The 144,179-nt window shown below is 35.5% G+C and overlaps 1 protein-coding gene and 1 pseudogene across 1 annotated transcript; one reads left to right on the forward strand and one right to left on the reverse strand.

The window, feature by feature from the left end:
* The first annotated feature begins 212 nt into the window (after window positions 1–212).
* Window positions 213–969, forward strand: LOC118893966 (annotated as a pseudogene).
* Window positions 970–22,278: 21,309 nt separating this feature from the next.
* On the reverse strand, window positions 22,279–102,254 carry BCHE (butyrylcholinesterase). Its single transcript, XM_036849530.1, has 4 exons — window positions 102,120–102,254; window positions 94,492–96,016; window positions 25,108–25,274; window positions 22,279–22,885 (listed from the first exon to the last, which is right to left on the reverse strand). Exons 1-4 carry the CDS (start codon window positions 102,232–102,234, stop codon window positions 22,761–22,763), a joined length of 1,932 nt encoding a protein of 643 aa, XP_036705425.1. The 5' UTR covers window positions 102,235–102,254; the 3' UTR covers window positions 22,279–22,760.
* Window positions 102,255–144,179: the final 41,925 nt, after the last annotated feature.

A 144,179-nucleotide genomic window follows, 5' to 3' on the forward strand; every position in this document is an offset into this window, starting at 1 on the left:
AAAATGAGACTGGAAATAATTCTTGCCTTATATGAAGTGGTATGATATTAATTCAAGGTAGGTGAAAAGTTAAGGAAGCATATTGTAATCCCTAAAATAACCACTATAAAACTAATTGAAACCGTGAATAATAAAATTCTATGTAGGAGATCAAATAGAATACTAAAAACAGTCAATTATTTTCATTATTTTAACAAAAAGTAGGGGAAGGGATGGAAACTAGGGACTTGAGGTCTCATGGCCCAGTGTTCTGCCTCCTTGGTGTGGACTGGACCCTGCTGGCCCCTCAGCAGAAAATTACTAAAGAAATAAATGGCATTCTACAAAAATTGAGGCAGAAGATCAAAATCTGAGTCGTAGGCGGGTTAAATTTCGATAAAGTGCAGGTGAACTGGGAAATGACGTGATTAAAAAAATATGATTATGTGTTTCCAGGAAATGGCTTGGTAGCATACAAAGATGGGCAACTCTTAATTAAACAGAATATTCAAGGTCACCTTGAATAAGGCCCTAATCCAAGATTTAATCAATGACTGTCTGAGCTACATTGTAGAAACCAAACTCCTGAAGAAGAAGGGGTGCTTTCATTGAAATTCTAAATGGGATGTGAATTCATCCTCTATTGAAAGAAGCTGCAGCCCCAAAGAACACATGGAGTTCTATACACATTATAAAGAAAGAAAATGTAAGACAAAAATGTGTAGCAGATCTGTGGAAAGCATTTGCAATTAAAGGCCTCACGTTTTCTGTAGGAGGCCAGATCAGCTTTGAGGTCTTTCGGGATGAATAGAGCAAGAGGTATTGCCTGGGACATGTGGAAAATCATGGTTATAAGACCATTTCTCTCTTTAGAGACAACACTGTGGCAGGTGGCAACGACCATGAGATCTTCACAGACCTGGGAACTGCAGGCCACACGAGTCTGTGCCTGAGGACACAGGCAAGATCTGTGAAGAGCTCTTGTACTAATGGTCATTTTCCCTGTGGGAAGAAGAGGGAGCTAATGAGCCTGACAGGGTCATTCGGTGGCCAAACCCAAGGTCTCCCCTTCATATGCCCACATGACCCAGCCCAGGCCAGGCTCTCCGCAGGGTTCAGTCATCTCATAGGGTCCTGACAGTGATATCCTCAAACAACAGAGAAACCTCCCTCTATCCCCAAACACGTGAGGCCTTCCACCTCCAATGCCAGAAGAGAGAAGAAAAGACTTGTCAAGAATGGAGCAAAGGAATAACCCCACCAATAGACTTTATCCCCCAACTCCATATTTGCAATCACAGTATGCCTGGGCTTTGGGGAAACTTCCTATCATTCTAGAAAGATAGAGAAAGAACAAATGTGCCGGGACCCTCCCTCTTCATGGGTCCTGTGATAAATGTAACAGATATTTATATTTGGACCCCCTGCATCAATAACAGAAAGGGGGATTTGTGATGAGAAAGAAAGGACAGGACAATTACAATGATTCAACCCTGGGACAAAAGTCTAGAAACACTTTCTGAAATGAAGCTCCCTCCTGAGCGTCAGCTTGATGGGGCTTTGAAACTGAGAAGAATGTGATCACTGTGGTGGTATTCAGTTAAATGACTCTGTACAATCTTTCTTTTCCAATCCTGCTTCCTGACGCAGACCTCAGTACGGGCTGCCAACAGATGACCGGCCAAGTGACCACTGACCCCAAATAGTTTGCACTCAGCTCTCCCAGAAGGCAGATCAGCTCTGTATTCACTACACCTTGAATACCCTGGCTGGTTCTCGGTAACCATGGAGATGGGAGGAAATAGAAACCAACAACCCCTGGTTAGAGAACTGGCACCAGCAGAACAGTCCTTCCCTTGGATGTAGGTTCTGATCCCAGGTCTGGAGAAACTAACTTGGGATGTTAAATTTTACTAAAAGTATCTTCTTATTGGACCTGACTGGCTTCCCAAAGGCATTATTTGCCTCTAGTTTCTCAGGTAAGAGCTTAGATTATTCATAGGAATAGGAGCTGCACTTTACCTCTCTGCAGACTTTTTAATAGAAGTTGTCCACCCAGGCCCTCACTTAGACTTTGACTTAAGGGGTGAGAGCAGCTGTGGTTGGGACCCTCTCTCCTCCCTTCCACATTCTGCAAGTTCTTTGTGAAACTGGAGGCAGCTCAAGGCCCTAGTTCAGAACACAGCTGAAGAGAGCTCCCAAGGTAATTGTTCACACGTCACTTTTCAGTATTTGGCAACGTTGAGACCCCCAAACCCTGCACAGATAGGTGCTGGGGCCAGCTTCAGTCTACAGCGTGGCCTCTGCTGGGGGTCACCTACCTGAATCCTGGGCCAGGGGGAGTCCTGTGCTCTGCATCCCCTGCCTCCCAGCCCCCAAACAGTTGCTTGCATCAGATAAACCTGGTTCCCTCCAAACCTTCTGGCTGCTCAGTCTTCTCTTAGCTCAGGATTGGGTTGGGAGAACAAAAGAAGAAATGCTGGCCTATGAAGTCTGCCTGGCTCAACCACTCCGTTTACTACACACAGGACTGTCGTTTCTCAGTGATTCCCAGGCATGACCATCCAGTGGTATCTTTCCTTGTAGAATTTTGCAAATGATACTGCAATGACCTTTCAAAGTGAAAAGCAGCAAATTAAAGTGATTTTATTGTTTCCTAAAAAACAAGGCAAAACAAAATAAAAAGGCAGTGAAGGCTAAACAAAGGACAAAGAACAGATGATAAAAAATAGGACAAATAGCAAGAAGGTACAATTAAACCCCCAAATATCAATAATTATACTAAATATAAGTGGATATAATGCTCTTATTAAGAGTCAGAGATTGTTAAACTAGATAAATAAGCAAAACTCTGTCTATATGCAGTATACAAGAGATGAATTTTAAACACAGGAAAGTTGAAAGTAAAAACATTGGAAAAGTTATACTATGTAAACACAGCAAACTAAAACTGACATGACTATACTTATATCAGATAAAGTAGACTTCAGGACATGGGGTATTTCCAGGTAATGAATATTCATAATGGTAAGAGAGTCAATTTAACAAGAGTATCTAAAAATATTAAATTGTATGTACCTAATAACAGAGCTCAACAAAACATAAATAATAACTGTCAGAACTAAAGAGAAAACTAGAGAAATCCATCATTATTGTTAAGCATACTGTAGGATTTTATTTACATGCATTTCTAGAACACAAAATACTAATCTAATCTGAGGCAAATCTCATTAATGGTTGATCTTGGTGAGAGTTTGATTGTAAAAGGACAAATTATATTTTCTCAGGGTGATGAAGATTCTTTCTTGATCGGGATGGTGGTTTCACAGCAGTACACATTTGTCAAACTCTTCAGGCCATACACCTGTGCTGTTTATTGTACGTAAATTCTTTCTCAACAAAGCCTCAAATCAATGCCCAGTATTTCCCATAATGCCCTTTTGTCACTTACCACATTTAATATTGGATTTTCTACACATTTAAATGTGTTATTTCCCCTATTGGAATTACAGAGTCCTGCCTGAGTTGTTTATTTACCTTTGCAATTTTGCAGCACTTTTCCCAATTTGGATAATCAGTAAATACCAATTGAGCAAATAAAAATGAACTATAAATATTGAATCCTGCATTTTAAATTGGATTAAGTTTATTTTATATTGTAGAGCAGGGATTAGCGAATGCTGCCCCATGGGCTAAATTTGGTGCACTGCTTGTTTATGCATGGCCCTCAACCTAGGAATGCTGTTTACATTGTAAATGAAAAAAAAAAAAATCAGAAGGAGAAAATATTATGTCATAAATGAAAAATGATATGAAATTCAAACTTCACAAAATATAAATGGAGTTTTATTGTAACATAGGAAAGTAAAAAAATGAGAAAAGACATACCAGGCAAACACTGAGCATGATGAAAAGCTGATATGGTTCTTCTAGTGTCAGATAAAGGAGGCTTTGGGGGCACAGGGTATTACCAAATATAACTGAGGAGAATTCACAAAGGTAAAAGGTGAAATAGAGATTTTTTACTGGGCTGACATAAAGCCCAGGAATCTGAATTGTACCAAGCCCTCTGTAACAAAACCTGCTCTAGAGTAACTGGAATAACAAAATAATCCTTAGTCATGAGCCATATAAATAATCAGCTATTTCACAAGATACAAAGTAACAGATGGGGGTCACACAGATTTAGTGAGAGGAGTGCAAGTGATTATGTAGGCTCTAGGAGAGGATACAATTTGGAAGGCTGTGAGATAAGGAGATAACTGGTTTCTGCCTACACAGTTTCAGCAGCTTTGCAAAGATGAGATTTATAAATACTTTATAAATTAAAGAAATTAACTACAGCATCACTAAACTGAAAGTACCACCTACGCCACTTGCACAGTTTTCTATTAATAGTGAGTGAAGCATTAGCTGCCAAGGCCTTGGAATAAATTATTATGGAATTAGAGCTTGCAGAGATGAGTTATTGCCTCTCATATACACATTACTTGTAGCAAGAAAATACCATATTTGGAGTCAATCTCTTGGAGAGTCCAAAAGCTACACACAGTTACATTGACATAAGAGCTTAGACTTACAGCCTTATTAATGTTTTATAGAAACAGGGTGGAGAAGATAAAATGGATAGTAATTTAAATGAAGATGAGATGGTTCTTCAGTACTTCTTAATCCTTTTGGTCTCTCAGCTACTTCTAAGAGTACAAGAAGGCATCCCTTGTTTTAAAAAGAAGCACATCATTCTATAGCGTTATTTATTAAGGAGGGAATAAATTCAGTATTAATTACATGAAAGAGTATAGTTAGAAAATAGTTGAGGTCTACATTTAATAAATTGTCGTGTAACTCTGTAATGTGGGTATAAAGAGGTTTCTGTTCAGGATCATCTACCTATAGTTAATAGAATAATTATAACTCTTACTGGCAAATAACAAGCCCATTGGGACTTGCTTCATCAAAAAGGAAAATTTATTAGCAGAATAGAATATAAGGGTAATTCACAGGTCACAGGGGCCTCATGTGGCCAGACCTCAGGAAAAGAACTGGAACCACCAGTATGACTGCCATTAGAGCTTTCTCATTAATGGTCACTTTGGGCTGTTTCCTTGTTCAGTCTTACTGCTGAACAACCTCTTCTCATACCTGAAAATAGCTGCTGTCAGCTTTCAAGTTTAGAATCCCTATTGTGGAGGGATGCCATGATAAAGGTTAAATGTCTGGATGCCTTGCTAAGGAACTATTTGGTCTGGTTTGTGTCAGTACCTCTCCTAGTCTAACCACAATGGGTCCTGCTACTGTGTCCAGAGAAAGAGGTCTCACTATTCCAATCTGACAAGTTATCACTAGTCAAGCCAGAAAATATAGTAATAGGGCCAGACTGACAAGATATCATGTGTCTAAAAAATTCCCTCATCCATAAAAACAATGTTTGATTTTCATTTGTTGCCCTCAACCCACCAACCTGGGAAGCTATTGAGAAAATATCGATAAGAAGATGAGCTTAATATGAGTCCATGCTCTTTTAAAATTAGTATCTAGATGCATTTGTCAGAATTCATTGAAAGGATACTAAGGGTTTATGCATTTAAGGTATATAAATTTTACCTCAACAGCAATAACCAAAAAGCACTAGAAACAAATATTGAACTCTGGTTAATAATATGCCTGTTGAGGTATTTGTGGGACCATACTGATGTCTGTAACTTTGTTTGAAATGCATCAAAAAATAATATACATGAATCAATGGTTAGAGGGATGTGTAGATGAATATAGACAAATAGGTCTGTGATAAAGCAAATATAATGAAATGTTAATTGCAGCACTGACATAGTATATATATGAATTTTTACAAAAAAATTCTTTCAACTTTTTTGTATGTTTGAAAATTATCCCAATGAAATATTGGAAAAAAATTAAAACTAAATGAATCAGCACTTCCTCACATAATGCATTCTCAATTAGTATTTCTATACACTTGAGAATCTAGAACAATCTCTATGCCTACTACTTTAGATAGTATTTTACATTGCTTTAAACTCATTTGCCTTTGGAGTTTCTAAGTTCAACGTGTACCTTTCTCACTGATTACAGTGGGTCATCTTAAACATTCCTTTCAAGTTTTTAATTCCACAATGAAGAGATATGCATTTTTAAATACAAAAGAGCAAAATCTGAAAATATAAATAATCTGTATACTCACTACTCAGAGATATTTGGTGTATGTTCTTCTAGAATTTGTTCTAATAAATGCCCTTTTAAAAGTTGGAGAGACTAAAGCAAATATACGGGAAGCATGTATTATCTTTGCCATTTAATAGATCTGGCTAGAAACCCTGCTTTTTAATATCTGAATTTATCATTTCCCACCTGAAACTTGTCATGACAAATATTTGTTTTTATCCTTCAATCCTTTCTCATTGACCTAGTCCATGGGTATTTTATGGTCTATTGATTTTCTCAGCTAGTACAGTATTTCATGTAATTCTACATGTAATTCATAATACAATATTATTGGATTGTACTGTCTCAATAACTTAAGTACTGAGATGTTTATCAAGTACTGCCTAATAGGCACCACTATGAATTATGCCACAAAAATAATATAAAGGGAGTAAAACTTATTTTAAAAAATAGAATTATGCCACAAAAGTAATATAAAAGGAGTAAAACTTATTTTAAAAAACATTAAACAGGTCATTTTGTTGAATGGTTAAGACAGGTAACTACCTTGAGCCCCAGTTCTAGAAACTTAACAGCTTCAAAGGAAGTAAAATAAGATACTTGTAGCACTTCCTCCACTGCACATCACATGCTCAGTAAATCTAAGTGGGAATTGCTATTAGTATGTTACTTTAAATTTGCATATTATTAGCATATTCACAGACTAAAATATGCTAAAAATGTCTGTACTTAAAAGAGGTTTCAATATTTTCCCATAAGTATTTTTTAAATTATTGATGTTTTTATTAAGCCCATTTTCATTGATAATGCAGCCCAACTTTAGCTTAGACAAGTTATGACACCACAAAGTCTGAATTTTTTGATTCTCGGTAATTGAGATTTTGTTATTTAAGAATCTAAGATAATGAACCTCACTTAATGTTTTAGAGTCTTTGGGATGACATCATTCTTTTATGTCTATACTGGACTAGTGACTCTGGTACTTCATTCGTGTGTAATGCATCACTAAAAACAGTAAAATCTTTGTTCCTCCAATGATACAATATTATTTATGTTTTCTCTTTGAATTAAAGTTTTTCCATTTGTCACGAAACAGCCTTTACTAATCTGTTCAAATCGTTTGTATAATTCTCGCTTTCCATCCATGCTTGCTATATTTTTTCAATCAAAAAGAAGAAAAAATGATCGATTAATTTTGCTGTCCTCCTTATCTGATGGAATTTCCCTTCCAATTCCCCTTATGTGAGTCAACTGACATGTGGCAAATACCCTCCTCACAGATGGATGGGTAATAGCAATTGCACAGTTGCTGAATTTTGCAACACAGGTGCTTGGATTGGCTCTGCTTGCCTGCCAGCAATATACAGATCTTGGCAGTCCCCGCACAGTTGTAAAAAGAAGCAGAGGAAGAGCACATACTCATTCAGCTGGCACTCATCCTTTTCCGCGCTGAGGCCCACAGTTGAGCCAGACTCACTGCTTTCATTGCCTCTTAGCCCCTGAATCACTGTCAGATTCTTGACCTAAATCTGCGACTTGCAAGGAAACCATTTTGGTTTAATTACAAATGTGCAAGTTTAATATAGAAATAATGTGTTCCTTCATGAAATACTTACTACCAACAAACGAGTGGGAACTGAGAAACCTGAAGATAGTATTTTTTCTTCCTAATACAAAATGGAATGTTTCTACAACAGAAATAAAAATACATTTAAAGTGAGGTTTTCTTTAACAAAAAAATCATATATTTGCTATTAGTTTTTAAATTAAACCTTTGATTTTCCAAACATTCCTTGGTCCTATGTACTCAAAGATGTACCTTGAGAGAATGATTGCTATTTATATATGTGGGTGGGTCTAAAATACTACTTGTGACTGTTTTTCAGCATGAGAATGTAAGAAAATTTGTCCGTAGTGAGAATTTATGCACTGGGCAAGTTTCTAGGAATCTTAGTACAAATTAGAGGCAGACTCACCCTTGAGGAACGCATGGTAGAGTTGATGAAAATGTTAGTGTGATACCTTCTCCTAAAAAGAAGGACTAAAATGAAGTGATACTTGTGGGGGAGTGGCAGTTGTGCCTGATAAGGGTCAAGAAAAGCAATAGAAAGAAACTGATATATACTCGGGACTTATAGGATGTGTAATACTTCTTTAGGAAAGTGTGCAGATGTAGATAGTTTGGACAAAGGGAAATGGAAGAGTAGGTTTGTTTTGAAAAATGGGATTTACTTATGTTTGTTAGGATTAACTAGAGATGTGGTTCCAGAGATCCTCTTGGATCAGAAATGAAGAACTAATAATTTTTCCTAAGGATTATGAGGTTTATTTAAACATAGGCAGTGTGGATTGTATGTCAGAAAGAACACTTGATTTACACCCTCAACTAATGAACTGGTTCCACTTCTTGAATTTCCTGATCTCAGCTGCCCCATCTCACCTCACCATAATACACTGAGTTAATCAAAACAGAAATCTTAGAGTCATTCTCAAGTCTTCCTTTTTCTTCATGCCCCATATTCCATCCATTAAAAAGCTCTGATGTTCTCACCTTCAAAGCGTATTCCACCTTCTCATCCAAACTTTCAAGCCATAATCTTTTCTTGTCTGCAGTATTTTAATAGCCTCCTTATTGTTCTCCCTGCTTCTGTTTGGGGCACCTTTCCCAAGAATCTTTGCCACACAGAAGTCAGAATGATCTTTCAAAATCTAAATCAGATCATGTCATTCCTCCACTTATTACTGTTCTAATAGCTCTCCATTGAATTTATAATAAAATGCAAAGTCCTAATGCTCTTATATGACCCTGCACGATTCAACTTCATCTCCTGTGGCTCATGCTATTCTTTCTAAATTCTAATCTTTTCCTCAAACACAATAAGCTTATTATGGCCTTGGGGTCTTTGCACTAACCTAGAATGCTCTTCCTCAGACATCTGTGTGATGATCTCATTCTTGTTATTTTCATCTCAGATTTAGATCACTGACTTGGGGGGCCATTTGTGACCATTCAGCCTAAGTCATCCTCCAGGCATACGGTATAACAGTGCTCCTCTAAATAAGACCTTCTGAGTAGCTGGAAACATAAATAAGGAACTTGCAACAGAATGGAAATCAATGCACTGTTTCCTGATGGAGAAAGTTTTGCTGTGTAGCAAAAAATAGTATCTTATGTATAAAGAGTCATACTTGCTATATTCAGAAACTGCAGAAGCAAGTATGGTGAACATTCTAAGAAAAAGTGGCTTTATCTTGATCAGAAAACAGACCTGATTATCTGACAAAGAATCTGCCTGGGCATGGTATTATGACTTTTTTGCTTTTTGTTAACCTCCTATCTTATCAACAGAAAAAGGGAGGAAGGGAGTGTATAGGGGTAACAGAAGGTCAAAGAAATTCTCTCTGGGTGTGGTTGTTATTCAAATTTTGATGCTTCTTTTCCTTTATCTTTTGAGGGGGCGAAATGGCCTGGGTTTTGGGCAAGTCTTCACATGCATTTCATCTGTTCCAAAAACCTAGGATATAGGTGCATTCTGATACTGATTGAAGCAAACTGTAAGTGCTCATTTTGGAAATTAAAGACTATAAGTTGTATTTTCATTTAAGGAGTCCTATTGGCTATAAATTTTTTTTTCCTGTAAAAGAATCAATGCCTTGGTTGAGATCCCAGAGTTCTGCACTGTGGAGTGTGGAAGAGCCATTTTGGCCTGGAAATGTTAAGGGCAGGTGTTACCAGTTATCCATAGACATTGAAGGACTTTAGTAAATTTCTTTGCCAAATGTATAATTTTGAATAACACTGCCTTCATGGGTCCTTCAGAATGAGTTAGCAGCAAAATACTGCTCTAAGTAGTTGAAGGTGAAACCGAGTGAAGCCCTGTGGGGCTTCCAGGCACGGAGGGCCTTTTGTCCCCCATTTCTTATAGGCAAGACTGCAGCCTTCATGACCTTCCCTGAGTTCCAGAAGGTGGATTCAAGTGGTTACTAATCAAGGGAGGGAGTAGCCAAGAAACCACCTGAGGCAAGAATGAAGGGACCAGAGAAGCTCAAGATTAGGAGACCAAAGGCCACCTGAGATGAGATTTAAGGAGTGCAGGCCCTACACACACCCTAATCTTGTCAGAGACTTCACCTTCGAATTACTGTTATAAAAACCCCTCATCAGGGCTTCCCTGGTGGCGCAGTGGTTGAGAATCTGCCTGCCAATGCAGGGGACACGGATTCGAGCCCTAGTCTGGGAAGATCCCACATGCCACGGAGCAACTGGGCCCGTGAGCCACAACTACTGAGCCTGCGCGTCTGGAGCCTGTGCTCCGCAACAAGAGAGGCCGCGATAGTGAGAGGCCCGCGCACGGGGATGAAGAGTGGCCCCCGCTCGCCGCAATTAAAGGAAGCCCTCGCACAGAAACGAAGACCCAACACAGCCAAAAATAAATAAATAAATAAATGTATTAAAAAAAAAAAAAACCTTCATCAAATCCTTTGGGGTTGGGACACATAGTTTTTCGAGTCAGAAGCCCCTGGTGTGTCTCCCTTTGCCTGACAAAGTAATAAAGCTATCCTTTCCTACTTCACCTAAAACTCTGTCTCCGAGATTTGATTTGGCACCAGTGTACAGAGAGGTCGAGCTTTTGGTAACAAAGGTATTAACATGTTTGATGGAATTATTTAGCATCATCCGTTATATTGCAGAAAAATGCCTGTCAAAAGCAACAGTATGGGTATTCAGTTGTTGTTATATATATTTTTTCCCTGCAAATAATTTAACAGGTTTGGCTGCCTTTTTACAATTACGTGTTATTATTTGTTTTGAATAGGTAATATATGCCCATGCTACAAAGTATAAAAGGCGCTCAAAGACAGAACATGACAAATAATTCTCAGTCTGACATTTCTATCACAGTCATCTAGTTCCTTCCCCAGAGGCATTCACTGCTATAGTACTTTTCAAATGTGTTTCCAGAGAGAATCTATGTATATCTAAGCATAGATACCAAACATATGCTTTTAAATAGAAATAATAATGTGATCGAAAGTGGGGTCCGGCTGCTTGCCGCTCAAAAGCTAATAAAGAGGCCAGGTTGGTGGAAAGGAAAGTTTTCTTTATTTTGGATGCCAGCAACCAGGGGGAGGGTGGACGCCTGTCCAGAGGCCAACTCCCCCCCTCCCCTGACAATCAGGGGGCAAGAGCTTTTATAGACATAGGGAGGGGCTACAGGCAGAAACAATACAGTCAGCTCTGACAGTCACCTTGAAATTGATCATCGGTGGTCTGACCAGCGTCAATTTAATTGTTTCAAGTACAGTTAATCTTCAGTTCCCGGGTCGGTTTGTTTCCATTTCTTTGAGGCCAGTTCTCGGAATTGTGGCAGCTTATGTCACGGCTACAGCCTGGTCATCACGTAGTTACCTTCTTCCACCTGCTGGGGGTTTCAGTATCTATAAGACAGCTCACAGGATATGGCTCCGAATATTATCTGTAGCCCTTGAGGAGGAACTAAATGTCCTTGACTATGCTTAATGACTAAACTATTATTATTTGGTCTCTGACTCTTTTCCTTTGTTTCTGCATTTCCTCACTTGTCTGATTAAACTTATTCTTTGGATAAAGTTTTTCCACAGACAAAAGGCAGGCTGAGGACATGGTGGGGCAAGGGCCATAGGGTCCTGCTCTGTTTCAATAACACATCTTTAATATTATTCACATTGATATCTTTCAATTAAAAGAATCTTTGAGATTTTTCCATATCAACACGTAAGGAGTCAATTACCTCATCCAACTGCTGCATGGTATTCCATTTTCTGAATAAACCAAATTAGCTTTAACACCTTCCTATTAGTGGACATTTATGTTGTTTTCTAATCTTTCTCACAAAGAAGAATTTATTTAAAGTCTTGGAGAAGTCCTAGGATACTGTACTACTCTAACATTTTTTCACCCTGAGAAATAGTGCCCTTATTCAATTTACAGGCAAAAAGTTTGTATTTAACATACTTTTTTCCCTGAATTACATCATCAATTCTTTTTTGTCCTCCTATTTCAGTTTTCACAGTTAGCAAGCTGATTGTGTTGTATCTCCTTCTTCAATCGTTCCTATTCATCTTTGGCTTTTTTTACTCCTGCTTTCCTTTTATCTTATTTTGTTTATTTTTCAATCCTGTCATATTGTCAGTGTGTTTTCAGCCAGGATCGTTCTCTTTTATGATGTTCTTAATGTGGGCTTCATACCTGAGATTTTATTTTTTCCTCCTTCTGTCTTGCTCTTTGCTGACTCATGTGTTGTATCTCTTGTTACCTATGATATCTTTCCTGAATTCTTTTATCTCTGCTTTGAACTATTTGTTATATAATTACTTATTAAGATTATTTAGTTTAATGGCAATATATTTGGTCACAATTTTTATCTGCTCCAAGAATATTTTTTTCGTAGTGAGTGTTTTTTGTCCATCTTTTATTTTCCTGATTTCTTTTTCTTTTGATTCTAGCATTTTCCTATAAATCCTGTGCTGGTTTTGATCTTGGGTGGCCTTGGCCTGCATTGGCTTGAAGCAGGATGTCGGTTCCCAGCCAGAGATTGAAGTCAGGCCACGGCACTGGACTACTGGTTAGTGACAAGGCCCTGGCCCTGCGTCTTTGTAGAAATGAATTCCCACAAAGACGGAAAGTAGTGAAACAAGTAAAGTGTTTATTAGGAAGAAAAAGAGTATGTGTCAATAAGCACACAGGGGTGAGCTCAGAGAGAGGTCTCGCCCTCATGGTAGTTTGAATCACTTATATGGGGCATTTCTTCTGGGTTTCCTTTGGCCAATCATCTTGCTTTGCCTGGTTCTGGGTCCGTATTTGGTATATCTCAGGGTCCTTCCCTGTGTGCGTGTGCATCTCTTAGCCAAGACGGATTATAGTGAAGAGGCCTATGGGTAGGTTGACATAACTCCCTTTTGACCTCCAATGAGCCTTTCTGTGCATGTACAGTCGGGAAGGTCTCCCTGACTTCAAGAATGAGATATATGTGATCTCTGATCTGGGCAGGGCTCAGCTTCTCCTCTCTCCTGCTATTTTGGAGTATCTGTCCACAGGGGACAAACTCCGGCTGCTCAGCCTGGGGCCCATCTATCTCCTGCCTCAGTTTCGTAATTTCAATGAGTTCAGTTTGGGACCAAGAATTTGCAGAAATTTTGCATGAGGCAAGAATTTTTCTTAGAACTTACTGAATTAGGTCATTATTTCCTTAGTTTATTACTGAAAAATATTATATTTAAAATACATTTTGATATTTAATTATGGCATCTACAATCTCTTAGCTTAGTGGTCCCCACTTGTTCATCTTGAGTGCTATTTTTTTTAATTAATTTATTTATTTTTAGCTGTGTTGGGTCTTCGTTGCTGCGTGCGGGCTTTCTCTAGTTGTGGCGAGCAGGGGCTACTCTTCATTGTGGTGTGCAGGCCTCTCATTGCTGTGGCTTCTCTTGTTGTGGAGCATGGGCTCTAGGCATGCAGTCTTCAGTATTTGTGGCACGTGGGCTCAGTAGTTGTGGCTCACAGGCTCTAGAGTGCAGGCTCAGTAGTTGTGGTGCATGGGCTTAGTTGCTCCATGGTATGTGGGATCTTCCCGGACCAGGACTTGAACCCATGTCCCCTGCATTGGCAGGTGGATTCTTAACCACTGTGCCACCAGGGAAGCCCTTGAGTGCTATTTTAAAACAATAAAAACAAGAAGCATTTGGTGAATTTACTATGCCCGAGCCGCGAGTTGATTTATTGCATCTCATGATTAGCGGCACCATGCCTCTTGACTTAATCGAAAAAGTATCTCAGTGAAAAATGAAGGAGTCTTTAAATGCTGCTGAACATATAGGCATATTATATAAGGTATATCTGACAGTTATTGAGCTTCTATTACAACAAAAATAAAATTACTGGTGGAAGTGCTACTCAAAATGAAAACTAGTGCTGTGATCCAGTAAAAATAATTTTACCGTTCTTGTGACTATTATTTGAAACATTTTCAGTAGTCTTTTCTACAGGACAATTAATACCAATAGTGTGATCATCAGTTGGTATCACTATAGCTGAGTTATTTGTTCTTGAGTGATATATCTCTTTGAGATTCTGATGTAAGATATCTGACACACTGATTTACAGGTTTTGAGGATGTAGTTTTTTTTGTTTGTTTTTTGTTTTTTCTTCTTTTTCCAGCATAAGAATTTCTGCACAGATGTCACACATAATTCCAACCTATACCCCTTTACTTTTTTTGAAATTAAAAAAAGTCTTTAAAAATGCAGGTCAGCAGCATTTAGACTCTAACATTTTAAGTAATCATATTTCTAGTACTGAAGACTGAGCCAGACAAAGACCAAACGGACCTCTGAAGGTGAATCCTGGTGTATCCCATTACCAAGCAAGGCTGAAAAAATGTGAAATAAAGCCAACAGGAAAAACGAAGAATAAACTGAAATAGGGTATTGCTAAGGCAGTTTTCTGTCTATCACACCTATCTTGGAGTGGAATTCAGATAAATATCCTTTCTGTGGAAGGGCCCTCCACTAGAATTACCTCTTAGAACCTACCAGATATTGGATTTCCCCACTGATAAATTAAAATTATATTAAATATAATAATCTTTCTCCTCTTCCTTTGCCTGTATCTGGAGAACTAGACCAGCAATCCCCACCTATTTCTGCCAAAATTTATTTCAACATTTATATCACATAACACTGTGTTAGACCTATGGAAAGATAATTCATCTGAAAGGATGAATTATCTTTCCATAGGTAAAGCTAGCCTGCTTTTGAAATTCTGCTAGTGCAGAAATAAAAGAAAATTTTAGAGTATTTATAAACATATAAAAATTTATTTTTGAAAGATCAAAGGAATTTTTATACTTATGAAATTGTAACAATGAGTTATAAAGAGTAAGTTGAAATTAGAAAAACTATATGAGATGCAAAAAAATATAAAATTTAATAAAAATAATTGTGGTAATAAAAATAATGGATTAGTTACAGAAGACAAATCTGGGAGGAAGAGCAAACACCAGAAGGAAATTTTCCCAAATCAGAATATTTCTAAGGAAAGGAATAAAGAAAAATTAAAGTGAGGGTAAAAGGGGACAGATTCAGGTAATTTGACTCATGTATAATAGGACTATGGGAGGCGAGAATGGAGCAGACAGAGCAGAAATAACAAAAAGATATACACATGAAAACTTTCACCAAATTAAGATGTATATTAACTGGCAGATTGAAAGTAGCTTTGAAATCCTAGGGAAAATTATGTTAGATAAATAATACTTAGATATAATTTGGTGAAATTTTATTTTATGTATTAGTTTCTTATGGCTGCTGTAATACAGTAACACAAACTTAATGGTTTAAACAATGGAAATTTATTCTTTCACAGTTCTGGAGATTAGAAATTTGAAATCAGTTTCATTGTGTCAAAACCAAGGTGTCAGCAGGGTCACCTTCCCTCCATAGGCTCCAGGGAAGAATTTGTTATTTGTCTCTTCTACTTTTGGTGGCCCTTGGCATTCCTTGGCTTGTGGCTGCATCACTTTAAACTCTGCCTCTGTGGTTACATTGCCTTCTCTTCTGTGTGTCAAATCTCCCTCTGCCTCTCTCTTATAAGGAAACATGTTATTGCATTTACTGCTCACCTAGATAATCCAATATTATCTACTTCTCTTAAGATCTTCAACTTAATCACTTCTACAAAATTATTTTATGCAATATAAGGCAACGGTTACAAGTTCCAAGGATTAGAAAATGGCTGTCTTTTGGGCTTCCATTATTTAGTCTGTGAGTTATAAGTATGCTTGCATGTACGTGTAAATCTAGCAAGCACCCAAACAAGAGATATAGATTATATGCATAAAAACAAAACTCTAGTTGCTCTTAGACTTTCATTCTGTAGAGAATTCTATGGAGTTGAGAAAAATATATTTAAATGGTGATATTATAAATTCAATGAAATAATCATTTATTTGTGAGGACACCAAAAGATTTTCTCAGCTATAAAAAGGCTTGGTTTACTTCTCCTGAGGAAAAAATCGTGTTGAATTACAGACGAATGGGAGATGAATCAAGGTTAGAAACTTAAGGATAGGGAAGTCATTTTATAAAGGTCTGGCAATAAGCACAGACCTTTATAAAACTGACAGACTTAAACGTCAAATTAAGTCTCAGGGCTGGAGTGCTGGCTTGGCTCAGTCCAGATTTACACCCAATCTCTAGGTAATCTTCAGTCCTATGGCTTTATATACCATCTTTATGCTGGAAACAACTTAATCCATATCTCTAATTTAGACATCTCCCCACTACTCTACTCTCATTTAACAAAGTGTTTTCTTGGTTTCTTTCTTAGAGACCACATAGGCATCTGAAACCTAGCATGCCCTGAACCAAACTCTTGTTTCTCTGTTAGATCTATTTCTTTATTTAGACCTACAGCTTTCCCTGTCTCAGAATATGATAAATCCATCCAACCAGTTATTTAAGCAGAAAATCTTGTAAAAATCATTGTTTACTCCTCTCTATCTTTTGGCAAATCTTGTTGGCTATGGTTTAGAAATATAATAAATATAATACCTCTTACTTCTCGACAGGTACTAACTAGGCTCAAGCCATTCTTTTCTCTTGCCTGGAATAATTAAACAGCTTTCTTTATGCCCATTCTTGCCTTTGTGTAATCTAGCCTCCAAGGAACTAGAGTGCTCCTGCTAAAATAAAGGATGATCATGATTATGTTACTCATCTGCTCAAAGCCCTGTGATGGCTTCCTATCTGCCCTTCTCCTCACTTCCCGCCCCATTTCCTACCACCTTTCTCTATTTCCTCCAGCAGTTTAGATCTCTTGCCTGTTCCCTAAACACAGTAAGTGAGACGATCTCCCCAGGGCCTTCTCATTTGTTCCCTCTGCCTGAACTTAAGTGGCACAGTGTCCCCAATCATTCCACTACTCAATTTCTTTAGGTAGGATCCAAGCCAGACTCAATTTACTAAAACTGATATGCCTTGGAGGGATAATGTAATGTGATAAATCAAATACTTTTCATTAAGACATTAGCATAGGATAGTTGGAATTTTTGTTCTTCCAAGGGATAGTGACAGTCAAAAAGAGGTTGAAAAGATGATTGAAAGACACCCTAGAAAAAGTTAGAATGTTTTTCAGGCATTAAAAAATATACATGAAAAAGTAGAATTCCATATAGCAGTGCCAGCGAATGATCAAGAACCTTAGGTGCTCTGGAATTCGAGGCATTCCTTTGTAGCCTTCAATCTACTCTAAGATAAGAAAATTGCTGCCTCTCTAACTGGCTGTAACACCAGGTGATCTGAGAGGAAGGACATGGTATTCACTCTCTGTCTTTGAAAACTTCAAAAATCTTAAAAGAAGGACTAGTGTTCTGTTAGAATTCTCACTTAATATTTTGCACATGACTTCAAAGAGACAACTCCAAGGGAGATTATTAAAATTTTATCTTTCATGGTTATGTGAAAATGTTAATTCACTTACCAAAGAGAATATTATGCACACATTTGGTTTAAAATTGAAATGCCACAGCAGATGTTAGCATTTGAGTTTTTCACTCACTTATTACTCTGCACAAAGATAGTAACTTCAAAATTAGCATATTACAATGTTGTAATACAATGATAGCACATTTCAACTAAAGAAAACCAGTAGAATGTCTTTAAAGGCAATGGACGGAGGAAGAGTCCTCTTAGACTAAAAATGTCATTTTGTGTCTGGGGCTATAGACTAAAGACTCATTTCCACTGATGTGGTGAAAAATAACAACTAAACCAAGTTTTGTTCCTCCTGTGGAAACTTTAAGAAAGTTTTTAAGAAAAATAATATAAAAGTCTTTAAGAAAAATAATATAAAATTACCTAGAGTGCCTTCAAAGGGGTCCTTGCAAGTAGGATTCCTGAAGTTTAAGCTATTCTTCATGATAAATTTTTTTCTGGGAAAATGCTATTTTTTGTTCCCAAAGGCCTAACAGCCTAATGAAATTTGCATTATAGATGTATATGCAATCCTTTATATCACCAGTGACTCCTAGACCACTGTACAAGAATCTATCTAATTTTTTTCTTTTCTTTTTCTTTTTGCATTCATGAAAAAGAAAAGGAAAGAGGAGAGGAAAGAAGAGAAAAAAAGAAAAAATGTCCTACACGCAAAATGGGGGAATCCATTTGTTTACAGCCATTCTATCAGGAAAAGAGTATGCCCATGAAAATTTAAATTTGATGCAGAAGGAAAGAAAAAAAAAATACTATGGAACATTAAGAAATGCTAAAAATGAAAAATTCCAAAAACTTGAGACTAACACGAGAATGAAAATTACCATCTGCTTAAACTGTAAAAGATATTAGAAAAAATTACTAAAAAATAGATAGTCAACACCTCATAAATTCAAGTTTTACTGCCCTCTTCACTAGGGAACCACTCTTTCTGAAGGATATCTGCTGCAAGAAAACATTTGTATTTTCCTGATATGATATTGATAGTAGAATATTAATATAAATGTGAATGTGCCCTAGGCACTTTAAGAAGTGTTGAATTTTGGTTTAGGCTGTGAAAGTAAATATTGCACTGAACAAAGTTCAACAGTCAAGAAAGACTTTATATAAGGCTACTGCAATAGGGGAGAGAGACTGAACTCAACTCCCCTGAAATAAAAGATGTGAAGGTTTCTAAGTGTTGAGGTGAGCTAGTGAAAAAGTACTGGAGGACTTTGGGGGAGGGTTGACCAGTGGGATATGTCGAGCTTGTAGAGTTATCCTAGAGTTTGAAATGTTTTCTTCTGGGATTAAGCCATCTGTGGCTGGTAACTGGCTCCCAAAGTAGTTAGGCTTCTACCTTCCCATCGAGACTGAGAGATGGAGGCACTATCTCTTATAATGTTTAATTTCAAAGTAATAGTTCCCAGATCCTTGAGAAAGACACTTCCTGGGTAGTAAAACTGGCAAGAGGTCAAGAGGCTGGGAGATTTTTATATACATTTCAAAGGGACAGAGAGAGAATTTACAATTGCAATATTTCTGAAGCAAATTCTCTAAGAAACTGGAGGTCAGAGGCCCACAGCCAGGAAGAAATCTGTCTAAAAGTTAGTCAAGCTGAGGGGAACAGTAAGGCTATCTTGGTCAAGGCAATGGCTTTGAATTTATATTCCAGGTTGTATTAGGTATACTAGTAACCCTCCCTTTGGTTAAAATTGGGAGTGGCTCTCCTAGATAGATGATAGATAGACAGACAGATGATAGATGATAGACAGATAGATAGATGATAGATCATTCTCTTCATATATTCACTTCAAGGATTATAGAATGCTTAACACTGTTACATACATTTTTATAGTTTATTATCCAGAGACTTCTTTGATAAGTTTTCCCCCCTTTTCTCCCTGAACCACTGAAGGAAATCAAAAAGAATTAAAACAGAATAGAACATCTCACTTCAGAAAAGCAAGGTAATACAGTAATTACCTCAAGCAAAAGACTTCTGCAAATTCTTCTGAGGAGAAAAAAAACTCTTAGTACTCACCTACCTAGTTTAATAATCATTAAGTAATTAATCCCTAAAAACATCTCTTTTTGAGCCTGGAGAGAATGATTATTTATCCATATTTTTGAGAGTTCACAGACAGTTGATACTCTTTACATGAAAAGTGCAATGGAAAATGGGAATTAAAGTTCTGATTCCTTATCTTGAATCTGAATTACTATTATTAATTATTGTCAAGTGAAAAAATTCTGGTTTAGCTCAAACCAAATGATCTTCTGTAATAACTGCAGTTACATAAAACACTGTAAAATATTGTATGTATTTTATGTACTCTTTCTAATTTTTCAAACATACCTCTCAAAGCATATATTTATGGTAAAAATGACATCCTGAAAAGATAACTTTCTGGTGTGGAGGTCATAGAAAAAAAGTGTGCATGCCAAATTCATTTTACACACTCAGTAATATCTGTTACAGTTCCTTGTTCAGAGAAAAACAATTAGGTCCTCAGATATCAATATCAAGTACATTTCTTTCTCATGCCAAACTGCAAGTTTTATAGTTATCTGCTTGTGTGTAAAAAATGGTATGAATATCCCCCCACTTGCTGAAATCAGAATCACCTGGGAAACTTAAAAATACTGACGTCTAGGTTCTACTCCCAGAGATTCTAATTGGTAGTCAAGGTTGAAAGTTAAGAATCGCTGAGTTAAATACCCAAATACCAATGTGAAATTATCTACTATATATATATCTACAATTCCCTTTCTCATCACCTCTTCTGCCCTGAAATTCTCAAGTATTTAGGATGGCCCATATGATGGCTCTCCTCCTCCTCCACCCCTGCCCCCAACCTTTTTCTTCTACTTTTTTAATGCTTCTTCCTGGCTCTCTGAGGATTCACAGTGCAATTTTCCTGCTACACAGAGGAACTGAACTTGGCTGTATCTCATCCTCCCATCCATTCACTCAATCAACAAGCACCTACACAGTGTGATGGCACTTTGCAAGCAGCTCCCAGCTGCGAATCTAGAGATGAATCTCACAATATCAAGGCACTGACAATTAATTGCCTTGGAAATTTTGTTTTTTTTTCACTTTTCAGAGTAACCATAAAGGATTAAACCAGGCCAAGAAAATGGGCAATGTCTGGAGAAGAAAACAGCCTTTTATTTTTTAGTGAGATAAATGAGTTTTTGTGTTGTGTGTGCATGGTTGTGTTAGCATTCACTTCTAAAATCACTGTCACTCCTACTGCTTTATTATCGTCTCATCAATTGGTAACTCTAATGATGAGATTTCAGACCAAGAATAAGACAGAGTAAAGCAAAATAAACTCATGGATAAAAGCTTCAGAGTAAGTCAAGAGGTGTTCTAGTTAAAATTCAAGAATGAAGCAATTTGTTGTCCAAGGTAGGACAAAGTGGTCCATGGGATCTTTTCATATGACTTCATTTGTCATATGAAGGAGGTTACAGGTATTCTACAAACATTAGTTATGTTTTCCTCATTATTGCTCTCATTAAGAGAACTTTTAAAGGGTCTTTAATGCTGTTGAACAGGTATCATCCAGTTATTTCATATGTAAGAGGGTTCTACATAAAAAGGAGGCTCAAGTGACTCAGAAAACATAATAGATCCTAGGGGAATGGTCCCTGAAATGAAGATGGTGGTGTAGAATGGAAAGCCAGATAATTTGTCTATCCTTTGTATGGTTTTTTTCTTCATCTCAGGATGAGGGAAGAAATATAAAGCAAAATGTCCATTTACAGCAGCACTGAAATGAACTAACTTGGCTTGTATAACAACTCTCTTTAATCAGCTGAATTTGATAAAATACCATGATCTTTGAGTGACAATTTGATGAGGATGGCAGACCTATATTGGATCTAACTATAGACATACTTATGACCAATGAATAATGAGACTGCGTTAACCAACAGTCTACAGACAGATAGACTCACTTTATCCTATCCTGAGTGCTAGTTTTCAATGCTTAATTAGCATAATCAACAGTATTGCCCTTTCCTGGGATTTAAAATCCCCTGACTTCTCCCCTTTAGTGAAAGACAGTGAATTTATTCATGGGATGTGTTTTCTTGACATTCAAGTTAGTAAATGCAACTTTGTAATTTTTTAAATTATTAAAACAATATAGTTTGTCTGCAGAAAGTATAATCATTTCTTTTTTGGAATTGAACAATTTCTCTACTAAAATCCTGACATTTCTGGGTCCAGCCAAGGATTCCCTTATTCCAGATGGTATGTGACTTCTGAAATTGTTCATTTAGACCTCTGCTCACCCACATTTTTTTAATTTTTGAGTTACCGGAAGAGTAATTTACATGTGGGCATGTTTGAGGAGAGTTGGGGAGTGGGGAGGTGAGGAAGAAAAGAGTTGAAAGAATGAGGAATATAATTTGAGGACTCCAAGCATACATATTTTTAAAAATACAAAATATAAATAATTATATTCTTTTACATTTTGTCTCTTGGTAGTAACATTTTGTTTCTATCATAAGGTGTTTCCAAGTGACCAAGTCTGTTATTTTAAGATTCTCTTAAATAAATAAATTCTCTTGCCTTTATATAAAAAAACAAAGCAGCCAATTATTTTCTGTTTGTTTTAATATATCATATTAACATTAAATGCATAAATTAATTAAAGGAAGTAATATTGTAAATTATAGTATCTAATGTTTCAAGACCTTATTCATTTTTAAAAGATACCTTTTATGAGTGGTAATGAAAATAAAGTTGAGACTGGAAAAAGAACACAGATACTTTTTAGGGAAAAAAAAACCATCTTAAAGTTATTCAGGAAAGAGAAAGTTTGAAGCTGCAAATTATTTTAATATGCATATAATTAATTGTGAAACTTTATAATGTGAAATGTAATTAAACTTGTTCTAGCCATTTGGGTTTTGAAATGCTAGGTACAATACTAAGTGAAAGATGTGAGAAATCAATATTATCCTTCTGGCATTTTTGCTTCAGCTATATAATAGCTTTCTTACCAGGTGTGTAAGAGATATTTTTGCCTTGATTTACAGGAAGAAGAATGTTCTATAAAGGGTAAATCTATTAATTAGAGACCTGCACAGCTTTCTTTCTTGCTAGTGTAATCATTAAATTGATTTTTCCAGTCCATCATGTAATTGTTCCACCGATGGAATCCTGCTTTCCATTCTCGTTCTGCTTCATCAATATTTCCTGTAAAACATGGAATGAGTTGTATTAATCTAAATTTTAATCTCTGTTTACTTTCATTGAAAAATAATTTTGATTGCAGATGCCGATTTCTCCAAATACACTGTACAGCGATGTTTTATTCATTATTTATTATCAACTTCTCTCACTACCTGAAAAGATTTTAATTGAAATTTTGTATATTATAAAACCTAAAAGCATGGCATTTCAAACTGGTTCTGTTTGTTTAAATGTAAACATTTTTATTATTAATGAATACATTGTTGATGTTATAACAATTATATCATGCATTTACTTTACATTTTATTAAATATATTTCATATAACTCCTTTGGGGGAATTATCTGAGAAAATAGTGCTAAAATATAAAATAATGTTTTCAAGACACACTGGAAGTATCCCAGAGCAAGGTATGGTATGTCCATACAGCTCAGTGTTGCTTACACTAGAAGGTTGTTCAGGCTTGTGTAGGATGGAGCAGCACCTAGCCAAAAATTTAGGAGTTTATTTATTCAACCTGCTTTACAGTAGTTGAGTATTTAGAGATAGAGATTTTGAAGTACATTTTCAAAAATTGCTGATATTGAAATTTTATTTTACCAACAAATACATCACAGTAGACCACATGTGCTTGAACCAGAATGACTCAGTTTGGTTTATAATAAATTAGTCATTTAAAATTTGCCCCTACCCCACCTTATTTCCCTTCAAATTATGACCCTCTCATTTACAAATATTTTAAGTAATGATTGAGAATATGTAGTCTGTGATTTGTTAAATGATACCTCTTCTGGTCTCTTGGCAGATTAAATGCATTACCTCATTGCTATTCACACCCAGAGGACACAAGGGCAGTACTGTAGCTCTGTCAAGGGATGCAGAAGCCCATCTCTGATATATATTGTGCCACAGAGCATTTAGTGATACACAGAGAACTGGTCTATCAGTAATGTTTCCCAGACAGATGAGTCCATAATTATAATTTTGGTGAGTAAAATCTGAGAATCAAAAGGCATATTAAACAATCGAATACAACTCTGAGATGTCCATATTTGCCTGAAACTAACCCCTAACCGCTATAAAGAAGAAACTAAAAACGTCTACTGTATTGTGATATCTAGTACGTAGCCTGAAAATTGCGGAATGTTCTGATGAACAGAATGGTAAAGTATAAAGGAACTAGTTAGCAATGTGTCTGGTGATTGAAAGTCCATTACTTTTATTTGAAAAATATAGAAAATAGACCTGAGGAGCCACATCAGTTATAAATAGCTGACATTAAAAAAAAACAAAAACAAAAACAAAAAAAACAGGCAGTGAATTGTATATGTATGCCATTTTTCTCACAGAAAATGTGATCATTCATGTTGGTCATTCAAGTTTAGCCAAATATCTTCTTACCAATGAATTCTGAAATAGTAGGATAATCTGAACAATTTTCTCAGTATTTCCTTATACAAATTTAAGTAATCACTTCCTGAAGAATAGTTAACTAAATTACTACTTTTTTACTGTATTATTTAATGTATGTAGGTGGTCTTAAATATCTCCAAGCTTAGAATATTTAGAAATATTTGGATTGTGTTTTTAAATATGTAAATTTTAGAGATTTTTCCCCCCTTAGAAATCAAGGGTTCTACTATTTATCACTAATTTTTTTTTCTTATGAGTTATCTATTCTATACATATTAGTGTATATATGTCAATCCCAGTCTCCCAGTTCATAACACCACCACCACACACCCCCACCACTTTCCCCTCTTGGTGTCCATATGTTTGTTCTCTACATCTGTATCACTAAATTTGTTTTGCCTCTATTTGAGTATAAATATATAAAATAAACAATTATACATTGTTTATTTTATATATTTATTTTTTCATTTATCCATTAGTTAATTCCACAAAAATTGGCTGAATAGCGAGAGTGCCCTATTTTAGTTCCACTGCTAGGTTTCATGTTCCTCTAGGGAAAAATTCCTAGTTTTGCTTTCTTTATTTAACTGCTAAGGTGCTGCTTATATAGTAAGCCCTCAAAACATATCTAAACTTGATGGAAGAAGGTTGTTAAGATAATGTACACATTGGAATCAATTAGTTGTAAAGTCACAGATGAACATTATCATTGTGCCATGAATAGTCTACCTTTTCCCCCATTTACATAATCCATAACCAATTATTTAACCAAATACTGAAACAAAACAAAACAAAACAAAAAACAACACACACCTGTCATTTCCAAGACTTTGGGAAAAAATAGTGTCCAGAATCTGCATTGTTGAGCACGTAGTTTAGTGTATACTCTTGGTGACTCTGTATTCAAGGTTAAATATTTTTGTTCATTGCTTTTGAAGACAGGCCATCTTGTACTATTGTTTTGGGTCCCATTTGGATTTCTAAAAAATTAAAGAGAGGCATTATAGTTCTACTGAAATTAATGATAGATAAAAATATATATATTTATATATATTGTTCTCAAAAACCAATAAGAGCTTTTAAAAAGTCAGGAAAATTGTGGAAAAAGAAAAATTGTGGATTTGTTTGATGATGTCAAGCATAAATGAACTGGGTTGAATGTTTTCAGCACCTTGAAGCACTATGTTAGTTAAAATTGTAGAAATTAAAATTTAAAGAAGAACTTATTACACACATTTCTGCTTAACATACAGGGAGAAAAATATATTCTATTCTAGAATGTTTATATTTTCTTCACACTTAAACATGTGTTTAAATTTGGAACTGATTACACATTTCCTTAGTATGTAATAACCTCGTTACCCTAGGGAACTGCCCTCAGTCTCATTTTTAAGTTGATCTTACATTCTTATAGATCTGTTCACTGATTAAAAATCTTTCAATAATTCCCCTGTGAGTTAGTTCAATAAAGGTTAGTGAACATGCTGCCACCCACATTTCCAAACTTATTTTCAGGTATTCTCTTCATGGGCCAACCAACAGGAATTAGGGACAGTTCCTTAGTGATTCCCTCCTCTATTTTACCTCCTGTCTTTGCCTAGCTATTACTTGTGCTTGGAATTCCTTCATTTTCTAACATCAGGAGTCTAGAACCTTCAGATTCTCTTTTTGTGCTGATGTTTCCCATATCTTTGTGATTTTTAAATCAGTAACACTTGGCTCTATTTTTCAGAAATTTATGATTTTTGGTTCTTTGGTACCTTGTAGGACTCAATAATATATTATTGCCTAGGTCACACAAACAGAAACTCAAAGAGTAAACATTCTGGAAGTGACTCTGTCTAGATAGTCACTGGTGATTCTAAAGATTTTTCTTTAATATATTTGTATGCTATTATTATGAGTCAGGCCCTGCCTGGACTCTAGAAACACAAATGAATATGGAAAATATGGTTTCCCTCAGGGAATTTACAATCAAGGACATCCATGAAAACAAAGAACCAACAATATATGGTAGACTAAATCAAGCATAAACAAAGGGACAAAAATTGTCAGAAGAGGGAATTACGTAAAGGAATGCGATTTTAGCTGAAGTAAGGAGAAAAAATAAGGAACTGAACCAGAAAGAGAAGTTTGGAGTGCTAGAGAAAGGGAGCAGAATTAACATAGTATAAATAATAAGTGTTATCTTAGTTCAAATAGCAATGAAAAAACTAGTTTTCTTGGATTCTAAGCTAGAGGAGATCCTATTAGAATTATAGCTTTAGGATATAAGTGTTATAGCAGTAAGATCTGACAGCTTAGGAAAATGGTTTAGACTTTAGCTTGTAGGCATTTACAATTCTTGAGGGATTCTTTGCTAGATGGTTTATTGTGTACATAACATTTTAGAAATATTGACCTGGAGGTGGTATCTAGAATAATCAAAAAACCTAGAAATTAGTCACATATACTTGTATCATAAAAGGGAGACTAAAGTGATAGGGATAAGTAACTCATTCCTTTCTCTTAGATTCGTCTAACTTAAGCAAAGTCATATAAGAAAAACTCCAGTTGAACTTTTCTAAAAGTTTAGCACACAGAATTCTCCATTATTCAAATACCTTCTGTATATTATTAATGAATAGGAAGTTGGGAGTAGTGATAGCAGATACACTTTTTTTTTTTTTTGGCCGAAAGCCTGTGAACCCCTAGAATTTGGAAAGCGAAGCAGGCATTCATCCAGCTTGGTTAACTAGAGGCAGATTTTGCCAACAAGAACTTGTGTTGAATAAGTACCATAAATTCCTAATTTATCACAGATGCATAAATATTCAACCATGATTCAGGGGCTGTAGAGATAAACAGCTTCTTGATGAACTAGTTGATTTTATGTGGGAGTTGGATGATTTAATAAGAATTATTAATAACCAGAGCTATTCAAGCTAAGCCAATATCATAACAGGATTGAAACCTCTTGCTTTAGGGTATTATTTGAAAGAGGTCAGGAAGAAAATTTCTTCAGATCACAGATGGCACACTTGTCTAAGTGAATTATGTAGTCTTTTTCTTTTCTTTTAAAGCTTTAGAAACAAACAAGTACAGCTGCTGGAGGCTGGATATTAAACCAGGAGAACCATTGGTCTGATTCGGTACAGCAATTCTTATGTTCCTAAATTGCCCACTTTCCTTCTAATTCCATTCTAATTAACTTATGGCACCATTTTAACTGTACATTTATTTCTGGCTTCTGCAAATGGCGACTTAAATAGAGCTGACTTGTACTTGAGTTCAAGAGCGAAACACTAATGGCACTGCCAGTGTTCATTTAACAAACTTTGTCCTATGAAATAACTCATGACATTCCAAATTGTAATTCAGAGATAATAAAATTCCTTTGCCTACGGATGCAGATATAGTTTTCAAAAAGTGATTGAAATAGCTCTTGAAGTGATGAAGCATTTTACTCTATAATTGAAGAAACCTCCAAAGACGCTAAAACTTAACCAGAGACATAATTCTCTTCCTATTTGTATCAATTAAACACTTTGTGAAGTACAGTATAATTCCCAGATACAGAATTCTGAAACACTATATAATTTTAATTCCAAAATTATAAGATAAATTTAAACATCTTGACTTTATTATTTTTCAAAAATATTTTCTATTCTGGTTACAAAATAAAGACCTCAAAGTGATAATACTTAACACTTTCCATGAGATAAAAAAATCTCTTCTCTTTTTGTTACCAGGTTCTTTTCCCAATTTGTGGTATACAGAAGTGGTTTAACAGGCATCCATTTCACTTTTCCTCTGATGTAGGATAGAAAAATTTTAAGACATGGCTTATTTAACTAAAAAAGCAGAGTACCTTTCAAACTGTATTACAGGAAATGACCTGCTTGTCATTGGTATTTGAGCACAGATTTGATAATTCATTTTATGAAGAAATTCTTTAAAAAGACATTAATTTACTCAGGATGCCTGCTATGAAGAAGTAGGATGCACTCAACTTCATGCATCAAGTTTTCTTTGAATTACAAATTCCGATATTGCCTACCTAATCCTAACACAGGAATTAAGATTCCCTTTAAGAATTCAGGGACAGTTATTTCTTTTTTTTTTTTTTTTTTTCTCATTTGAAGAACTTGTCTTTATTTTTATGGGATTTAAGCAAATATCAGAATTGTTAAAGGTGGGTTCCATTTGTTTCTTTAGCTTTTTAAAAATTTCCCAGGACCACAGGCATCAATTGTTCTTTCTTTCCGGCACAGGCAGCTCACTTTCCCTGTCATCTATTCAGTCCCTCTAATGTGGTCAAGTTTAGGCACTGACAATTTTTTTTTTTTTTTTTTTTTTTTTTTTTTGGCTGCATTGGGTCTTTGTTGCTGCGCATGGGCTTTCTCTAGTTACGGCGACTGGGGGCTACTCTTTGTTGCGGTGCATGGGCTTCCCATCGCGGCAGCTTCTCTTGTTGCGGAGCATGAGCTCTAGGCTGGCAAGCTTCAGTAGTTGTGGCACGTGGGCTCAGTAGTTGTGGCTCACGGGCTCTAGAGCACAGGCTCTAGTAGTTGTGGTGCATGGGCTTAGTTGCTCCGCGGCATGTGGGATCTTGCCGGACCAGGGCTTGAACCCGTGTCCCCTGCATTGACAGGCGGATTTTTTTGTTTGTTTGTTTAATTTATTTTTGGCTGTGTTGGGTCTTCGTTTCTGTGCGAGGGCTTTCTCTAGTTGCAGCGAGCGGGGGCCACTCTTCATCGCGGTGCATGGGCCTCTCACTATCGCTGCCTCTCTTGTTGCGGAGCACAGGCTCCAGATGCGCAGACTCAGTAGTTGTGGCTCACGGGCCCAGTTGCTCCGCGGCATGTGGGATCTTCCCAGACCAGGGCTCGAACCCGTGTCCCCTGCATTGGCAGGCAGATTCTCAACCACTGCACCACCAGGGAAGCCCCAAAAACTTTGCTTTTATAGTAAAGAAAAACAGTGGCATGACTGAGAACTGTTTATATTATTTTCTATTCCATGTTATATATGGGGTGCTTTAGTTTCAAAAACTCCAGGTTTTTTTTTTTTTTTTGGCTGCGTCACCTTGTGGGGTCTTAGTTCCCTGACTAGAGGTTGAATGTAGGGCCCTGGCAGTGGGAGCACAGAGTCCCAACCACTGGACCGACAGGGAATTCCCTCTCCTCCTTTTGACTAGAAGACGGTGTTGAATTTGAAGGTAAGAAGAGCTTATTTAATGAGCTACACTATTTCCTAAAATATATTTTTGGTTTTGGTTTCAGTTAGTCTCCAGTAAATATATTTCCTTCTCAGCTTTAAGTTCCATTGAAATCACATTCAAATTAGAAAAGCTCAACATTAATGATTTTAGTATTCTGTGAAAATTATTTGGGTAGAAATATAAATTCAAATGATCTGCTGGGAGAAGGAAAGATAATGTATCCTAACACGTTCATTTCAACCACTTCCTGTGAAATACTTAATGAAATATATTAGTAAGGGTTCTCCAGAGAAACAGAACCAATAGGAGACAAATAGATAGATATAGATATAGGTATAGATATAGATATAGATATAGATAAGAGGAGATTTATTGTAGGAATTGGCTCACATGGTTATAGAGGCTGATAAGTCCCATGATCTATAAACTGGAGAACCAGGAAAGCTGGTGATGTAATTCAGTCAGAGACTGAAAGCCTGAGAACCAGCAGCGCCAATGTCAAGGGTAGAAATGGTTGTCTTAGTTCAAGCAGAGAGATCAAATTCACCCTTCCTCCATTTTGTTCTACTCAAGTCTCTCAGTGGATTGGATGAAGCTCTCTTGCTTTGGTGAGGGCAACTGTCTCTACTCAGTTTACTTATTCAAATGCTAATCTTTCATAGACACCCACACAGACACACCCAGCGAAAATGTTTTACCAGCTATCTGGGCATCCCTTAGCCCAGCCAAGATGACACATAAAATTAACCATCACACCAAATAAAATTCTATAAAATTCTGAAAAAAAATTAAAACCCAGTTTTGATTAAATACAGTTACAAAGAAGCATGTTAGATTTGTATGAGAAATTGGGAAAGTTGATAGTCAAAACAAAACCTTGAGAATCCAAATAAAGCTAAATTCCTTGGTTGCTTTTTTGTCTCATAATTACACATGAAGATGGTTTCTCCATGACTTGCAACCTCTGAGAGTTTCAATGAGACATCAGGTATATGCATGTACTACTTTATTCAGTGCATCATAACCCAGTAACATAGTGCTTTCTTGTGTGTCATTTCACAGGCAAGTGTGGCTTTTTCCAATTCAAGTGTAGTTGATACTTTTTGCTTTGGGTTTGATTTTAACTTGCAAATTAACATTTTTCCTCTGTTTTATCCAAGCTCGGTTAGTAGCTTCTAGTACATAGCAAATGTCTTTTGACTTCCTCTTTTTCTATTTTTTCTGGACATGAGAAACAAAAGGAAAAATAGGGAAGAGGACAAACAACTGCTGGAATTCCACTGCTGTGCTCTTCTGGTTTCTTTACTTTGACCCTTGACCTGGCTTAGTGATGGAGAACTCCCACTATGTAGAGTGGGACAGTCCCTGTTTATGCCTCATTTACTCTCAAAGAATCTGAGATTGGATGATATATTCTATGACCACTTTACCTATGGATAGAACCTGTGCCCAGGAAATTTCTCGAATTCTTGCTAAATGGATGAAGAGTAAGTGTGCCTTTTCTGTGTTTTGTAGTCCATCTTTTTCCAACTCCAGATTGAAAACCATCAGGAGGTTATAAAATCAAGTTAATGGGTTATAATTAGATATTTATTTATTTATTTATTATTAATTTCAAAATATAGAGTTAGAGAAGCTAGAAGCAAAGGTTTGGATTATTGTATCCAACTACTGAACAGCCAGAATAAGTGTTTTATAGTATTATCTGACTCAATGACCCTATGTTTTTTCTATAGTTTAGACCCTAGTCTTGGATAAAGATTTAAATGTTGCTACTGTGGAAAAAGAGGTAATTATATTACCAAGTGTTCTGGATATTTACCAAGAAGTGGAGAATTTAGTAACTGAAAATTATCTCTCTAAGCACTTTCCTGACATTATCGTTTATCTGACATCTTAGTCCTTCTTCCACCAGGGAAGCCCCGACAGGCGGATTCTTAACCACTGGCCACCAGGGAAGCCCAGCACTGACATTTTTAGAAGGTGAAACTTCTAACTATATTTTGTGTTTCCAAACAGTTGCCTTTGGGTCTACCTTCTTCTACTTTGAGATGTGTCCTCCAGAGCTAGGGGTTTCCCTGGGGCCGATTGCCGCACTGCAGGTCTAAGGCCCAGGTGCCCAGTCAGCTTTATGAATGATGAAAGTGGTTTTGATCTCCTCTGTTAGACACCTGTGTCTGTCTCCCAGCTCCAAATCACGTGCCGCCTCTGGGAAGCCTGCCCGGCTCTCGTTTCCCATCCCATGAGGTGACATCTTCTGTCCTGCTGTAATTTCTAGGAAGTTCTGGGGAAGCAAACACTGTGTCCTTACGCTGGTGTATCCTGGTAACGTAGCCTGACACTTAGGCAGTGCAGGCAAGCTCTGCTGTGACGTCAGATAAGGAACTTCATTTCGTGTGCCTCGGTTTCCTTGTCTGGACCCTGAGACGGGGCCTGGCGCTTTGTGTGTTCCGTGGGAGCAGGTGAACCACCTCTTCTGGGTGGGCATTTTCAGCTATTTTAACTATGTATTCACTTGTCCTGTTATTTTGGAGGCTCCTTTAGTCCAGAGATGTCAGTAAATTCCACTTAATCCTCTTTTCTTCCCTGATTTCCTTTAAACAGGCATCCTGGACTGTCTGGTAAGGAGCAGGGTCGTGAGAACTGTAGCATTTGGTTGCTTGGGCTTCTGAAAACAAAAACCTCAACAAAGAGTAGCTTAAAAATCAAGATTTTTTTTTTCCTGACACTATAAAGACAAAAGGAGGACAATTCCTGGTTTGGTTGGGTCAGTGACTTAGAAGCATTTGTTACCCAGGATCCAGGCCTTCCCCTCTTCCCACTTGGTCGTTCTCAGTGCGTCCGGGGTCCTCGGGTGGCTTCAGGAATTCTGGGTGTCCTTACTGTATTCCTTTCTGTATTGTTTCAGTTATCAATCTCTGCAACTCGTTTTTAGGATGTGTGACTACATCTAACTTTAGTAAGATTCTTGATCCCCAGCTTCAGGGCAGGGTGGCCCAGTGATTCACTGAGTTTATGGATCATGGGTTTTTCCTTGCAGCTCAAGTCACATTTAACCAAAGCAAATCTCTTCTGTTTCAGTGTCACCATCTGTCGGAAACTTAGATCTTGAGTGGGAACCCACACACAGGACGACCCTGTGTCCTGGGGGGGCTCAGGGGTGACAGGGAGGTGCCTTGTGATTGCAGTAGCCATTAGGGGTCCCCTTCAGAGCCTCTGTTCTGTGATCCTGGCCACTGGAACAGGTTTCAGAGGGGAGCATCAGGCCCATGCCCCCTTCCACACATCCTGGGGACCTCTGCCGGACACCTCAGTGCCCACGTATCTGCCTTAATAGAGTCCTGCTAGTGTTGGAGGGTCTCCTGCAGAGGCGGGGGGTGGCTGTGTCCCACCGTGAGGACAAGGACACTGGCAGCAGAAGCTCTGGGAAGCACTCTCTGGTGTGAGCCCCCCCAGAGTCCGCCATCAGCCCCACCAAAGAGCCTGGGTAGGCTCCAGTGCCGGGTTGCGCCAGGCCAAACAACCAGCAGGGAGTCAGAGACAGTTATTTCTAAGATATACAGTGATTTTTTTTTTTTTTTTCTGAGTACTGTTTTTTTCTTTCTTTTTTTTTTTTTTAAACATCTTTATTGAAGTATACTTGCTTCACAATGGTGTGTTAGTTTCTGCTTTATAACAAAGTGAATCAGCTATACATATACTTATATCCCCATATCTCCTCCCTCCCGCATCTCCCTCCCTCCCACCCTCCCCATCCCACCCCTCTAGGTGGTCACAAAGCACCAAGCTGATCTCCCTGTGCTATGCGGCTGCTTCCCACTAGCTATCTATTTTACATTTGGTAGTGTGTATATGTCCATGCCACTCTCTCACCCTGTCACATCTCACCCCACCCCCTCCCCATATCCTCAAGTCCATTCTCTAGTAGGTCTGTGTCTTTATTCCCATCTTTCCACTAGGTTCTTCATGACCTTTTTTTTTCCCTTAGATTCCATATATATGTGTTAGCATATGGTATTTGTTTTTCTCTTTCTGACTTACTTCACTCTGTATGACAGACTCTAACTCCATCCACTTCACTACAAATACCTCCATTTCATTTCTTTTTATGGCTGAGTAATATTCCATTGTATATATGTGCCACATCTTCTTTATCCATTCATCCGATGATGGACACTTAGGTTGCTTCCATGTCCTGGCTATTGTAAATAGAGCTGCAATGAACATTTTGGTACGTGACTCTTTTTGAATTATGGTTTTCTCAGGGTATATGCCCAGTAGTGGGATTGCTGGGTCATATGGTAGTTCTATTTGTAGTTTTTTAAGGAACCTCCATACTGTTCTCCATAGTGGCTGTATCAATTTACATTCCCACCAACAGTGCAAGAGGGTTCCCTTTTCTCCACACCCTCTCCAGCATTTATTGTTTGTAGATTTTTTGATGATGGCCATTCTGACTGGTGTGAGATGATACCTCATTGTAGTTTTGATTTGCATTTCTCTAATGATTAATGATGTTGAGCATTCTTTCATGTGTCTGTTGGCCATCTGTATATCTTCTTTGGAGAAATGTCTGTTTAGGTCTTCTGCCCATTTTTGGATTGGGTTGTTTGTTTTTTTTGTTATTGAGCTGCATGAGCTGCTTGTAAATCTTGGAGATTAATCCTTGGTCAGTTGCTTCATTTGCAAATATTTTCTCCCATTCTGAGGGTTGTCTTTTTGTCTTGTTTATGGTTTCCTTTGCTGTGCAAAAGCTTTTAAGTTTCATTAGGTCCCATTTGTTTATTTGTGTTTTTATTTCCATTTCTCTAGGAGGTGGGTCAAAAAGGATCTTGCTGTGGTGTATGTCATAGAGTGTTCTGCCTATGTTTTCCTCTAAGAGTTTGATAGTGTCTGGCTTTACACTTAGGTCTTTAATCCATTTTGAGTTTATTTTTGTGTATGGTGTCAGGGAGTGTTCTAATTTCATACTTTTACATGTACCTGTCCAGTTTTCCCAGCACCACTTATTGAAGAGGCTGTATACAGTGATTTTAAAGTGAATACATTTTAGAGTGCTTTACAATCTAGTAAAATGAAGCCACGATTAGTAGTTGTAAATTGAAAGGCCACCTGAAATATTCCACAATCATAAGAGTGCTAAAGGGATACCGTATATATTGGATAATTTCTTAAATATGCAAATATTCCTGGATTTATATTCTATGTCATGTCATGCTTAAATAAAACTGTATTTTTTTGGGGGGGGGTGAGGTAGAAAAGGATAATTTTATTACTTTGCCAGGCAAAGAGGGACACAGTGGGTTTTGCCTTCAAAAACTATGTTTCCGCAAACAGTATTTTAATTTAAAGAATAGAGGGGTTATAAGAGAATCTGAATTTAGAGATTAAATCCATTCTTTCATTAAACAAATATTAACTGAGAGTATAGTATTGAAACTGTGCAACTCAGATTGGGATTGAACCCACGTTCTTTTAACTGAGATCACACACCTGGTCGCAGGACTTAATGAAGCTCAGGTTCTTGATGTCTCATCACAGAAAGAATTCAGTGAGAGACAAAGTGATAGGTAAGAAGTGGATTTATTTAGAGAGAAATACACTCCACAGATAGAGTGTGGGCAATCTCAGAAGGTGAAAGTGGCACCAGGGTATGGGGTTGTCAGCTTTTATAGGGGTGGGTAATTTAATAGGGTAATGAGTGGGAGGAGTATTCCAGCTATTTTGAGGAAGGTGTAGGAATTTCCAGGAATTGGGCCACCACCCACTTTTTGACCTTTATGGTCACCATTGGAACTGTCATGGCACCTGTGGGTGTGTCATTTAGCTTGCTGATGTGTTACAATGAGTGTATACTGAGGCTCAAGGTCTAGTGGAAGTCGACTTGTCCTCCATCTTGGACCTATTTGGTTCTAATCAGTTTATGTTGTATCCTTGAGCTATGTCATTCTTTTAAAGTTGTGCCCTGCCCCCTTCCCTCCTGTTTCATTATGTCAGGCTTGTTTGAATCACTGAAGATTCAACAAAAACAAAAAAGACAGAAATTCCTGCCTCTTACAATTTTCATTCTATGAGAAAGATAGATGACAAAGATGAAAATAAGGGAAAATATATAGTATGTTAAACAGTAATAGCTGCTAGAAATAATAATAAAGTGGAGAGTGGGGATGATAGGAAATGAGGAGTGTATATTATTGTGTGTGTGTGTGTGTGTGTGTGTGTGAAGAGGCAGTGGTGAGGGACTGTATAATAATGAATTTGATTGGCCTTTGTCCACATTTCCTTGTGAGATAACCCCTAAGTCTTTGGAATTTTTCAGTGTACCTGATACTTTATGCTAACAAGGTGACTCATGTTGTGCACATGATGGCTTTTGCTAATGACATGACTCAGGGTAAGGCTGTCACACTGATAATTTTATGGAAAGAAGTATCCTCACCAGAAAGGCTAACCATGTGATTAAAGGGTTGGGACTTTGAAACAAGTGATATCATCCTGATCTCCAGGAAGGAGAGGAGCCTGAAGATTGAGTTTCACCACTTGGCCAATAATACAATCAACCATACCTTTATGATGAAGCACCAGTAAAACTGTGAACCTCAAGTTCCTGGGTTAGCAATTCTCCATGTGCATATTGTCACATTTTTTTTTTTTTAATGATAAAGAAACTGGATTTTATTTTACATGCCATCAGAATATTTCAAAATGTTTAAGAGGGTAAGTGAAAGGATAAGATCTACATTTTATTGTGTGAATTATTGAATTTTATTTTATTTATTATACAGCAGGTTCTTATTAGTCATCAATTTTATACAAATCAGTGTAAACATGTCAATCCCAATCGCCCAATTCATCACACCACCCCCCCACTCCCCCCGCCGCTTTCCCCCCTTGGTGTCCATACGTTTGTTCTCTACATCTGTGTCTCAATTTCTGCCTTGCAAACCAGTTCATCTGTACCATTTTTCTAGGTTCCACATTTATGCGTTAATATACGATATTTGTTTTTCTCTTTCTGGCTTACTTCACTCTGTATGACAGTCTCTAGATCCATCCACGTCTCTACAAATGACCCAATTTCCTTCCTTTTTATGGCTGAGTAATATTCAATTGTTTATATGTACCACATCTTCTTTATCCATTAGTCTGTCGATGGGCATTTAGGTTGCTTCCATGTCCTGGCTATTGTAAATAGTGATGCAATGAACATTGGGGTGCATGTGTCTTTTTGAATTATGGTTTTCTCTGGGTATATGCCCAGTAGTGGGATTGCTGGTAGTTCTATTTGTAGTTTTTTAAGGAACTTCCATACTGTTCTCCATAGCGGCTGTATCAATTTACATTACCACCAACAGTGGAAAAGGGTTCCCTTTTCTCCACATCCTCTCCAGAATTTATTGTTTGTAGATTTTCTGATGATGCCCATTCTAACTGGTGTGAGGTGATACCTCATTGTAGTTTTGATTTGCATTTCTGTAATAATTAGTGATGTTGAGAATCTTTTCATGTGCTTCTTGGACATCTGTATGTCTTCTTTGGAGACATGTCTATTTAGGTCTTCTGCCCATTCTTTGATTGGGCTCTTTGTTTTTTTAATATTGAGCTGCATGTGCTGTTTATATATTTTGGAGATTAATCCTTGGTCCGTTGATTCATTTGCAAATATTTTCTCCCATTCTGAGGGTTGTCTTTTCATCTTGTTTGTAGTTTCCTTTGCTTTGCAAAAGCTTTTCAGTTTCACTGGGTCCCATTCGTATATTTTTGTTTTAATTTCCATTACTCTAGGAGGTGGATCAAAAAAGATCTTGCTGTGATTTATGTTAAAGAGTGTTCTTCCTATGTTTTCCTCTAAGAGTTTTATAGTGTCCAGTCTTACATTTAGGTATCTAATCCATTTTGAGTTTATTTTGGTGTATGGTATTAAGGAGTGTTCTAATTTCATTCCTTTACATGTAGCTGTCCAGTTTTCCCAGCACCACTTATTGAAGAGCCTGTCTTTTCTCCACTGTATATCCTTGCCTCCTTAGTCATAGATAAGTTGACCAAAGGTGCATGTGTTTATCTCTCAGCTTTCTATCCTGTTCCATTGATCTATATTTCTGTTTTTGTGCCAGTACCATATTGTCTACATTACTGTAGCTTTGTAGTATAGTCTTAAGTCAGGGAATCTGGTTCCAAGCTCCGTTTTTTTCCCCCTCAAGACTGCTTTGGCTATTCAGGGTCTTTTCTGTCTTCATATAAATTTTAAGATTTTTTGTTCTAGTTCTGTAAAAAATGCCACAGGTAATTTGATAGGGATTGCATTGAATCTGTAGATTGCTTTGGGTAGCATAGTCATTTTCACAATATTGATTCTTCCAATCCAAGAACATATCTTTCCATCTGTGTCACCTTTGATTTCTTTCATCAGTGTCTTATAGTTTTCTGAGTACAGGTCTTTAACTCATTATGTAGGTTTATTCCTAGGTTTTTATCCTTTTTGTTGCAATGGTGAATGGGATTGTTTCCTTAGTTTCTCTTTCTGATATTTCATTTTTAGTGTATAGGAATGCAAGAGATTTCTGTGCATTAATTATGTACCCTGCAAATGTACCAAATTCTTTGATTAGCTCTAGTAGTTTTCTGGTGGCATCTTTAGGATTCTCTATGTATAGTATCATATCATCTGCAAACAGTGACAGCTTCACTTCTTCTTTTCCAATTTGTATTCCTTTTATATCTTTTTCTTCTCTGATTGCCATGGAGAGGACTTCCAAAACTATGTTAAATAATAGTGGTGAGAGTGGACATCCTTGTCTTGTTCCTGAACTTAGAGGAAATGCTTTCAGTTTTTCACCATTGAGAATGATGTTTGCTGTGGGTTTGTAATACATGGTCTTTATTATGTTGAGGTAGGTTCTCTCTATGTCCACTTTCTGGAGAGTTTTTATCATAAATGGGTGTTGAATTTTGTCCAAAGCTTTTTCTGCTTTATTGAGATGATCATATGGTTTTTATTCTTCAGTTTGTTAATATGGTGTATCATATTGATTAATTTGCATATATTAAAGAATCCTTGCATCCCTGCGAAAATTCCCACTTGATCTTGGTGTATGATCCTTTTAATGTGTTGTTGGATTCTGTTTGCTAGTATTTGGTTGAGGATTTTTGCATCTTTATTCATCAGTGATATTGGTCTGTAATTTTCTTTTTTTGTAGTATCTTTGTCTGGTTTTGATATAAGGGTGATGGTGGCCTCATAGAATGAGTTTGGCAGTGTTCTTTCCTCTGCAAATTTTGGAAGAGTTTGAGAAGGATGGGTGTTAGCTCTTCTCTAAATATTTGATAGAGTTCACCTGTGAAGCCATCTGGTCCTGGACTTTTGTTTGTTGGAAGATTTTTAATCACAGGTTCAATTTCAGTGCTTGTGATCATCTGTTCATATTTTATATTTCTTCCTGGTTCAGTCTTGGAAAGTTAAACCATTCTAACAATCTGTCCATTTCTTCCAGGTTGTCCATTTTATTGGCATAGAGTTACTGTAGTAGTCTCTTATGATGCTTTGTATTTCTGCAGTGTCTCTTGTAACTTCTCCTTTTTCCATTTCTAATTTGATTGATTTGAGTCTTTTCCCTTTTTTACTTGATGAGTCTGGCTGGTAAATTTAATCCATTCATGTTTAAGGTAATTATCGATATGTATATTCCTATTAACATTTTCTTAATTGTTATGGCTTTGTTTTTGTAGGTCCTTTTCCATTTTATCAATTTTGTTTATCTTCTCAAAAAAACAGCTTTTAGTTTTATTGATCTTTGCTATTGTTTTCTTCTTTTCTATTTCATTTATTTCCGCCGTGATCTTTATGATTTCTTTCCTTCTCCAAACTTTGGGTTTTGTTTGTTCTTCTTTTTCTAGTTCCTTTATGTGTAAGGTTGAATAGTTTATATGAGATTTTTCTTGTCTCTTGAGGTAAGCTTGTATTGCTATAAACTTCCCTCTTAGAACTGATTTTGCTGCATCCCATAGGTTTTGGGTTGTCATGTTTTGCTGTAATTGTCTCTAGGTAGTTTTTGATTTCCTTTTTGATTTCTTCAGTGATCTCTTGGTTATGTAGTAACGTATTGTTTAGCCTCCATGTGTTCGTGTTTTTTGTTTTTTTCCTTGTAACTGATTCCTCATCTCATAGTGTTGTGGTCAGAAATGATGCTTGATATGATTTCAATATTCCTAAATTTACTAAGGCTTGATTTGTGACCCAAGGTGTGATCTATCCTGGAGAATGTTCCATGTTCACTTGAGAAGAAAGTGCAATCTACTATTTTTGGATGGAATGTCTTATAAATATCAATTAAATCTATCTGGTCTATTGTGTCATATAAATCTTTTGTTTCCTTATTAATTTTCTATCTGGATGATCTGTCCATTGGTGTAAGTGAGGTGTTAAAGTCCCCCACTGTTATTGTGTTACTGTCAAATTCCTATTCTATAGTTGTTAACAGTTGTTTTATGTATTCAGGTGCTCCTATGTTGGGTGTATATATATTTATAATTGGTATATCTTCTTCTTGGATTGATCCCTTGATCATTATGTAGTGTCCTTCCTTGTCTCTTGTAACATTATTCATTTTAAAGTCTATTTCATCTGATATGAATATTGCTTCTCCAGCTTTCTTTTGATTTCCATTTGCATGGAATACCTTTTTCTATCCCCTCACTTTCAGTCTGTATATGTCCCTAGGTCTGAAGTGGGTCTCTTGTAAGTAGCATATATATGGGTCTTGTTTTTGTATCCATTCACTGAGCCTGTGTCTTTTGGTTGGAGCATTTAATCCATTCACGTTTAAGGTAATTATTGATATGTATGTTCCTATGACCATTTTCTTAATTGTTATGGGTTTGTTTTTGTAGGTCCTTTTCTTCTCTTGTGTTTCCCACTTAGAGAAGTTCCTTTAGCATTTGTTGTAGAGCTGGTTTGGTGGTGCTGAATTCTCTTAGCTTTTGCTTGTCTGTAAAGCTTTTGATTTCTCTGTCGAATCTAAATGAGATTCTTGCTGGGTAGAGTAATCTTGGTTGTAGTTTCTTCCCTATCATTACTTTAAATATATTGTTCCACTCTTTTCTGGTTTGTAGAGTTTCTGCTGAGAAATCAGCTGTTAACCTTATGGGAGTTCCCTTGTGTGTTATTTGTCATTTTTCCCTTGTTGCTTTCAATAATTTTTCTTTGTCTTTAACTTTTGTCAATTTGATTACTATGTGTCTCGGTGTGTTTCTCCTGCCTGGGACTCTGCCTTTCCCTGACATGGGTGGCTATTTCCTTTCCCATGTTAGGGAAGTTTTCAACTATAGTTTCTTCAAACATTTTCTCGGGTCCTTTCTCTCTCTCTTCTCCTTCTGGGACCCCTATTGTGCTAATGTTGTTGTGTTTAATGTTGTCCCAGAGGTCTCTTAGGCTGTCTTCATTTCTTTTCATTCTTTTTTCTTTATTCTGTTCCACAGCAGTGAATTCCACCATTCTGTCTTCCAGGTCACTTATCCATTCTTCTGCCTCAGTTATTCTGCTATTGATTCTTTCTAGTGTATTTTTCATTTCAGTTATTGTATTGTTCATCTCTTTTTGTTTGTTCTTTCATTCTTCTATGTCTTTGTTAATCATTTCTTGCGTCTTCTCAATCTTTGCCTCCATTCTTTTTCCTAGGTCCTGGATCATCTTCACTATCATTTTTCTGAATTCTTTTTCTGGAATGATGCCTATTTCCACTTCATTTAGTTGTTATTCTGGGGTTTTATCTTATTCCTTCATCTGGTGCAAAGTACTCTGCCATTTTATTTTGTCTATCCCTCTGTGAATGTGGATTTCCTTCCACAGGCTGCAGAATTGTAATTCTTCTTGCTTCTGCTGTCTGCCCTCTGGTGGATGTGGCTATCTAAGAGGCTTGTTGCACATTGCCACAATTGATACCATGAAGGTAATGTATCTCTGAGGACATCAAAAGTTTCTCTTTGGAACCTTGTCAGTCATAGATTTTGCTCTATGTATCTCTTCCTTTCATTCTGAACTATATCGTTTTGCTATATTAAAACTGTTCATTGTAATTATAGCATTTTCCTCGGTTCTGTGAATCATTCTATTGAATTATCAAATCTGAGGGCAACCGTGGGGACTCTGAACTTGCAAGTGTTGTCAGAAATCTTGGGCCAACTTGACAGTCTGAAGGCTGTGTCTTCACCTTGACTTTGGCTACCTCTGGGTAGTGAAACTCTGCAATATTTGATAGGAAAGAAACTTTTAAGTGAAGAGGACAAGAGTAAGCCATGCAATTTTTTTGAGGGAAGAATATTTTAACAAAAGCAAGAGGAGACCTTCAAGATGGTGGAGGAGTAAGACGTGGAGATCAGCTTCCTCCCCATAAATACATCAAAAACACATTCATGTGGAACAACTCCTACGTAACATGTAGTGAACGTTGGTGGAAGATCTCAGACTTCCCAAAAGGCAAGAAAATCCCCATGTAAATGGGTAGATCAAAAGAAAAAAAAAAGAATAAGGATGGGACCTGCACCTCTGGGAGGGAGCTGTGAAGGAAGAAAAGTTTCCACACACTAGAGAGCCCTTTCACTGGTGGGGATGCGGGGGGGGCGTGAGGGGAATCTTTGGAGCCATGAAGGAGAGCTCAGCAACAGGGGTGCAGACGGCAAAGCGGAGAGATTCCTGCCCAAAGGATCTGTGCCGACAAGCACTCACCAACCTGAGAGGCTTGTCTGCTCACCCACTGGGGTGGGTGGGGGCTAGGAGCTGAGGTTAGGGCTTTAGAGGTCAGACCCCAGGGAGAGGACTGGGGTTGGCGGTATGAAGACAGTCTGAAGGGGGTTAGTGCACCACAGCTAGCTGGGAGGGAGTCCAGGAAAAAGTCTGGACCTGCCAAAGAGACAAGAGACCATTATTCCAGGGTGCACGAGGAGAAGGGATTCCTTCCCCATGTGCCCACAGAAGCAGAGCACCACCTAAGTGAGCTCTAGATACAGGCACAAGCCGTGGCTATCAGCTCAGACCACAGAGATGGGCATGAACTGCTAATGCTGCTGCCGCTATAACAGCAGAATCCTATATGAAAGTGCAGGTAACTACCCCAACACCCCCACACACACTGGGAGCCTGTGCAGCACACACTGCCAGGGTCCCATGATACAGGGACAATTTTCCCGGGAGAACACACAGTGTGCCTCAGGCTGTTGCAATGACACACCAGCTGCTGTTGCAGCAGGCTCACCCCTCATTCTAATTATGACTACTGTACCCCTCCTTCTGCCCGGCCTGAGTGAGCAAGAGAGCCCTAATCAGCTGCTGCTTTAACCCACTCCTGTCTGGGTGGAGAACAGACTCCTGAGGGAGGCCAGCACACAGAGGCAGGGCCAAAACCAAAGCTGAACCCCTTTGTGAGCTGTGCAAACAAAGAAGAGAAAGGGAAATTTGTCTGTGCAGCCTCAGGAGCAGCAGAAAAAAATCCCCACAATCAACTTGATAAACTCCGCATCTGAAGAATACCTCAATTGACAATGAAGGTTAAGAAAATTGAGGCAGTGGAATTTGGGAACAACTGTAGACTTGGGGTTTGCTTTCTGAGTCTAATTTCTTTCTGGTTTTATGTTTATCTTAGTTTAGTTTTTAGTGCTTATTATCATTGGTAGATTTGTTTATTGGTTTGGTTGCTCTCTTCCTTTGCTTTTTTTTTTTTTCTTTTTCCCGTTTTGTTTTAGTGTGTATACATATGCTTCTTTGTGTGATTTTGTCTGTTTAGGTTTGCTTTTACCATTTGTCCTAGGGTTTGGTCTGTTCGCTTTTTTCTTTCTTTCTTTCTTCCTTTACTTCTGAACCACATAGGTGGCAGGGTCTTGGTGATCTGAACAGGTGTGGGGCCAGAGCCTCTGAGGTTGGAGGGCCAAATCCAGGACATTGGACCACCAGAAACCTCCCCGCCCTACGTAATATCAGTCGGTGAGAGTTCTGCTAGAGATCTTTGTTTCAACACAAAGACCCAGCTCCAGCCAATGGCCAGCAAGCTCCAGTGCTGGATGTCCCATGCCAAACAACTAGCAAGACAGGAACACAAAACCACCCTTTAGCAGACAGGCTGCCTAAAGTCATACTAAGTTCACAGACACTCCAAAACACACCACCAGACACAACCGTGCCCAGTAGTAGGACAAGATACAGCCCCACCCACCAGAACAAAGGCACCAATGCTTCCACCAGGAAGTCTACACAAGCCACTGAATGAACCTCACCCACTGGGAGCAGACACCAAAAATAACAGAAACTATGAACCTGCAAACTGTGAAAAGGAAACCCCAAACACAGTAAGTTAAACAAAATGAGAAGACAGAGAAATATGCAGCAGATGAGGGAGGAAGGTAAAAACCGACCAGCCCAAAAAAAGGAAGAGGAAATAGGCAGTCTACCTGAAAAGAATTCATAATAATGATAGTAAAGATATCCAAAATCTCAGAAATAGAATGGAGAAAATACAAGAAACTTAACAGGGAGCTAGAAGAACTAAAGAGCAAACAAACAATGATGGATTACACAATAAATGAAATTAAAAATACTCTAGAAGGAATCAATAGCAGAAAAACTGAGGCAGAAGTATGGGTAAGTGACCTGGAAGATATAATAGTGGAAATAACTGCCACAGAGCAGAATAAAGAAAAATGAATGAAAAGAATTGAGGACAGTCTCAGAGACCTCTGGGACAACATTAAATGCACCAATATTCGAATTATTGGGATCCCAGAAGAAGAAGAGAAAAAGAAAGGGTCTGAGAAAATATTTGAAGAGATTATAGTTGAAAACTTCCCTGAAGTGGGAAAGGAAATAGTCAACCAAGTCTAGGAAGTGCAGAGAGTCCCATACAGGAGAAATCCAAGGAGACACACCCAGACACATGTTAATCAAACTATCAAAAATTAAATTCAAAGAAAAAATATTAAAAGCAGCAAGGGAAAATCAACAAATAACATTCACGGGAAACCCCATAAGGTTAATAGCTGAACTCTGAAGAAAGCAGTGACAAAACATATTTAAAGTGATGAAAGGGAAAAAACTACAACCAAGATTACTCTACCCAGCAAGGATCTCATTCAGATTCAACAGAGAAATTAAAAGCTTTACAGAAGAGAGAAAGTTAAGAGATTTCAGCACCACCAAACCAGCTTTACAACACATGCTAAAGGAACTTCTCTAAGTGGGAAACAAAAGAGAAGGAAAAGACGTACAATAACAAACCTAAAACAATTAAGAAAATGGTAATAGGAAAATACATATCAATAATTACCTTAAATATAAATGGATTAAATGCTCCAACCAAAAGACATAGACTGGCTGAATGGATACAAGACAAGACCCGTATATATGGTATCTTCAAGAGACCCACTTCAGACATAGGAACACATACAGACTGAAAGTGAGGGGATAAAAAAAGGTATTCCATGCAAATCGAAATCAAAAGAAAACTGGAGTAACAATTCTCATATAAGACAAAATGGACTTTAAAATAAAGACTATTACAAGAAACAAAGAAGGACACTACATAATGATCAAATGATCATTCCAAGAAGAAGATATAACAATTGCAAATATTTAGGCACCCAACATAGGAGCACCTCAAAACATAAGGAAAATGCTAACAGCTATAACAGGGGAAATAGACAGTAACACAAGAATAGTAGGGAACTTTAACACTCCACTTTCACCAACAGACAGATCATCCAAAATGAAAATAAATAAGGAAACACAAGCTTTAAATGACACATTAGAACAGATAGACTTAACTGATATTTATAGGACATTCCATCCAAAAACAACAGATTACACTTTCTTCTCAAGTGCTCATGGAACATTTTCAAGAATAGATCATATCTTGGATCACAAATTAAGCCTTGTTACATTTAAGAAAACTGACATGTATCAAGTATCTTTTCCAACCACAATGCTATGAGACAAGATATCAATTACAGGAAAAAGACTGAAAAATACAAACACATGGAGGCTAAACAGTATGATACTAAATAACCAATAGATCACTGAAGAAAGCAAAAAGGAAATCAAAAAATACCTAGAAACAAATGGCAATGAAAACATGATGACCCAAAACCTATGAAATGCAGCAAAAGCAGCCCTAAGAGAAAAGTTTATAGCAATACAATCTTACCTCAAGAAACATTTCAAATAAACAACTTAACGTTACATCTAAAGCAATTAGAGAAAGAATATTTTTAAAAAAAACCCAAAGTTAGCAGAAGGAAAGAAATCATAAAGATCAGATCAGAAAAAAATGAAAAAGAAATGAAGGAAACAATAGCAACGATCAATAAAGCTGGTTCTTTGAGAAGATAAACAAAATTGATAAACCATTAGGCAGACTCATCAAGAAAAAAAGGGCAAAGACTCATATCAATAGAATTAGAAATGAAAAAGGAGAAGTAACAACTGACACTGTAGAAATACAAAGGATCATGAGAGACTACTACAAGAAACGGTATGCCAATAAAATGGACAATCTGGAAGAAATGGACAAATTCTTAGAAAAGTACAACCTTCTAAGACTGAACCAGGAAGAAACAGAAAATATGCACAGTCAAATCACAAGCACTGAAGTTGAAACTGTGATCAAAAATTTTCCAACAAATGAAAGTCCAGGACCAGATGGCTTCACAGGTGAATTCTATCAAACATTTAGAGAAGAGCTAACACCTATCCTTCTCAAACTCTTCCAAATATAGCAGAGGGAAGAAAACTCCTATACTCATTCTACAAGGCCACCATCACCCTGATACCAAACCCAGAGAAAGATGTCACAAAAAAAGAAAACTACAGGCCAATATCACTGATGAACACACATGCAAAAATCCTCAAGAAAATACTAGCAAAGAGAACCAAAAGCATATTAAAAGGATCATACACCATGATCAAGTGAGGTTTATCCCAGGAATGCAAGGATTCTTCAATATATGCAAATCAATCAATGTGATACACCATATTAACAAACTGAAGAATAAAAACCATATGATAATCTCAATAGATGCAGAAAAAGCTTTTGACAAAATTCAACACCCATTTATGACAAAAACTCTCCAGAAAGTGGGCACAGAGGGAACCTACCTCAACATAATAAAGGCCATATATGACAAACCCACAGCCAATATCATTCTCAATGGTGAAAAACTGAAAGCATTTCCTCTAAGATCAGGAACAAGACAAGGATGTCCACCCTCACCACTATTATTCAACATAGTTTTGGAAGTTTTAGCCAAGGCAATCAGAGAAGAAAAAGATATAAAAGGAATCCACATTGGAAAAGAAGTGAAACTGTCACTGTTTGCAGATGACATGATATTACACATAGAAAATCCTAAAGATGACACCAGAAAAATACTAGAGCTAATCATTGAATTTGGTAAAGTAGCAGGATACAAAATTAATGCACAAAAATCTTTTGCATTCCTATACACTAACAACAAAAAATCTGAAAGAGAAATTAAGGAAACACTACCATCTACCACTGCAACAAAAAGAATAAAATAGCTAGGTATAAACCTTCTTAAGGAGACAAAAGTCCTGTATTCAGAAAACTATAAGACACTGATGAAAGAAATTAAAGGAGATACAAACAGACGGAGAGATATACTATTTTCTTTCTTTGGAGGAATCAACATTGTGAAAATGAATATCCTACCCAAAGCAATCTACAGATGCAGTGCAATATCTATCAAGCTACCAATGGCATTTTTTACAGATCTAGAACAAAAAATTTCACAATTTGTATGGAAACACAAAAGACCCTGAATAGCCAAAGCAGTCTTGAGAAAGAAAAATGGAGCTGGAGGAATTAGGCTCCCTGACTTCAGTCTATACTGCAAAGCTACAGTAATCAAGACACTATGGTACTGGCACAAAAACAGAACTATAGATCAATAGAACAGGATAGAAAGCCCAGAGATAAGCCCACGCACCTCTGGTCACCTAATCTTTGATAAAGGACCAAGAATATACAATGGAGAAAAGAGCCTCTTCAGTAAGTGGTGCTGGGAAAACTGGACAGCCACATGTAAAAGAATGAAATTAGAACACTTCCTAACACCATTCACAAAAATAAACTCAAAATGGATTAAAGACCTAAATGTAAGGCTAGACACTAGAAGACTCTTAGAGGAAATATTAGCCAGAACACTCTTTGCCATAAATCACAGCAAGATCCTTTTTGACCCACCTCCTAGAGTAATGTTAATAAAAACAAACATAAACAAATGGGACTTAATGAATCTTAAAAGCTTTTTAAAAGCTACTGTACAGCAAAGGAAACCATAAGCAAGATGAAAAGACAATCCTCAGAATGGGAGAAAATATTTGCAAATGAAGCAACTGACAAAGGATTAATATTCAAAATATACAAGCAGCTCATGCAGCTCAATATCAAAAAAAACAAACAACCCAGTCCATAAATGCATGGAAGACCTAAATAAACATTTCTCCAAAGAAGATATACAGATTGCCAATAAACACATGAAAGAATGCTCAACATCACTAATCATTAGAGAAATGCAAATCAAAACCACAATGAGGTATCACCTCACACTGGTTAGAATGGCCATCATCAAAAAATCTACAAACAATAAATGTTGGAGAGGGTGTGGAGAAAAGGGAACCCTCTTGCACTGTTGGTGGGAATGTAAATTGATACAGCCACTATGGAGAACAGTATGGAGGTTCCTTAAAAAACTACAAATAGAACTACCATATGACCCAGCAATCTCACTAATGGGCATATACCCTGAGAAAACCATAATTCAAAAAGAGACATGTGGGACTTCCCAGGTGGCACAGTGGTTAAGAATCTGCCAGCCAATGCAGGGAACATGGGTTCGAGCCCTGGTCCAGGAAGATCCCACATACCATGGAACAACTAAGCCCGTGTGCCACAACTACTGAGCCTGTGTGCCACAACTACTGAACCTGCATGCCACAACTGCTGCAGCCTGCGTGCCTAGAGCCTGTGCTCTGCAACAAAGAGAAGCCACCACAATGAGAAGCCTGCACACCACAATAAATAGTAGCCCCTGCTAGCCGCAACTAGAGAAAGCCCACGCACAGCAATGAAGAGCCAACACAGCCAAATAAATAAATAAATAAATAAATAAATAAATTTATTAAAAAAAAAGAGAGACATGTACCACAATATTCATTGCATCACTATTTACAATAGCCACGACATGGAAGCAACCTAAGTGTCCTCTGACAGATGAATGGATAAAGAAGATGTGGCACATATATACAATGGAATATTACTCGGCCATAAAAAGAAATGAAACTGAGTTATTTGTAGGCAGGTGGCTAGACCTTGAGTCTGTCATACAGAGTGAGGTAAGTCAGAAAAACAAAAACAAATACTGTATGCTAACACATATATATGGAATCTAAAAATGTGGTTCTGTTGAATCTAGGATCAGGACAGGAATAAAGACACAGACGTAGAGAATGGACTTGAGGACACATGGAGGGGGAAGGGTAAGATGGGACGAAATGAGACATTAACATTGACATATATACACTATCAAATGTAAAATAGCTAGTTGGAAGCAGCTACATAGCACAGGGAGATCAGCTCTTTGCTTTGTAACCACCTAGAGGTGTGGGATAGGGAGGGTGGGAGGATACGCAAGAGGGAAGGGATATGGGGATATATGTATACATATAGCTGATTCACTTTGTTATACAGCAGAAACTAACACAACATTGTAAAGCAATTATACTCCAATAAAGATGTTAAAAGAACAAAAAGAAAAAGGAGGAAGCAAAGGCTGGTGAGGCAGGTGTGTGCCTGGAGTTTTCCAAGAATAACAAGTAAGAGAGTGTGGCTCGAGTGAAGCCAGCCAGGGAGGGAGGATTGAGAGTTGACATTATTTAGTGACCTGTAGGATCTTATGATTTTTTACATCTACTCTGAGGAAAGAAGCAATTGGAGGGTTTGCACAAAGAAGGGATAAGATCTCACTTGTATTTTTTAAAAGATTATCTCTGAGAATTGACCGCAGAGAATCCAAGAGCAGAAGCAGGGCGATTAGTAAGGAGACCACAGGAATAATTTAAGTGAGAGATGATGATTGCTTGATCCAGGGAAGTAGTAGCAGAAAATGAGAGAAGTGCTCAGAGCTTGCAAATATTTAGAAGGTAGAGCTCTTGCAGTTGGCCAATGGATTAGATGTGGAGAGAAGGAGAGCAGTCAAAGATGACTCCAAGGATTCTGGCCTGAGGAATTGGGATGATTAACGGAGTTGCCATTATTCAGATAGGAAATGCTGCAAGAAGAGCATATTTGGAGGAAAATATCACGAGTCAGCTCTTCCAATGTCTTTAGGAAAAACATCAGCTTTTTTCCTTCCTATGCAGGGAAAACCTCATTTCTTCCCTACTGTATATTTCTTCCCTGTGTGTCTCCTTTCCTATCACATAGAACACGTCACTTCCGACACTTCTGGTCATCAACTGTGTGAAGGCTTTTCTCACAACAATAAGCTAGTCTTTGACACCAGCTTGGTGTCCTACAATTTAACTAAATTCTGACACTATCTACCTTGACAGAGCATCAGATCTCACAGGAAAGGACTCAGTCCCACAAGACCGCCCCACCCTCTTGACACACTTTAGATGCCAGTAGCAAGTTCAGGTTATCACCTGTGCTTCTGACCAACCAAATATAGACTGGAGGTTCCAAGGACCCCTTCCTCAGGTTTGATTAATTTGCAAGAACAGTTCACAGAACTCAGAGAAACGCTTATTTACAATTACCAGTTTATTAAAGGATATAGATGAACAGCCAGATGAAGATATACATGGAGTGAGCTCTGGGAGGTTCCAGAGCACAGGAGCTTCTGTCCCCATGGAGTTGGGGTGTGTCACCCTTCCCGTGCGGATGTGTTCTCCAGCCGAGAAGCTCTCCAACCCCACGCTTCTGGGATTTTATGAAGGCTTCCTCACGTATTTATGATCAATTATTAACTTTCTTTCTAGCCCCTCTCCCCTCTCTGGAGGATGAGGGGTAGAGCTGAAAATTCTAAGCTTCTACTCATGGCTTGTTCTTTCTGGTGACCAGTCCGCATCCAGAAGCCCATCCAGAGTCACCTCATCAGAACAAAAGATGTTCCTGGTGCTCTTATCACTTAAGAATTTACAAGGGTTTTAGGAGCCTTGTGTTAGGGACGGGGTTAAAGACAAAGTAATAGAACCAGAGATGCTCCTAATGTTCTTACCACTTAGGAAAGTATAAGGCGTTAGGAGCTCTGTGCCGGGAACCAGGCGCAGCGACCAACATATATATATATATTTCTTGTCATTTCACAACAAGTTAAATTTGAGATCCAAAGGGAAATGGTAAGTAAGCAGTTGGAATTTAGTGGTTAGTCTTTATTTTACTGAGAGTATCTCTGCATTTCAAATGGATTCACAAACTCTTTAATGTAGTGTTCCCCCAGGAGCACTAAAAATGGGACTAAATTTACAAATTTCAATACATAAATGATATTTTAAAGTATATATATTACAATAAATTAATTCATAGGAGATACAGCACCTGCACTCTCCTGGATCCTTGTCCTATGTTTGTTCTACCATCTCCTCAGACAGGCCTTCCTTCAACTACAGAAAATTTTCACATTTAAAAATTATCACTGCATAGAAAATTATATTTCACCGATGGTAATTACTCTAATTTCAGAAAAATTAATACTCTGAGCTTAATAATGTGAAACTCTGCATCAAATAAATTTTTACTATGACTATAAGACACCATGGGGCAGTTTTAACATGTGCCTTACATGTAAACTATTTTTTACCATGATAGTTCAACATTTAAATAAAAATAATTGATAACATAGCATATAGCCTGTGCCTAAAGGGTCCACATTTTAGAAACAAGATGTGCAGATTTAGCACCCTTAGAAAAAGTCAGAAACCAACTGAGCAAAATTGAGAAAAAGAAAATACAAAGGAGACATTCAGTTAGTATCACGATTACTAGTGGGAGCAGCAAATGAAACATTTCACACATTGCTTCTATTACTTTGACATATTGACATGAAGAACAGACAAAGCAATTTTCATAGAGTGAACAAATTTACTCTTCACATTTAAGCATATAAAGATGAACATGAATTTCTAACAGAATCTGTTTTAGAAAAATATGGAGACACAGGTGAAACAGCAAAGGACAATAAACAGCAAAGGATAAATACAATCTTCTTTTTCCCAAGATCATTCTCTGCTTTGTCTTGCATACAGGAAACTTATTAGGATAAATATGGGCATTAAATATATTTTGAAGTAGTTTTGGATTCCATCTAGAAGACTGTAATATATTTGTATATTTTTTAATCAAAACAAATTTATTGGAGTATAGTTGATTTACAATGTTGTGTTAGTTAATATATTTATAAAATTGATCAAGTTCCATTACTAATTATGTTTGTGTTTTAAAATCTGAGCAGTCTTTGAAACTAACCCACAGGTAGCTTTTTTTTAATTAAATAAGTAAATTATAATATTTATTCTTAATTATATAGCCAAATAAAGTGAGTTTAATACTCACTGAATTCTATTAAAATAACTGAGTATTAATTCATAAATTCATTACCAGTAATTCAATGATACTGGTTCCATTTTCATCTATAAGGCTATATCCTAGGCTGATTAGTTTTATAAAACTTCTTATACTGAATCTCATGGTTTTCTACAAGCTTCCAAGATGAATCTTCAACAACGAATGGAATAATTAAATAATTTTTCTTCACAAATATACACACTTATACACACAAACACATACATTCCTGTTTATCTGGCTCCTGACTCCTGTATATTATCTATATACATATGTGTGTATTATACAACTTAAATATTAGGGATACCAAAAACAATTAAGCAAATATCATTTACATAAAAATGTAATCTATATCATAATATCATACTATTGCAATACACTGTAACAGTGCCAAATTATATAAATAACAATGATGTTTTGAGATTTGGAACAAATCACCTTATTTATTTTTGCATGTTCAGTACCTGTCATAAACCTGAGCAGAAAGTATATGCTCAGTAAATGCTTGTTGAAATGAGAACTAAGTGAATAGCCTTCAGAACTTTGGATATATTTTGAATTAATTCAGTATCAGTTATAAAATATTTTTCACAGTAGTGTAAGAAGAGAGTAATTCCCTTTATTCCCATGTGTTAAGGTGAATTAAAATGTCTGGTAAATATTACTCTTCTAAGATTAAAAACTTGAAAACGCACATTGATTCTTCAAGTGCCTAAAGCAATAATATATTTGACTTCAAAGTCCTACATGATCTGATGGGGGGTCACAATGTGCATGAGTTTCTCTTAAACATGTTCACAAATTGAATCTCAACTCTTTTCCAAGTCTTGTGTCCTCCATCTAGATGCACTGTGTATTTTTAGGAAGGTTTTTATGACTGTACTATTTTCCCCCTGGATGTAATAAGGCCAAAAAGTTAGTTACTAAAGCAATATGGAGTGTATAATAATGTAGTTGTGTATAGAAAAAATTTTATAGGTGGATTATTTGCAATTTAGATTATATTTAATGCAAACGTCTAAATCTAGGTCACTTTTGCTATTTGTTTCCTCCCATCTCCTGACATTTCCATTGCAAACTGTGGAAATGAGAGAAGTAATTATTGAAGAACAATTCCCTAGCTACGTGAGCTTAAGTTTCCTCCTTACTTCAACAGGTTTGTTTTTCTAGGCAGGAATCTGGGTACCCAGAGGGGCAGGATTGTACTAGTACACTGTAGAAGTTTGCAGTAATTCAGAAATTCTCTAGCAATGATTTCTTCCATCTAAATATACTGTATAAGTAGGATCCATGGTCAAGTTGGTTATTAAATTTTTATTATCCCATCATTCCTAACTAGTGGACTGGGATACATTCTCAACTTCACAGAGAAATAGGAATACAGACTTTTATGAGAGAAAGAAGAGAAAAGAGAAGGCAAGGGAAGGGAGAGAATTAAAGAGAAGACTCCCAAAGAAATACATGAATTGTATAATCCTGTTACCAAATTTGATCAAAAGGCAAAACACATCAAGGATCAAACTTTCTGGGGGGAAGGAAAAAAAGGGAGGAAGATTTATTTTCACTCAGCACAAATAAAAAGGAACAAATTACATTTCGGTTATATAAATACCATTAGGAAGATGAGATATATTTAGCTGCACATCATCCTCTAACTTTAAAAATAATTAGCAACTGTAGTAACTGGAGGCATGCAGAATATGGGATGAGGTTTCAGTGCTAGCAACAAGCAAAGGCCAATTATGATATAGTACAGATAAATATGTGCTGTGAAAATGGATGCCTGGGAAATAAGAAAAAAACATCCAGTCTAAAGGATGATTAAAAAAAGTAAAGCTGAACATTTCATATAAGGTGAGACTTCCTGAGTGTTCCCTGGTGTCAGTACCTTGTCTAATCTTTTTTATTTTTTATTTTTTACTAACACTTAACAAAGAAACTGGCACAGATTTTCAGTGTTGTTGAACTTGATAATATTTAAGGGGAAAAAAAAGGAGTTAAAGATGTCTTAAACACACACAAAGATGCTTCTCCTTTTAATCCAGATCTAAATGTTCCAACACATTACCACCTTTGCTGAGATGTAGTTTCTTTTTTTCTCTAAATATGTAACCAAAAATCAGGTGCCCACTTTAAAGCACATTTTCTATTATTTTGTAGGAACATTTCAATTGTAATTTGTATTTAAAAGAGGTTTTTGTACTTAACCCAGTCTCCTAAATACTTCACTAAAGTGGTTGGATAGAACCATGCAAACAAATTGATTCCCAGGGCACAGTTTGCATTTAGCAATTAGGTTGCATTGCACATCTTCAGTTGTTCATCAGACGAAAGGGCAAAAGGTTGCCAGACAAAAGATCTCTAAGATCTGCACTAGGTGGCTGGTATGATGGATGAACAAAGCTTTCATGGTCTGGAAGATTATTCTTTCTTCTTTCCTCTGCATTGTTTGGACAGAAGGTTTGGCTTAATTAGCTGGAGCCTTAAAGAGGAATACCAGGCAATGTTTAACCTCCTCCAGCTCTCTAGAAAAATGAACTGGGCTGAATACTTGATTGATTTAATGAGAAGCAGAAATGTTTCCTCTCTTCCTTCCTTCCTTCTTCCTTCTTGCTTTACCTTATTAGCTTGGCAAGTGCATCCAGATATCCTGCCTAATTTCTAAATGTGAAAATGCATTATATTTGTACCTGTTTCTGTCTTCTAGTGACACTAGAGCAGTTGCTATCATTTGGATGCAAACATAACAATCCCGGAGGGGCTATAGCCCAACAGTCTGTAGAAAGATCAAATGCACTTTTACATAATGGCACCAGAGCACTTATTTTAATAAGGGTGCAGACTTAGTATTAATTATAGATAAGAAAATAATCCCAGACTTGAAACAAATTGGCTTGTCTTTTGAGTCTTCCAAATTCTACCAGTTTTGTTCTTCTTCATGTCCGTTTGCTCTAGTCTGTGCCATAAAGTTGATGGCAGCAAGCCCACAGTTCCAAGAATAAGCCTAGGAAATGCCAAGAAAAAGTCCTGGAAACTTAGTTTTGTAGTAGTATATGCAAGTCTTAAAATAGCTTGATTTTAAGGGAACACTTGAACATTAGAAGGGACTTGGGAAAGCAAATGCTCTGAGAAAATTACATAAAACCTTAATTATTGCAGTTTCTTTCTTTACTGGAGAGTTTGAGTGTATCAAATAATTCTTCCTGAATTCAAACTTATTGTTCTTTATATCACTGTTCACTGGGGGTTCCTTTATTTGAATAATCAACTCCATTAGGCTAGAAAGCTCCATGAGAGTAGATAACATGCCTGTTTGGTTCATTCCTGTAGCCTAGCACAGTCAGTGCTCAATAAAATCTGCTTGCTAAAGGTTTTTCCTATCAGAGGGCTTGCTTAAGTAAAAAATGATTAGACTAATTGTACTGAAACTGATTGTAATTTTATGAAAAAAATATATATCTCCAATGTGCAAAGAAAAGATGTAGGTAATATGATGAATATATTGCAAACTAAAATTATAAAAATATTCACGTATATTTTATTTTGTTTTACAGGACATTGATTCTAGGGAAAGTAAGGTGAAGGAAACAAATATATCATGCTAAGGTGCAGAGACAGCAGTGACATTATTTTTGGAGAAACAAATATTTTAAGTAAGTTTTATTGCAATACACATATGTACAGAATAGAGCGCCAAATCATGCTTAATGAATTTTCCAAAGTAAGCACCCAAGCATACTGAATTTCTATCATTAAAATGGTTATACACATAAAATGATCTTATTTCATTTAAGATCAATTTTGTGTAATTTAACCGGTGAAATTCTTTGGCCCCAGTGATATTAAATCTATATTAACATTGGAGAGATAACAACAAATACGTGTTTTTTATCTGCCATATAAGATACCATGCCTTTTTCAATAATTCTTCTATCATATTAATTATTTGACCAAAACCTAGTAAATTAAAAATAATATTTTACATTATTTAAAACTTTTATGATGTGCCATATAAGCCTTCAATTATTTCTCATGAAAGCATTGTATTTTATTAACAGGTAGTTGGATATATTTTATAATCAAAGATTTTCTATTCTTAAATTGTTTCAGTTAACTTTTTTCTGGATACTTTTCCTAGCTTTTCTATTAAATAATTTTTATTTTTTTACTCAGAGATAAATATTATGACCTTTAAATAAAGTTGAAGTTGAGATAATGTTGCTTAATCTCCTATTCAGTCTTTCATTGTCTCTAGAATATCTGCTTAAAGCTCTTCTAGCTTGTTTGTTCACTTTCCATAATGCGATGTGTGCCACATTCTGGACAAGGTCATTCCAATTCCTGACAACCTTATTCATCATTCACTCTAGTTGATCAAACAGATCTGTATTAAGACTCTACTAGAATTCCAGGCACTAGAGCTATTGTTTATTTTTTCTCAAAGAGAAACAGTTTTGAGGTTCTTTTATACTAAGCTAAAATTTTCTCTCTATGAATTTTACCTAAAGGTTCTCTACTTTGTGCCCACATAAAATATATTAACACTCTCTTTATGGCAAAAATTTTGTTTTACTTGAAGCCAGATACCTCACCCCCTCACTCAAACACCTCTTTTTGTCTACCAGACTAAAGATAACCTCTTGGTTCATGAGAAAATGAGGTTATTCTTATTTGGAGATGTATTATATGATAGCCAGTATTCTGTTGAATTTTTTTTAATCCACAATAAAATATCAAACTTATGTTTTTTTCAGGAAGTTGTTTGTTACTCACTTATTGAATTCTATTGCCTAGTGTGTGCCAGGAACTCCATGGGCAATGGACATAGCAGTGACAGAGCTGATAAGGGCCCTGATCACAGATTTCCATCAATTTAATGAGTGGAGATAGACAACAAATAAAGTAATATCATTAAAAATTCAGGTAGTTATTTTATCTATGAAGACAAGACAAGCAGTATAACCAAATATCTTTCAAGAACATGTGATAATTCAGAGCTGGCTATTGAGTCATAGAAAGGAATTGTGAGAGGAACTAAGGAAGGATACTGAAAGTGAACCTTACTTCCTGCACTGGTTCTTGGTTACAGCTTTCTGGCTTTTACCTAGAAAGAGAAATGCGAGAAGGAGTGAACTTTGCAGTTCTCATAGATGCTAAATACAGCCCAGGCAATTCCTTCTGGACTCTTCTTTAGTGACAATGATGAATGTGACTTCTAAATGACTTGCGAATTGCAGCTAAGTCAGTCACAGGACTCTACTTCTTATGTCCAAGGCAGATGGACCATAATAAAAACTAAAGAGATAGTTATTTTACACTGGGAAGTGTGATTTAATAACTTGTGAATTTAAAAGAAGTGTTCCTTGGACACTATTTCATGAATTTTATGCAAAAATATTGAGGTAATGAAAAATTAATATCTTTTCTATTAAATTGTATTCCGTCTTATGATTAGGGCTATAGATATATTTATCTTGTTATGATCAGATATATTTTCAACATTTGATGACTATAGAATTATGAAATGAAGTATAAATTATGAAATATAATATAAATACGATTTTTGGAATTAGAAATATTAAAATGTCCTTAATCTGAGAGGTGGGATAAACGTTTATTTTCTACATAGAGAATGGTAGAGTTTTAAAGAAGATAAGGAGTATTTCTGCCAACAATATATTCCTCTTATGTTTCAAAGGTTTGTTTCATTTTTGTTTTTTGTTTTTTTGATACGAGGGGTTCTAAAGTTTTATTGCAGGTGTCATAATTTAAAAACAGTTTTAATATCATAAAATGAAGCAGAAGAAGTATTTGTTAGAAATGTTATTGGTTGTGTGACCTTGGGCAATTTGCCTAAATTCTCCAGTCATTAGTTGATTTGTAATATAGGGGTATTAATGCATTTTACATAGAGTGATTGTAAACTAAATATGAAATATCTATACAGAATGTTTAGAGCCATACCTGGATATGAATAAAATATTTAACAAATGTAAGCTATGATGATGAAGAGGAAGATAGTGATAGTGGTGACAACATTGTCCTGTAATCACTGGAGCTATTCTAGCAGCTGTTTGCTGACTTCCCACAGTAGGATCCACATTACTCACTGGACAAAGTTTGCCAATAAAGATGTGAGATAGATTTTATTTGGGAAATAGGGACACAGAAGAATTAATTACCTTGGCAACTCTGTGGTAAACATGGGCTTCAAAAATCAAGTATGTGTTTGTATAAAGGCCATGCTATTTCTGATGCATCATTGTTTGTTAGAAGTTTAATAAAAAAGCAAGGTTTTGTGTGTGTGTGTGTGGAGGTGAAAGAAAAACCAAGAAATCCATACTAAAGTGTGTGTTTAGATTTTCAACTTTTAACATCATTTATTTCAATATTTTCAGGATTAAAAAGTAATTAAAATAAAAGTATTGCATCTTTTAAATGTGTTCATACTTTTAAACATTATCATCCCAACGCTTTTTTGGAAAGTACATTCTTTTGGACATTCATGTACCAGTAATTTATATTATCCGTACAATGATGACAGTGTTATACATGAGATAGCTTTTAATTTAAATGTATATTTATTTTATGCTGTGTCTCTTTTGCTACTACCATCATTTCCTCTTACATTTTTAACGCTTTTTGCTGGTATAGTTTGAAAAGAAGTATTTTAGGTGTTTCTGCTTCCTATGCTGTAAATCAGTGATTCTCAATAGGAAGGGAAATAAAAGTAAAAGAAAATGGTGCTGATTAGGAGACACATCCATTTAGGGGTCTACCAGACTTATTTGCAGGACTTTTTAAAATTGCACATACCTACCTGAAAACTTTGATGAAGATGTATGTCTTATTCTCTAGCTTTAAAATCACTGTCATTGTGACTCAATATTCCAAAGGCAAGTAAGACCTTGTTATTCAAAGGTTTGTAATTAGTAAAAAAAAAAAACCAAATTGTCATTCAGATTCTGGGTTCCACGGGTGTAACTTTTTGTAAGGTTCATTCCCCAGACTCAAATTTTCTTTGTGACTCTCTCCACTCCCTTAACAAACTTATCCACTCTCGGTTTTAATTATTCTTGTCTATGGTGAACTTGCCTGCCTCTCTCCACATTCTTCATCCACAGGACCTTGCTGGACCCTAGAGACGAAATCCCAGCCACTTGTATATATACCTATGTTTAGCATTCTGCTTCCCTGTTCAACTCAGTGAGACCACACTATATTTAACCTCCACAAAAGTGCACACTTCTGTGTTCTCCCATTCAATGGGTACCCTCAACCTGCTCCCAGTATCACACTACATCCTGAAGGGATGCATGATATTTGATTTATAATCACAGGCCTTGTGCTCAGACTCTACGGCAAACTTCCATGAAGTTATTCAACTTCTCAGGGACTATTTATCCATACATTTTTAATCGATTGTATCAAGGAGACCAAAGTGACTGGAGTATAGTAAGCAGGGAGGGAATTTTAATGGAGGTAGACAAACAACATGCCATATAGGTTCTTTTCGATAATGATAAAATTTGGATTTTATTCTAGATAAACTAAGAAATCACTGGAGAGTTATTATCTCGGCAGTGATAAGATCTGGCTTACATCTTGAAAAATTAATTGCAACCATAGTGAGGAGAATAAACTACAGAGAGACAATCGTGGAACCAGGGAGACTGGCTATTGTAGTAAACTAGAAGATACCTTCCTGGTATAGATTAGGTTTGTAACTGAGGATAGTAAGGCCTGTTATTTTTTGAAATAGTTTGAAGTTTGAGCTACTAGAATTTGCTGATATGAAATGGAGGGAGTAAGGATTCAAAGATAGCAAAGGTTTGGGTTTTGAGAAACTTGTAAATATAGGGGACATTTACAGAGATATAGAAAAATTCATGAGTATATATATGGTGTTTAACATCACAGAAATAAGATGAGATTACTTAGGGAAGCATATAGGAAAAGAGAAGGGAAGAGATCTAAAACCTAAGCTCTGGAAAGCTTTAGATGTAGGGAAGATAAGAATAATTCATTTAATTATCTATTCAGTTTACTGAGTAATTATTCATTGACTATCTATTATGTGCCTAACAATGTTGTAGGTACTGGATAATACAGTTCTGAACAAAATAAACAAAATCCCTTTTTCTTCTGGAGCTTATATTTTGGTGAGAGAGAGAGAGAGAGAGGGAGAGACAATGTATAATATCAATCAGTTAAATAATACATGCTTAGGGGACAAAAGAAGCAGAGAAGGAAAATGTTTAGCATGTAGAAAGCTGAAAATGTAATAAGGTGACCAGGAAAGTCTTTACCAAGAAGGTGATTTTGGATCGACCTGAAGAAAATGAAAGATATATTCACATACTAATCTAGAGAAGGAGGCAAAGAAACCAGTGAAAGAGACTCAGTGCAAAAGTTCTGACTATACATAGTATAGGAGTGTGCCAGTAAGTTCAAGAAACAGCAAGGAAACCAGTGCGGCTGGTGTGGAATGGAGGAGGTTAAGGCAGAGGAGATGAAGTCGGAGAAGAGATTGTTTAAGGGGTCTATAAATCATTGTAAAAGATTTCATTTTACTCCGAGTGAGATGAAAGCAAATGAAGGATTTTTAACAAAGAAATGACATGACCTGACAAACTTAATAGCTCCTTTTAGCTGCTGTGTTGAGAACAGATGGAAGTTGAACAAACACAGAAAATAGACACCAGACAGGAGGCTAGTGCAAAAATACATGTGGGAGATGATGTTGGCTGGAACCTAAGAAGTAGCAGTGGAAGTGGCCAAAACTGGTTAAATTCTGGTTTTTTTCCAACTTATTCTATTTATTTGTTTGTTTTATGCTATAGTGCAGTCATCACATTCTTCACCTAAGCAATTCAGTATGCATCTTCCTCTCCTCAAATAAAGCATATTCCTAATTATCCAAAATAACATCATACTTAACAAATTAAACAATGATTTCTTAATATCACCTAATGCCCAGACTGTATTTATGACTATTTTAGATTAAAAGATATGTAATGAATATTAACAATTGTAAGCAATGTGTACTCTTGAAGAGATTTCTCTTTTTTTTTGAATTTTATTTTATTTTTTTATACAGCAGGTTCATATTAGTTATCCATTTTATACATATCAGTGTATACATGTCAATCCCAATCCCCCAATTCATCACACCACCACCCGCCACGCCACTTTCCGCCTCGGTGTCCATACATTTGTTCTCTACATCTGTGTCACAATTTCTGCACTACAAACCAGTTCATCTGTACCATTTTTCTAGGTTCCACATATATGCATTAATATACGATATTGGTTTTTCTCTTTCTGACTTACTTCACTCTGTATGACAGTCTCTAGATCCATCCACGTCTCTACAAACGACCCAATTTCCTTCCTTCTTATGGCTGAGTAATATTCCATTGTACATATGTACAACATCTTCTTTATCAATTCATCTGTCGATGGGCATTTAGGTTGCTTCCATGACCTGGTTATTGTAAATAGTGCTGCAATGAACATTGGGGTGCATATGTCTTTTTGAATTATGGTTTTCTCTGGGTATGTGCCAAGTAGTGGGACTGTTGGGTTATATGGTAGTTCTATTTTTAGTTTTTTAAGGAACCTCCATACTGTTCTCCATAGTGGCTGTATCAATTTACATTCCCACCAACAGTGCAAGAGGGTTCCGTTTTTTCCACACCTTCTCCAGCATTTGTTGTTTGTAGATTTTCTGATGATGCCCATTCTAACTGGTGTGAGGTGATACCTCATTGTAGTTTTGATTTGCATTTCTCTAATTATTAGTGATGTTGAACATCCTTTCATGTGCTTCTTGGCCATCTGTATGTCTTCTTTGGAGAAATGTCTATTTAGGTCTTCTACCTATTTTTGGATTAGGTTGTTTGTTTTTTTAATATTGAGCTGCATGAGCTGTTTATATATTTTGGAGATTAATCCTTGGTCTGTTGATTCGTTTTCAAATATTTTCTCCCATTCTGAGGGTTGTCTTCTTGCCTTGTTTAAGGTTTCCTTTGCTGTGCAAAAACTTTGAAGTTTCATTAGGTCCCATTTGTTTATTTTTGTTTTTATTTCCATTACTCTAGGAGGTGGATCAAAAAAGACCTTGCTGTGATTTATGTCCAAGAGTGTTCTTCCTATGTTTTCCTCTAAGAGTTTTATAGTGTCCAGTCTTACATTTAGGTCTCTAATCCATTTTGAATTTATTTTTGTGTATGGTGTTAAGGAGTGTTCCAATTTCATTCTTTTACATGTAGCTGTCCAGTTTTCCCAGCACCACTTATTGAAGAGACTATCTTTTCTCCACTGTATATCCTTGCCTCCTTTGTCATAGATTAGCTGACCATAGGTGCGTGGGTTTATCTCTGCGCTTTCTATCTTGTTCCATTGATCTATGTTTCTGTTTTTGTGCCAGTACCATATTGTCTTGATTACTGTAGCATTGTAGTATAGTCTGAAGTCAGGAAGTCTGATTCCTCCAGCTCCATTTTTTTCCCTCAAGACTGCTTTGGCTATTCAGGGTCTTTTGTGTCTCCATCCAAATTTTAAGGTTTTTTGTTCTACTTCTGTAAAAAATGCCCTTGGTATTTTGATAGGGATTGCATTGAATCTGTAGATTGCTTAGGGTAGTATAGTCATTTTTACAATATTGATTCTTCCAATCCAAGAACATGGTATATCTCTCCATCTGTTGGTATCATCTTTAATTTCTTTCACCAGTGTCTTATAGTTTTCTGCATATAGGTCTTTTGTCTCCCTAGGTAGATTTATTCCTAGGTATTTTAATCTTTTTGTTGCAGTGGTAAATGGGAGTGTTTCCTTCATTTCTCTTTCAGATTTTTCATCATTAGTGTATACGAATGCAAGAAATTTCTGTGCATTAATTTTGTATCCTGCAACTTTACCAAATTCATTGATTAGCTCTAGTAGTTTTCTGGTGGCATCTTTAGGATTCTCTATGTATAGGTATCATGTCAACTGCAAACAGTGACAGTTTTACTTCTTCTTTTCCAATTTGGATTCCTTTTATTACTTTTTCTTCTCTGATTGCCGTGGCTAGGACTTCCAAAACTATGTGGAATAATAGTGGTGAGAGTGAACATCCTTGTATTGTTCCTGATCTTAGAGGAAATGCTTTCAGTTTTTCACCATTGAGAATGATGTTTGCTGTGGGTTTGTCATATATGGCCTTTATTATGTTGAGGTAGGTTTCCTTTATGCTCACTTTCTGGAGAGTTTTTATCACAAATGGGTGTTGAATTTTTTCAAAAGTTTTTTTCTGCATCTATTGAGATGATCATATGGTTTTCCTTCTACAATTTGTTAATATGCTGTATCACACTGATTGAATTGCGTATATTGAAGAATCCTTGCATCCCTGGGATAAATCCCACTTGATCATGGTGTATGATCCTTTTAATATGTTGGATTCTGTTTTGCTAGTATTTGGTTGAGGATTTTTGCATCTATATTCATCAGTGATATTAGTCTGTAATTTTCTTTTTTTGTAGTATCTTTGTCTGGATTTGGTATCAGGGTGATGGTGGCCTCATAGAATGAGTTGGGGAGTGTTCCTTCCTCTGCAATTTATTGGAAGAGTTTGAGCAGGATGGGTGTTAGCTCTTCTCTAGATGTTTGATAGAATTCACCTGTGAAGCCATCCGCTCCTGGACTTTTGTTAGTTGGAAGATTTTTTTTTTTAACTTATTTTTTCAAATGGCATTTCAACACTAGCTTTATTTTATTTATTTATTTATTTATTTATTTATTTTTGGCTGTGTTGGGTCTTCGTTACTGTGAGAGGGCTTTCTCTAGTTGCGGCAAGTAGGGGCCACTCTTCATTGCGGTGTGTGGGCCTTTCACCGTCGCGGCCTCTCTTGTTGCGGGGCACAGGCTCCAGACGCACAGGCTCAGTAGTTATGGCTTACGGGCTCAGTTGCTCTGCGGCATGTGGGATCTTCCCAGACCAGGGCTCGAACCCGTGTCCCCTGCATTGGCAGGCAGATTCTCAACCACGTGCCACCAGGGAAGCCCTGTTGGAAGATTTTTAATCACAGTTCCAATTTCATTACTTGTGATTGGTCTGTTCATATTTTCTATTTCTTCCTGTTTCAGTCTTGGAAGCTTATACCTTTCTAAGAATTTGTCCATTTCTTCCAGGTTGTCCATTTTATTGGTATAGAGTTGCTTGTAGTAGTCTCTTAGGATGCTTTGTATTTCTGCAGTGTCTGTTGTAACTTCTCCTTTTTCATTTGTAGTTTTATTGATTTGAGTCCTCTTCCTCTTTTTCTTGATATGTCTGGCTAATGGTTTATCAATTTTATCATCTCAAAGAACCAGCTTTTCGTTTTATTGATCTTTGTTATTTTCCTTGTTTCTATTTCATTTATTTCTGCTGTGGTCTTTATGATTTCTTTACTTCTACTAACTTGGTTTTGTTTGTTCTTCTTTCTCTAGTTCCTTTAGCTGTAAGGTTAAATTGTTTATTCGAGAGTTTTCTTGTTTCTTGAGGTAGGCTTGTATTGTTATAAACTTCCTCCTTAGAACTGCTTTTGCTGCATCCCATAGGTTTTGGATCATTGTGTTTTCATTGTCATTTGTCTCTAGATATTTTTTGATTTCCTCTTTGATTTCTTCAGTGATTTCTTGGTTATTTACTAATGTATTGGTTAGCCTCCATGTGTTTGTGCTTTTTACATTTTTTTCCCTTTAATTGATTTCTAATCTCATAGCGTTGTGGTTAGAAAAGATGCTTGATATGATTTCAATTTTCTTAAATTTACTGAGGCTTGATTTGTGACCCAAGATGTGATCTATCCTGGAGAATGTTCTGTGTGCACTTGAGAAGAAAGTTTAATCTGCTGTTTTGGGATGGAATGTCCTATAAATATCAATTAAATATATCTGGTCTATTGTGTCATTTAAAGCTTGTGTTTCCTTAATAATTTTCTGTTTGGATGATCTGTCCATTGGTGTAAGTGAGGTGTTAAAAGTCCCCCACTAGTATTGTGTTACTGTCGATTTCCTCTTTTATAGCTGTTAGCAGTTGCCTTATGTATTGAGGTCCTCCTATGTTGGGAGCATATATATTTATAATTGTTATATGTTCTTCTTGGATTGATCCCTTGATCATTATGTAGTGTTCTTCCTTGTCTCTTGTAACATTCTTCATCTTAAAGTCTATTTAATCTGATATGAGTATTGCTACTCCAGCTCTCTTTTGATTTCCATTTGCATGGAATATCTTTTTCCATCCCCTCACTTTCAGCATGGATGTGTCCCTAGGCCTGAAGTGGGTCTCTTGTAGACAGTATATACATGGGTCTTGTTTTTGCATCCATTCAGCGGGCCTGTTTCTTTTGATTGGAGCATTTAATCCATTCACGTTTAAGGTACTTATCGCTATGTGTGTTCCTATTACCATTTTCTTAATTGTTTTGGGTTTGTTTTTGTAGATCCTTTTCTTCTCTTTTGTTTCCCACTTAGAGAAGTTCCTTTAGCATTTGTTGTAGAGCTGGTTTGGTGGTGCTGAATTCTCTTAGCTTTTGCTTGTCTCTAAAGCTTTTGATTTCTCCATCAAATCTGAATGAGATTCTTGCTGGGTAGAGTAATCTTGGTTGTAAGTTCTTCCCTTTCATCACTTTAAATATGTCATGCCACTCCCCTTTGGCTTGTAGAGTTTTTGCTGAGAAATCAGCTGTTAACCTTATGCGAGTTCCCTTGTATGTTATTTGTCATTTTTCCCTGGCTGCTTTCAGTAATTTTTCTCTGTCTTTAATTTTTGCCAATTTGATTATTATGTGTCTCAGCGTGTTTCTCCTTGGGTTTATCCTCCCTGGGACTCTCTGCGCTTTCTGGACTTGGGTGGCTATTCCTTTCCCATGTTAAGCAAGTTTTTGACTATAATCTCTTCAAATATTTTCTGGGGTCCTTTCTCTCTCTCTTCTCCTACTGCAACCCCTTAAAGGTGAATATTGTTACGTTTAATGTTGTCCCAGAGGTCTCTTAGGCTGTCTTCATTTCTTTTCATTCTTTTTTCTTTATTTTGTTCCGCAGCAGTGAATTCCACCATTCTGTCTTCCAGGTCACCTATCCATTCTTCTGCGTCAGTTATTCTGCTATTGATTCCTTCTAGTGTATTTTTCATTTCAGTTATTGTATTGTTCATCTTTGTTTATTTGTTCTTTAATTCTTCTAGGTCTTTTTTAAACATTTCTTGCATCTTCTCGATCATGCCTCCATTCTTTTTCCAAGTCCTGGATCATCTTCACTATCATTTTTCTGAATTCTTCTTCTGGAAGGTTTCCTATCCCCACTTCTTTTGGTTGTTTTTCTGGGGTTTTATCTTGTTCCTTCATCTTGTACATAGCCTTCTGCCTTTTCATCTTGTCTGTCTTTCTGTGAATGTGGTTTTTGTTCCATGGGCTGCAGGATTGTAGTTATTCTTTCTTTTGCTGTCTGTCCTCTGGTGGATGAGGCTATCTAAGAGGCTTGAGCAAGTTTCCTGATGGGAGGGACTGGTGATGGGTAGAGACAACTGTTGTTCTGGTGGGCAGAGCTCAGTAAAACTTTTTTGTACTTGTCTGCTGATGGGTGGGGCTGGTTTCCCTCCCTGTTGGATTTTTGGCCTGAGGTGACCCAACACTGGAGCCTACCCGGGCTCTTTAGTGGGGGCTAATGGTGGACTCTGGGAGGGCTCATGCCAAGGAGTACTTCCCAAAATTTCTGCTGCCAGCGTCCTTGTCCTCACAGTGAGATACAGCCACCTCCCATCTCTGCAGGAGACCCTCCAACACTAGCAGGTAGGTCTGGTTCAGTCTCCTATGGGGTCACTGCTCCTTCCCCTGGGTGCTGATGCACACACTACTTTGTGTGTGCCCTCCAAGAGTGGAGTCTCTGTTTCCCCCAGTCCTGTCAAAGTCCTGCAATCACATCCCACTAGCTTCCAAAGTCTGATTCTCTAGGAATTCCTCCTCCTGTTGCCAGACCCCCAGCTTGGGAAGCCTGACGTGGGGCTCAGAACCTTCACCCCAGTGGGTGGACTTCTGTGGTATAAGTGTTCTCCAATTTGTGAGTCACCCACCCAGAAGTTATGTGATTTGATTTTATTGTGATTGCACCCCTCCTACCGTCTCATTGTGGCTTCTCCTTTGTTTTTGGATGTGGGGTGTCTTTTTTAGTGAGTTCCAGTGTCTTCCTGTCAATGATTTTTCAGCAGTTAGTTTTGATTCTGCTGTTCTTGCAAAAGGGAGTGAGAGCATGACCTTCTAGTCTGCCATCTTGAATCAATCTCCTTGAAGAGAATTCTGATTGGTTACTTTTTTGAATGTCAAGTTGACAGAATTTACTGATGAACTGGATGTGAGGAATGACAAAAAGGGAGACAGCAACACTGATGTTGAAGTTTGGAGCTTAAGCAAGTGGAAGAATGGAGTTGTTTTTAACTGAAATAGGAAAGAAAGCCTGTGAGGAAAATATTAAAAACAAATTAATGCTATAAATGTTTGTGATAGTAGATATCTAAGTGGATGTGTACATTAAGTCCAGGGTTTCAGGGAGAGATCTGGGCTGCAGATATAACCTTGGAAGTTATCAACATGTAGATGGTAGTTAGAAGCATGAAACTAGGTTGGATCCCCTATGGAATAAATATGTAGAGAAAAGAGAACATGACCAAGAACTGAGTTTTGGAACACTGCAACATTTAGAGATGAGAAGAGGAAATACCAAAGGAGGCTAAAATAGCAGTTTTGGAAAGGTTAGGCAAAACCTGGTGATTTCTGGGTTCCCAAGACCTAACTGAAGATGTTTCAAGGAAGAGAGGAGATGCAAAATATATTGAACATTGAGGACAGGTTAAATAAGAAGATTGAGAAATGACTATATGACTTAGCAATGTGGAAGTAACTGCCAACTGTTATGAGAGTAATCAACATGAGGTGACTGGGATAGTGAAATAGTGTAAATATAGAATGAGAGGAGAGAAGTAAGCAATTGGTAGCATAACTCATTTAGAGGGTTTTGTTGTCCAAGAGAATAGGAACATGAGGAAGTAGCTATTGAACAATGCGTGGTCTTTTTTAAAGATTAGAGATACTACTATATATTAGTAGACTAATGGGAATGATTCAGTAGAGAGGAAAAAATTATGATGAAGGAGAAAAGAAAAATAAATTTAAAAGCTAACTTCTTGCATTGTCATGCATGGGCTCTGCAGAATCCCACCCATGGTTAGAGATGAGAGACAAAACATACACTGTAGAAGGAGGAAAGTAAAGTAGTTAGGTGTGGATTTTGATAGGTTGATTGGTGAGCTGATTGAGTCTGGGCTTTTTTTTTTTTCAATGTAAAATGAAAGTTTATAACAGAAAGTGTGTCTGGAGGAGGAATTTTTAAGCTTTGAAGAGAGAGAAGATATAAATGTTACTTAGAAAAGTTAGGGAAATGAATTGGTGAGGGACACAACACTGGGCAACATTAAAGACCTTGAGGTTAAGGTCTTGAATTCATTAGTAAGGGGTGTGTGTGTGTGTGTGTGTGTGTGTGTGTGTGTGTGAGAGAGAGAGAGAGAGATAAAGATTGAGAGAAAGAAGTCAAAACATTGGATAGATTATTCGTATGAACACTAAAATAATTAAAAGTGCATACATGATTTATGGTAGAGAGAAGAAAAGTAAGCTAGATGCTAAAAGTTTCTATAAAATTTCAATAAAATTCATTTCATTGAACGAATAGGATTCACCAGGATTTAAGCAGATGGGGAGTGGATAGCATAGTCTGATGTAGTCTGACAGAATCTGCTTCATGTGAACTGAAATATTCTGAGGGAGGAGGGAGGAACAATGTTTTGAAAATGGTAACCACTACTCAAAAAAAAAAATATATATATATATATATACACAAATCTATGGTATAAGAATAGTGAAATAAAAACAGCCATCAGTTGAATGGACTGAAGGTGAAATAGAATCTTTAAGATCAGCCATACATCACTTAAAGTCAGAGTTAAGGAAATATTCAGAAGTTGAAACTGCAGTGAATTTTGTGGTCAGATTTGAATCCCAGAAGGAACAGTTGATGGGGTTTGGAGGTTTGAAAAAGGTAGTAATGTGATTAGTATTTTTTTTTCAGTATAGATATTATCAAAACTTTAGACAAACTATGATCTAACACATTTTTCTAAAGAAGTTATTACTTTTTTTTTTTTGGTTGGTGGAGATAGTTAACTCAACTAGTACATAATTTTCATTTCTTTATATTTTTTGAGGTAAATATTACTGAAAAACAAAAAAATGTTATATTAGGTTCCTCACATTAATTTATTAAAATTTTCCAGCTTCTGTTTCTTTGAAAAAATAAGTTTAGAACAAAAATCCTGCAGATTAAGGTAAATTATAGTTGAATTACAATGTTTGTCTACCTTTCTGACATCATACAAGATTCTTTTTTTTAAAGAATTTTGTTCCAATTTCTCATGATAAAAGCCATTTTTAAAGTAAAGTAACATTTTTAGAAGCTTATTTGTCCAATAAGTTTCCTTATTGGAAAGAAAATAGAGTTGAAATTCTTCCTACATGGAGCACAATATTATTTTAATACACTTAAAATAGTTACAGTTGTTTTTAATAACCAGTTAACACTGTAGTGGACACTGAGATATTCATTTTAAAAATGATTGAGATCAAAATAGAGAAATTTGATTAGAATTTTAAAAATAAAAAGTATTTTCCTCACATTGAAACTTTTATGATTAAGGTTTTGTTGAGTTGGATTTCATTAAGAAAAACTGACCACCGAGTAGTATAGTCTTGCTTATTTTAAATAATATTAAGTATTCTGACACCAGCTATTGGGAAAGGAATGATAGATATGTCAGATGCCGTTTATGAATTCATAAACACTGAGGAAAAATAGATTTTAAGGAATTTTTTTGGACTTGTCAAATACATATCTAATCTTTGTATACTAGTTACATACATTATAAGGAAACAATGAAAAAAGTTTGTTATTTTTTAAAGTAATTTTTGGTATGTTTAATTTCTAATACTCCAGTGACATTTTATGAAAAAATGCTGCATAATCAATCCACTGTGATAAGATTGTCTTTAGTAAATATCTTCTATTTTAATTAAATACAAGTTTTGTCTTCTATAAACATAATAAATAAATATTTAATTTTAAAGGCTATGACTGTATTGTGGTTATTTTATTTCTGCTACAACTTAAGAAGGCCGATTTTGAAAGCATTTAGCATGCTATGAATATTCTTCCAAAATGCCATTTATAGCTACAAAACAGAGGTATATACTACAGAAAAATGTTGAATATAATCTTATCTGTGAGTAAGTTAAGAAAGTGAAATGTAGGGGAAAAAAACATCATCAATTATGGAGTGGCATATTACAGTTATTTATTCCTTTTGACTTTATATATATTATTTCATCACTAAGAAAGTCAAAGACTACTTTTACTGTTTATATTTAAAGAGTAGACAATTCATAAGTATTTCTCAAGATATTATGAAATTATTTCCTTTTCTGATAAATGGGTGTCCATAATATTATATAGTACTTAGCTTGTGGACAACAAAACTGTTATGAACTTTCATTTTTCTATATTTTCAGTAAAAATGTTTATCCTTTATTTTCTGTGGACTATTTTGAAGGTTGGATGGATAACATTAAGCCAATATAAATTAAAATATTGAAGTTCAGGTACAAAAAAAAAGCTAAACCCTGTTTCCATGTGGTTTCTATTTAAACATTTTATGAGAGTTTTTCAACTTTTATGATAAGACATCAAACTTTTGCCAAATTTGAATGTTTGTAGGTCTCCTGTGTGACATAACAGCTTAAATACAGGATACTTTAATTTTATTGTTATATAATAAGAATTTAGAATGAATTAGTAGATTTAAAGATTTTTTGACATTCAAGATGCATTAAAATATGTTACTTGCCATTATATATGTGTCTATATAATTGTACACACGTAACTGTTTAGATCCATTGCTCATATTTAGCATAAGTTTATTAGTGATACCTTAAAACAAGTATGTGTTGGGTATATCCCCCTCTAACTAATCTCACTCATATTGCTATGCATTTTTATAATCTGAGAGTAGCATATTTTTATATTTACAGTACCTTCCAAAGTAGAGTACATAATATAATAATGTACACAAGTTACCTAAGAGAAGTGACATGGTTTTTATGATTAACTTGTAATATTTAGTAAAAGTCGACTTTAGCATGTTTAGTAAAGCATGACCCTTAATTAAATTTCCTTCACTGCCAAAATTTCAAAAACATGGTGTTGTCTAGATAAGAATTATTATCATAATTTTTTGGAAAATGCCCCTATTTCTTCAGTATTTTAGAGGTCAGTAGAGTTTTACTCATTCTTAGGAGGATTTTTAATGTTTATGATTATTAGTAATATTAAAAATTGCCATTCTTAATCATGCTGCTATGTGATAAACATTGTATTAGGTAACTTAAATTCATTCTCTATTTTCACACTAATTATAGAAGTTGAGATTTATTTTGCCAACAAAGATAATAAGTTTTAGGTAGGCTGTATTCTTGCTAACTGAATTTTTAAAAATATATATTCATTAATGGATGGACGGATAAAGAAGTTGTGGTATATATATACAATGGGATATTATTCAACCATAATATAAGAGAAAATACTACCATTTGCAATGATATGGATGGACCTTTAAGACATTATGCTAAGTGAAATAAGTTAGAGAAAGAAAAATACTGTATATGATCTCACTTATACGTGGAATCCAAAAACAAAAACAAACCAAACTCAAAGAAATAGAGAACAGATTTGTGGTTACAAGAGGTGGAGGGTAGGGAGGGGGAATTGGAGGAAGGTTGTCAAAAGGAACAAACTAGATTAGTACAAGGGATGTAATGTACAACATGATGGCCACTGTATGATATGTAGGAAAGTTGTTAAGAGAACAGATACTAAGAGTTCTCATTATAAGGAGAAATTTTCCTTTTCTTTTTATTATATCTGTATGAGATAATGGATGTTAACTAAACCTATTGTGGTCATAATTTCACAATATATATATCAAACCATAATGCTATATACCTTAAACTTACACAGTGATGTACGTCAATTATTTCTCAATAAAACTGGGAAAAATAATTAGGTTTGTTATCTATAGTTATACTCAATATGAGCTAGGGATAATATTTTTCTGTTTAATCTGTGACTTTCTAGCAGCAGGTTCAAATTCACAGGTAAGATGTTTATGACAGTTTTCCATATTGTCTCTACTAGGAAGATTATGTCCACACAAAATATCTTGATATACACTATATATAGTGTCCTGGAAGAGTGCAGATTCAGGGACATACACTTCCTTCATTTGTATACTAGTGTATTTTAAGGGATTCACTGAATACTTTACATAGCTTTATCACTTTATAACATTTGTTCTTATTTTGTCCTTGGGTGTATTAATTTGTTACCAGCTTTCCACTCAGAGGCTAGGCTGTGATACTGGGACAAACATCACTAGTCACAATGCCACTGGGAATAAGGATGCTTATTAAGGAATAAGGATGTGCATCAGCTCTGCTTTGATGACCATCTGGAGAATCAAGTTCCTCCATTTGAAATTAATAGCAAGTTATTTGACATTGGTTTCCTTAGCAGTCCTTGAGGTAAGCTGTTATCTCTTTTAAAATTTCTGTTCTTCAGTATAACATTAAATGAAGAATTGGTGTGGTGCTTTCAACTCAAAGAACAAACTGTGGCAAGATCAGAACATAAGACTGAGGGGAAGCTTCTGCACAAACAGAAACATCTGATTCAGGATTAATACATTAAAACTCTGATTAAAACATGCAGTTGAATGAATTATCCTTTTTTTTTTTTTTTACATTTTACTTGAGTTATAAATTAAATTGACTGAAGTTTATTTCACAGCGATGATAAAAATGAAGCTGCAGTACACAACTGATAGCTGAAGTAGACACAATAAATCTTTAATTTTTTAAATCAGCCATGAAAACAGTAGCAACGTTAAATTTTAACTAGTAGAATATGACAACCTGAGAAATGAAACAATCTGGCTCAAAAGTGGAAGCCTCAAACTGCAAAAGAATCTAAAGTGGAGGGATTTAGATCTCCATTTAAGAGGCAGTTACAAACCTCACAGAAGAGGTGAAATTAGAAATGATTCTGCACATGCAGGTGGAGGTCTAGTTCTTCTTCTAACTAAATTTCCATTTAATACCAAAGGACAAGAGTCTGAAATAAAAGTGAAGACACACCTACCTATATATTCATGAACAGGTGCCCCACCTGTGTGCAAATGTGCATGACAGAGGGATATAAATGCGGAAAGAAATTCAAGAATGAAGGATAAATTGAAAAGTAATAAAATTATTTTAAACATGAGAGGGGTTTTGTATGAATAGACAATGGTAATGTTCTGGGAATAAATGAAATATCTGCATCTACCAAAAAACACAAAACTCAACTGACAGTAGAAATTAATTTGATTTTCTCTTCAAAAATTCTATTTTTGGATTTCTATTTTCAGCATTAAAATTTTAATTTCTAAATTTGAAATAAAGACAATTTAATCTGATAATTTAGGCTTCTTGTTTCCTCAGCAAGAAGGTAGGGCACATGGATAACCATTGTTACCTTCCTAGTGCATAGATTTCAGCTTAAGCACAGAATTTTCTGTGAGTAAGTAGTGGACATAGTAGGGATTAAAAAATAATAGTAAACATAGTAAAATCTAGAGTGGCAAGGTGGCTACGTGATCTAGTGGGAAAAAAAATGGGCTTTGGCGTCAGAAAGACTTGGGTCAGAAGCCCATTACAAACCATGTCTAACCTTTGATTTTGCCCAATTTTATTCACCCTATCTCTTCATCTAACTAGGAGAGATAATACCTTCTAAGCAAATTTGTTGTCAAAATTAAATTAAATGCATTAATGTACGTAAACACACTTAGTCCAAAGCTAGAAACTTGATAAATTTCTATTTTTTTCTTTCTTTTCTCTCTTTCTCATCCATCATTCTCTAGAGATTCTTTTTACTGTAGATCAGTTCAAGAGTTCAAAATATCTGCACACTAGATCCTGAAGATTCTGTGAGTACAGACTTTCAAGAACAGATAAAGGACCACCTCATTCTCTCAGGAACAAACAGAAAATTATACAAGTAAATATTTTTAGTCTTTATCCATTCTTAACACTTTGGTACTAACTCTGAAATACATAATTTTATCAATAGTTAAACAGTTTGATGAGATAAAAATATACTGTAATATCCTTGTTCAAAGTTTTCTTAGATATAAATCCATAACTGGATAAAAATTGTATCTCATAAGTCTTTTATATTTTTGTGGATCTACCACAAGACTTAAAAGACAAAAGTATTAAATTTATCACTGTTTATACTCTATGTTTAGGTTTAAGGCATTAAATATGTTCTTGGTGGCATGATAACCTAACCATTTGTTTCACATGCTAGACATAAGAAAACTATAAAACTACAGTATTATGGTTTCAAATAAATGGAAAGTTCAATTTTTAAACTGTGCTTAAAATTGGCATTTCTAATTTTGTGAATTTTTAAATTCAATTCTTTCATTCTAGTTATAACTTAACTGTTGTAGAGTGCCAGAGAAGTAAAATGAAAATGAAATATTTTACATACATTTTTCATATTTTTTGCTAGTTACTAATGATGTCATTAATATTTATTTGAGCCATCTTTAATGTGGTATCTTCCCATGGTGAAAAATGTTTAAATAATATTCTATAGGAAGAGATGTAATACCGTGGCTAGGCATACACCCTGATAGTGTACGGGTGTGAAGGGGGAAACTTACTAAATATACCTTCTTTAATATGGAAGTATGTATATTCTAGTTATTAAGGGATATGCTCCAAAGCATTGTACATTGGCATTAGTTCTTCCCGATTTTTTCTAACCCCTTTCTCTGTTGTTTATCATTTCAAGCTAGTAAAAATGTTTAGAATGCCCTTCATACTGTCATAGGATTTCCACAATTCTCTAGTTGCTCAACCATCTTTACTTTCGTTCCATGATGGTTTTCTGCATACATTTTTTTTGGTCAGGATTATGGTTCAAAACTTTTTAACCAGGGAAAAAATGGTATAAAGAGAAGATACTGTGGATTAAACCACACAAACTGCAGAATTATAATAAATCAATGTTCTGTGGCATGTTGTTAAACAAGAAATAAGTTCACTTTGACTATTTACCAATAATTTTTTAAAATACTTTAAAAAGTTAAATAAAAATACTTTAATATGTAACTGGAATCTTTTTGATGTTGGACTAATTTTTATTATTATTTTCAATATTAAATTATCAAATATTTTTGTTCATTTTCTTACAATCATCTTTTATTCTCTTGTTTTCTTCTTTACTGAATAATTTTCAGTTCTTAAATCACTAAAGATTGAAGATCAATTTTGATTTTTCATCACCTTATTATCTTCCACTTGTGGATATCTGATTATGTTTATATCTAGAGCAGGTTTACAATGGGAGAATTTACATATGATGTACCAATATTTTATAAAGTCAAAACTACTTTACAAGATAAAGGTTATTGATCCTTAACTACGTTGAAAAGTTGGTTGAGCATATTCTGTTAAAACCTTAATTGATCCACCATTTAGATTCACTTATTGACACCAAAATCTTTCCCTAGTCCAAAAACTGGAGACAAAAATGTTAAAAGACAATGTTGAAATAATTTCTAGGCCTAAGATGGAACTGCTCCTGCCTGGGGTGCTGTATCAGCAAACCCAAACTTTGATAACTTTTGTACTCCTGTAAATGCTCTGTTTTACCAGAAAAGTAGTACAGTTGACCCTTGAACAACATGGGTTTGAACTGCTCAGGTCCACTTATATGCATATTTTTCTCAATAATAAATACTACAGTACTACACGATCCTCCGTTGTTTGAATCTGAAGCCGTGGAATACGTATACGGAGGCCAACTATAAATTATACTGGATTTCCAACTTCACAGGAGGGTGGGTGCCCCTAATCCCAGCATTGCTCAAGGGTCAACCGTACATCCAGTCAGCCAATCCCCAAACATCAAGTCAACTCTGGGCTCTATACTTGTTTCCTTATCCTTGATCTTTAATAAGGTCACACATGCAATGCCAGTCAGTCCTGTCCTGTCTCCTTCTTACTGCTTCTAAAGTCTATAAAACTCGCTCCCGTCCAAACATCCCTCAGGAAGAGCGCTACACTGCTTGTGAAGCACTGTATTCCCCCAGTCCATAGACTGTTTTCTCTTGAATAGAACACCAAACCCGATACTAAGTTGTTTTATTTTTGTCGTTTGGCAACAATGAATATAAATTTATGTTTTAAGCAAATTTTCTGTAAAAGTTTCCACATAAGAAAGGGCAATTGTAAAGATGAAGTTCAATTTCATATTTAGAAGTTAATAATTTTTCTCACTTTAAAATTACTTATTCATTACATATAAATGATCTCTATTGTACTCATGGTAGAAAAAGAATGTAATTAATTAAAGATATAAACCATCCAATGTGGCTCTATATTATAATTTAGGTAGAGATCAAAAAACCTATCTTAATTTACACTTAGTTCATTAGAAGCCCAAGTAACTAATAGACTATCTGAACCCCAAGTTGATGGAGGAGACAAGATTAGGACTTGTACATCCTTGAATTTTAATTATTTTTATAGTTGTTAGGCTTCTTTAACTTCCACAATGGTTACTTTGTAATAAACCCCCTTATATTACAAGGTCTGAGTAATTTATTTTCTAGTAACTCAAATTGATAAGTAGATAGAACATTGTAAATAATTTTGGGGGGTAATAACTTAAAAATGAAATCTGAGATTGCAGTCTAGTGTTATAAATAGAATTAGTTTGAAGAATCTACAAATAACATTTTCTGGTTTATGTTATTTTCCCCTCATTCTTTATTTCAGGGTTTATTAATATGATTCAAAAGTCTTTATGAACACATTTTATGAAACATTCATTTCCCAGAGGTTATCTTTTCTTAAGCAGAAAAAAAACCAAAACAAAAATCCAAAAATAAACAATGAAATAAACTCAAATGCATATTCAGAGCTTTAGAGATTTAGGGTGAGGGAGAAGGAAACCTTATTTCTATTATAATGCTAATATTTAGACCAACTTTTGCCCTTATGATGTTGATCTTTACTTTCCTTAGCTCACTTGACACTTAATGGAAACCCTAAATATGCAGACTGAGTCCTGCCTAAACCCAGAGCCAACCTTGAGAAATGCAACCAGGACAGTAGAAATGCAGTGAGTCCCTTTGAAACTGGAGGAAATGGGGCACGGCACAACATTTAAAAGAATAACATAGCCCCAAGGGCACGACATAAACTGGTTAGAACCAACTAGGTCCAAGATGACAGACAACTGACTTCCACTAGACCTCGAGCACGCTAAATGACACACCCACAGGCACCATGACAGCTCCAAGGCTGACCACAAAATGTCAAAAAGTGGGCAGTGGCCTAACTCCTGGAAATCCCTGCCCCTTCCCCAAAATAGCTGGAATACTCCTCCCACTCATTAGCCTATGAAATTAACCACCCCTATAAAAACTGACAACCCCCATACCCTGGTGCCTCTCTTGCCTTCTGAGATGGCCCATACTCCGTCTGTGGAGTGTGTTTCTCTCTAAATAAATCCACCTCTTGCCTATCACTTTGTCTCTCACTGAATACCTTCTGTGCTGAGACACAAAGAACCTGAGCCTCAGTAAGTCCAGATACCAGGTGAGTGAATCTAATTAAAAGACTGTGGGTTCAAGTCCCAGTCTGGGTTTTGGCTGGGTCCGAGTCCTGGCACGTGGATTCAAGTCCCAATCTCAGTTGCATGGTTTCACCTTGATAGCCTCATTCTCCAATCCCTGCTGGCCTGATCCAGTTGTGAGAATGAGTTCTCACTTCAGTGTCCATTTTTTTTATTCTGTTCTTCTTCCTACCAACCTGTGGGCCTGATACTGAGCAGGATCCTGTGGGGCTCCTGGGCACAAAAGCCTTTCTGTGTCCCTCATTTCTTGGTTACAGGAAATAGGCTTCATTCAGACTCTATGACCTTCCCTGAGTTCCAATGAGCAGGTTCAAACAGTTGCTAATTAGGGAAGAGAGGGGATGTGGAGACAAGGGAGGAACAGTCAAAAGAAACAATGGTGCAGCCTTGGGGCAAAGTCCTGGTTCTCCTTTAAGGGATATACATAACATACATATACTTTGAGCTGTTTTGCAGATACTGAAACTCCCACCAGGTGGGAGAAGATAACGGTATGCTGCCCACAAGCACATAGAGCCCAGACCAGTTGGAACCAAGAGGTTGATGATGCGGACTCCCATTTACTTCACCACCAACCAGTCAGAAGAATGTCCACGAGCTGATCACGCCCTTTTTGAACCAGTGCTATAAAACTTCTTACTGCCTCTCCAAGTTGGGACACACAGTTTTGAGGGCATTAGTCCACTGTGGCTCCCTTTCCCTGGCAAAGCAATAAAGCTATTATTCTTTTCTACTTCATCCAAAACTCTGTCTCCAAGATTTAATTTGTTGTCGGGGTACAGAGGCCGGATTCGGCTTCAAGCCCTTCACTGAACTTCCCTCCAATACTTTTTCAGCTTTTGCCAAACTTTGTTCCTTGGGGCTACTTCACAGTCGCTGTAGGCCATCTGACTTCCAGTTAGGGTTACCAGATTTAGCACAAACAAAACAAAACAAAACAGGACCCCACGTTAATAGTGAATTTTAGCTAAACAAGTTATTTATTTATTTATTTATTTAGTTTAAGTATGCCCCATGCAGACTTATGAGACATACTTACACTAAAAAAAAATCTGTCTAGTTGACCTAAACAATATGTAACTAATCAACTAAGTATCCTGTTCTTTATCCATCAACCTTACTTGCAGTATGTGTCTGGAAATATGTCAGATATTTTACATGTGGTTTCTCAAATTTCCATGACAGCCAGGAGATAGGTATTAGCACTCCCATATTAAAGATAAGGAAACTAAGGGCAGAAAAGATTCAGTTATTTGCTCTTTCCCTTTCCCACTGGTATACAAAACTTCTAATATAGAGGGGACAAAGTACAGGAAAGAAGTACCTGGGTTCTTCCATCAGAACACAGGGCTCAAGCTGGAGCTCTGGTTTTTACTAATACATGTGGAATTTTGAGCAGCTTAAGTTCTTTAAATACCCTCAGTATCCTTGTCACCACCTGTTGATGATGATCATACTTCCTTAGAAAGTTGTCTGTCCTAATGAAAGTGAAGTCCTGAGCAGAGAACGAGCACATGTTAGCAGTTAATACATTTTAACTGATGTTATTATTAATATGAATAATACTATAGGCTTAAAATTGTTAATCCAAATGCTACTTGGTCAGTACTTTCTTAAGAATATTCAGACCACAACAATAGCCTAAATTATTATGTATAGGTCATGTGTGAGGCATATTCCTTAAGGGCTCAGTTATTTTTATTGTAACTGCATTAATTTTATTTTAACAAATTAATTTTCCTAACAGATATTGCATAATACTTCCTTGAATCTTAAAGGATGCATGGAAGGCACTACATAACATGTTTTGTGGACTCAGGGTCAGTATTTTGTCACTACTTAACAGGAGGTTGTGCACAGAGTTTACTGCCCCTCCCCCACCCACAGCTGCTTGTCTGGCTGTTAGTCTGTGACCTCTCAGTTCTATTGTAAAGTTGCTTGCTTCCTGCCTTAGCTCTCAGAAATCTGCTGCTTCTGATTGTGTCTCATCTTAAAAAACAGAGAAACAATTCTTTCAGAATTTAGGGCACATTGTAAGTCCATAGGTTCCAAAGGATGAAATACAACCTTTTCTGTGGAATGAATATCAAAGAAATATTTCATGACAGCCTTTTTTTGATGTTCAGAATATTTGGGTGGTGGTTTTACTTTCCCTTTGCTTCCCATCTCTTGATTCCCTTAGTTTGTGCTCTTCAAAATCCAAGTTACCGACAGCCTGATTTCTAACCAAAGGGTTTGCATTGTATTTAGATGCATTGTTTTCTAATAAGAAAATAAATAAATGAATAAAGTTAGGTAGATGATTATGATGCTGACACAAAACCATTATTAGTCACATTAATCACTATATCATTCCCATCAGCACACAAACCTTTTGCAACATCTCCCATGAAAAAGCAAAAACAATCAAAAAAACCTCCTGCTCTCTTGTTCCCACATCCCCTGGTTCAATTCCCCTGTTCCACTTAAAAGTAAAGCTCTTTGAAAAAGACGATTCAAATTGCAATTTCTAATTATTTTCCTCTCATTCTCCTTTGAATTGCCATTAAGGTTTTAGTTCCTATCACTCCATCAAAATATCAGGTATCTTTGCCACCAATAACCTCCACAGTTCCAAACCCACGAACCTTTATATACAGTTTCATATAGCTTTCCTTATACTTATCCTATATTTGATACAGATATTCACTCCCTCCTTGAAATGCTTTCTTCATTTGGTCTTGGGAGATATCTTGTTCTCCTAGTTGGTCTTCTAACTCATTGGCTAAGCATTCTATTCTCTCTGCTGGTTACTCTTCCTTCTCCAAATCTCTAACCTTGAAGAACTCAGATATCTGCCTCCGTAAATGATATAGTCCTTTCTCGTGACTTTAAATACCATTTTCATGTTGTTAGATACCAAATTTATATCTCTAGCTTCTGCCTCTCCCTTGAATTTCAGACTTCAGTATTAGAATAGCTATTTTATTGCTCCAAGTGTCTACGGAATAGGCAGCTTAAATTTAAAATGTTTAAATCAGCACTTTTGATTACACAATCTCAACCATTATCCTACCGTAGTCATCCCTATCTCAGAAATTGGCACCTCTGTTCTTCTGGTGGCTCAGGTCAAAAAACTTGGTGCATCCTCTTCTCCACATGCTCTCTCATATCCCACATCCAATCTATCAGCAAATCCTGTCAGATCTTCTTTCAAAGTATATCCTGACCATTCCTTTCCAGTTATACCTAATTCAAGACACCACCTGGATTACTATAATAGCCTCCTAGCTCCTTTCTCTGATTCACTCTTATTTACCTACCAGAGAGATGACATGCTTATAAACTTTGAGTCAAATTATGCCACTCGATTGCCCCAAATGTTCCACGTCTTACTGTTTCACTCAGAGTCGATTCCAGAAAACGTATCTAAGCTCCAAATCTTATATAGCTTGACCCTCTGTGCTTCTCTCACTTTGCCTTTTACCACTTACCCCTCACATACACTCGCTGTCTTGCTGTTCCTGCAACATCCTAAATATTTCAGTCTTAGGGCACGTCCTTGCTGCTTTCTCTCCTGAGAAAACTTTTTCCCAAGATATCGACACAACATTTTTCTCTGGATATCCACATGATTAACTCTGTCATTTCGCTCTAATATAACTCTGTGAGAGGCTTTTCACGGCAACCCTACAAATAGTGTCACATTCCACTCACTTCAGGCTCTATGTCCCTAAATATGCTTAATATTTTTTCAGACCTCTGATCACTATAAGACATATTATATATTTGTTTATTGTCTTTTTCCGTCTATAAATTGTAAGGCCCCTGAAGGTAGAAACTTTCTCTGGGATTTTTTTTTTCCCCCTCCAACGTTTTCCTTTTCGTTTTTTTTCTTTCTTTCCCTCGGTATATTTTGATTACTGCTGTATTCACATCACCTAAGTAATACTTGGTGCATACAGGCTTTCAAATATATTTGTTGAATGACTAAATGGAAGAATGAATAAACAAATCATCATATTCCATGACCCATCTAAAGAAACATTATTAATTTGTGATTAGCAAGTGCTTTATAAAAGATGTAAGTTTTAATTACAAGGAGCTTCATAAAATGTGTAATTTTTCCTATTTCCAGAAACATTATCAAACCAGCAAGAGCCTGATTGGCATTATGGCTTTTAAGAAAAACATAAATTCTAACACTTGTGATATCATTGGGTTATTATTTATCAGATAAAATATATTTTGTAATTAATAATTCTAGTCATAAAACAAATATTATTTATATATCAATCCTTAGAGAATGATACACCAAAAGTAATTCAATTTAATTTGTAAGATAAAGATTCACTTGCTTTTACATAACAGAGGTCTGTGGACAGGTGAATATTAACATTTCATGTATAATAAATCAATAGATTATCCCATCAGGTTAATAGTATCTATCATGCTAATGTGAAGGTGTCCAGGAGCGATATTAACATACAGAAAATTTGAAAGAGTGGAGTTATGCTTTTTAGCTCTGATCTTGAGTGGAAGGAAAATTGGAGCAAAAACAATTTCTTGGAACTTAATATAACCAACCACATTTTAATCATATCTGACTATGGAACAGTCAGAAAAATATAGTATTTTAAACAGCAAAATATTTAAAGTCACATTTTGGTTACTGCATTTTGTTATTTTGAGGTTATTATTTTGTATCTGACAAGTCTTTTGAAGTATTGCATTTATGTGTACATTCCTGAAACTATGACGCTGACTTTTAAAAAATAATTGATAATTAATTCTAATTTCAGATTGAACTTAAGATTTACAGGTAGATTGTATGTTGTAATTTTTCCAAATACAGAAAAAACTTTGGGCAAACATAGAGAACAAATCACATTAAGCTATTTCCAAGTAAATTGATCCTATAAATATGATTTTCTATGTTTTAATGAGCTCCCTTATACCCCAAAAACATTAGTTTTCCCTTACTTCACTGTGAAGAGTATTTCAAAACACTTAGTCAAATATATTCCAGTATAGCTATCTTTGTAGAGGTAGTAGCCTTTTGGGGAATCTGGTTTCTCCTCATTCCACTGTCACTGATGGTAAAATATTGCGACACTCTAATATGGTCTTGCAAGTAATCTTATGTACATTTTAAATTGTCCTGTAACATAATTCTTTTCTTTTCATATAAGTTACACTAATGCATATGTATATTTTTTCACTTACATTTATATTCTATTTGTTAAACTAAGTATTTTACAGAAACACTGCAGCCAACATTTATTGTTTTATTCCTTACTAAATCCTCACCTAATTCCTAAGGGGGAGAAAAGAATTTGAAGGGATAGAACATTGATGCATTGGTGCAGTCATGATAACAATAAAATAAATCCCAGGAGACTTGAACCCTAACCCTTTTGTGAAGTCATCAAAATGTTCCAGTTAGGTTAATTATGATAATGTACCACAAATAATTATAGAATTGGAGAGTAAGGACTTTTTCCCTCACTCTGGAAACCACATGAACTATTATCTGTCAAAAAATCTAATTATAAGCCTGACAATAATTGGACTAGATGGCCAGATGACAGTCTTTCACAAACTTAAATTTGTCTCTGTATGTCACGATGTCTAATTTTAGTCTATGCTCTGCCCTTACCTCTGTAACATTAACCAGGCAGGTATCAGCATGCTAACATGTTAAAATTATAAGTTTGCAACCAAATGCATTTCCTAAGCATATTTAATGACTGCTTTCATAATAATTCATGGTGAAGACAGCCTGGAGAATGGTTAATAGAAGGAAATGAAAGTTAATCGTCTTGAGTCATAGCTAATCTTTGTTCTTCCCCTATTAGCTCCAATTCACTTTTCTTCTATGGACCACACTCTTCTCATCAGAAAATGTTAAATACTGTCATCATTTCAGCAAATTTTCATTCTAATAATAGCATCCATATACTTCATACCTTGTCAGTATAATGGTACCGTTCACTTTAAAACTATCTTTAACTGCTACTCTTTTGGTGTATTTAAGACATCTCTTATTAAAAGGTGTGTTGTAATTAAGTCCTAGAATATTTATTTTAAGTTGGAAAATATAATAAAAATAAATTCAAGTGTAATTTGAAAATTAATATCTTGGTGAAGGGATATAAACTCTATAAAATGAGAACAGACACATGCTAAGTTTCTATACAGAGATTTAGAATAAAGGGGCACCAGTTCTCCACTAATATTTTCTTTAACTTTTCTTCAGTTTTTCTATTACCTTTTAAAAACATAAAATGATTCCAGGAGATGAAAAGAAAAGAACACACAAAGAAAATATACTTGTTTGAAAATTAAGTGGGGTTGAAATGTTATTTCAATCACTTTATTTGTTGTGTCGTATATAAGTAAACACAAAAGAAATATAGCTATTAAACACTAAATATTATTAAATAAACTTCACATTATAAATATTAGAAAATACATTATTATTAAGTTCACTTCTACTAGTAAAATGAAGTTATAGCAATACATATGAAACACCCATCATATATATATCTGGAATATAGCAATAAAGTTCATTATTTTAGAAATCTGGCAAATCTGTAATTTCTAATTATTGCAATCATAATTTATTACACAGAAGCAGGCCTATTTTAAATTCTCCCAATTATTCAAAGTAATCTTGTGCACTAAGGAATAATGACTTAGCATTTCATTTAATGTCACTTACTTTCCAGTACAAATGTCAAGAACTGTTTATATTTATTTTTTACAGATCAGTGAACCAGGGGACTGAAAGTTTAGTAGTATATTTTTGTTCCTATTTAATAAGTTGTTCCTCACACTGTAAGGGAATAAATAATAAATAAATAAAACACACAAGGATAGCAGCAGGTATACTGATGTGAAGTTACTAAAAATACTTTGTTAACTTTTTGATTTCATGACATCAAACTAGGACAAAATAAGAGTGCCTTGTGTTATATCATTTATTTCTGGCAAAAAAGTATTAGGAAACAGTAACAAATTCAGAGCAGTTCCGAATAAATGAATTCTCACCAAAAAGACAGAAGCAAGTTAATTGCCTCAATTTTGCAGTTTACCTTTATTTGTTTGAAAACTTGATTAATGTTGAGTCAGGAAGTTAAACAATTGTACATTCTTGGGAGGAAGCCAAATTTAATCTTAGATAAGAATAGATTGAAGTAGTTTATGCCTGGTAGAGGCAAAACTGAATTTGTTTAATGGAAAGGAGGAATGCAGTTTCCTGTCAATGATAAGGTTTATTTCAACATGTCAATAGGGTTGTATATTTATAGTCCCATTTTTCAGATAAGGAAAAACAGTAAGGAATTTTAAGTAACTTGCCTAAGGTTATATTATATACAAAGGATCTGTAGAAAGATTAAGACTGGACACATCAGGGCTATCACTTATGATGGGGAAGACTGTGTAACTGCACTGTGAATAGCTCTCCTTGAGGTTGTGCCCTGGAGGAGCTCTGAAAATAGCACCCAGAGAGGACATAGCAAACAAAAGACGCTCTGCAACAGCAGGAGGCAACTGGAGTTGTCCTGGAATAATGATCCTCTATCTGACGTTATGCTACTAATTGTATTTTGGCTTATTTTCCTTCTTTAGCTGTTCTGCACTATCTGACAAATCAAGTTTGATTTCACCAATTTCCTGTATCACTGAGGTAGTGCTGAAAATATGTCATTAAGTGCTGGTTAATTTAATCTATTGGTCATCAAGCTATTGACTGGATGAATAATTGATGGATATATATGTTATATGGATATTTCAACAACTCCTATTCTACGATATTGGATATAATGCACATATGGAACTGTCTGCTATTTGGATATGGGTTTAATTGATTTTTAGAGATGGGATTGAGGGAAAAGCAGAAGCAAGCAAAGTACATATAGGTGGAAATTCCAACTAGCAAAGGCATAAATACATTGTGGCTTCTACTTTATGAGGACTCTCAAAGACTGCAACTAAAGACACTAAATTTGAATACCATTTAGTGCTTTCACAGAATAATGTTTTCTTTATTTTTGCAAGAAGTCAAATTAAAAAGGTTTTTTTTCTAATATATCTTGGAAATTGAAAAGATCTTTTAAAGTAACTGAAAAAAATGAATTTCAAGGAACTGAATGAGAAATGTAAGGTTAAGATTCTATTAAAATACAAATGGGAGAGAGGTTGGGCTTTCATCTTCATCCATGATGGAGTGACTGAAACTGGATTAACTCTCCTACCAAAAACAATTATATACTAGACCAAAAACAAACAAACCAAAACAAAAAGACAATGAGTTTCAGGAACTGGATAACAGGCAGCATAAGTCTATGATGTTTGAGAGAAGGGGAAGTTCAAGGTAAGTCCACATTTACTGTGGTTACTCACATAAGGATAAATTATTGTCCAAGATGCAGGGAGCTTGAGACTAAGCAGAGTACAGTAGGTTCACTGAGGTTAAAAGACAGAAATAAGAGTTCTAGGATACAGAAGAAACTAGAATCTGTGAGACAAGTCTCCCTGCAGATCTTTGGCTGAGTCTTGGGCTAAATATGTACAAGATGAGAGTATGAGAGGCTAAACAGGGAGAAGATGCTGCAGGGCTGAGAGCAGAAAAGAGATGGGAAAACTGGAAAGTGAATAACTATTATAATGTTGTCGACACTTTTGTTTTCATCTCATTAATACTCAGTCCAGCTGAGTGGAAAGTTATAACTTGGGAATGAAGAGACTCAGTCTATCCCCATCCTAATAGACACTTAAACCAAGTAACTGTAATATCCTCAGTGACAACGGACATTGGAGTTTAAGTCCTGCCAAGTTAGAGGGTTTATAAAATATCTTGGGCCTTTCATGGATTCACTCTAACAAAATATAAAACCAAGCCTATACACATTTGAGAAAAATTCAAGTCTATACACATCCCTTAATTGAACTGCCTAGTAAAATTAAAAACAAACAAACAAACAAACATTATTCCATGGAAACATACATTCTTCAGAAGAGCCTAAAATAATATAGAATTTCTACTCATATCATCCACAAAGTCTAGTACAAATTTGAAAATTTCGAGACATGCAAAGAAATAGGAAAACAGAAAATGAACCCGTGAAACAGATATTGGATGAGCAAACAAAACCTTAAGGCAGCTATTTTAAGTATGTTCAAGAACTTAAAGAATAATATCTTTAAATAGAAAACAGGGAGGAACTCAGAAAAATAATGAAACTACTGAAAAAAATTAGATCTGAATACTAATAAGTGAAATAAAAAAATCATTGGGTAAGTTCAACCACAGATTGAAGAAGATAGAAGAGTCATTTAGCTTGCAGAGAAACTAATTTAAAAATGTACCTAATTTGAAAAACAGAAGCAAAACTGAAGACAAGGGAAGAATAGAAACGAAACTGAGTTGTTTGTAGTGAGGTGGATGAACCTAGAGTCTGTCATACAGAGTGAAGTAAGTCAGAAAGAGAAAAATAAATACCGTATGCTAACACATATATACAGAATCTAAAAACACGGTACTGATGAACCTAGTGGCAGGGCAGGAATAAAGACACAGACATAGAGAACAGACTTGAGGACATGTAGGGGGAAGGGGAAGCTGGGACGAAGTGAGAGAGTAGCATTGACATATATACACTACCAAATGTAAAATGGATAGCTAGTGGGAAGCTACTGCATAGCACAGGGAGATCAGCTCAATGTTTTGTGATGACCTTAAGAGATGGGATAGGGAGGATGGGAGGAAGGCTCAAGAGGGAGGGGATATGGGGATATATGTATGTATATGGCTGATTCACTTTGTTGTACAACAGAAACTAACACAGTATTGTGAAACAATTATACTCCAATAAAGATATATTAAAAATAAATAAATAAAATAGAAAAAAAAAGTATCTAATTTGAAAAACAGAAGCAAAACTGAAGAAAAGGGAACAGAACCTTAGAGACCTGTGGAACAAAATTCAATAGTCTAGTGCATGTATATTTGGAGTTCTTGAAGGAGATAAGAGTGAGAATGGGGCAGAAGGAATATTTGATGGAATACTGACACAAAATTTCTCAAATGTAACATTGAAAATCACCAGGAAGAATCTTAGTAAACACCAGGCCAAAACAAAACAAAACTCCTAACCAAAGAAATCACATTTGGAAACATCATGAACAAACTATTGAAACCAAAGATAAACAGAAAATTTTGAAATCAACCAGAGGAAACTTTTTTTTTTTAACTGTATACAGTGGACAATCATATGAATAAAGGCTCAGTTTACATCAGAACTGAAGAGATAAGAAGAAAATGAAACATGTCTTTAAACTGATAAAAGAAAAAAAATCAAACCAGAATTCTATCTTCTTAAAAAATATATCATTCAATTGAAGCAAAATAAAGGTATTTTCAGATTAAAAAAAGCTGAGGACATTTGTAACTAGCCAAACTGCCGATGAGAAATCCTGAAGGATGTTCTTCAGCACAAAGGGAAATGATGTCAGATGAAAAGTAGAATCCACAAGAAAGAGTAAAGAACACTGGAAATGGTATATACATGAGTAAACATAAAAGAATATTTTTTCTTTTCTTTTATGAATTTATATTAATATAACTAATCATTTAAAGAAAATAAAATTTTATGAGGGACTTTATATTATACATTGTATAAACATATGACAACAATATAAAAAACATGGAGGACAATAAATGAAACTATACTGTTAGTTTCTTACATTTGTGAAGTAGTAAGAGTGAAATGGAAAATAGGAAGCATGAATTGTTTAGAAAGTGGGAAATGTCAATGGCAAAGTGTTAAGTGGTTCAGTATTAACTCTAAGTAGATAGTTATAAGTTAAAGAAACAATTGTTAGCATTAAGACAAATACTGGGGAAAAAATTAAAGGCAAACTAAAATATCTGTTTAAAAATAAAATCAAATAAAACATTAAATTAATGCAGAAAAAAGCTGAAAAGGAGCAATAAGAAGGATGGATTAAAAATAGCAAGGTGGTACCAGAAAACTACTAGAGCTAATCAATGAATTTGGTGAAGTTGCAGGATATAAAATTAATGCACAGAAATCTCTTGCATTCCTATACACTAATGATGAAAAATCTGAAAGAGAAATTAAGGAAAAAATCCCGTTTACCATTGCAGCAAAAAGAATAAAATACCTAGGAATAAACCTACCTAAGGAGACAAAAGACCTGTATGCAGAAAATTATAAGGCACTGATGAAAGAAATCAAAGATGATACCAACAGATGGAGAGATATACCATGTTCTTGGATTGGAAGAATCACTATTGTGAAAATGACAATACTACCCAAAGCAATCTACAGATTCAATGCAATCCCTATCAAATTACCAATGGCATTTTTTACGGAACTAGAACAAAAAATCTTAAAATTTGTATGGAGACACAAAATATCCCGAATAGCCAAAGCAGTCTTGAGGGAAAAAAATGGAGCTGGAGGAATCAGACTCCCTGACTTCAGACTATACTACAAAGCTACAGTAATCAAGGCAATATGGTACTGGCCCAAAAACAGAAACATAGATCAATAGAACAAGATAGAAAGCCCAGTGATAAACCCACACACCTATGGTCAACTAATCTATGACAAAGGAGGTAAGGATATACAATGGAGAAAAGACAGTCTCTTCAATAAGTGGTGCTGGGAAAACTGGACAGCTACATGTAAAAGAATGAAATTGGAACACTCCCTAACACCATACACAAAAATAAACTTTTGACATAAATCACAGCAAGATCTTTTTTGATCCACCTCCTAGAGTAATGGAAATAAAAACAAAAATAAACAAATGGGACCTAATGAAACTTCAAAGCTTTTACACAGCAAAGGAAACCATAAACAAGACGAAAAGACAACACTCAGAATGGTACAAAATATTTGCAAATGAATCAATGGACAAAGGATTAATCTCCAAAATATAGAAACAGCTCCTGCAGCTCAATATTAAAAAAAACAAACAACCCAATCCAAAAATGGGCAGAAGACCTAAATAGACATTTCTCCAAAGAAGACATACAGATGGCCAAGAAGCACGTGAAAAGCTGCTCAACATCACTAATTATTAGAGAAATGCAAATCACAACTACAAAGAGATGTCACCTCACACAAATTAGAATGGGCATCAACAGAAAATCTACAAATAACAAATGCTGGAGAGGGTGTGGAGAAAAGGGAACCCTCTTGCACTGCTGGTGGGAATGTAAATTGATACAGCCATTATGGAGAGCAGTATGGAGTTTCCTTAAAAATCTAAAAATAGAATTACCATATGATCCAGCAATCCCACTACTGGGCATATACCCAGAGAAAACCATAATTCAAAAAGACACAGGCACCCCAATGTTCATTGCAGCACTATTTACAATAGCCAGGTCATGGAAGCAACCTAAATGCCCAGCGACAGACGAATGGATAAAGAAGATGTGGTGCATATATACAATGGAATATTACTCGGCCATAAAAAGGAACAAAATTGGGTCATTTGTTGAGACGTGGATGGATCTAGAGACTGTCATACAGAGTGAAGTAAGTCAGAAAGAGAAAAACAAATATCATATATTAACGCTTATATGGGGAACCTAGAAAAATGGTACAGATGAACTGGTTTGCAGGGCAGAAATTGAGACACAGATGTAGAGAACAAATGTATGGACACCAAGGGGGGAAAGCAGCGGGGGGGTGGGGATGGTGGTGTGGTGAATTGGGCAATTGGGATTGACATGTATACACTGATGTGTATAAAATTGATGACTAATAAGAACCTGCTGTATAAAAAAATAAATTAAATAAAATTCAAAAATTCAAAAAAAAAAGAGAAGAAAATCATAGCAAGGTGGTAGATTTAAACAAAAACATATTGACAATTACATTAACTATCAAATGGATTAATCACACCAACTGTAAGAAAGGGTTTTTTTTTTTTTTTTTAAATAGGTGGGTTGGAGTAAACAGATGGAACAAAATATGTTATGTAAATGTAAGCATGGGAAACTTGATGTATCTATCTTAATATTAGGCAAAGTCAACTTCAGGACAGAGACATTTCATAAAGATAAAACAGTCAATTAATCAGGACTACATAATCCTAAATGTACATGGAATTTATAGTATAGATTTAAAATATTAAAAGGAAAATTAGCAGAACTAAATGGAGAAATAAAAAATACCATAGTTATAGTCCAAGATGTTAATACCCTTCTCTCAGTATTTAAAACAAGTAGGCAAAAAATATTAGTAAGACTATTAGAAGACCTGAGCAACCATGAACTAATTAATCTACAGAACACACCATACCAAATAATTGAAGAACACATATTCTTTTCAAGAGCACATAAGATAATCACCCATAAGGATCATATGCTGGGTCATAAAATAATTCTCAATACATTTCAAAGGGAAAAATCTTACAGAGTATAGTCTCTTACTAGAACTGAATTAAATTAGAAATCCACAACAAGATATCTAGAAATTACCCAAATAGCTGGAAGTTAAACAATAGACTACTAAACAACCCACTGGCAAAATAAAATATCACAAAGAAAAATTCAAAATTATTTTGAACTTAATCCTAATGAGAAATACAATATATACTAAACGTATTATTTAAGGAGAAAAATTCATTAAAACATTTTATGAACCATGAACTGGAAAACTCATTTTCCTGGATGATTATTACAGCGCTCAGTTCTACTTTTTTACTTTCTTGATGTGTCATTTTGGTGTTATATGGAAGTAAAATCCTGCAGTTTCCCAGTCTTGGAATTACTGACCTTTGGAATGAATAATTCGCTGTTGTGGGGGGCTGTCGTGTGCATTTTAAGATGTTTAGCAGCACTCCCAGCCTCTACCTTGCTAGTAGCACCCCAACTCCAGACATTGTTAAATGTCCCCAGTATGGGGAGTAGAGGGGAATCAAGGGGGAGAATCTCCCTGGGATGAGAACATCAAACATCATGTTTGTGGTCCAATAAATATGGGTGGATTTCCAAACCTAACGCTTAAATCAACTTTGTTTCCATGGAGTTTAATCATTCTAAACTTCTGTATATATTCATAGGTATACTTTGAAAACAGATAGTGCACACCAGGAGATTAAAATTATGTTTGCCATCAAGTCAAATCTCAACACATATGACATGTTATTATCTGTTCAACTGTGCAAACGTGGACTCTAAAGAAACTCACTGACCGAAATGACATCTTGTTATGGCTGAACTTCTTAAAAAAGTTTAATTTTTATGGTTTACAATCTTGTTTATATGAATTTATCATTATAATTAAAAAGTGTCAACCTTTATTTATTTCCCATTAAAATATGCTAATCATAGAAGGAGATTAGGATTAAACAATCTATTATTCTATTAATTGTCAAATATTCTCTTCTTTGACCTGTTGCTATCTGTGTACCATAAATATGACCTTTACCACATCTGGTTCTCAGTGTTCCCAATTGTGAAATAAGAAAATATAAATTTCTTGATAATTTAAACATGCAAAGTATGAAGTCCTTTAAAAATTTACAGGCATCAATAATTTGAAGAAATATTGATATTTCCCTTAAGTTCCCTTAATATTCCCCTTCAGTTATGTATAATCTCTAGAATTGCCAGAAAGAATTAAAAAACATATTCAGATGATTTAATATGGATAGAGCCTTGAGGGAGAGAACAGAATGAAATATATGTAATTCTAATGCAGCTCTAGAAATAAGATGATCCTTCTTAAGCAGAAATTTAGACTGATGTTGAGAAGGTGTAAGATATTGCACAGCTACAGATAATATGATAACAGATAATATAATAGCCTACATATCTTGAAAAAAAATTTTTTTACCCATACTAGCTTTTACCTGCTTTCACTGAATCATTAACCAAATATTGGTAAGTGTGACATATACTAATATCAGTACTTTAATGAGTATCCAATAAAGCCACACGTTCTCTTTCAAGAAGCTAGTTCTTAGTCTAGTTTAGGAGGCTCAGAATACAATAAAAGATAAGATTTAGACACGTGACAGTCAATGGCTTCTGTGAGAATGAAAAAGAGGTCTGAAGGAATTACAACTCTAGGAATTAAATATACATTGTATGAAACATGTAGTCAGTCAAAACTTTAACAAAATAGTAGGACTTGTGTCGTTAAAAAGGAGAGAGGTAAATGTTCTAAGCAGGGCACATAGCAAGAACAAGGCTCTAAGGCGTAGTTAAGCTTGAAATCTTTGGTATTCATGAGATAACTTGTCTACCAAGCAACAAGGTGCTGGGGAGTACGGGTTGCAGCAAGATTATAGAAGCCTCTTAATGCCAGATGGAAGAGTTTTAGCTTTATACACAGTAAATAAGTATCAAAATTTTTGAGATGAATTATATCATACAAGTACTTTGTAGAAAGATACACACAGTAACATGGAGTACAATGAATTCCAAATGGAGGATGGAAAAGAAAACCAGAAAGCAAAATCATTCTCAACATTCTTTTCAATCGTAAAACACAGGATGACAAATTGGATTAATGCATCAATCGATTTGTGAGTTTCTGTAAGCACTTTTCAAAAAAAGAGATGCCCAAATTTCTATTCTTTTATTATTCTCATTGATACAAATTATTCCAATGTATAAAATTCAATTTGGGGTTACAAACAGTAAAAAAAAAAAAAAAAACACCTTCTTTTTTATACACACAAAATATTTAAAAAATAGAATATATATTAAAAGAGATTATTTTCCTCTGACTATTGAAGACATTCTATCACAATATTTATAATATATGAGGGAAAATATGTTCTTTTGTAACATCTCTGATTATGTAAGGTAATGTCATCCATATGACTACTCAAGTGTAAAACAGCTTAGCTGAACAAGATGACTCTTGTAGCTCTCGTTCAACACAGGTTACCTAAAAGCTCTGAACAAACATATTAGGGAATAAAAAACGTTGATAAAATGGCAAATTCTGTTTTTTGAGTAATCTGAGGGCCAACCCTATCACCACCTTGCCCTTTGATTTTCTTGAGCAGGGATGTATTTCTTTGTGTATCAGATAACAATGTACTACTGCTTAAGAGCATGAGAAAAAGAGAGACACTCCTAATCTCTCTCAAACCTGTGAACACTATAAACTTTCAGGCTTAATAACATGTCACAGTAATTTTAGTTCTCAAGGTAAACATCTATTTCCGTACAAACTTTGGTGAACATTGTTAAAGTACTTTGCAGTACTTTGGAAATGAAATCAGAAAATATTTTTCATAAAATGTCTTTGATTATTTCTTTTAAGCACTCTGATGCAAGGAACTGAAATGCAGTACATAATAAAAAACAAAACCAGCTTAAGGTATGAAGAGAATAAATAATCAAAATGTTTCTGTACCTTTAATGAAGTCTACACTGGAGACCAAGCAAAGTTAAGCAAAACAAAACAAAGCCAAACAAGAACAACTACAAAAATTGGCACTTACCCATATTTTGCAAAATTTGCCCAGCGTTTCATAATGGATCTACTCAAAATTTCCTCAGATTTTGTGTAATTAACTCTTCTTTCCAGAGGCAAACCGAAGACAAATTCAATCTCATAACCATGCATCACTCCCATCCATTCTGGCCAAGGGAGTTTGGAGGATCGGTGTTCAAAATAGTAGAAAAAGGCATTGTTTCCCATATCTGAGAACTTTTTGGTGAACTCCAAGGCAGGGCATATGATATTATAATCCCCAACAACATCATCCAAGGCCTCACGGTAGTTTTCATCTCTCTGATCATCTAACCAGTCCATGTAGTGGAAAAGGATCGATTCCTTTCCAAATTCACTCAATCCCGGAAAAAATATTTTTAAACCTTCTTGAAATTCTTTTCTAGTTATAATACTATTGTTATCTTTGCTGAAACCAGGAGCACCGTATACTAAAAATGCTGTCCCTTCATCTTTGTTAACACCCACCAAGATCTGGGTTTTTTTGAACTGTCCAAGTTGGAGTAGTGTGTCTGGCATGTCAGTGAGAAAATCACCATCCACAGTTGGACCAAAGTTTACTGACAAGAGCGTACCATAAGGGACAACAAATACTTCATTCAGAAGAATTTCCTGGGGATCTTTATTTCGAAGACATTTGATTATCTCAGTCTCATTTTCTCGAGAGCAACCAATAAATTTAGCTAAAGTCAATGTTCTGTTCCTAGCTTCATAAAGAGATGTCACTACCCAAGGGGAATTAGAGGATCCACTTTGCAGAATGGCTCTGGTAAACAATGGGTGGCTTCTAGGAGAAAGTAAATGAAGGCTAACTGAAGCTGCTCCTGCACTTTCTCCAAAGAGAGTTACACTCTTAGGATTTCCACCAAAGGCTGCTATATTTTTTTGGACCCACTGAAGGGCCAACTGTTGATCAAATAAGCCCGTGTTTCCTGGTGCCTCAGGATTTCCCGGTAAAGCTAAGAATCCTAGGGCACCCACCCTATAGTTCATTGAAACCACAATAACTCTTTCAGTCCGTGCCAGAAACTTGCCATCATAAACATGCAAAGATGATGTCCCAGTTTGAAAACCACCACCATAGATCCATACCATGACAGTAGCATTTTTTGGTTTAGGTGCTGGAATCCACACATTCAGATATAAGCAGTCTTCACTGAGGTCAGTGTTCGGGTTCCACATCTCTGATCCAAGGAAGCCTGGGAAACTTTGATCTGTGTTCTGATAGCAAGAATTTGCATATTTTGTGGCATTCCAAATATTGGGCCACTTGGTCAAGGACTGTGGCTTTTTGAATCGAAGTCTACCAAGAGGTGGTTGTGCATAGGGGATTCCAAGAAAGGCTGTTACTGTGCCCCCAAGAACTGGCAAGTTCATCCCTCTGACTTTTCCATTCTTGGTGGTAATTATGACGTCTTCTTCAGTGTGTGACTTCCCAAAGAGCACCCAGAGCAGAAGAAACCGCAAGAGAAATCTGATGTATATGATTGTACCCTTGCTCTGCATATTGGTTTCTGCAAGAGAGATAAGTGGGAAGTTTTAACAGCCTCATGCATCTAGTATTATATTTTATTGATGATAATTAACTAAAATTTAGTAGTTCTTATCAATCCTATAAATTATGAAAACTAATAAATCTGTTACTGCTATAAAGACACGTAAAAAAACATAGAAAATTGTTGGAGATATTTCAGTTTTCAATTTAGAAATAAATGAGTGAAATGGAAAAGGAGAAATTATTTCAATTTGGAAAGATTCGTTTTCAAACCTCTGTAAGAAAGATGTAGTTTTTTAAGGAAGAAATTTGTCCAAGGCATTAGTAGATATATATATACTTCTTTACCATACACAGCACCACCAACGGTGGCATTAAGTGGTAGTCTACTTAATGACAGATATAATAGATTAAATTTCTACCATAGTTAGAAGAGGAAATACAAGCTTATATAATCTCTGAAATATATACAGCTCTAATCATGGCTAGCTGGCTCTTGACAGTAGGTTAAGAACCTTTAAGGATCCTTAGACTTCTATTACTGCCTTTTTCTGTTTCCATGGTCCCTTCTGTGGTCCTTTTTGCCTAGTGGTTTCTTCCTCTATATAATTGTAGCCTATGGTCAGAAGAGAATTTGGACAAGCAATTCACAGAATGTGAAGTAACAAAAAAATACAGTAGTTGCCATTTTTCCTACAAATTGTGAAAACGAACAAATCTGCTACCACTATAAAGGCCTACGGGAAAAACTGGAAAGGGAAGACTGGATATATACCAATTCCTCTGAAACTGAATAACCACGAAGGGCTTTTCTACCTGAATTATATTGTCAATGGAGATAACGTTAGATGTGGGAGAAGTAACTGACTTAGAAGAAATTTTACACGCAGGGATTACTCAACGCATGTCTGTTAATTTGTTAATTCATTAAAACATGTGCAACTAGGGAGGTTAAATGTGCTAGCATGGTCAGATTTACTTGTATTTTGATAGTGGACGCGATGAGTGTAATAAGAGGATTAAAACTGAGAAATTACTGGGAAAAGTGGGGGAAGCAAAAGTAATCTTTGAGACCTATAAAATCATAACTATTTGGCATTTTATTAAATAATATTTATTAATGATATGAAGAGAACATTTGGGGAAATCAAATTTTCATTAAAAATTCATAATGCATACTTGAGTTTCTTTTAAATAAAAAAAAATTTAAATCAGATTCTGAAACTCCAAGTGGCAAAGAGGGACAGAAAAATGTAATGCAGATATCATTTGAAAGAAATAACATCTTTATATAACTGGAAGAAAAAAGAAAATCTGATTAAAACTGTCGAATACAAACACTGATTCTCATCCACATAACAATAGCAAAGGTCCATACATGTACAAAATATTTTTATTATGTTTTGATAGTGTAATAATAAGTCCAACCTATGTGTCCAAGAAGCTAATCCTGTGAGCATTGAGAATTTGTATTAGTCTTTTTATTCTACTTTTTAAATTAAATTGTCTTAGAAGGCAGAGATTAAGGCACTATCTATGGTGATAACTGTCTCAGATCTACGATCCTCACAGTTAATCAGCCTCATTCACCACTGCTCATAGGACAGCTAGTGATCAACAAGTATTTTTTGATCCCCTAAAATATCTGAATAATCTAGTCCATTGTGTACACTATTTTGTTCAGTGTCTAGTATTTATAGATATATCTCCATCTATACCTCTATCTCTGCCTCTATTTCTGCCTCTATCTTTGTCTATGTTTATGGCTAGGTCTATATCTATATATTTATATCTAATTCTACTGATGTCCATATGTTTATGCATATATATACATATATATTTATACATAATGATTGTTATAAGGTTTAAAAAAATCAAACCATGAGATTAATTATTATGCTCTCAATTTTTTTTTTTTTAATAAATTTATTTATTTATTTTTGGCTGCATTGGGTCTTTGTTGCGGGCTTTCTCTAGTTACGGCGAGCAGGGGCCACTCTTCGCTGTGGTGCACGGGCCTCTAATTGTGGTGGCCTGTCTTGTTGCAGAGCACGGGCTCTAGGCACGTGGGCTTCAGTAGTTGTGGTGCACGGGCTTAGTTGCTCCACGGCATGTGGGGTCTTCCCGGACCAGGGCTTGAACTTGTGTCCCCTGCATTGGCAGGTGGACTCTTAACCACTGTGCCACCAGGGAAGTCCCTATGCTCTCAATTTTGATACAACTGAATTTGTGCTAATACCAATAAAATATATTATTGAAGTATATAATATTTTAACACTATGTATATACTATTAGAAAATTTAGCTATTATTATAATCATAACAAAAATGCAATTTATCTTCTAAAAATAATAAGTAAATAAAATGTCATAATAATATAAAGTTTCCTGTAAAGTTGACACTTACTAATAAAATTTTATATTTCTGAGAGTTAGGATTTTTAGAGACACTGCTACCACATACCACAGTTGTGTGTTTCTTTTTTTCTTCCTTCTGATAATTCCTAAGACATTTCTTCTAAATAAATGGAGGAGGGCATTTGGAAGAAAGCAAAGTGCTGTGATAGATTTTTTTTCATTTTTAAAAACTTGCTTTAGAAAGGAAAAGGAATTAAGATACAAAGCTGGTTTATTCTAAGCTGCATTTCAACAGATAAATTGCAGCCTCTTTGGTTGGACTCATTCCTGCCTTTGGTCTAGCTCAACCAATGTATTCTGAGTCTAATAAAAACAATCATTTTTTTTTGGTTTTGTATAAATCTTATTTTGTCTTTTAAACCATAAAACAAATCCTAATAATTTTTGCTTTCTGACATTTTTCAAACTTTCATTCTATTGTTTATTAATTTTATTGCACAGCAAATATAAAATTAATACCAAAATTTTGGTTTTGTATGTAATTAATAAATATAATAATTTTCATTGCACATGTTATGAAAGGCTGCTATAACATCTAAAATGTTGTACTATCATCCCCATGTCATTTAGTTTGATTTATACTACTACTTCTTGTATGTTTTTATTTATATTTTGTGCTGAGTAGAACTTAATGTTATATAATATGATTTATATGAATAATAACTTGCTTTTTCAACAATGATATCTGTGAGTCATCACCTTGGTATTAGTAATACAAGTACTTACACCTTATAATTGTAAATAATGTAATTAGTAACATTCAAAAAATCAGTGTCAGCCTGTGTTTATTGCAAGAATGGCAATATAATTCCAATTCACTTTCATGGTACCTGTTGTAGTGTATTATATACCATATTATTAAATCTAGGTTTTAATAGGAAAATATGCTTATGTTCACATACTCATTGTTAGCATAGGTTAGTTTTTTGTTTTTTATATTTAGCTGCAGTACTTTATTTAAGTAAGCATTATTTTGTTCTTTTCATAACCTGGTATTCTCTAGTCTCACAGGTTGCACTGTGGTTTTACCATTAAGAGATGTTTATGTTTTTAATATATGCTATCACATGATTAAACAATCAAAAGAGAGACAAATACAGGAGACTAAGAAATGTTATTACTCTATATCTCTAAGTCTTTACTAACAATTAAAATATTCAATAAAATTTCATTTATTTCCTCCTATACTTTCTGGTGCAAATTGACTACTGGCACATTAAATAATTTAAACTCTGAGAACACGTAACATGTTTATCATAAAGAACGGGGTAAAGTTTTATACCAAGGACAACTAATTATCTGAATTTAGATCAATTAACTTATTGTAATAATCTTTAATATTTGATTAAAAGACGGAGGTTTTGTTTGGAATTGCAAAAGAGAATGGATGGGAGTGGGAAGAGAGAAAAACCTGAAAGACAATTAATGCTATAGTGTTCCAAGTTTATCAAATGCTCCAGAATATCAAAATCTACTGGCAATTTTGGGAAAATATTCTAAACTTAAAAAAATTTTTTTTAATTAAAAGAAGGTAAAAAAAATTTCCTTTTTGCATTCTTAATTCAATTTTGAAAGTGTAGAAATTCCTTGACTGATTTTTAAAATATATAAGGTTATGCTATAAGATATGGATGCAATCAAATTATTGATATAAAGAGCTATTTATTTGCCATATATTTGCCATAATTGGATATCAACCAAATTTTCAAAATAATTGGCCAGTCAAGGACTTCTTAAAGGATGGTCATGCAAAAATTGATAATAGTTTTCTCTGAATGTAATTTTCCTGTCTTTTAAAAAGTTTTATTAGAATATATATTTCTGTATAAAAGTAGACTGTTAAAATGGTGGGGAAAGAGCCATCTAGAAAATATGATCTAGAACAAGTGCCACTAAAATGTATTTAGTTCAATTAAAACAACTGAGCCTTTATACCAAACCTAAAGAGCTTGTATTGTTGTAGGCTAAGTGAAGTGGGGAACTGAGGAAGTCTGTTTATAAATAGACTATACCACTGTCTTTCAGGGACCCTTCAGATATCCAATAGGCACTAAAAGGATGTGTATACATAGAAGACACTATATTAGGCATGAGAAACAGATCTGTAACTGTCTTCAATCAGGAAGAACATCCACAAACTTCTCATTGTGTGAACAATTTGAACATTTAATATTAGAGAGATATCTTGGGTCTCCTTTGAAAGTTCAATCTGTTCTTAGGTTGACATCTATCCAATTATAATTCTCCAACGTTTGAAACAGTTTAGTTTTGATAAGAATGAGCAGATTTTGGCATGAAAGCATTAAAATGAAGACAGCATACAATTTAAGTATATATTATTAATTGTTACCAAGAAATAAATCAAAGCACAAACTAAATTTGTAACTAAGATATCATTTGCTAAGATATTATTAGCTTATTATATTATTAGCTTATATATTATTATTATTATATTATATTATATTATTAGCTTATATTCTAAAAACTGAAATGTGGAGTAGATCCCAAATATTTTCTTACAATTAAAGAAGCAGGACATTAAAAACAAACAACAACAGGTTTAGGAGAATAAAACAGAACTTTGCAAATCCAATTAGAAATTTAGTTTGCTTCCAAAAGGTCACGTTATTTCAAATACACTGAGAATTCTAAAGATGTCATTTAAAGTAAAAGTGACTCTTTAAAAGCTCATGCTTATCCTTAAACAAAGTAACTATTTATATAAGTGAAATGTAATATTTATCATAGATATGAGATAGCTTATATTATGGAAGCATTACACAGCTTAGTGACAGTAACTCCTAACTGAGTTTATTATCATGCAATATCTTCATAAAAATTTGGAAGAGACAACTTTAATTTTTTTAAATTACAAATAAAAATCATAAATAATGAAATAATTTTGCTCACATTTCAGTTTACTTTTAATCATTCATATATTTTATACTCAATGCTTAATTCTCTGGTTAAACAGGAACTGGTATCAAAATAAAGGTAGATTACAAAATCATAGGATGAGCAGAAAGTCAATATTTGCTTATTATTTCCATAATAATAAAATAATAGCAAATGTAAAATATTTTGCTATAAACACACATATTAAAAGAAAAAGAACAAACAGGGAAAATGGGACAAAAGTTTGTAAATCAAATCGGGAAATAGATTTTTCCTTTTAGAGAAAAGAAACTTAGACTTTTTCTTTGCCAATTGATATTGTTAAAGTTTCAGATGACAAAATGTTAAGTACCCTGTAGAGCCAGACAATAACTATTCATTTCAAACCACTTTAAAAAAAGAAAAAACTAGAGAGTAAGACTGGTCAAAAAACACTTTTGTTACTCTTTTAAGGAGAAATTCACTAAACAGTGCATTTAAGGGTAAAACACAGCATAAAGTGTTTTCCCTTAGAGGGTGCATTAACATATATTACAGTGATTCCACAAGTGCTACGGTCCTTTATACAAAGTTGAATAAATTCATTATTTCCTTAGCAGTTAAATGGCCGCAGTCTGCGTTCCCTGAATAATCGGAAGATTTGATGTATGTGGCTGCTCCCTTACTTCATCTGTCCCATTTGCAGTGACTGTCTCCCACAGAGCACCAAAGGGGCACAGCAAACACGTGAAGGGCTCACGTTCCTCCCACAGAATGAGCTTCACAGTAACTTGCATCTCTAACAGGAAGATGTAAATTCAGAGCAACTTACCCGACTCACTGCAATGAAGATGATAAAGTTTGCAAGGAATGGAAATCATATAATACTTCAGGGAAATGCAGTAAGCAGCTTCTGCTCCAGCCTGCAAATTGGACTGCACTGACATTACAATCAACTGTTACTGACAAAGCTCGCGAGAGTTGGCAGCTGCAACTTGATCTAGAGGCAGCCAATCTTTACTTTCTGACATCTGTTCAGAGGCTAATTGTATGAATGCAATAGTGATTCATTTACAGAAGTATTACCGGCGTCATGCTTTACGATTGCAGGCGCTCATCTAACAGTGAAGAAAAAAAAGACACAGAGCTTCATTAACAGACGCTGAAATTGAACAGCAAATACACAGGTTATTTTTGTTTGTTTTCTTAAACACTACCAGAACTTTTAAGATTTTTTTTCTCCTTTAAGGAATACACATTTTTCTTATGCTTGTTTTGATTTAAAGATATACATGTTGCTTTAAAGAAATGCTGTTATTGAAATCTTTGTACCTTCAATCCGTGGCAATCATGGAGCTATAAAGGAGCGTAAAAGATTAAATAGGAAACTAATTACTCTGTAGATAAAGCTATGAAAATCAAAAGACTAGTTATATACACGAAAAAAAAAAAAAAGGCTAGTTATATGAATGAATGAATGTCTCTGATATGTATGTCCTTCCAGCTCCCACACCCCAACACTCATTTAAGTCATACAGATCTCAGCGTTGGTAATTTCCTAATCGGCGACCCTGCAAGCAGTCAAGTGTAATGAGAAGCCACAGATTTTCTGGTTGAGACAAGGAAAATAAAATACAATGAACAATCAGCACTAAACTTTATAGAAAAACACATTTGTCAGCTGAAAGGATGTATTTATGTCTTTCAACCTTATCTTCTTTGACTTAGATATTTGGGAAAATGAAAAGACAAAATACAAAAAAAAACTTCTTATACACTGCTTAATGCCTGACTTCTCAATGCAGTTATATTCTTTATCTCCCTCAAATGATCACTTTCACTTTTAAATCTCTCATCTTGGGGCTTACTATGGACTAATCAGTAGGCATGTGATTGTGGATAAGCCCATTTTTTATTTTTAAAACATGGTGTTTAAAATTTCAAACATGCAAAGGTAAGAACTGTCATTTGTTATTAACACTACTCTGTGCCAGTCATTGTAATTGACAGTTTACATAAATTATTTTATTTTACTCCAACAAAATATATGAATTAATATATGAATTAATATGAATTCCAGTGTATGAATTAAATATTATTAATCACATTTTCAGATGAGGACACTAAGGCTTTTAAAGATCAGAAACTTGGCTATATATATCCTACCACTAGTAAGGGTTGGAATCAGAATTTTAACCTAGATTTGTCTGATGTCGTTCCATGTCAGCTGTTTCCAAGATAATGACCACTTTGGTCTTTTAAAATTATCTTTTCTGGGAAAATTTCTGCTTAGGAGGTATTTATTAGACAATGAATTTCACAATCACAATGATTTATATTGTATTTAGTATATAGTTTATGTAATGACAACCTAACAACACAAAAGTTACAGAGCATATGGTCTGTCTAAAAGGAGAAAAATATTTTTTCAAAGGTGGTACACTGACAATCATGCAATGGATAGTAACGTGGTGGCGTTTCTGTTTAAAATGTAGTCATTCTGGTGGCCCATGTGAAAGAGAGTTCATTGGTTTAATATGTGATTTTTTTTAATCCAAACGTCAAAATTCTTCTCTCCAACACAGCTCCACTGCACTGTTCTCTGTGCTGGCACGTGGTTGGTCTTATTCTCAAATCCTGCAATTATACCATAATTTGTTGCACCGTTTGTTACTTATATGATGATAATAATAATTTGCATACACTACTATTTGTAAACACTGTTCTAAGCCTTTGAATACATTAACTCTTTTAAAACTCAAAACCATCTTTTAAGTAAGTACCATTATTATCCCTATTTTATGGTTGAGGAAATTTATCCACAAAGTGTTTTAGTAACTTACCAAGAATCATACAGGTAATAAAAGTATTTTCTAATTTTTTAAATGTAAACACTTGCAATTGGCATTTTTGCAACTTTCACTTGTTTTCTTAATTTATTTTCCCAGAAGTGGAATAACTGAACTTGACTAGTAGAATGTGGATTTTTTGTTTGTTTTTGCAATTTTATGAGGTTCTCAATAGACTGTGGAATAAGAAGAGGTTTCCAACAGTTCTGGCAAAAGGGAAAATGTTCTTAATAGCAATAAATCTGAACAAGTCTCTGGAGCCAAGAGACTAGACATTCATACCTGGATGTGGCAGGTGAGGTATTTAAAGGTAGATTTCTTGACAAATTTTATAAGTGCCCAGCCCTGCAAGCAAAAAGAATTCTTTAAGAGTACGGCAACACCTAATATTGGAAGTGCCTGCAGGCAGAAGCATCAGTAAATGATAAAACAAAGATCTCTTGGAGTTAAGGGAGAGTGAATGACAGGGAGTCTGAAGTAGCCCTGTGTTATTTAGACCAGGATATAGGTATTTTGTGTAAAAAGTTCTGGAAAGAGGTTTATAAGCCCAAACAATTTGGTTACAGTCTAGATCACTAGACTCTAAGAAGATAATTAAAATCAATAACAAGCTACAGCTTCTGAGGAAATATAGTACCAAGCCCAATTTCATGGAAGGTGCAAAGACAAAAGAATCAAAGTAAGGAAATAAACTCTGAAACTAAATTATTCAGGGCTTGAGCAAAGAAAGAAGGAGAAACTCATTTTTTAAAACATGAAAGAAGAGACAGAGAAGAAGAGCCCTTCTTTGTTTAAAATCTAATTTATTGAATAAGCTTAAATTTACTCTTACCAAGCACTTGATTAATCTTGGAGTTCTACTCTCAGAAAAAAATTCTACATTAGCATGCCACCAAATCAATCTTGGTGCTCTTTAAAAATCCTGGAGTGGGATATTTAAACTAACCTCCTATGTGAGACTGATTTGGGAAGTTCACAGGCCACACTGAGAGGCAGAGTCCTGGGGATTGGCTCATCAGGAAATCGTTATCATGTCATGTTTATGGTTTATCTTTTTTCTGCTATTTACTCATGTGCAATTTTGCCCTCTACTTTAGCTAATTTGGAAATGCATCAAATATAATATTTTGTAGTCTACTTTCATATAACTAATGCTATCAAATATTTCTCTTCAACTTAATTTCATTGCCTGTATATTGATCATTTTTATGGATGCACTATAATTTATCTAACTCTTTTTTTTTGTTGTAAAGGTAGATTGCTTTGAACTGATCATGGAAATAGTAATACAAAAATGGATGTAACAATTGTAGATATTTTTACACATTTCTGATTTTTTATGGAATAATTAATTCAGAATTGTTCAAAAGTTATGTACACTTTTATGGCTAAGACACATACCACCAACTACTTCCACAAAATATTATCAATTTGTATTCTCACTGGCAATCTAATGTGTCTCCTTTAGGTTCAAAAGACAGTTGACTATCATATATTTTCCTATTTTTCCATTTTGCTTGATAAAATATGACTTTATGTTTAATTCATTTGCTATTATTGTGATCAACCATATTTTCATGTGTTTATCAGTTTCCTGAAATATAACATTTTAATTTAGATATAATTTCTAATTATGGAAAACTTTCAAAACACTGTAAAGAACTCTCATTTACCCAGATTCACCACATGTTAATATTTTGACCCATTTTTAATATCATGTTCTCTTTCTTCATGAAAATGTGTATGATAATATAGGTATGTACATATATGTGACTATTATTTTTTCTGAGTTATTTCAGTGTTATTTGCAGGCATCATGTTCCTGTATCCCTAAACACTCCTTTAAGATCTATGGAAATCCACCTGCTGTAGATATAAGTGAATTTAATCAGCAGTCTGATAAATAGACTACAAAACTTAATAGCCCTGTTACTGAGGGATAAGTCTAATTTAGAGAAGAAGGACAGCTAATATATGTAGAAGGAATAATATGTTAGAAATGAAAATTTAACAAAAATTTAACAAATTTTTAAAAATTTAAAAATGAAAATTTAACAAATGAAAATTGGGTTGGGCAAGAATGAACAACTGGTATTAAAATCATTAAGTGTATGATTGATGGAGAACTAGATATTTGACATTCCTCAGAAATCACACATATTACATTCAGAATTTCATAACTTAAGCAGAGGGTCAAATTTGTATCATGTATGGTGAGGTCTATGGAATATTAGGCATACAACAGGACCTATTCCATCTGAAATGTTTTAAATTGAATTACATTTTTTATCAGCAAACTTTAAGATTTGACTTACACTTTATGTGAAATAGAGAAAATCAATGAACAAAATAAATTATATCACAATAAAGTAATCAGACAACTCCTGAAAGTGGGACATTCTGGCCTGGTCATTTTAACAAAACAGTGAAGAAAGTTTCTCTACAAGACTGGGCAAGAGGTAAGGGACATGATCAGATTCAGTGCATGGTACAGATTAGGAATGAGTTTGTATATCAGAAAGGATATTTGGGGGGTCAGTTTGGAAATCTGAATAATTTCTGGCTATTAGGTTAGATGAGAATAACTGTGGTGAAAATTCATGATTAAAAGAAGTACGTAGCAGGACACTATGAAAAACGTGATTCCATTGTGGTGTGTGTGCACACGTACATACACAGAGAAAGATTTGGAAGGGTATGCATTAGAATATTAATGGTGGTTATTACTACATAGTGAGTGTATAGACTATTTCTAAATGTTTCATCTCTATTTTCCAATTTTCTGTAATGCCAATGTACTGTTCCTATCATCATCATTTATATATATCAAAATAGAAAGTCAAATTTAAATAAATAACAGTCAAAATTTTCACTCTGCACTTCATTTCCGGGTGATCTAACGAGATTTTATCTTGTGTTAATTGTTTCAGAGTATTGGGAAGCGGCAAAGCCCCCCATTTGATAATACTGAAATGATATACACTTCATGGCAAAACAAGTTAAGGACAATAAAAAAAAAAAAAAGACAAGTTGCAGTTTGAAGAAGCTGGAGCAAAGAGATTTTAGGTTGAGGTGAGGTAAATAAGATGAGAGGCAGACTCAAGATAAAGGAAAGGGAGTGAGTTGGAGAGCCACCCTAAAGAGTAGAAATGTGGAGTTATACGCATAGGAAAGACTTTTAGGAAGGTAGATATTTGTGGTGAGGTGTAAATCCCTCCTGAGAATCCTCAAATTTGTTAGTAGAGACTAACATTGTTTTTTAATGGTTCTGGAGCAAGTGTGTGTGTGTGCGCGTGTGTGTAGAACTAGAGAGACACTGGCTGCAAGATTATGCTAGCTGGGACTTAGACAGGAAGAAAGACAGATATATATAGTATATAAAATAAAATAGTTATGCTACGATATTTGTTAGGTGGGAAAGTGTAACATTGTGCGTTCTTCCTCTATTTCTATAATTTGAAAAACTTCCTAATTTGCATGTAACATATTTAAGTTAAAAAATAAGCTTTTGGGGCTTCCGTGATGGCACAGTGGTTGAGAATCTGCCTGCCAATGCAGGGGACACGGGTTCGAGCCCTGGTCTGGGAAGATCCCACATGCCGCCGAGCAGCTAGGCCCGTGAGCCACAACTACTGAGCCTGCGCGTCTGGAGTCTGTGCTCCGCAACAAGAGAGGCCGCAATAGTGAGAGGCCCGCGCACCGCGATGAAGAGTGGTCCCCGCTTGCCACAACTAGAGAAAGCCCTCGCATAGAAACGAAGACCCAACACAGCCAAAAAAATAAAGTAAGTAAGTAAATAAATAAGTCAGGAGCTCTTAAAAAATAATAATAATAATAAGCCTTTTATTAAACAATTTTGATCATTCTAAGAGCACATTTTGGAGTCATCCACGACCTCTGAGACAAGAGTTGAAAAAGAGCAACAGGTGGCACCTTCCCCAGAATGGTCTTGCCTTCATTCCCAAGGTAATCTCATCTCAGTTTTTGTTTTTTCCTGACGATCTTCTGTTCTATGTCTTCTTTCCCTGTATCCCCTTTGCAATATTTCCAGATACCTCTCTTTCTGCTTTTTCTTTGAAACTTTATTACTCTAGGATGACGTTGCAAATGCCAAAATTCAAATCTTGTTTTTAGGGAGAGTAGGGAGAAATAGTGTCAAAAGCCACAAGGCAGAAACTCTGAACTGCTGGCATTCACCTCTGTTTTGCAACTGGATTACGAATGTAATGCCAAATATTCTGACTAATTAGCTAAGCACTGGATTGCCAGTGCATTACTGCAGTTACTAAATATAATCAGGCAACTAATAATTAATCTTGCTATGTCAGTATAATCTGTATCTTAATATTGTTTTTGAGTCTGTTCATATTTGGTGATCATATTCACAGAATGATTTTATCATACAAAGGAATTTTATTCAGAGTATATTCCTAAGTATGGAGAGGTTTGTTTTGCTGGCCAGGAGAAAACTTATATCCCAATAATTTGCTGCCTCCAAGTCATGATTCTACCTTTGATTTCCTCCTTAAACCCATCAGATGGCACTTTAGTTCTCTGTATAATCATTCTGATGCCAGATTTCTGGCTGTGTTTAAAAGATCAACATGACATAAGTAGATAAGTGCTACAAATGCCAAGAAATATGACTTGAAAGCACAACCTATTCGTAGACCTTACAAATTATTCTTCTACAAATAGATATACATATCTAAATTATTTTTATCCAGTAATTCTTAAAATTATGGATGTATAAGCTTATGTAAGCCATATAGGTGGACACAGAAAAGACATTAGGAGCCTCCAAGAGAGAATATGTATTTTTGTCTTGTGTATTTCATTAAATTTGGGGGAAAAAATCACATGAAGTAATGTCTGGAAAAGCATGTAATAAATTATAATGTTATTGCATAGCTCTATTGTATAGTTTATAAATATAACTAACCAGAAAATATTTTGATTTCTATTGCTAATCATTCTCTGTTTCCCAAAGCACAATAAAATTGTATCACCAACAGTGATCCGGCTCCGGTTCTTCTTACCTGGTCTTAGAGAAGTAAGAAATGCCGCTAGGTCTGTTACCATAGCCTATCAGTGGAGGATTTTCAAAAGCATCAACATCAAAGTATAAAAGCAAACATAAGTACATTTAAGGGCAGTCACAACAATCTTTTTTTTTTTTTTTAATTTTTATTTATTTATTTATTTATGTCTGTGTTGGGTCTTCGTTTCTGTGTGAGGGCTTTCTCTAGTTGCGGCAAGTGGGGGCCACTCTTCATCGCGGTGCGCAGGCCTCTCATTATCGCGGCCTCTCTTGATGCGGAGCACAGACTCCAGACGCGCAGGCTCAGTAGTTGTGGCTCACGGGCCTAGTTGCTCCGCGGCATGTGGGATCTTCCCAGACCAGGGCTCGAACCCGTGTCCCCTGCATCAGCAGGCAGATTCTCAACGACTGCGCCACCAGGGAAGCCCCAGTCACAATAATCTTAAACAAGGATGGCCATATCCCAAGAATACATTACTTTTGAAGCAAAAATGTGAAAATAAAAGGATGGATGTTTAGTCCTATTTCTATTTCTCCTTCTTTTGATCTGCATCACTCAAATAAATAGTCGTTTTTAAGTGAATGTTATACTCTGATTACTTCAGTTAAATTCAACTGAATAGGCCAGGGTAAATGGTCCGAGAAAAAAGAGAGAGGGTGCTTTTCGAGTAAATACCTTACTGTAGTTCTTTAAGTGCTAATTTTCTCGTGTCACCCTCCTATATTTGTTTATAAAATGGACAATCATTTGTATATCTTTGTATTGACAGCACCTTGCAAGTTGCTTGGTACATAGTAGATTATAAAAATTTGGTAGTTGTTTGAATGTATAAATAAATGTATAAAACATGTAGATTGTTTTTCTCAAATACTATTTTATTAATACAGTGTGCCTATTCCTCTAAGAGTTTCATTGTTAGACACAGGAAGTACACTTTTTTTTTTAATAAGTTTATTTTATGTATTTATTTTTGGCTGCGTTGGGTCTTCGTTGCTGCATGCAGGCTTTCTCTAGTTGCGGTGAGCCACGGCTACTCTTCGTTGTGGTGCACGGGCTTCTCATTGCAGTGGCTTCTCCCCTTGCGGAGCACAGGCTCTAGGTGCGCAGGCTTCAGTAGTTGCAGCGCGTGGGCTCAGTAGCTGTGGCGCACGGGCTTAGCTACTCCGCGGCATGTGGGATCTTCCCGGCCCAGAGATCGGACCTGTGTTCCCTGCATTGGCAGGCGGATTCTTAACCACTGCACCATCAGGGAAGTCCCTACACTTTTTTTAAAAAAAGAAAAAAATATTTCTTATCATTGGGGATATTTTTTGAAGTCATTCATCTATTATCGGTGGTTACCTACTACAGGGATTTGCCAATATCTTTCCCCATGGCATTTTCTGAACCAGTTCTATTCCACCTGGATACACCCAATGAAGCAATTTATATGAAAGTTAGACATGTCTCTTTTGTCTAAGGAACGCAATAGAAGGTCTGAAATATCAAATTCAGGAAGATGTTCTTGAACTAGTCACACACATTCCTAAGGTGGGTTATGATGATTGTGGTAGTCATGAAATACAATGACAAAGACACTTCCTGGGATATATAGGTACACCATGATTATAGTTCATATGCATTAGTGATTATAATTGAAATCAACACCTTACTATTCTTGCATCAAGGAAGATTTGTGTTAAATTTCACCACACCCAAGGTTAACAACAGCCAATTATTTAGGATATTTTGAAAGCAAACTGTTAGCAGTATTTTGAGAACATTTTGATAGGAACTTAAGTTTTTACTTAAATTTTACAATATTTAATGGGACTCAGCTTTCTCAAATTGCAGACCTGTACTTCCTTTGTCTGGAACACTCCTGGTATATGCTTGTTTTCTCTGCATGATTATTAATAGTGCTGCCATTATGCTCAGAAATTTAAAGACAAAGTATGGAGGCCCATACTGACTGACAAAAATGGGTCCATGAGAAACGTTGTACATATACCTAAGTAATAATGGACAAATATTAATCCAGAGTTTTCAGTACATCGTTTTATGTAATGACATAGCTGGTAATGACATATATATTCCATCCAAGTAAAGAATGGTATCCTTTCTTATGAGGTCCCTCTATAAACAAAGCAAGATCTTCAAAGTTTTATTGGAGTAATTACTATTCATCCTGTTTTCTTCGATGCATTGCCAAGGCATTTCTTCACCACTAGGATAAGCCTGGCATACGAAGGATTTATTGACTGTGTAGTCTGGGCTGTGACATCGTGATGAGCACAAACCCTGCTTCTTGCCACTCACACTTCACCTTAGAGTGTTGCTGCTGTGCTTAGCAACAGAATGCCAGATGGCACGGAGACATCAATTGATTAGTGCTCAAGAACAATGTCACCTACCAGAACAGACTACAGGCAAATTGACAAAGACAATGCTGTGTTTGCAGGCCTAAATGAAGAAGCCCTTTAAATAGATTTATGGTTGCATTTTAAAAATGTGTGCTGTTTGGAAGCTTTTGTTTGTAGGATAAGGCTACAATCTTAATTATATAATTATGCATGTTTTGCCCGAGTCTGTTCTTTAGTGCTTCATCCTTTTAACTTGTATACACATCTAGAAAGATAATATAGCATATAAAAGCTCTTTGTTGTCTGCCATTGAAAATCCAAAATAATCCAAACTCTCTTTTTTTAATGCATCCTTAGCCCCATTTTTGTGATAATCACTTAACATTTTAAACTCAGGCCAGAGAGAATGGCCAAAGAAGAATTGCCTGAAGAATTCTAGAATTCACAAGCTTTCAACATTAGTGACCAAGTTTTTTTGTTTGTTTTTTAAAATAAATTATTTTTATTTTTTAAATTTTATTTTATTAACATCTTTATTGGAATATAATTGCTTTACAATGTTAGTTTCTGCTGTATAACAAAGTGAATCAGCTATATGTATACATATAACCCCATATCCCCTCCCTCTTGTGCCTCCTTCACACCCTCCCTAGCCCACACCTCTAGGTGGTCACAGAGCACCAAGCTGATCTCCCTGTGCTATGCAGCTGCTTCCCACTAGCTATCTATTTTACATTTGGTAGTGTATATAAGTCCATGCTACTCTCTCACTTTGTCCCAGCTTACCCTTCCCCCTCCCCATGTCCTCAAGTCCATTCTCTACATCTGCGTCTTTATTTGTGTCCTGCCCTAGGTTCATCAGAACAGTTTTTTTTTTTAGATTCCATATATATTTGTTAGCATACAGTATTTATTTTTCTCTTTCTGACTTGCTTCACTTTGTATGACGGACTCTAGGTCCATCCACCTCACTACAAATAACTCAATTTCGTTTCATTTTATGGCTGAGTAATATTCCATTGTATATATGTGCCACATCTTCTTTATCCATTCATCTGTCGATGGACACCTAGGTTGCCTCCATATCCTGGTTATTGAAATAGTGCTGCAATAAACATTTTGGTACATATCTCTTTTTGAATTATGATTTTCTCAGGGTATATGCCCAGTAGTGGGATTGCTGGGTCATATGATAGTTCTATTTTTAATTTTTTAAGAACGTCCATCTGTTCTCTATAGTGGCTGTATTAATTTACATTCCCACCAACAGTGCAAGAGGATTCCCTTTTCTCTGAACCCTCTCCAGCATTTGTGATACCTCACTGTGGTTTTGATTTGCATTTCTCTAATGATTAGTGATGTTGAGCATCCTTTCATGTGTTTGTTGGCAATCTGTAAATCTTCTTTGGAGAAATGTCTATTTAGGTCTTCTGCCCATTTTTGGATTGGGTTGTTCGTTTATTTGATATTGAGTTGCATGAGCTGCTTGTATATTTTCGAGATTAATCCTTTGTCAGCTGCTTTGTTTGCAAATATTTTCTCTCATTCTGAGGATTACCTTTTCGACTTGTTGATGGTTTCCTTTGCTGTGCAAAAGCTTTTAAGTTTCATTAGGCCTCACATGTTAATTTTTGTTTTTATTTCCATTTCTCTAGCAGGTGGGTCAGAAAAGGATCTTGCTGCGATTTATGTCATAGAGTGTACTGCCTATGTTTTCCTCTAAGAGTTTTATCGTGTCTGGCCTTACATTTAGGTCTTTAATCAATTTGGAGTTGATTTTTGTGTAAAGTGTTAGGCAGTGTTCTAATTTCATTCTTTTACATGTAGCTGTCCAGTTCTCCCAGCACCACTTATTGAAGAGGCTGTCTTTTCTCCATTGTATATTCTTGCTTCCTTTATCAAAGATAAGATGTTACCATATGTGCGTGGGTTTATCCTTGGGCTTTCTATCCTGTTCCATTGACCTATATTTCTGTTTTTGTGCCAGTACCATAGTGTCTTGATTACTATAGCTTTGTAGTATAGTCCGAGGTAAGGGATCCTGATTCCTCCAGCTCCATTTTTCTTTCTCAAGATTGATTTGACTATTCGGGGTCTTTTGTGTTTCCATGCAAATTGTGAAATTTTTGTTCTAGCTCTGTGAAAAATGTCAGTGGTAGTTTGATAGGGATTGTATTGAATCTGTAGATTAGTTTGGGTAGCAGAGTCATTTTCACAATGTGTATTCTTCCAGTCCAGAACATGGCAAATCTCTCCATCTGTTTGTATCATCTTTAATTTCTTCATCAGTGTCTTATAGTTTTCTGCATACAGGTCTTTTGTCTCCTTAGGTAGGTTTATTCCTAGGTATTTTATTCTTCATGTTGCAATGGTAAATGGGAGTGTTTCCTTAATTTCTCTTTCATAATTTTTGTCATTAGTGTATAGGAACGCAAGAGATTTCTGTGCATTAATTTTGTATGCTGCTACTTTACCAGATTCATTGATTAGCTCTAGTAGTTTTGTGGTAGCATCTTTAGGATTCTCTATGTATAGTATCATGTCATCCGCAAACAGTGACAGTTTTACTTCTTCTTTTCCAATTTGGATTCCTTTTATTTCTTTTTATTCTCTGATTGCCATGGCTAAAACTTCCAAAATTATGTTGAATAACAGTGGTGAGAGTGTGCAGCCTTGTCTTATTCCTGATCTTAGAGGAAATGGTTTCAGTTTTTCACCATTGAGAACGATGTTGGCTGTGGGTTTGCCATATATGGCCTTTATTATGTTGAGGTAGGTTCCCTCTGTGCCTACTTTCTGGAGAGTTTTTATCATAAATGGGAGTTGAATTTTGTCGAAAGCTTTTTCTGCATCTATTGAGATTATCATATGGTTTTCAACCTTCAGTTTGTCAATATGGTCTATCACATTGATTGATTTGCATATATTGAAGAATCCTTGCATTCCTGGGATAAACCCTACTTGATCATGGTGTATGATCCTTTTAATGTGCTGTTTGGTTCTGTTTGCTATTATTTTGTTGAGGATTTTTGCATCTATTTTCATCAGTGATATTGGTCTGTAGTTTTCCTTTTTTGTGACATCTTTGTTTGGTTTTAGTATCAGAGTGTTGGAGACCTCGTAGAATGAGTTTAAGAGTGTTCCTCCCTCTGCTATATTTTGGAAGAGTTTGAGAAGGATAGGTGTTAGCTCTTCTCTAAATGCTTGATAGAATTCACCTGTGAAGCCATTTGGTCCTGGGCTTTTGTTTTTTGGAAGATTTTTAATCACAGTTTCAATTTCAGTGCTTGTGATTGGTCTGTTCATATTTTCTTTTTCTTCCTGGTTCAGTCTTGGAAGGTTGTGCTTTTCTAAGAATTTGTCCATTTCTCCCAGTTTGTCCATTTTATGGGCATAGACCTGCTTGTAGTAATCTCTCATGATCCTTTGTATTTCTGCAGTGTCAGTTTTTACTTCTCCTTTTTCATTTCTAATTCTGTTGATTTGAGTCTTCTCACTATTTTCTTGATGAGTCTGGCTAATGGTTTATCAGTTTTGTTTATTTTCTCAAAGAACCAGCTTTTAGTTTTTTTGATCATTGTTATAATTTCCTTCATTTCTTTTTCATTTATTCCTGATCTGTTCCTTATGATTTCTTTCCTTCTGCTAACATTGGGGTTTTGTTTTTTGTTTTTTTTTTTTGTTCTTCTTCTTCTTCTTTCTCTAATTGCTTTAAGTGTAAGGTTAGGTTGTTATTTGACATTTTTCTTGTTTCTTGAGGTAAGATTGTATTTCTATAAACTTCCCTCTTTAAACTGCTTTTGCTGCATTTCATAGGTTTGGGGTCATTGTGTTTTCATTGTCATTTGTTTCTAGGTATTTTTTGATTTCCTCTTTGATTTCTTCAGTGATCTCTTGGTTATTTAGTAGCATATGGCTTAGCCTCCATGTGTTTGTATTTTTTACATTCTTTTCATGTAACTGATAATTAGTCTCATAGCGTTGTGGTCAGAAAAAATACTTGATGAGATTTCAATTTTCTCAAATTTACAAGGCTTGATTTGTGACCCAAGATATGATCTATCCTGGAGAATGTTCCATGAGCACTTGAAAAGAAAGCGTATTGTGTTGTTTTGGGATGGAATGTCCTATAATTACCAATTATATCTGTCTTGTCTAATGTGTCATTTAAAGCTTGTGTTTCCTTATTTATTTTCATTTTGGATAATGTGTCCATTGGTGAAAGTGGGGTGTTAAAGTCCCCTATTATTATTGTGTTACTGTCGATTTCCCCTTGTATGGCTGTTAGCATTTGCTAGCATTTGTATTGAGGTGCTCCTATGTTGGGTGCATAGATATTTACAATGTTACATCTTCTTCTTGGATTGATCCCTTGATCATTATGTAGTGTCCTTCTTTGCCTCTTGTAATAGTCTTTATTTTAAAGTCTATTTTGTCTGATATGAGAATTGCTACTCCAGCTTTCTTTTGATTTCCGTTTGCATGGAATATCTTTTTCCATCCCCTCACTGTTAGTCTGTATGTGTCCCTAGGTCTGAAGTGGGTCTCTTGTAGACAGCATATATATGGGTCTTGTTTTTGTATCCATTCAGCCAGTCTATGTCTTTTGACTGAAGCATTTAATCCATTTACATTTAAGGTAATTTTCAATATGTATGTTCCTATTACCATTTTCTTAATAGTTTTGGGTTTGTTTTTGTAGGTGTTTTCCTTCTCTTGTGTTTCTTGCCTAGAGAAGTTCCTTTAGCATTTGTTATAGAGCTAGTTTGGTGGTGCTGAATTCTCTTAAATTTTGCTTGTCTGTAAAGGTTTTAATTTCTCCATGTAATCTGAATGACATACTTGCTGGGTAGAGTAATCTTGGTTGTAGATTTCTCCCTTTCATCACTTTAAGTATGTCCTACCACTCCCTTCTGGCTTGCAGAGTTTCTGCTGAAAGATGAGCTGTTAACCTTATGGGTATTCCCTTGTATGTAATTTGTTGCTTTTCCCTTGCTGCTTTTAATATTTTTTCTTTGTATTTAATTTTTGATAATTTGATTAATATGTGTCTTGGTGTGTTTCTCCTTGTATTTATCTTGTATGGGATTCTCTGTGCTTCCTGGGCTTGATTGAGTATATCTTTTCCCATGTTAAGGAAGTTTTCAAGTACAATGTCTGCAAATATTTTCTCAGACCATTTCTTTTTCTCTTTTTCTTCTGGGACCCCTATAATTCAAATGTTGGTGTTTTTAATGTTGTCCCAGAGGTCTCTGAGACTGTCCTCAATTCTTTTCATTCTTTTATCTTTATTCTGCTCTGCGGCAGTTATTTCCACTATTTTATCTTCCAGGTCACTTATCCATTCTTCTGCCTGCCTCAGTTATTCTGCTATTGATTCCTTTTAAAGAATTTTAAATTTCATTTATTGTGTTGTTCATCATTGTTTTTTGCTCTTTAGTTCTTTTAGGTTCTTGTTAAACGTTTCTTCTATTTTCTCCATTCTATTTCCAAGATTTTGGATCATCTTTACTATCATTGCCCTGAATTCATTTTCAGGTAGACTGCCTATTTCCTCTTCACTTGTTTGGTCTGGTGGGTTTTTACATTGCTCCTTCATCTGATGCATTTTTCTCTGTCTTCTCATTTTGTTTAACTTACTGTGTTTGGGGTCTCCTTTTTGCAGGCTGCAGGTTCATAGTTTCCATTGTTTTTGGTGTCTGTCCCCAGTGGGTGAGATTGGTTCAGTGGCTTGTGTAGGCTTCCTGGTGGAGGAGAATGGTGTCTGTGCTCTGGTGGGTGGGGCTGTATCTTGTCCTTCTGTTGGGCAAGGCTGCATCCAGTGGTGTATTTTGGAGTGTCTGTGAACTTGGTATGACTTTAGGCAGCCTCTCTGCTAATGAGTGGGTTTGTGTTCCTGTCTTGCTAGCTGTTTTGCATGGGGCATCCAGCACTGGAGCTTGCTGGCCATTGAGTGGAGGTGGGTCTTTGTATTGAGGTGGAGATCTCTGGGAGAGCTCTCACTGTTTGATATTACATGGGGCTGGGAGGTCCCTGGCAGTCCAATGTCCTGGACTCGGCTCTCCCACCTCAGAGGCTCAGGTCTGACACCTGGCTGGAGCACCAATACCCTGTCAGCCACTCGTCTCTGCCCTGCTCTCCCACCAGTAGTGTCACAATGTGGAGACCAACTCAGCCTCCAACTTCCAATTCCTCAGGGTGGGGGTTCTTCCAGGAGCTCCAGCATCTCAGCGGCACAACCCTCACACCTGCTGCCACTCACGCCTAGTAATTTTGTTTTTATAGAAGGCATTTATTATCTAATTTGGCATAATTTTATGTAGCATATCTTGAACCGTTTGCACTCAGTCCTTGGCTACAAGCTGTTTTAGCCTTAGAAGTGGATGCCAATATTTGAAAAACACACATGCCAGTTTACCTAGCTTAGTTTTGGTAAATAAGTCATACTGATTTTTCAAAAATATTCCTGGAAATTTCTTGACTGCAGCAGCTTCCTCTCAAATTTATCTGAAGTGATACTAGTATGATAGTGAAAATCCTACTTCAACAAATGCAGTTTATTGCTGCTTTTATACATGCATGGACTCTGCATGTATAAAAACTCTGCATTTGTTTATTAAATTTGGTTTATCTTCTGGTTGAAAATAGTTCCTTTCACTTAATTACTCTGTCAATATAAAGTTTGAGCATATTATCAGGGCTACATCTGCTTCAAAAGTTCTTACCATAACTTTCCAGTTTGATCCCTTGGTTCAAAGTGAAGCTTTCTAATCTCAGTGGAAGACATTGTCCATAAGCATCTCACTGTTCATTGTCCTCACTGAACTCTTCCCTGACAGTCATTCCTGAACTGTTGTAGGCTCAGGAGCACCTGGTTCAGCCTGATTTTAGACCATCAGGATGGTACTCACTCATGATGACTGGGTGCTTGCACTGCCTCAGGTTCCCAGATTCTGTTGCTCCCTTATTCTAACATTTGGTCCTTTGCAGGTCACAGGTCCTCAGCATGGCCACATGCTCTAAGAGTGATGAAGAGCTTCTGTAGCTCATGTCTGCTTCAGGCAAGCTCTCAGTTACGTCCCTGTGCACCATCTTCAGCTCTCCTCTGCCTATGGATGTCTATGAATTTCCAGTTGCTACTTCTCCTCTTCTGTGGTTATAAAGTGCCTCAGAGAACAGGTCTTTTCTTTCAATTTGCCCTTTCCCCTGTCTTGCAATTATTTTATTTTTCCCCACCCCAAGGTGTCCCTTATCAGATCCCTACTCAATATCTTTAATTTTCTTTTCTTTGTAGTATCTGTGTCTGATTCTGATATCAGGGTGATGGTGGCCTCATAGAATGAGTTTGGGAGTGTTCCTTCCTCTGCAATTTTTTGGAAGAGTTTGAGAAGGATGAGTGTTAGCTCTTCTCTAAATGTTTGATAGAATTCACCTGTGAAGCTATCTGGTCCTGGGCTTTTGTTTGTTGTAAGATTTTTAATCACAGTTTCAATTTCATTACTTGTGATTGGTCTGTTCATATTTTCTATTTCTTTCTGGTTTAGTCTTGGAAGGTTATACCTTTCTAAGAATTTGTCCATTTCTTCCAGGTTGTCCATTTTATTGGCATAGATTTGCTTGTAGTAGTCTCTTATGATGCTTTGTATTTCTGCGATGTCCGTTGTAACTTCTCCTTTTTCATTTCTAATTTTATTGATTGGAATCCTCTCCCTCTTTTTCTTGATGAGTCTGGCTAAAGGTTTATCACTTTTGTTTATCTTCTCAAAGAACCAGCTTTTAGTTTTATTAATCTTTGCTATTGTTTTCTTTGTTTCTATTCATTTATTTCTGCTCTGATCTTTATGATTTCTTTCCTTCTACTAACTTTGGGTTTTGTTTGTTCTTCTTTCTCTAGTTCCTTTAGGTGTAGGGTTAGGTTGTTTATTTGACATTTTTCTTGTTTCTTGAGGTAGGATTGTATTGCTATAAACTTCCCTCTTAGAACTGCTTTTGCTGCATCCCATAGGTTTTGGATTGTTGTGTTTTCATTGTCATTTGCCTCTAGGTATTTCTTGATTTCCTCTTTGATTTCTTCAGTGATCTCTTGGTTATTTAGTAATGTATTGTTTGGTCTCCATGTGTTTGTGTTTTTTAAGTTTTTTTCCATGTAATTTATTTCTAATCTCATAGCATTGTGGTCAGAAAAGATGATTGATATGATTTCAGTTTTCTTAAATTTACTAAGGCTTGATTTGTGATCCAAGATGTAAACTATCCTGGAGAATGTTCCATGTGCATTTGAGAAGAAAGTGTAATCTGCTGTTTTTTGGATGGAATGTCCTATAAATATCAATTAAATCTATATGGTCTATTGTGTCATTTAAAGCTTGTGTTTCCTTATTAATTTTCTGTTTGGATGGTCTGTCCTTTGGTGTAAATGAGGTATTAAAGTCCCCCACTATTATTGTGTTACTGTCAGTTTCCTCTTTTATAGCTGTTAGCAGTTGCCTAATGTATTGAGATGCTCCTATGTTGGATGCATATATATTTATAATTGTTATATCTTCTTCTTGGATTGATCCCTTGATCATTATGTAGTGTCTTTCCTTGTCTCTTGTAACATTTTTTATTTTAAAGTCCATTTTATCTGATATGAGTATTGCTACTCCAGCTTTCTTTTGATTTCCATTTGCATGGAAAATCTTTTTCCGTCCTCTCACTTTCAGTCTGTATGTGTCCCTAGGTCTGAAGTGGGTATCTTGTAGACAGCATATATACAGGTCTTGTTTTTGTATCCATTCAGTGAGCCTGTGTCTTTTGGTTGGAGCATTTAATCCATTCATGTTTAAGGTAATTTTCAATATATATGTTCCTATTACCATTTTCTTAATTGTTTTGGGCTTGTTTTGTAAGTCCTTTTCTTCTCCTGTGTTTCCCACTTAGATAAGTTCCTTTAGCTTTTGCTGTAGAGCTCGTTTGGTGGTGCTGAATTCTCTTAGCTTTTGTTTGTCTGTGAAGCTTTTGAGTTCTCTGTCGAATCTGAATGAGATCCTTGCCGGGTAGAGTCATCTTGGTTGTAGGTTCTTCCCTTTCATCACTTTAAATATATCGTACCACTCCCTTCTGGCTTGTAGAGTTTCTGCTGAGAAATCAGCTGTTAACCTTATGGGAGTTCCTTTGTATGTTCTTTGTCATTTTTCCTTTGTTGCTTTTAATAATTTTTCTTTGTCTTTAATTTTTGTCAGTTTGATAACTCTGTGTCTCGGCCTGTTTCCCCTTGGGTTTATCATCCCTGGGACTCTCTGTGCTTCCTGGACTTGGGTGGCTATTTCCTTTCTCATGTTAGGGAAGTTTTCGACTATAATCTCTTCAAATATCTTCTCAGGTCCTTTCCCTCTCTCTTCTCCTTCTGGGAACCGTATATTGCAAATGTTGTTGTGTTTAATGTTGTCCCAGAGGTCTCTTAGGCTGTCTTCATTTCTTTTCATTCATTTTTCTTTATTCTGTTCCACAGCAGTGAATTCCACCATTCTGTCTTCCAGGGCACTTATCCGTTCTTCTGCCTCAATTATTCTGCTATTGCTTCCTTCTAGTGTATTTTTTATTTCAGTTACTGTATTGTTCATCTCTGTTTGTTTGCTCTTTAATTCTTCTAGGTGTTTGTTCTTTGATTCTTCAGGTCTTTGTTAAACGTTTCTTGCATCTTCTCAAGCTTTGCCTCCATTCTTTTTCCATGGTCCTGTATCATCTTCACTATCATTATTCTGAATTCTTTTTATGACAGGTTGCTTATCTCCACTTCATTTAATTGTTTCTCTTGGGGTTTATCTTGTTCCTTCATCTGGTACAAAGGCCTCTGCCTTTTCATTTTGTCTATCTTTCTGTGAATGCGGTTTTCATTCCACAGGCTGCAGGATTGTAGTTCTTCTTGCTTCTGTTGTCTGCCCTCTCTCAATATCTTAACAAGTCTTTTATTCTCTATATTTATGTTCCTGTCACTGCTCACACGTTTGTTTCCTTTTTGAGTCACAATAAACTGTCTTCATATCATTTATATACTATGCCAGGTCTAGACTTGGCTTTGGCAAAAAACTGCTCAGACTGCTAAATTTTATCTTGATATTTTTTTAAAAAAAAGGTTCTAAAATGTAGAAAAAAATGTTAAAAAGTCTATTACCTTCCATTAGACTAAAAGACTGTCTAATTTGAAACCCAAAATTGATCAATAAATACTTTATTTAAGCTGTATTTGATTTCCTCTGTTACAATGTATACCATTATTTCAATGGGTATGGAAGCCAGCATATAGCTGAGATTATCAGGAATAGAATTCCATTGCTTTCATCTGAAAAAATATTATCTCAATTTCATCCTACCTAAGTAAAACATTGTTTCCTGAAAAAGACACTTATTCTTAGGCAAGGAAGCCATTTCTTCCTAGAATTTGAAAGCCAAATAGTCTCAAACTTGATTTTTCTGTCACTTGCCATCTCTCCAACATCTGAGTACTAGAGGACACTATGTCTTACCCTAGAACAGTGGTTCTCAAAATAACTGTGCATCAGAATCACCGGAAGGGCTTGTTAAAGAACTACACCCAGAGTTTTCAATTCAGAAGGTCTGCAGTGTTTCCAAGAATGTTCATGTCCTCCACTAGTAGCTTTGCCACCAGCATAGGCAAATCTTCCTTTGAGCAGTCATGCACCACTCTCCAGCTAAGTCACAACTGCATCTAATTCAAAAGAGATGCAAGTGTCCTCACCCCCTAAATAATGGTAAGACCCTTTCCTGGCTGCTCAAGACATCTCCAAGGTGACTTAGTGTTCACATTACCAACTGCACATTTTCCTTCAGGCCTGGATATAGAGACCAGTCTTTTTCTACAAGGTCCGAGCTCTTCAAATATTCTCTCAGCCACAACATTTAGGGATTTTGTTGTGGAAATTTGTATTCCATACCTGAAAAGAAATTCCATATTTTGAAAGTTTAAAACCCAAGAAAGAAGTTTAAAGGTTATTTTCTATGTCCTTCCTTCTTTCTTTATTTCTTTATTTTTTTGGAAAAACCTATTTCTTCCTTCGTATGATATTTTTTCCCTAAAGTGTTGGTCATGACCTTTGGTTCAAATGACTAGACTTCTCTTTATTTTATTTTATTTTCCTAAAGATTAGTAATGACTCTGTGATATGGATATAAATCCCCATGAGTAACAGGTCTGGTTTATACCTCTATAGTCTAGTAGCTAAGGTCTATGTCTTACGTATCATTCTAATTTTGTAAATTCTCTGATGTTATTCAAAAGGCTTACAAGAGGTCTTGATGTAAATATTGCAACACCCACATTGGTCATTTTGACTGGAGCTCTGCAAAATTTTGCAGCATTGGTGAGAATCCCTTCTTTGTGATGATTCATGAGCAACCCATAGGAAATTGTTGAGGAAGGCCCTTACCAGAAATGATGAGAAGCATAACCTACATGACTACTCAGTCCAGCAATGTGAGGCACATGCTCATGTTGGGACTGATGTGACTCAAACATTGGCCTGGATCCCACATAGCTCTGTGATGGTGTGACCTATGCTAGCCAAGCTTGTGATGCTGTGTTTGCTTCTCCATACACCACCTCCATAAGTCTCACCTCTGATTACAGTTTCCAGTATCTTCTTCTAAACCCCATTCCATGCCAGATGAACTACATCTTCCTTGGGCCAAGTCATATGTTTTCCTCTATCATTTATCTAATTCTTGTTGTGACATAAGCTTATGTTCTGCTATAAGAGCCTTCAACTTTTGCTCTTCAAGGATATTTTATTCTCTTAACAAAGCTCAACTTCAATAAAACAAAAAACTTGACTTTAAAATAGACTCTGAAAACCTATATTGTAAGGATATTTTTCTTTTTTTCTTTTTATATTCCGGTCATATAAACTTAAAAAGTTTTGAGGCAGTGTGCGTAACCCAGATGTACTTTGGACCTTGTGTAAGAAAGGCACCATGACCTTAGGCATAGGATGCAGGCACCTCGATTCATTGCTATAATTGCAGATAAAGAATAGCTAAGGCGTAATAATTAGTATAAAAATGCAAAAAGCAGTATTTGGTAAACAATGCTCCATATCAGATACAGGGTACAATCTCCCAAGCAGATACCACCCTCACAGTTGTAAGAACTTGATAGTCCAGAACACTGCCTCCTTCTGTGATACATGCAGGGGCTCATTGATCATTCTAGTCCCAATTCTTAGCACAGTGATTTGAATATGAAATATTTTAGTTTATTTTAGCTGAATAGGTTAACAGAAGAGGGAGGTGTATATACTAGGGCATTCTGGTCACTTTAGGTTTTTACATTTATATAGAAACTGGCAATAATCTCAGGTGTTGTGGGTTAATTTATGTCAGATCATCTTAAAGTTTTGAAACTTTGGTTTCTTTGCACACTTAAAAATTATTGAAGATTCCAAATAGCTTTTTTTTAAATAGATTTTATATATTTATGTATTTATTTATTTATTTATTTATTGGCTGTGTTGGATCCTCATTGCTGTGCGCAGGCTTTCTCCCGTTGTGGCGAGTGGGGGCTACTCATCATTGTGGTGTGAGGGCTTCTCATTGCGGTGGCTTCTCTTGTTGCGGAGCACAGGCTCTAGGCACGCAGGCTTCAGTAGTTGTGGCTCGCAGGCTCTAGAGCACAGGCTCAGTAGTTGTGGCACACTGGCTTAGTTGCTTCGCGGCATGTGGGATCTTCCTGGACCAGGGCTCGAACCCATGCCTCCTGCGTTGGCAGGCAGATTCTTAACTACTGTGCCACCTGGGAAACCCCCCAAATAGCTTTTTAATGAGTTATATGTATTAATATTTACAGTGTTAGCAGTTAGAGAATTTTAAAAATATTTATTTATTTATTTATTTAAAATAGTAATAAACCCACTAAATGTTAACTTAAATATATTTTTAAGCAAAATAACTTGATTTTTGAAATCACAAAGCAATTTAGTCAGAAGAGTAGCATTAACATTAAAAAAAAAACTTTTAAATGTCTCTCTTAATAGCAGACAATTGGATTCTCATATCTGCTTCCACATTCAGTCTGTTGTGGTATCACATGTCATGTAGGCTCTGGAAAACTCCACTGTACACTTGTGCGATAATGAGTGTGAAAAATACAAATGAGGTCTCAGTGTTATGAAAATAGTTTGTTTTTTTTTTTAATTTATTTATTTTTGGCTGTGTTGGGTCTTCGTTTCTGTGCGAGGGCTTTCTCTAGCTGCGGCAAGCAGGGGCCACTCTTCATCGCGGTGCACGGGCCGCTCATTATTGCGGCCTCTCTTGTTGCGGAGCACAGGCTCCAGATGCGCAGGCTCAGTAATTGTGGCTCACGGGCCTAGTTGCTCCGCGGCATGTGGGATCTTCCCAGACCAGGGCTCGAACCCGTGTCCACTGCATCGGCAGGCAGATTCTCAACCACTGCGCCACCAGGGAAGCCCTGAAAATAGTTTTAACTTTACAGATCTCCCTAAGGGGACTCATAGAAATGAAGGGATCCCTAATCCATATTTTGAAAACTGTTGGCTTGAGTATTTCTTGGTAGTTTCCTTCTTTTGTTGTAGCCATTAAACACAACCCCTCAACATAAGAAAAATAAGTAAAAGTAAAGAGTAAAGAGAGAAAAAATTTTTTAAATACAGGGAAAAACTGATCTGTCTCTTTATGTCTGCTTAATTCATCCCCTCATAAATTTTTATTTATATTTAAAATTTATTTTGTAACCAAAGTGTATTTAACTTGATGTATAAACTCAAGGAAGAAAATCAAATAGCTTCCACATTTTCTATTGACTCAATAAGGGATTATTATTTTGCTCTTAATCAGAAAATAACAATTTCTATAGTTCACATAAGAAAAATCAAAATACTGTGGAATTTCTAAGTTCCAGTTTTAATACTATCAGTTTGTTTCAATGAAAGTCCCTAATAATATTTAAATTTTTTATCATAGAAACATAAAATTTATTGTACATCAACCATATTTAGACCTTGTTTAAGCAACTCTCAAATGTGCCTAGGCAAAAAGTGAAAGACAAGTGTCACATAATCGGGCTTGTAATTTGTCATCATTGGTTTATAGATTTAAAGTTCAATAATGACTGCCAATATAATAAATATGTGGATAGATGAGAATTTCTTTTGGATAATTTAGAAAAAACAATCCAAAATGAAGTTAAAATAATTAGTACTATATGTGCATATTCCTTGAATTTTTAGAAAGTGTGTTTATATGTGCATGGTGTTGTATGTAAGAGAGGCACACACAAAACCAGAAAGACACGGGACATAAAGTAAAAATAGATGAATTAGGGCCTCTAATATGCTAGGACCTTGTGTTTTTCTCCATGTATAAATCAGTGAAACTCAGAATTTGTGTTTGGAGCTGAGACTCAGACATCCGACTCTTAGAGACTTACATATTTCAGTATTAAAGAACCAAGAAAGAGATTGTTATGACCCATGTTTCTGCCAGTTATTTGTATTAATATTATGTCAAGTGATTTATCTGCCTTCCTTGGGAATCATCGCTTAACATTTCAAGTCACTAGCTCCCTATTAATATCATCTTAAAGTCCTTTACAACTCAAGTTAATTAGCTTCATGTCTTTGGAATAAAAGAGTTTTTTCCTGAATGGTCCATTTTACCTGCTATTCTGTAACCTGCATTTCAATGAGAATTAACATAGCATCATAATTCATATATCTTGATATCAGCATTTTATTTTTCACTTGAAACAATATTTTCTCTGTATAACAAAATGAAGTTTTCTCCTGACAGCCTGGAGAGCTCTGTGGTTGAAAATTAAAATCATATTTAGATCTGGAAATCTAGTTTTGTAAATACCTTTAAGCCCAGAGTATTTTCAACTCCTTTTATTAAAATGAATAAACTCTAAATCAATCTTTCCCATCCAAAGTTTTCTTAGAAATATTTTACCTTAAGTAAATATAAATAAATAAATTGATTTCATAGGAAATACATCACCCTTAAAGCAAAGCAGCGTCACTAAATTTTACTACAAGCAACCTCACCGTGAAAATGTCTTTACAACAGAAGGCTCTGTCATTCTCTGAATATGCAAGTAGTATGTGATCATGAACATCTTATAATAAGCATCTGTGCAAAGTTTCCAGATTCATGCCATGATTCCTACATATTGGATAATTTATCATAGTGCCATCTGTTTAAAAAACATAGTTGCCAACGTGGATGGATGATCAAGAAAATAAATTATTTTGTGTCTTTATGTAAATGCTTTTGATGATATATTCATGTGAATTCTGCATAGATCATTAGCTTTTAAAGGCAAAATAACATTGCAAAGATGGACTAACCATTGAAAATAAATATAATTTCAATCAAACAATACCTCTTAACTATAATAATAAAGTATTAGTTGTTCTGGTCAGTTCATGAAAAAAATAACAAAGTGGTAATTTGGGGGGAAAAATCTGTGTTTCTAGATTTTTTTCTCTCCACCATTTGTGCTGGTATCATATGGACTTAAAACTTATTTCCTTAGAAACAGAGTGTGTATATATTGTTATTAACTTGTATATAATTACAACTATTTCCTCTTAGTACCTACTAAAGATTATATTATAAGTGATCAACAATGGAAACAGAATGCAGGTCATTCAAGTTCTTATACCTCTGAGAAAATGACCTTAAATTGTAGCTCATAGAAATCCTGGCTACAAAGGATTTTGAAGTCATGTGATCCAGTTCCTTCATTTTGTGGCTGGGAAAATTGCTATTCAGCGTGGTTAAGTATTCGTTGTGACAGAGTGTTGTTATTATCAAGGTTTTCCAGAGAAACAGAACCATTAGGACATATACACATATATGGAGAGAGAGAGAGAGAGAGAATTTATTTTAAGGACTGGGTTCGTGTGATTGTGGAGATTCAAGTCTAAAATCCACAGGAGAGGTGGGCAGGCTGGAGACCCAGGGAAGAATTGAAACCCGACTTCAAAAGCTGTCTGCTGACAGAATTCCTTCTTGCTTAGAGGTCAGTCTTTGTTCCTCTAAGGTCTTCGGCTGATTGAATGAGACTTACTCACATTATAAGGATAATCTGCTTTTCTCAATTCCAATGATTTAAATGTTAATCTAATCCAAAAAGCGTTTTCACAGAAACCTCTAGAATAATATTTGGCCAAATATCTGGGCACCATGGCCAAACCAAGTTGACACATAACAACTAACCATCACACTATTGTAGATGCTGCACCTTCAATGTTCTATTAACAATATTTGGAGAACTGTTTGGGTTTTTACATATTTCCTCTCACAGGTATTCATTACACATCACCCTCTCTTTAAGGAATTTGGTATGAAATTGCATTACAAAGTATGTTTCTAAAAAGTATAATAAGTACATGATGTCACTATCAACTGAACTAAGATGCCTATTTAAGCTAAACAAGCAGTTTAAAAATGTTATGTAAATACTAAATAATACATTTGTCTAGAATTTTTACACTGCTTATAAAATTTATATGTGATCTTAACTCTAGATCTATTTTGAAAGAAAAAAACTTAGTTTATTAGACTAAGAGTATTACTAAAACATTTGCACAACAAATCACAAGGGTTGAAAGGACACTTCTTGAATAGACTTGACAATACATGTCAGCCCTTAATATGCTATTCTTTTGTATTCAGGTGTCTTTATTTCTGCCATCTCTTTTCTGCTTTTCAACTAATGCTTATTCTCCAAAACAAAACTTAACCATCTCCTGCTCTTCTTATTTTCTGGTGGCTCCTTCCCCCATTCCCAGAGCAACTTGTTTGTATTTCAATCTTGCCAATCTCCTGTGACATAGTTTGCAAGTTTAAGTGAATCAGTATTTATTTTCTACAACAAATATTCTAACTGGAATTCTAACTAGAACTATGAAAGAAAACCTTTCAACCTTTTAGGATGATCCTTGAAAATTTTATTAACTGAAGTAGATATAATTCAATTTTCTGATAAGAATAAGTATAGATTTCACTATGACAATTATATTTGTTAACATTTCTTTCTTCATTAAAAAAGTAATGCCTATCCAATGTTACATTTTAAAATTTAATATAAAAATTTCTTTTAAGGTTTTCTCATTAACTAATAGTTGAAGCATGTGGCTACTGATTTCAACATTAATTTTTATCAGGAATGGATAAAATTTATTTGGGCTACATAATATTTATTCCTCTAGTTATGAAATATTTGATGAAAGGTAATGTGTCTTATTCACCTCTTTATCAGGGGTACATGTCATATCTTATCACAGGTATTACCCAATACTTGTTATTTTAAAAACACTAAATAAATCATATACACTATGTGACTTGTATTAAGGAAACTTGATTTTGGATTTCTACCAAGGATAATTATAATAAAATTGCAAATTTATTTTTCTATGCCCTTAACACCATTTTTAAACACCCATTTGTTACTAACACATGTTTATACTCCACCAAATTCAGGGACTTTATGCTGTCTTTATTTCTTCCCATTAGAAAGAGTTCTGATTTAAATATCTTTCACTAGAGAGTGTTATATAACATAAATGGATCCATCACCAAAGATTTTTTTTTTTAAATATATATAACATAGAAATATCAACACAAGTTGGTAAGAGTAAATGTAATAAGTTCATATTGATTGTAAACTGCTACATTTGACATTTAGGTACCATTTATTTTGAAATTATAATGTTAATAAAATATTAATACTGTATATGTGGATAGAGTGGAATATTATAGTAAACACATCCATTTATGCTCTCAAACTTGATCCTTTTCCCCAAATTTGTGAGGCATTTAGGGCACTACTTAGTGTTAACTGTATGAACAAAATCTAATTGGCTCAATTCAATTTTCAAGTGGGATCACCAAGGTCACAACATCTCTTAGTTTAGGAACTGGCATTTGCCCAATCCTGGCATAGGAAAATGTGGCTGAGAAAGTAGGGGAAATACCTCCATTTGGTAAAAATCATGGGTGGGGCTGTAGACATGACAGCGTCCTTTGTGTTTCTGCATGGGTAAACTACCAGGGGTTGCAAATTCAGTGTATTTATTAGTTATCTATTGTTGTATAGGAAAATACCACAAACTTAGAGGCTTAAAATAACACAAAGTTATTATCTCAAAGTTTCTGTAGGTCAGGAGTCTGGGCCCAGTTTAGCTGCCGTATTTGCTTATAATAGTATAATAATTAAATATTGCAGACTCTAAAAATAGAGTTACCATATGATCCAACAATCCCACTCCTGGGCATATACCTGGAGAAAACCATAATTTGAAAAGATACATGCACCCCAATGTTCACTGCAGCACTGTTTAAATAGCCAGGACATGGAAGCAACCTAAATGTCCATTGACAGAGGATTGGATAAAGAAGATGTGGTACATATATACAATGGACTATTAAAAAAGAACAAAATAATGCCATTTGCAGCAACTTGGATGGACCTAGAGATTGTCAGACTGAGTGAAATAAGTCACACAGAGAAGGACAAATATTGTATGATATCGCTTATATGTGGAGTCTAAAAACATGGTACAAATGAACTTATCTACAAAACAGAAATAGAGTTACAGATGTAGAAAACAATCTTATGGTTACCGGGGGGAAGCAGGGGAGGGATAAACTGGGAGATTGAGATTGACATATACACACTACTATATATAAAATAGATAACTATTAAGGACCTACTGTATAGCACAGGGAACTCTACTCAATACTCTGTAATGACCTGTATGGGAAAAGAATCTAAAAAAGAGTGGGTATATGCATGTGTATAACTGATCCACTTTGCTGTACAGCAGAAAGTAATGCAACATTGGAAATCAACTACACTCTAATAAAAATTTTTAAAAAATAGATATATATATATAGATATATATATATATATACATATATTTATATATATAGCAGTCCCACAAAGCTACAGTAAAGGTCACCTGGGGCTGTGTTCTTATCTGGAGGCTTGACTGGGAAATAATCTGTTTTCAAGTTCACTCAGGCTTTTGGCAGAATTCATTTCTTTGCAGCTGGAAGATTGAGTGCCCCAGATTCTGGCTGGCTAGAAGTTGGCAGCTAGAGGCTGCCGCTGTTCCTAGAGACTGTTAAAGTTCCTAGTCGTGTTAGCTTTCCCAACATGTCACTGTACTTCATAGTGACAAAGCCTGCAAAGCGTCTCTAGAGCAAGTCCGCCAGCAAGATGGAGATTTATTTAATGTAGCATAACCACAGGAGTGACATCCATCACCTACTTTTGCCAAATTCTATTGATTAGAAGCAAGTCACAGGTCCTGTCCACACACTCGGGAAAGTCCTACACAAAAACATGAACCTCGGTTTGATGGGATCATGACATGGGAGCAGAGGGACCTGAGAGTCTGTCAGCTCTATTCAGTATAGACAGGTTTTATCAGCCACAGATGAAAACAGCAGAAGTAAAAGTTTCTCTCAAGTCACCACTAGCAAATGATGACACTAAGACTTAAAAATAAATCTTTCTTATTCCCAGAATTAAAACCTCAATATTATGAAATATTTATATCTGACTTTTTATTTTTTGGCTCTGTGACTTTTATTCCACTTCTCGGCATCACCAGCCACTTCAACCCTGGCTTCTGTCCCCATACCAGCTTTATCCCTAGCCCCCACTCAGTATTCACCATGGTACCCTGTTGACAGAGGATGTGTTTCAGATGCCTGCACCCCGCACTCGCTTCTGAAATTTAACTTGCAAAGAGGCCAGACATGAGAAATAGGTCCCTAGGATGCAGTCTAGAAAGAGACACCCCAAAGCAAGCAGGAAATAAAATAACTCAATAGAGACTAGAGGAAAATTAACTGAAGGACAGAGAAAAAAATGTCATTAAAATGAAGAAAAATGAAAAAAAAATACTCTCCTCCTTACATTCTGCATGTTATATCTGGAATACTTTAAATTGCAGGCATAGCTATATGTACAAATTGTAGGTGGCCAATGACGACCCTGAAGGCTGCATATTTTAATAATGTAAAAGTGAAGCAGGCAGCTATTTCCTCTCCTTTGGGCAGGTTGACGGAGGTGATCCTGGATGGATGGTGAGCAACGATGTAATATAGAGACTTGGAGGGAAGGGTAAGAAGTCCAGCCGAAGCCCAAAGCTCTCATCAACATGAAGGGACCAGAAACTGAGGTATAGGCTTGAGGTATAAAGCCAGGGACCAGAGAGGCAGGATCAGAGAGACAGCTAAGCAGGAAGACCTTCGGAGTGTCATCCTGGGAAAACACCTAACAACTAGGCTGTATTTGAGGATGATCCCTTGCTACTCAATTAGCTGGATGCCTGTGTCAGGAGGATATCAGACTGTGGCGGACAGAAGGTGTGTATCTTGCAGCATCAGGAAATCCTGAACACCCTTTTCTTTAGTCATCCTCTGTGAGGCTACTCATTCATTCATCAGATACAGCGGGGAATAAAAGAGACAAAAATATCCTCTCTCATAGACTTTATATTCCAGTCAGGGGAATCAAACTCTAACATAATAAACATGCATATTATACAGTGATAGGTGATAAGCCCCATGGAAAACAAGAAACCCGGCAAGGGGTCCAGAAGAGTTAATTATTGGATAGTCTTTACTGAGACAAGGTGACATTTTAAAAACTCTTGAAGGAAGTAAAGGTATGAACAGATAGAGTCTGAAATAGGGTCCTGTGTGTTGTGCCCGAGGAATAGCAAAGAGGAAAGTGCATCTGGAGTGGACTGAACAAAGGGGTAAGTAGTTGTAGATGAGGATAGAAAGGTTATGGGAGTTCTTATCACATAGAACCTTGTAAGCATTTAACAGGATCTGGGTTTTACCCTGAGTGAACAGAGAAGCCATTGGCGAGTTTAGACAGGCACCAGGAAGCCCAGAGGTTTCATTAGTTTGATGTTGCACCTACAAGCAGGCTTCTGTGTCCTCCCCTGTGGCTGATGTTTATCTCTACTCTTTTCTACTTCCAAGTAATAACAATCTTATCAGAATTATAGAAGTCTCCTGACCTTGCATTTGCCCTTAATTCCAGCAGTATGTAGTCACTTGCATTCTTTTAACATGGTTTGCGAAATAATATACAGGGGTTGACAAATACCCTTTTAACCAAACACTACCTAATGGATGTGCTTTATAATTTTATTTATTTTTCATTTTGATGCTTTGATATTGTAATAACATTAAAAAATCTGTCTATGTCTACAAAGAATTCTTTTGACAAATTTGTGAATCACCAAAATTTAATGAGAGTGATCTGCATTACATCAGGTCCAGGACTGAGGCCAGTAAGGCCTACAGTTCATATTCTGATTTCTCATATTTTCCGTATGTCTTTAGACTCTGTTAAACAGGGAATGACCCTCCTTCACGCTTCTGATTTTAATATTCCCTAAACAATTCTTTCCTCTTCCTTCACCCCTTACTTTTACTCTCACAGGTGTAGCCAATTATCTGGTTGCTGGGTAAAAGCCATGGTTATGCATTTTTCTGTTTGACTTAGCTAATCTACCAAAAGATATAAACAACAACGGGGATATTGTTTCTTCTTTCATCTCCATTTCAAACCAGTGTTAAGACTGAGAACAAATGAATGTTTGCTGGTTGGGCTCTCCCAGGCTCGGACTGGGGGTCAGTCCATTTGACTATTATTTAAACTCTATCCACCAAGGTAGTCTTGGAAGGCTGACATTTTGGCCTTTTTTTCTTTTTCTCAATTTGTTAGGGATCTTGAGAGTGGTGAGAGTTACTTCAAATCCTAGATACCCTTCTTAGATTAAAATCCTACATTTGTCTCAAGACTCAACAAATTTGGAACTATTGTAACTAAAAGGAGGGGTATCATTGAGAAGCCATGATTTTCCACTGTTTTCAACTATGTGTTGCAGTTTTCCTTGTAAATCTCATTCTTGGAATGGTAATACGCTGCTACTAGGTGACAATGTTGCCACACATTCTAGACTTTAAGGCTGAGTTCCTTTTGATTGAGCTAGAAGAATTAGGCATATAATTTATGTTTCTGTGTTAACTTGTGCATAGATTTTAAGTCTATAATTAAGTACATTTTGTCCAATGCATACACCCACAAAAGGAAATACCTCAATTGAAATAGGGAACACTTTCATCACCTTAGGAAGTTTCAGATCACTTTCAAGGAGTCTCAAGAGAATGGGGGAGGGACAGAAGTGGGGAAAGACCCAATTTAGAAAATATCAGAATATCCAAGGTTAAGCATGGTTCAAAAAGTATCCTTTCTCACAAATTACATGGCGGGGAGGGGGTGGTAGTCTGTGTCCTACCTCTGCCTTTAGAGTGTTACTTATGAGAGCACGTTGTGCAAGTGAATGTTCTCAGAGTGGAAAAAATGGTAAAAATCCTAGAACATTTAATGAAATAAGCCCCCAGAAACAATATAGCACTTACTTCAGTGTTTCTCAATCAATATCCCCTTGTTGAAGCATTAATCTTAAACACCGCTTCATCCATTTGCTGACTTGGAGGCAGAAATCTTCCCCAGGACCTTTAATCTTATTGGTAGACTAAACTGCTGGACAGATGCAGTTTTGCCGAGTGATCGGGGCATTTCTCCATATTATCAGTTGCCTTTCATGTGTGGCATCATGAGTGAGTAAAGAGCTATCTATGTGAGTCCTCACTGTAGAAGAGCCTCCACCACTCTCGGAACACTTGGAATGTTTGCTTTTTTTCCCCCAGCTTTATTGAGATATAATTGACATACAACATTAAGTTGAAGCTGTACACCATGATTTGATACAAGTATATATTGTGAAATGATTACCACAAAATTAGTTAACACATTCCGTCATCTCACATAATTATCATTTTTGTATATGTATGGTGAGAACAATTAAGATCTATATTCTTAGCAACTTTCAAGTATATAATACAGTATTGTTAACTATAGTTGCCACACTGTACCTTAAATCCCTGGAATTTATTCATTTTAGAATCAGAAGTCTGTAGATTTTGACCAACATCTCCCCATTTTCCCCATCCCCAGCCACCATTCTACTCTCTGTTTCTATGAGTTTGTTTTCTTAGATTCCACATATAAAATGAGATCATATAGTATTTGTCTTTTTCTTGCCTGACTTACATCACTTAGCATAGTGTTGGAATGTTTGCTTTTATCATAAGAAAGGAAATATAAATTCACTCTTGAAAATTAACAAATTACTCACTCTTTCTAGACATTATTTGGATTTTTCCAGCTAAGTATAATTTGATATTTTAATTTTTGCCCACCTAAAATGGCTTAGCAATTTTATTTTTGGAAAAAAAATTGTAAAAATACATTTACAAAAATGCAAATTGCTTTAGTAAAATAGCTGTAAAGATTTTATGTCTTTGGAAAATGAAACAATCAACCAAAACCGAAATAAAACTCAAAAAACAACATGAAAGTAAATAAGATGGCATTTTAAATATTATATTATCAAAAGAAATAGTAAGCAATAAAGGAAGCTTCCTCTAAGTTCTTTAATACAGAGTGCTACACTATGTCTGTGAGATGATGATGATGATGATGATGAAGGTGACAGCAGAACTTAATTGCTCCTAGTGTCAGCCTCTGAGCTAAATGCTTTGCATGTGTCACCTCCTTGCATCTTTAAGAAACAGACATCGTTATTATCGCTCGTTTACAGGTAAGTAAATGGAGACTCAGCTACATTAATGTCTGAGGTGGCCTAACTGCAAAGTGGCAAACCTAGGGGTCAAAATTAAACTGTATGACTCTGAAGACCTTGAACTCAACTCCCATGGCAATGTTTCTCCAAGTATGAGCTATGAACCGTTTACATCAGTGTCAGTGGAAAATTCAGGGTCTTTGGCCTCACACAAAACCTTCTATGTTTATGTCCAACACTAATAATTAAAATTGACCAAGCTCACAGTAATTCTTAAAACACAGTTTCAGTGCATGTCCTCTCCTAACAGCCAACATATCTGCAAAGACAAAGGATGAATACAAAAAGCCATTTTGGGTATAAAATCACTTCTTGGAATAAGGTAGAGACAATTTTTGTCTACTTTCATTGTCTATGAGAATTGCTTAAATATCATGACATCAAAAAAGAATGATTTGCTTTTACTGAATAGGAAATTATTTTTAATGTATTACAGTTGAATGTTTCTCAACTATTTGGCTGTCCCTCCACACACCTAAGTAATCAAATGTGCTCCTGTTACTAAGAGTGGTGACTAAAGCAGTGTTTGAAAAGGGGGAAGGAATAGGGTGTGTGTGAAAAAAAAAAAACAACACTGTTGATGGGAAAGTAGTTAATTACAATGATCTCCTTAGATCATTCTGATATAACCTCTAGTTTTTATTTTTTGTTGAATATGGTTGACATACAATATTGGCTTAAGGTGTACAACACGGTGGTTTGACATTTATATACATTAGGAAACAATCACCACAATGAGTCTGGCAATCATCTGTCACATAAAAGCTATTACAATATTGTTGACTATATGTTTAATACTGTATGTTACATCCTCATGACTTATTTATTTTATGACTGGAAGGTATAACCCCTAATTTTAGTTGAGAATCCTTGATGTCATTTTTGTCAACCACTTCTACATCTAATTTCAGTAATGTGCTATTTTGAATCTTGGTGAAAAAAAATCACAGAACATATCACTGACAATATTCATAAAAATATTTGTAGATCAAACATCACATGTTATAGTAACTGAACCACAAAACTTTCAGAAACTAGCCAAAAGGAGTTTTCACTTTATCTTGTTTCATTAAAGGGGGATCAAAAAATTACTTGCTATTCAATGACGGGAAACGTGTATTCTTTCAACAAGACATTCTGGTTAATATATTTTATTGTGTAGTGAATATTTATAAGAAAAAGAAGTTTATAATATATTATCCATGCTGACATAACATATTCTTTTTGATATGAATATAGAATTTACAGAAAATGGTTCAATTATTTCACAGACTATTTATATTCCATCGCTGTAAGTTCTAAATATTTTGATGCTGAAAAATCAATGATCAGATCTAGTTTAGACTGACAGATATCCCCAAATTAAGATGCCAGATATTTGAGTTATTCATTCTGAATAAAACCACAATGCCAAATGTTACTACTGAGTGTAAAGGAAATTGTCATATCAATTAAGATGAAATCAGTAATGATCCATATGTTAAAAAAACATAATTGTGAAGGAAGGCTGAGCCATTACTTAGCAACTTGAGTTTTATATGTTCATAAATACATCATTGATGTAGTAACTCTTTTCCTCTTTTTGAATCTATAGAAAATAGTGATCTAAAAGATATAAAAAACACTATTTTTGTCACCAAATTTCAAGCATATTTTGAATTTAAAAAAAGAAAATTTATTGCAAATGGAGACACTCTACACGTCTCCATAATCATAGCTCTACATCTCCACAGGGGTGCAAGACTGTCACAATAGAGTGTCGGAAACCATCAATTCCTTTGTAATTTTTATACAATTTATCGCCTCTTGAAATTTTGCCTGTATTGCAGCTCTCTGTGAGCATCTTTTATCAACCATATAGAACTATAAGCTCTTTGAAGGTAGAGTCATAGTATTCATCTTTGTTTCCACACTTGTAGCCTAGAGACTTGACAGTGGTAGACTCTGAGTAAAAAATTGTACTTTTCTGTGTCTGCTCTTCTCATGAATGACCTGAGCAGAGAGGTTATGAAAACAGGTATTCCTGTTTTCCCATGATATAAACCATGGGAGAGCCAGGACCTGTGGTTTCTACAAGGCTTTATCACAGAACTAGGTTATTATTGTTGTCAGAAACATTTATCTCAACAACAGAAAAAAATTTTTAAGTGTTTTATCATGTGGATATAACTGCATTAAGATTTTCCAAGTTTCTTCTCTCCAATACTTTGTGAGGATTATTTAACATAATTATTAATCACCTACTACATACAAGGCACTGAAGAAACAGAAGAGGAAAATATAAGCATGTCCCCGGCAGCACTCACAGACCTTACTGAGCGAACATCTCAGAACTAAAGCAATCAGGATTCAGCCTTAGGTTACCAAGTGAGGAAGGGAGCATTGTAATTTAGGGTAAAGGGAGAAAGAGGTGGAGTCAGGAATGTTGGACATCATTCTGTGTGCCCCATCAGGGCAGTGCTAGAATTAGGCTATAGCACAGAGTTCTAAGTTCATTGTGTGAAATTATGTTGCCAACATAAGACTGTGGGTCATGCATTTTGATATGAAGTCAGCTCTCCTTCTTGAACATTTTCAAACAAAGCCTGAATGGGCTTTTTTAAAATTAAGGAGCTTGTAGTGGAGATTTTATGATAAAGTACTAATGTTGATGTTGGGGGTACGTGGAATGGGAAGGGAGAGGAAGCTGAAGTAGTAAACTTTCTGACATCTCACCTGGCCATACTTCTGTGTCTGGAATCAGGTTACCAAGCCAAAGTCAGGAAATCTGGGGATGATTCAAATCTCTAAACCTAGGTCAGAAACAAAGGACATAGACTTACAAAGATGGACGCACTAAATAACCAAAATTAACTAAATACCTTCAAATATTATTAATTTAACTTTATTAGTTCATTTATCAAACCCAAATAAAACTATTACCTTATATATTAGTGATCTCAAATTATACTTCTATCTATGGAAATAATTGATAACACACAAATAATATCTTCTTATATAAATTGAAAATTGTGAATCAACTTATATCTTACATTTCTGTTAGCATTAATATTTTGAATTATTAAACCCCCAAACTAGACCTTTTAGTCAAATAACATTTTCTTTCTTTTACCAAAAAAGAGCTGCCAAGGAAACTAATTTTTAATTCCAAACTACAGAATATTTTTGCATTTAACCACTCTACTAAACAATACAGAGTGTGATCCTTAACAGTTGTTCAAAAATGTGAACCTAAGACACTTATATAACAAATTATAATATACAAATAAATTTTATTAACTTTTAGCTACAAAGATGGAAATATAGTTTGATATAATTTAGAAATATGTTTATTGAATGCTGAAACAACAAAGAAAAATTCTGTTTGAACATAATGTTTCCAGAGAAAAAAGCAGGGATTATTTCTTTTATTAAAAGAAACTGAAGTGAGATAATTTTCTAGTGCTGGTCCTTAGGTAAGCACTCACCTCATTCGTACCAGTAGTTTTCTGTATCATTTATCATATACGTTCTTTTTGAATACAAGAAAAGAGAGACGTACTAAGGAACTGTTAAGTAAAATAGTAAAATAATCACTGTTAAAGTTTCCCATACACCTTAACTATAATTTATCTTTTATTGCTCCCATTTACGCAGTCAACACTTTAATACTTTCTGCCTTTTACTGCAATAAACTGTCCTCATATGCCTCCCTTTTCTGTCAAGATTAGCATCTAAGTATAACAATTGATATAGCATATAAAAGTCAGACTTGAGAATCTGTCTTATTCCCTCATATTTCCTATATAACTTACTTTGGGCTCACAAAGATGATATAATTGTTAACACTAATTGAATGAATTCCCAATAGTTGGCTAGTGTGGGGACGAGTGTAAGAGATAAAGAAAATAATATTCTCTTGCGTTGAATAATGTCATTATCTGAAATGATCCTCAATTGTCAAAGAATTAAGAATAAAATGGTTACCAATAAAAAGAAATTGAATATAATTTTCTCTTTACTCAGAAACAGAACCTTAGAATGAACGATACAGAACCTCCTGATTCTTTTAATCTTGGATTAATCAGCAGAGTTACATTAGGGAAAAGTCACTGTGACTCCAGTGGTGAATTGGGCAATTTTACCAATAAAGATTTAGTCATGCTTTGGGCTATTTTAAAGTATTTGTATTGTAGATGTATTTATCCATCGCAAGTTACACCAGTATACACCGAAAAGGCTAGAGTGAAGAAAATGTATTCAAGATTTTAGTCACATTCAAAAAGGCCACTTTAAAATTAGGATGATAGAATCAGCCTGCATTAGTTATCTACTTTCCAAATGACTGGTATGGCTGTTTTCCTAAATCTGGATGTTGAGTACAAAATTATCTTCTATAGTAAAGTGGTAGACTCTAGATATATGAAATCAAAGCAGAAGTATGCTGAGTCATCTTAAAAGGGATAGTTATGTCAAGGTCTGGTTGACCAGATTAAGCTCCTTTAAAGAATGCAGGGGAAGGTGGTTACTAAAGGAAGAACAGAATATCAGCAAAGCAAATTAATTAATAAATACACATATTCTATATACCAAGGGCTGTGCTCATTTCTGAGAATATAGCAGTAAATCCTAATTTCTAACCTTTCATGTTCATAAAATTGAACGAATAAACAAATAAACATATAGTAAACAAAGGTATTCATAAAATAAGCATATACTTATAAATATAATATACATAATATATAATCTTATATCCCTGTATGTATGTATGTATGTACGTAGATCCCAGAAGCAAAGTGGGTGAGAGTAACGGAAAACAGCGTTCTACTTTAGACTGGGATGTCAGAAAACATAGCTCTTGGGAGTTAATATTCATGCTAATGTTTGAAGGGTGAGCAAAACTTGGCCAAAGGAAGTGGGGAGTATTTCAGGGAAATAGAACAGCAAGGGCAAAAGCCCTGAAGTGAGATAGAGATTTACCTGTTGGAAAAAAAGGAAAGTAGGTCAATGTAACTGGAACCTAATAAGGGAGAGACCAGTAAAAGACAATGTTGTGATTTTTGTGAAGGCTGATGGGTTTTTCCCATCCATCTCACACTTCTGCTGTCCTCATGTTGGTTTCATTTTCAGACAGCTTTCTCCACTTTGTGGCAAACATTAGCAGCTCCAGTCTTTAGGGCTCAGAAAGTCAGAGACATTCCTGTCTTCACAAATCTGCTTCTTTTGTGGTCTTTCCCACCTAATTTAAAGGGGATTCCATCCTTCCAATTATTTGAAGGCAAAAATGGTGTCATCTTTGACTCTCCTCTTACATGCCAAATATAAGCTGTAAGGATTTCTTGTAGGAAACACCTTCAAAATAGTTCCAGTGTCTGCTCAATTTTATCACGTGTCCCTACTACCATCATCTTTCACTTGGATCACTGAAAGAGCTGTCTCCGTGATCTTTCTATTTCACACTTGCTCTACTTCAGTTGACTTTTTTTTTTTTTTTTTTTTTGGCTGCGTTGGGTCTTCGTTTCCGCACGTGGGATTTCTCTAGTTGCCGTGAGCGGGGCTACTCTTCGTTGTGGTGTGCGGGCTTCTCCTTGCGGTGGCTTCTCTTGTTGCGGAGCATGGGTTCTAGGCACACAGGCTTCAGTAGTTGTGACATGCGGGCTCAGTAGTTGTGGCTCATTGGCTCTAGAGCGCAGGCTCAGTAGTTGTGGCACACGGGCTTAGTTGCTCCGTGGCATGTGGGATCTTCCCGGACCAGGGCTCGAACCCGTGTCCCCTGCATTGGCAGGCAGATTCTCAACCACTGTGCCCCCAGGGAAGTCCCTCAGTCTACTTTTAAGGCAGCAGCCACTCCTCTGACCTCATCTCTACCTCATCTATTATCTTTTCTCTTTGCTCACACAGCTCCAATCACATTAAAAAACCATAATTGTACATACATCTTTCCAGGCTTTAGTTTACTGGATCTACCGCAGGAAATTAAAGAATTTTATGACAACATACATGTAAATGTTTACTATCATGATTCCTAATAAATTCTAATATTAGCAGCTATTAATATTATTATTGATGATTATAAAATTGATTAGTCAATACAGACAAAACATGCTATTTATAAAGACTTTTACTTCTATTGTTCTATTTCTAGTTGTCTCCATAAGCTAATACAATACCATTAGAATTTAAACAATGCATTTTTTGTAAGGTACCTAGTTTAAAAAGTTATTAATTTTGTATTAATTTGGAGTAAATCTGGACAAAGTAGACAAATGACACCATTGAAATTCAATATTTAGACTTTAGGTGGCTGAAAAGTTACTAAAATAGCACCCCTTAAGGAAAAGTGCACAATAAGCTATAAGCACAGAGACTTGACATAGTGTGTGATGCCTATATGCTTATGGAGTGAGTGACCAGTGAACATGGGACTCGACAAACACTGCAGCTGAAGGGAGTAACCAAGAGGATGTTACAAAAAATTTATGGTTCTTCTTTATTACTTATTTGCAATTTCTCGCTTTGAGTACCTTATCCTTGTATCGGGTATCTGAAAAAGGTAAAAAAGGGACTTGGAGAAAACAACTTGCTCCAGAGTGACTCTCCATGTCTTATTTTCAAACTGTTTTTTGCTCTCTAATTTTCCTTTTTATGGTATACTTATTGCTTAAATGATAGATAGAAGGAAGTTCATGATAGGAACCAATTTCATTAAAAAACAAAAATAACGTTCTGTGTGCAGTAGTGAGAACACTACAGATTTCATTTCCTGCACTGCTTACCCCCTACTTGAAATATATATTATGTAAATTAGTGCCTCATCCATTTCACTTTAAAGCTGGTGAAATATTTCCAGTCTCTATACATTACATTAAAAAAAAAGGAGTCATCTAATATACTCTATATTCCAATTAACTAATTATTTATGAAATGACAGCATAATGACTAAAAAAAGGAAATGTGCATAACAAGGCAACTAAACCCCTTTCAGGAAGAATCTCCTGCCAAGAAAGTATTGAACTATATGTATAATATTATAAAATATGTTTTTCAGTACTGGTATTTGAGTTCTACAAGAGGAAAGACACATTCTTGATAAACAATAATAGGAAAACATAATTATTTAAGACTCTCCATAATAAGACATTCATAATCTGAGTTCTTTGTGTGAAATAATGCTCCTTTTCTGGCAAAAATGTGATTTGGTAGATGAAAATCTACATTTTGTTATATGTGAATATAAAATATGTCAATTGTAAAGCAGGCTATTTTTCTCCAGTGTGTTTCATAAAATTTACCATGACAGAAGTACAAATCTTAGTTTATCCTGGAATCTGTTTCTCTTTTATTAATAAAACTTATATTTAAACATATAAATTAAACTAGAATTGAATGCTATATTCTTTGTCTAGGAAACCATTCTCATTTATTTCCTAGTGAAATTGAAAGTATATAATGGAATTTCATAGAACATGAATATAAAAATATGAAATAAAAATAATGTCAATATTTATATCAATGTTATCATGTTACATGGCTTTCTGTGGTGTTTCAACATGTTGCCATTAATCTAAAAGAAATATGACAATAAGACAAAATGTAAACTTAATTTGGGACAGATTCTTGTATTCTACAGGAAAAGTGCATAAAGTGCATATCTTTTAACAACACGGACACTCTAAAACTAAAATTCTTAGTGAAACATTAACTGACTATATATTTTAACTGGGAAGTCAATGAGAATATACATATTTGTTCAACTTGAAACACTATAAATAAACTATAGAACATCCTGTCATTTATGAATATATATAAATGTCTATATTTTCATATATAATAAGAAATTTATTTATTAAATTTTATTTTAAGAAGGACCTCATTAAAAACAGTGAGAAAATAATGTTTTTCCCTGCCTGGCATTGCCACAATATTTATTGCTGTTACAGTAAATTATTAGGTCAAGAATGAATTCTCCAGTGGACAGTAGCCATGTTGGGCATTTCAGAACATGAGAAGTTTTTATTGCATCCAAAAGAAAGCTCTGGGGTCATACAATAACAGCATAACTATGAATATTTTTTATGAAGGCCATAGAAACCAATGCCACTTAAATATGTGTGTTTTCATTCCACGAATATATATTTTTAAGTTTTGCTTAATCCTAACCTCCACTTACCAAAACCACCCTCCTTAAAAGGAATGGATAATTACAAACATCCAAAAAATTGTTCAGCTACACAATTATTCCTTTTCAGTCTGTACTAAAGTCTTTCCTTCATTGGTTCTATCCCAGTCACATTTAAACATGCTTTAACTGCTTCCACATTTAAGTATAAAACAAACAATCAAACATTTGAATGCATACTCACATGCATGAATCCAATCCAAAGTCTCAATTACCATCTCTAAACTGATAATTCCTTAATCTTATCCTCTATGTGCTTAATGGACAGCTCATGAACTGCAAACTTAGAATGTTGATATATCAGTTTTTCTCACAAATTTTTCCCTTCTCCAGGTTTATCTATCTCATGAAATAACCTGCAATTACTCAACCTTGGAAATATCTTTGATTTGTTTTTATTCTGTTCCCCACTACAATTGTTAATCATCAAATTCACTTGATTAATTCTACCTATTCAAGATGTCTTAAAAGATATACTGATATCTCAGCATCCTGCCACTAGCATGGGTTACATCTTTGTCCTGACCACTGCAGTTATCTCCTGTTGGTTTCCCTGCATCCACTTGCCCTGCTCCAAATCATTATTTTCAGATAAAAATCCAACTGTGTCAGTTCTGCTTAAATTTTTCTAATGAATTCCCATTGATCTTGTTATAGAATCTGAAACATTTAATAGAGCTTAAAAGGATCTCCACATGAAGCCTTAACTTCCCAGACACATTTTACCATACCCTGCACC

This window comes from Balaenoptera musculus, chromosome 4 (genome assembly GCF_009873245.2).
Source record: "Balaenoptera musculus isolate JJ_BM4_2016_0621 chromosome 4, mBalMus1.pri.v3, whole genome shotgun sequence".
Classification (NCBI taxonomy): domain Eukaryota; kingdom Metazoa; phylum Chordata; class Mammalia; order Artiodactyla; family Balaenopteridae; genus Balaenoptera; species Balaenoptera musculus.

Coding starts and splice junctions, on each gene's coding strand:
- BCHE (XM_036849530.1), bottom strand. CDS start 102,234: ATGTCAGTGCAGTCCAATTTGCAGGCTGGAGCAGAAGCTGCTTACTGC. Junction 96,017..102,119: donor TCTTCATTGCAGTGAGTCGG/GTAAGTTGCTCT, acceptor TCTCTCTTGCAG/AAACCAATATGCAGAGCAAG. Junction 22,886..25,107: donor CAAAGTCTTGGAAATGACAG/GTGTGTGTTGTT, acceptor CATGTTTTACAG/GAAATATTGATGAAGCAGAA.